This window comes from Antedon mediterranea, chromosome 1 (genome assembly GCF_964355755.1).
Source record: "Antedon mediterranea chromosome 1, ecAntMedi1.1, whole genome shotgun sequence".
Lineage (NCBI taxonomy): Eukaryota > Metazoa > Echinodermata > Crinoidea > Comatulida > Antedonidae > Antedon > Antedon mediterranea.
The window spans coordinates 7,019,861-7,145,390 of NC_092670.1; the positions used below are offsets into that span (position 1 = coordinate 7,019,861).

Consider the following 125,530-nt stretch of genomic DNA (forward strand, 5'->3'; position numbering starts at 1 on the left):
ACTGCTCACCGGCTTTTGAATATTGTCTCCTATCTTTTAACACTAGCCGGTCTGAAAATAATATCGTTTTTGTTATTTGTGAAATTATTAATAAACCAATTTTGTTGATTTTCAATAGGCGTGGTCTGAAAGTATATACCTATCTACACCAAAAAATTCAGAATGATAACTTGAAAACTGTAGGCGCTATCGTGCTAACAAACAAACAGACACACAAACTAGCCTTTGCGCATAGCGCGATACTTGGCCAAATCATAATTGGCCTCCTGACCATGACACGATTTTCGCCAAAAGTGTGTGTCTTATGCTGTGTGATTTAAGCTAATTTCACTACAATCATGTGTATACGAGTTTGGTGTACAGGTATGTAACCAGCCTTTCAACGAACAATAGCTTCAATCGACTAACAATAGAACAGCAACGCGAAAAACACACGGGTGAATTTGAAAAGAAATAGGTTTTGTAAACTACTTGCATCAAAAAACCTGTATATTTAAATCAATTTATGTTTTAAAATTACAAATCACAAATTATAACTCTTGCCTCTTGTACAAAAATGAAGTTTTTTGGAGAAGTAGTTCTCGAGAAAATGCAATTTTAGTTTACATGTTAATTTAAGACTGCTCACCGGCTTTTGATAATTCTGTCCTATCTTTTAACACTAGCAGGTCTAAAAATAATTTTTAAAAGTGGTCCAGAATTGGGACCGTGGTCCGGATTTTAACCAAAATTGGGCAGTGTCGTCCTTGCACCAGGTGACATGTATGGTAGTAATTTGGAGTTATTCGAATCTAAACTGTGAGCGCTAGAGTGATGACAAACAAACAAACAAACTAGCCTTCGCGCATAGCGCGATACTTGGCCAAATCAAAATTGGCCTCCTGACAATGACCCAATTTTCACCAAAAGTGTGTGTCTTTTGCTGTGTGATTTAGGTTAATTTCACTACAATCATGTGTATACGAGTTTGGTGTACAGGTTATGTAACCAGCCTTTCAACGAACAATACCTTCAGTCGGCTAACAATAGAACAGCAACGCGAAAAACACACAGGTGAATTTGAAAAGAAATAGGTTTTGTAAACTACTCGCATCAAAAAAACTTCTATATTAAATCTAATTCAGTTTTAAAATTACAAATCACAAATTATAATTCTTGCCTCTTGTACAAAAATGAAGTTTTTTGGACAAGTAATTCCCGAGAAAATGCAATTTAAGTTTACTTGTTAATTTAAGACTGCTCACTGGCTTTTGATAATTCTGTCCTATCTTTTACCACTGGCGGGTCTGAAAATAATTTTTAAAAGTGGTCCAGAATTGGAACCGTTTTTTGGACAAGTAGTTCCCGAGAAAATGCAATTTAAGTTTACTTGTTAATTTAAGACTACTCACCGGCTTTTGATAATTCTGTCCTATCTTTTAACACTAGCAGGTCTGAAAATAATTTTTAAAAGTGGTCCAGAATTGGGACCGTGGTCCGGATTTTAAGCAAAATTGGGCAGTGTTGTCCTTGCACCAGGTGACATGTATGGTAGTAATTTTGAATCATTCGAATCAAAATTGTGAGCGCTAGAGTGATGACAAACAAACAAACACACACACACACACACCAAACACACACAAACCGCACCAATCAACATACTTGGCCAATTTTCAATTTGGCCAAGTAACAAACAAACTAGCCTTCGCGCATAGCGCGATACTTGGCCAAATCAAAATTGGCCTACTGACATTGACCCAATTTTCACCAAAAGTGTGTGTCTTATGCGGTGTGATTTAGGCTAATTTCACTACAATCATGAGTATATGAGTTTGGTGTACAGGTTATGTAACCAGCCTTTCAACGAACAATAGCTTCAGTCGGCTAACAATAGAACAGCAACGCGAAAAACACACGGGTGAATTTGAAAAGAAATAGGTTTTGTAAACTACTCGCATCAAAAAACCTCTATATTAAATCTAATTCAGTTTTAAAATTACAAATCACAAATTATAACACTTGCCTCTTGTACAAAAATGAAGTTTTTTGGACAAGTAGTTCTCGAGAAAATGCAATTTTAGTTTACTTGTTAATTTAAGACTGCTCACCGGCTTTTTATAATTCTGTCCTATCTTTTAACACTAGCAGGTCTGAACATAATTTTTAAAAGTGGCCCAGAATTAGAACCGTGGTCCGGATTTTAACCAAAATTGGGCGGTGTCTTCCTTGCACCAGGTGACATGTCTGGTAGTAATTTGGAGTGATTCGTATCTAAACTGTGAGCGCTAGAGTGATGACAAACAAACAAGCACACACACACACACACACACAAACCGCACCAATCAACATACTTGGCCAATTTTCAATTTGGCCAAGTAACTAGCCTTCGCGCATAGCGCGATACTTGGCCAAATCAACATTGGCCTCCTAAACAAACTTGACCTTGACCGATTTTAACCCGATCAAAGTTCAGTATATGTCATAAACTTTCCATGTAACATGAAAATAGAGACATAATTTCTCTATATTTAATTATAAATCAGCCGTATAATTTATATACTAAGAAATATACTTGAACAAACAATAAAAAAAAAATCTGATGTCGTTTCATTTCCCAAGGTGAGACTCGATCTCGGTAACTTAAATGCTGTAGACACCAGCACAGACCACCGAGCCATACACAACTGCCTAACATTTGAAGAAAGATTCCTCTGTGTATTTACCATTGTGAGCGATAGAGCGATGACAAACACACACACAAACCGAACCGAACAATAGAACAGCACGCGGAAAAAACACACGGGTGAATTTGAAAAGAAATAGGTTTTGTAAACTACTCGCATCAAAAAACCTGTATATTAAATCAATTTATGTTTTATAATTACAAATCACAAATTATAACTCTTGCCTCTTGTATAAAAATGAAGTTTTTTGGAGAAGTAGTTCTCGAGAAAATGCAATTTTAGTTTACATGTTAATTTAAGACTGCTCACCGGATTTTGATAATTCTGTCCTATCTTTTAACACTAGCAGGTCTGAACATAATTTTTAAAAGTGGTCCAGAATTGGGACCGTGGTCCAGATTTTAACCAAAATTGGGCAGTGTCGTTCTTGCACCAGGTGACATGTATGGTAGTAATTTGGAGTCATTCGAATCAAAACTGTGAGCGCTAGAGTGATGACAAACAAACAAACAAACAAACACACACACACACACACACACACACAAACCGCACCAATCAACATACTTGGCCAATTTTCAATTTGGCCAAGTAACTAGCCTTCGCGCATAGCGCGATACTTGGCCAAATCAAAATTGGCCTCCTAAACAAACTTGACTTTGACCGATTTTAACCCGATCAAAGTTCAGTATATGTCATAAACCTCCCATGTAACATGAAAATAGAGACATAATTTCTCTAGATTTAATTATAAATCAGCCGTATAATTTATATACTAAGAAATATACTTGAACAAACAATAAAAAAGATTTAATTATAAATCAGCCGTATAATTTATATACTAAGAAATATACTTGAACAAACAATAAAAAAAAAATCTGATTTCGTTTCATTTCCCAAGGTGAGACTCGATCTCGGTAACTTAAATGCTGTAGACACCAGCACAGACCACCGAGCCATACACAACTGACTAACATTTGAAGAAAGATTCCTATGTGTATTTACCACTGTGAGCGATAGAGCGATGACAAACACACACACACACACCGAACAATAGAACAGCAACGCGAAAAACATACTGGTGAATTTGAAGAGAAATAGGTTTTGTAAACTACTCGCATCAAAAAACCTGTGTATTAAATCAATTTATGTTTTAAAATTACAAATCACCAATTATAACTCTTGACTCTTGTACAAAAATGAAGTTATTTGGAGAAGTAGTTCTCGAGAAAATGCAATTTTAGTTTACTTGTTAATTTAAGACTGCTCACCGGCTTTTGATAATTCTGTCCTATCTTTTAACACTAGCAGGTCTGAAAATAATTTTTAAAAGTGGTCCAGAATTGGGACCGTGGTCCGGATTTTAACCAAAATTGGGCAGTGTCGTCCTTGCACCAGGTGACATGTATGATAGTAATTTGGAGTCATTCGAATCAAAACTGTGAGCGCTAGAGTGATGAAAAACAAACAAACAAACAAACAAACTAGCCTTCGCGCATAGCGCGATACTTGGCCAAATCAAAATTGGCCTCCTAAACACACTTGACCCGATTTTCACCAAAAGTGTGTGTCTTAATGCTGTGTGATTTAGGCTAATTTTACTACAATCCTGTGTATACAAGTTTAGTGTACAGGTTATGTAACCAGCCTTTCAACGAACAATAGCTTCAGTCGGCTAAAAATAGAACAGCAACGCGAAAAACACACGGGTGAATTTGAAAAGAAAAAATAGGTTTTGTAAACTACTCGCATCAAAAAACCTCTATATTAAATCTAATTAAGTTTTAAAATTACAAATCACAAATTATAACTCTTGCCTCTTGTACAAAAATGAAGTTTTTTGGACAAGTAGTTCCCGAGAAAATGCAATTTAAGTTTACTTGTTAATTTAAGACTGCTCACCGGCTTTTGATAATTCTGCCCTATCTTTTAACACTAGCAGGTCTGAAAATAATTTTTAAAAGTGGTCCAGAATTGGGACCGTGGTCCGGATTTTAACCAAAATTGGGCAGTGTCGTCCTTGCACTAGGTGACATGTATGGTAGTAATTTGGAGTAATTCGAATCAAAATTGTGAGCGCTAGAGTGATGACAAACAAACAAACAAACTAGCCTTCGCGCATAGCGCGATACTTGGCCAAATCAAAATTGGCCTCCTGACATTAACCCAATTTTCACCAAAAGTGTGTGTCTTATGCTGTGTGATTTAGGCTAATTTCACTACAATCATGTGTATACGAGTTTGGTGTACAGGTTATGTAACCAGCCTTTCAACGAACAATAGCTTCAGTCGGCTAACAATAGAACAGCAACGCGAAAAACACACGGGTGAATTTGAAAAGAAATAGGTTTTGTAAACTACTCGCACAAAAAACCTCTATATTAAATCTAATTCAGTTTTAAAATTACAAATCACAAATTATAACTCTTGCCTCTTGTACAAAAATGAAGTTTTTTGGAGAAGTAGTTCTCGAGAAAATGCAATTTTAGTTTACTTGTTAATTTAAGACTGCTCACCGGCCTTTGATAATTCTGTCCTTTCTTTTAACACTAGCGGGTCTGAAAGTAATTTTTAAAAGTGGTCCAGAATTGGGACCGTGGTCCTGATTTTAACCAAAATTGGGCAGTGTCGTCCTTGCACCAGGTGACATGTATGGTAGAAATTTGGAGTCATTCGAACCAAAACTGTGAGCGCTAGAGTGATGACAAACAAACAAACAAACAAACAAACTAGCCTTCGCGCATAGCGCGATACTTGGCCAAATCAAAATTGGCCTCCTAAACACACTTGACCTTGACCGATTTTAACCCGATCAAAGTTCAGTATATGTCACAAACCTCCCATGTAACATAAAAATAGAGACATAATTTCTCTAGATTTAATTATAAATCAGCCGTATAATTTATATACTAAGAAATATACTTGAACAAACAATACGAATAATAAAAAAAATCTCATTTCGTTTAATTTCCGAAGGTGAGACTCGATCTCGGTAACTTAAATGCTGTAGACACCAGCACAGACCACCGAGCCATACACAACTGACTAACATTTGAAGAAAGATTCCTATGTGTATTTACCATTGTGAGCGATTCTGAGCGATGACAAACACACACACAAACCGAACCGAACAATAGAACAGCACGCGGGAAAAACACACGGGTGAATTTGAAAAGAAATAGGTTTTTAAAACTATTCGCATCAAAGAACCTGTACATTAAATCTAATTATGTTTTAAAATTACAAATCACAAATTATAGCACTTGCCTCTTGTAAAAAAATGAAATTTTTTGGACAAGTAGTTCTCGAGAAAATGCAATTTTAGTAGTTTACTTGTTAATTTAAGACTGCTCACCGGATTTTGATAATTCTGTCCAATCTTTTAACACTAGCAGGTCTGAACATAATTTTTAAAAGTGGTCCAGAATTGGGACCGTGGTCCAGATTTTAACCAAAATTGGGCAGTGTCGTCCTTGCACCAGATGACATGTATGGTAGTAATTTGGAGTCATTCGAACCAAAACTGTGAGCGCTAGAGTGATGACAAACAAACAAACAAACTAGCCTTCGCGCATAGCGCGATACTTGGCCAAATCAAAATTGGCCTCCTGACATTGACCCAATTTTCACCAAAAGTGTATGTCTTATGCTGTGTGATTTAAGCTAATTATACTACAATCCTGTGTATACGAGTTAGGTGTACAGGTTATGTAACCAGCCTTTCAACGAACAATAGCTTCAGTCGGCTAACAATAGAACAGCAACGCGAAAAACACACGGGTGAATTTGAAAAGAAATAGATTTTGTAAACTACTCGCATCAAAAAACCTCTACATTAAATCTAATTAAGTATTAAAATTACAAATCACAAATTATAACTCTTGCCTCTTGTACAAAAATGAAATTTTTTGGACTAGTAGTTCTCGAGAAAATGTAATTTAAGTTTACTTGTTAATTTAAGACTGCTCACCGGCTTTTGATAATTCTGTCCTATCTTTTAACACTAGCAGGTCTGAAAATAATTTTTAAAAGTGGCCCAGAATTGGAACCATGGTCCAGATTTTAACCAAAATTGGGCGGTGTCGTCCTTGCACCAGGTGACATGTATGGTATTAATTTGGAGTCATTCGAATCAAAACTGTGAGCGCTAGAGTGATGACAAACAAACAAACAAACAAACTAGCCTTCGCGCATAGCGCGATACTTGGCCAAATCAAAATTGGCCTCCTGACATTGACCCAATTTTCACCAAAAGTGTATGTCTTATGCTGTGTGATTTAAGCTAATTATACTACAATCCTGTGTATACGAGTTAGGTGTACAGGTTATGTAACCAGCCTTTCAACGAACAATAGCTTCAGTCGACTAACAATAGAACAGCAACGCGAAAAACACACGGGTGAATTTGAAAAGAAATAGATTTTGTAAACTACTCGCATCAAAAAACCTCTACATTAAATCTAATTAAGTATTAAAATTACAAATCACAAATTATAACTCTTGCCTCTTGTACAAAAATGAAGTTTTTTGGACTAGTAGTTCTCGAGAAAATGTAATTTAAGTTTACTTGTTAATTTAAGACTGCTCACCGGCTTTTGATAATTCTGTCCTATCTTTTAACACTAGCAGGTCTGAAAATAATTTTTAAAAGTGGCCCAGAATTGGAACCGTGTTCTAGATTTTAACCAAAATTGGGCGGTGTCGTCCTTGCACCAGGTGACATGTATGGTATTAATTTGGAGTCATTCGAATCAAAACTGTGAGCGCTAGAGTGATGACAAACAAACAAACAAACAAACAAACAGATCAACATACTTGGCCAATTTTCAATTTGGCCAAGTACTCGCATCAAAAAACCTCTACATTAAATCTAATTAAGTATTAAAATTACAAATCACAAATTATAACTCTTGCCTCTTGTACAAAAATGAAGTTTTTTGGACTAGTAGTTCTCGAGAAAATGTAATTTAAGTTTACTTGTTAATTTAAGACTGCTCACCGGCTTTTGATAATTCTGTCCTATCTTTTAACACTAGCAGGTCTGAAAATAATTTTTAAAAGTGGCCCAGAATTGGAACCGTCGTCCAGACTTTAACCAAAATTGGGCGGTGTCGTCCTTGCACCAGGTGACATGTATGGTATTAATTTGGAGTCATTCGAATCAAAACTGTGAGCGCTAGAGTGATGACAAACAAACAAACAAACAAACAAACAGATCAACATACTTGGCCAATTTTCAATTTGGCCAAGTAACAAACAAACAGATCAACATACTTGGCCAATTTTCAATTTGGCCAAGTAACAAACAAACAAACACACACACAAACCAAACAGATCAACATACTTGGCCAATTTTCAATTTGGCCAAGTAACAAACACACACACAAACCGCACCAATCAACATACTTGGCCAATTTTCAATTTGGCCAAGTAACAAACAAACAAACAAACAAACTAGCCTTCGCGCATAGCGCGATACTTGGCCAAATCAAAATTGGCCTCCTGACATTGACCCAATTTTCACCAAAAGTGTATGTCTTATGCTGTGTGATTTAAGCTAATTATACTACAATCCTGTGTATACGAGTTAGGTGTACAGGTTATGTAACCAGCCTTTCAACGAACAATAGCTTCAGTTGGCTAACAATAGAACAGCAACGCGAAAAACACACGGATGAATTTGAAAAGAAATAGATTTTGTAAACTACTCGCATCAAAAAACCTCTACATTAAATCTAATTAAGTATTAAAATTACAAATTACAAATTATAACTCTTGCCTCTTGTACAAAAATGAAGTTTTTTGGACTAGTAGTTCTCGAGAAAATGTAATTTAAGTTTACTTGTTAATTTAAGACTGCTCACCGGCTTTTGATAATTCTGTCCTATCTTTTAACACTAGCAGGTCTGAAAATAATTTTTAAAAGTGGCCCAGAATTGGAACCGTGGTCCAGACTTTAACCAAAATTGGGCGGTGTCGTCCTTGCACCAGGTGACATGTATGGTATTAATTTGGAGTCATTCGAATCAAAACTGTGAGCGCTAGAGTGATGACAAACAAACAAACAAACAAACAGATCAACATACTTGGCCAATTTTCAATTTGGCCAAGTAACAAACAAACAGATCAACATACTTGGCCAATTTTCAATTTGGCCAAGTAACAAACAAACAAACACACACACAAACCAAACAGATCAACATACTTGGCCAATTTTCAATTTGGCCAAGTAACAAACACACACACAAACCGCACCAATCAACATACTTGGCCAATTTTCAATTTGGCCAAGTAACAAACAAACAAACAAACAAACTAGCCTTCGCGCATAGCGCGATACTTGGCCAAATCAAAATTGGCCTCCTGACATTGACCCAATTTTCACCAAAAGTGTATGTCTTATGCTGTGTGATTTAAGCTAATTATACTACAATCCTGTGTATACGAGTTAGGTGTACAGGTTATGTAACCAGCCTTTCAACGAACAATAGCTTCAGTCGGCTAACAATAGAACAGCAACGCGAAAAACACACGGATGAATTTGAAAAGAAATAGATTTTGTAAACTACTCGCATCAAAAAACCTCTACATTAAATCTAATTAAGTATTAAAATTACAAATCACAAATTATAACTCTTGCCTCTTGTACAAAAATGAAGTTTTTTGGACTAGTAGTTCTCGAGAAAATGTAATTTAAGTTTACTTGTTAATTTAAGACTGCTCACCGGCTTTTGATAATTCTGTCCTATCTTTTAACACTAGCAGGTCTGAAAATAATTTTTAAAAGTGGCCCAGAATTGGAACCGTGGTCCAGATTTTAACCAAAATTGGGCGGTGTCGTCCTTGCACCAGGTGACATGTATGGTATTAATTTGGAGTCATTCGAATCAAAACTGTGAGCGCTAGAGTGATCACAAACAAACAAACAAACAAACAAACAGATCAACATACTTGGCCAATTTTCAATTTGGCCAAGTAACAAACAAACACACACACAAACCAAACAGATCAACATACTTGGCCAATTTTTAATTTGGCCAAATAACAAACACACACACACACACACACACACAACCCGCACCAATCAACATACTTGGCCAATTTTCAATTTGGCCAAGTAACAAACAAACTAGCCTTCGCGCATAGCGCGATACTTGGCCAAATCAAAATTGGCCTCTTAAACACACTTGACCTTGACCGATTTTAACCCGATCAAAGTTAAGTATATGTCATAAACCTCCCATGTAACATAAAAATAGAGACATAATTTCTCTAGATTTGATTATAAATCAGCCGTATAATTTATATACTAAGAAATATACTTGAACAAACAATACGAATAATAAAAAAAAATCTTATTTTGCTTCATTTCCCAAGGTGAGACTCGATCTCGGTAACTTAAATGCTGTAGACACCAGCACAGATCACCGAGCCATACACAACTGACTAACATTTGAAGAAAGATTCCTATGTGTATTTACCATTGTGAGCGATAGAGCGATGACAAACACACACACAAACCGAACAATAGAACAGCAACGCGAAAAACACACTGGTGAATTTGAAGAGAAATAGGTTTTGTAAATTACTCGCAACAAAAAACCTGTATATTAAATCAATTTATGTTTTAAAATTACAAATCACCAATTTTAACTCTTGCCTCTTGTACAAAAATGAAGTTTTTTGGAGAAGTAGTTCTCGAGAAAATGCAATTTTTGAGTTTACTTGTTAATTTAAGACTGCTCACCGGCCTTTGATAATTCTGTCCTTTCTTTTAACACTAGCAGGTCTGAAAGTAATTTTTAAAAGTGGTCCAGAATTGGGACGGTGGTCCGGATTTTAACCAAAATTGGGCAGTGTCGTTCTTGCACCAGGTGACATGTATGGTAGTAATTTGGAGTCATTCGAACCAAAACTGTGAGCGCTAGAGTGATGACAAACAAACAAACAAACACACACACCCACATCCACACACACAAACAGACAAACTAGCCTTCGCGCAAACAAACAAACACACAAACCAAACAGATCAACATACTTGGCCAATTTTCAATTTGGCCAAGTAACAAACACACACACAAACCAAACAGATCAACATACTTGGCCAATTTTCAATTTGGCCAAGTAAACAAACAAACAAACACACACACAAACCAAACAGATCAACATACTTGGCCAATTTTCAATTTGGCCAAGTAACAAACAAACAAACAAACAAACACACACACAAACCAAAAAGATACACACACACACATCCACAAACCGCACCAATCAACATACTTGGCCAATTTTCAATTGGGCAAAGTAACAAAGTGAATACTATACTTGGCAAAATTCTTTTTGCCAAGTAACAAACACACGCTACCGATTACATATACCTCCTTGGCGGAGGTAAAAAATAGAGTTGATAGGTCCCGGAAATTTAACGTATTATACTTCGAAGCATAAAAAAAAATATATACAGGTACGTCTCCAGAACCAACCCTACCATGGATATGGAAAAAAAATGAAAAAAAGAGAGCTCTATGTTCCCAGACAATGCACTAACTGTATATTGTACATCGAAATATGAAACGAAATGTATAAGTATCCATGACCAGCTCTATAATTGGGGACGATTGAGCTAAGACAATTTTGAAAACTAGAGCTGCAGGTCTTCAAAAACTACACTTATAACTTTAAAAAATTCAGGCCTAAAGGCCTAAAAACGTGACCCTTTTTACCTTTTATTTGGAGGGGAATGCGTCCGCAAGCGTAGACCATTTTTCTTCGGGGAAAATCAGTTCATTTTCCAGATGTGAATCTAGAATTTCAATGTATGATGAGCAGTTCATGATATACAGGACATTGGAAATGTAATAACTTAGCTATAATAAGATGTTGGAAAAATGTTTGTTTAGTGATGTAGGCAAGCCTACAGTGAAACGTCTATTTTTGGTACCCCACGGTACAGGGTTAATCGTAAATAAAAAAAAACAATAGATCGCGAACATAATTCGTGCCCTTTTGCTGTATAGCGTACGTCGAAAACTAACAGTACACATTCTGGTCCCTGGATGGAACATGATATCACGCGTAAACCGCAATGGTCCGGGCCCAATGTTAAACGTACAAAGGGACACCGCCAGACAAGTGCGTACCTATTGTTTATTAGATCGCCGGATATAATGCATGCAAAAAAAGTGTAATAGCTCTCCGTCCGACCTACTAAAAAATGGAACGTCGCGGTTTTCTAGGCGCTGAAGCTACGAAGTGAACGCGAATGATTTTTACTGTATATTATATTCCCCGACGAAAAGTACTCGCGTTCCCCGACGGGGGGGGGGGGGGGGGGGGTGGGCTAGGCTTCCTGACGAGGGGGCTACAGCCCCCGTAGCCCCCCGCTGGCGCCACCACTGGGCCAATGTATTAAATACAATTGTGTATTATGATTACAACTACAGAAAATTCATTTTCCTGTGTAAGAGCCATATTTTTTTGGAATGAAATGTGTGCACTTGAATTCTTGTATATACTGTAATTCTGATTCATAATTTGTCTTTTATATTCATTTCTTTTATTCGCAGCATAATATAACAAATGGTAACAGAATAACAAATTGTATTGTGTTTTTTTGTACATAATGCGAACTAAAAAAAGTTAAAGTCACTCAAGCCATTCTTTAAAAGTCATTCCGTTTAACAAATTGTTGACATGTGTTCACAACTCTCCTTATATCAAGATCAATTCAATTGAAATACGAATAATCAGTACTTAAGCATAGTTACATGTACTTTTCATAGATATTGAGGCTCCATTTTTTATGGTAACTTTACCGTTGGTTGATTTCGACATATTATTCTTAGCCATTTCTATACGCTTCACATCAGTGCAGACAAGTAACATTCATGGGGTGATCCAACTTTCTTCAGATATTTTTACTACAGATAATGTATCAGATACTTAAAACCCGTTGTTCGCTTAAATGTAGAAATACACTAATCTAAGAAGTAATATAAAGTAGTAGTTTCTGAATCAGGATCGAGGGTTGCATCGTATATTGGAGGCACAGACAATTGCACGAGGATAATAATCTAACTTATCAGCCTGCACATTCTAGACGTTACAAAATGTAACTGATATAAAATAGGTGTTACTATAGTTTAATAATATATTCATAGAATAGAATAATTTATACTCATATTCCATAATAACTGAGACAAGAATGAACATTGTTGTCTCAGTTAATAATGAGGGAGGGTTTGAATTGGAATAATCCAATATATCGAAAGACTATCCATATATTATTATCAACATTGTTTAGATCAAGAAGCTCCAGATATTTTCAATTGCCCAATGGATTTGATTGTTGACACAGTAACTGGTGAGGCATTTGCCATCAATGTCACATGGGTTGAACCGACAGCTACTGACAACTCTGATGAGACTCCTATACCAGTATCAGACTACACTTCTGGTGATATGTTTGCACTTGGTAACACAACAGTCCAGTACAATGTCTCAGATTCAGCTGGTAACTTTAATGATAGCTGTAGTTTTTTCGTCACTGTTAAAGGTAAGAAAAGAAGAAATTAAACTTTAGCTTAAGTAATGTGAATATGTCAAATGTGATCTAGTTTTAGGAGAAGGAGGATATACAATAATTTAAATTCAGTAAATTAGCATAAAATGTTGAAAAGGTAATACAGTGGATCTTCTATTAATGGGACACCCTCGAGACCCCACACATTTTCCTCTCAAAATACATATTAGTACTCATTCTATCTTTTCTGCATTGTTATTATAGATTTGGAGACACCATCTTTTAATGGTACATGCCCATCCAGTCCTTTGGAGGTACCAACTGATCCTCCAACCGGCAACAGACTCATTGGGGAAATGTTTGCAACTGTGATCTGGACAATTCCATCAGCAACTGATAATGTAGGTGTTGTCATGGTTACAAACAACAGCTACCCTGGATCTCCAGTATATTTCAATATATCTTCTGATTATGACATGAATGTGGCATATGCTGCACAAGATGCAGCAGGCAATGTGGCGATATGTTCATTTTTAGTAAAAGTTGTGGGTAAGAATTAATTAAAAATAATATATAATCATTACGAAACAAGCCTGTAGAGACCAAACTGTAGTTTTTACTTATTTTCCAGACTTAACGTATATTTTAGCTCAAATTTACCGTATTGAGCACTTTCTAGACGGTTACATTTAACCGAACATTTATATAATCATTATATATATTACAATAACTTATATCGTTCGAACAAATATTACCATACCATAAAAACATTAATTTTCTTCGGTGAATGTTAGTATATTTATATATAAAGTAAATGATGGATGAAACTAAGCCAGGACTGTTTAATGCCTAATGTGACACCATCTCCATATACACCACTATAATCCCTTCCACGCTCTAACTAGGCCCTACATTGCTTAACTTCAGTGATCTGACGAGAACCGGTGTTTCAACGTGGTAAAGCCGTATAATTCTCACATTGATCAATAGTAATAATCTAGTCTGTATTAATTGAAATCATATTGATGTAATGCCATTAACATGACCATAACTGTTTGCAACTCATATCTGTTTATTTCATTATCAATATTATTATATATTATTATATTATTAATATTTTATTTCAGACGAAGAACCTCCTGTCTTCTATACTTGTGACAACTCAACTGTTTATATCAACAACACTGCTGGTGAAAACTTTGCACCATACACATGGATGGAGCCAGCTAATGCTGACAACATTTTAGTAGATTCAGAGAGATCAACACCTAATTTTGCACCAGGTCAAGACTTTACCGTCGGAGAAAATTATATTATTTATATAAACTATGATACATCAGGAAACCAAAACAGTTGTAACTTTACACTTGTGGTTGTAGGTATGTTTCTGTTTCAGTTATTCCTTTACTTTACATTAATTAATATTTTAAAGATATATAATTTTTTAAATACCTTGAATTAAATAGAGTTTAGTGGGATACGATAAAACAACATAATTGACGCAATTCATAGCGAAAGTACCCCTCTTGATTAATTATAATACAAGCCGAACTAATCCCTATTGCTTGTAATTAGGACGTCATCAGTTGACCCACTAACGCGTTTTACAATAACCAACCATTTTAATTTCTCAAATTATACTAAGATTCTTGGTGAATAATTTTACATTTGCCAGGTTAAAAAACATATTGGCACAGTTAAGTAAAGCTCAGTCACGATGTCCAGTTTTCCAAAAATTATAATTTTCAAAGAATCTTTGAAATATTACAAAAGAAATTAAACTAATTTAGTCTTGCTTGTATGTTTATTATATTTCAATAAATTATTTTTTTTGTATTTCTGTTTAAAGCATTTAAAATTAAGTTTTTAGATTATACTCATCAAACACAGTCCTGCTATAATTAAGGGACGGGATATATTTACTCTTTTCTACTCATTTTGTGTGTAGATATTGAAGATCCAGCTATTGCCAATTGTCCAAACAATACTGCAAGCATAACAGATAATGGCAAAAATTACAGTAATATTACCTGGACTCCGGAGCCTACAGCTACAGATAATGATGGTGTTGTAAGTTTTGAAAAGACACATAATTCAGGAGATTTATTCTATTTTGGTGTTACAACTGTTAATTATACTGCTGTTGACCATTCCGGAAATGTAGCCATATGTTTATTCAATATTACCCTTACAGGTAAGATTTTTTCCTGCATTGAAATAGTCATGTCTTGCTCAAGCATACTGTATTGCAGTGTATTGCACTGTAATTGTTATGCTTACTGGAAGTAAAGCTTTGTGCTACAGAAAGTAATTCTCTGTTATCTGTAACTAAGCAGTTCTATACTGCATAACCTAATATTAAAAACTACTACTATTATTATTATTATCATTTTTAGATCTAGAATCACCTGAGATAATTGATTGTCCAATGGATTCGATTGTTAACACAACAACTGGTGAGGCATCTGTCTTCAATGTCACATGGATGGTACCGACAGCTACTGATAACTCTGGAGAGACTCCTGTACCAGTAGCAGACTACACGTCTGGTGATAATATGTTTGGAATTGGGACCACAGCAGTCCAGTACAATGTCTCAGATTCAGCTGGTAACTTTAATGATAGCTGCACTTTTGTTATCCATGTTGAAGGTAAGAGTGTACCTTATATGACAAAATTAGATGTTATTTATTTATTTTTCATTTATTCAGGTATAAACACATTTACATTCCATAATGCAGCAACAGCTAAATCGGTTGGATTACAATAAAAAAAAACAAGGCATAAAACAAAACAAATTATAAGATTCGTGCTAAGTACGGGATTGTTGATTTTCTATACCTCTCAATACGGCATCAAATTGGTGGTTCAAAATGAATCCTACATTATTCAAAGGTGTTTTGAAAGGCTACGATTCAAAATAAATACGTCACAATGTATTGCAAACTATAATGCATTATTCTTTGTACATACAACTGTCTACGTTCGTCTACAAAACAACAATATAAAACAATTTGAGCATATTAATCCTTTGAACCTCATGGTACCTATTTAAACATTTCAGATCAAGATAAACGTATATAAAGCACTATTTCTACATTTTATTTATTAGTTCCTCGTACATACAACTTTGTATACATTCAACATACACACACACACACACATCAAAACTATGTTGAAGATATTGTTTTGAGTAAAACAATTTTAGTTTTTATTGTATCAGACGATTAGTTTACCTACATCTACATTTACAGGAAAATGTTACTAATATTTCTGATTTTGATACTTGGAATTTCTAATCTTGTTAATTCACAAAGTGAGTATTTTCTTCCTAGTTAGACTTTAATCAATATCTTGATCTGGTCGTGAGCATTTCTATGTTTGTAGTCATGTTCCAGAACACTTTATAATGTTTTGTAAACAAACATTTGTAATGCACACAGCTGTTTCAACTATTGTTAAGATATCAGAAAAAGTCAAGCGCCCTCAGTGTTAGCAGACGAGGCTCCCCCGAGTCGCGCGGACATATAATTTTTGTTTACAAACCATTATTTCGCGAACGCCAAATTAAATTTCGCTATCGTGAGTTATTATGTAGTAAAAACATTTTATACAAAACTAAACGATTAAAAAAAGTGTATGTTCAATTAAAAAATAAATATTTTATTGTTTCTTTACTATAAATTAATAAATAAACGACGATATTGTCCATTTTACTGAAATACTCTCCCGCACATAAACCAGGAAGTTGAGATAAACTGTGTAATGAAATAGTAAACAATCGTAAGTAGAAAATATCATTGTATTCTTTACTTTTTTTTTGGATATAATTCATTTTTTTAGAAAAAGAACGAACTAGAATATAGTCCATCATTATTATATAAACAAAATAATACTAGTTTTGTTAATATAGCCTGGTTCAGTTTTTAGTAAAACTCGCATATTTTGCAACCCTTTTATACATTAGAGAGCTTTCGCTATCTCGATCGGGAACGAGAACCAGCATTAATTACCGGTTCTCGATCTCGTACTCGTTTTAAGAACAAATGTAGTTTCGTATCCAGTTTCGTAACTAAAGTATCCAACTAAATCAAAGAATTCAACAGAAAAAATTATTTTTAAACTGATATGGAAAACAACATTTATACCTACTTTTTTAAATGTATCGCTTGAGAAAAAAACTGGCGTTGGGTGTACAATTTTCAATTACATTACCTCTTAAAATCCACGTGATAAAACGACGACAACATGTTTTTCACCTTCATCCAGGGTTGTTCTAATGAATATTCATTATTTTTCTGACTTTCGTGGTCTTTATTTGTTTTTATTGGCTATTAAAAAACAGTCGTTTTATGCTTGATTGCTTCCGGGTTTCCTCATGTGGTTTGTATACAATATGTTTTCAGAATCGCTACTCCATAAAACGCTATGAAACGTTGGGGGCGCTGCACTTAATTCATATTTCTGGAACAGCTGTGTGCAAGCCAATGAACAAAAGTAGTTAGTTTTCATGGCGGTCACCTATGTTAAGTCAAACAAACCTTTATTTTTAGTGAGTCAAAATGTCAAAATTTAATAACATGTAACCGTTCTACACGTAACACGAAAGAAATACAGCATCGACTTAGTGTTTGGAGTTGATGGCTGCAGACAGATAATATAGAGAGTTCAAATGAAATAGTTGGCTTATATATACTATCATTCCTATTAACGTTGGAATAAAAATAAAATAATAAACTTAGTTTTTCAAAAACTGGTAGTGGTCGAGCCTGATCTTCCCTTTTTGGTATAGTAACTCAGTTTGAAGTTAGGCACTTTATTGATTTCCTCGACTGGCTTTGGATTTTAACACACAGATTAAAAAACTTGGGGAATCTTCAACCTGAATTTAATAGATTTGAAGTTAAGTTCTATCTAAATCTGAAATATCTGAATTTGTTAAGCAAGGAATAAGTTTAAATACAATTTATTTCGGAACGTACAAGGAGGACCTGCCAGCACTTAATAGGTTGAGAGTTAAGTAAAGTCATGTCAAATAAATTTATTTTCATATAAAAACATTTACATTGAAATGAATTGAATGGTTTCGGCTAACAACAAATAAATAGGACTTAAACTACATTATTTATTGAAATTCTTGATTTTCGTAAAAACTAAACCTACTCTGTTTCACACTGTCTCAGATGATTAACAACATTATAAAGTATACTATTTATTGTTTGTCAGGGCCCGCCCGTATAGGAGGAGGTGAGGAGGCGGAGTTCATTTAAGGGAGGTGCTTATTCGAGGATACTTTAATTTTTTAGTTGTAATAATAGGGTAACATTTATAATCAAATAGAATCCTCTAATAGATATGAAATTGGTAAATAGAATAACAAATGCTTGGTATATTGTAAATAACAGTCCGATGAATTCTATAGTATAATTGTGTTATAAATATAATACAATATTGTGTTTTTGTTGTGTGTATAAATGTGGATGGGCGGTTCTAAGTGATATTTTATTGGAGATGTATGCTGTTTATTCAAATAAATACCATCCTAATTGGTATAGTTAAAACATTATTTAGTTAGTTAGAAACTAACTTCCGTGGCACAGTGAGCCGTTTCGTTTCGGCCTAAGAAAGAAGACGTTAAAAGGCTTATAATGCGGGGAGGGGCGTACGCGCGAAAGAGGGGTGGGTTTGGGAGGGGACTGGGTTTGGGAGTGGGTGTCCCACCCCCCATCGTGTCCCCCTCCCGAGCCTCAGTTTCCATTACATGTAATAACAATGTCACATAATGTACGGTAAATTTAAATAAATCCTTCCTAAATACTCTAATACGGATCTTTTTCGACGAACTAATAATAAACTTTGATCGAAAAACACTTCATTTGGTATTGCGGCACTCCGAAAATGCCTTGATAGTGCATGTGTTTAGTGTACGACTGTGCTTTGGTGGTCTGTTTAACCTCAGATATATACCCTATAGCCGGGTAAATAACTCAATGTAATTTAGTATACAATGATTGCCGTAATCGCCGTGTCTATAACACAAATCAATAAAATGCCAAATACGCCACATGCGTTTTTTCGGCCGTGTACATAGAACAAGACATTTCATGTTTATGTTATGCCTATGAAATAATGATAAAAAAAGAACATCATGTTTCTCGTATTTTTTATAGTTTATACTGCATACCATTATATAAAAAACCTTCATACGCGAGAAAAAAGTTCACGATATTACACTCTACTCCGTACAGGGGTGTAAATATACAGGTCCGCGCTAACGCTTGCACACGGACCAGGGCGGAAAATGGTGTATATTTGGAGAGTGATGACGTCAGCATTCACACGAGGAGCGAGCTAAGACAACGTGATGCTGGTAGTGGGACTCGAGCATGCATGTGTTTTGAAAATAACTCAGTTGTGGGTATTTTCCGAAGATTTTAAATCGCGTTTTTTTTTTAACTCTTGAATTCATAAATAGTAATTAAACTCTTACCTCTTTCACTATGTAGGCCTATTTACAGAACTATAGCTCTAGCCTATTCTTCTTAATTAAAATAGTCAAGTGCGTCGAATCCGCGTCTAGTTCCCAATCGAACCCCCACCCAAACCAATTTAATCGACAACGTGAACCCGGAAATGACTTCTACCACGTACGATTGAAAATTTACCGATGAAATCAGAAATGTTGTTTTAAAACATTTTATAATATCTTCATAAGATAGAAATATGCAACAATATCGTAATAGTGAGAACTAATGTTATCAAATCATTTTAACTTTCAATTGAGAGTAGATAATTATATTTGATATACTAGGCCAATGTATTAAATACAATTGTGTATTATGATTACAACTACAGAAAATTCATTTTCCTGTGTAAGAGCCATGTTTTTTTTATTGAAACGTGTGCACTTGAATTCTTGTATATACTGTAATTCTGTTCTGTTTATTCGCAGCATAATATAACAAATGGTAACAGAATAACAAATTGTATTGTGTTTTTTTGTACATAATGCAAACTAAAAAAAGTTAAAGTCACTCAAGCCATTCTTTAAAAGTCATTCCGTTTAACAATTTGTTGACATGTGTTCACAAATCTCCTTATATCAAGATCAATTCAATTGAAATACGAATAATCAGTACTTAAGCATAGTTACATGTACTTTTCATAGATATCGAGGCTCCATTTTTTATGGTAACTTTACCGTTGGTTGATTTCGACATATTATTCTTAGCCATTTCTATACGCTTCACATCAGTGCAGACAAGTAACACTCATGGGGTGATCCAACTTTCTTCAGATATTTTTACTACAGATAATGTATCAGATACTTAAAACCCGTTGTTCGCTTAAATGTAGAAATACACTAATCTAAGAAGTAATATAAAGTAGTAGTTTCTGAATCAGGATCGAGGGTTGCATCGTATTGGAGGCACAGACAATTGCACGAGGATAATAATCTAACTTATCAGCCTGCACATTCTAGACGTTACAAAATGTAACTGATATAAAATAGGTGTTACTATAGTTTAATAATATATTCATAGAATAGAATAATTTATACTCATATTCCATAATAACTGAGACAAGAATGAACATTGTTGATTACAACTACAGAAAATTCATTTTCCTGTGTAAGAGCCATGTTTTTTTTTTATTGAAACGTGTGCACTTGAATTCTTGTATATACTGTAATTCTGATTCATAATTTGTCTTTTATATTCATTTCTTTTATTCGCAGCATAATATAACAAATGGTAACAGAATAACAAATTGTATTGTGTTTTTTTGTACATAATGCAAACTAAAAAAAGTTAAAGTCACTCAAGCCATTCTTTAAAAGTCATTCCGTTTAACAATTTGTTGACATGTGTTCACAAATCTCCTTATATCAAGATCAATTCAATTGAAATACGAATAATCAGTACTTAAGCATAGTTACATGTACTTTTCATAGATATTGAGGCTCCATTTTTTATGGTAACTTTACCGTTGGTTGATTTCGACATATTATTCTTAGCCATTTCTATACGCTTCACATCAGTGCAGACAAGTAACACTCATGGGGTGATCCAACTTTCTTCAGATATTTTTACTACAGATAATGTATCAGATACTTAAAACCCGTTGTTCGCTTAAATGTAGAAATACACTAATCTAAGAAGTAATATAAAGTAGTAGTTTCTGAATCAGGATCGAGGGTTGCATCGTATTGGAGGCACAGACAATTGCACGAGGATAATAATCTAACTTATCAGCCTGCACATTCTAGACGTTACAAAATGTAACTGATATAAAATAGGTGTTACTATAGTTTAATAATATATTCATAGAATAGAATAATTTATACTCATATTCCATAATAACTGAGACAAGAATGAACATTGTTGTCTCAGTTAATAATGAGGGAGGGTTTGAATTGGAATAATCCAATATATCGAAAGACTATCCATATATTATTATCAACATTGTTTAGATCAAGAAGCTCCAGATATTTTCAATTGCCCAATGGATTTGATTGTTGACACAGCAACTGGTGAGGCATTTGCCATCAATGTCACATGGGTTGAACCGACAGCTACTGACAACTCTGATGAGACTCCTATACCAGTATCAGACTACACTTCTGGTGATATGTTTGCACTTGGTAACACAACAGTCCAGTACAATGTCTCAGATTCAGCTGTTAATTTTAATGATAGCTGTAGTTTTTCCGTCACTGTTAAAGGTAAGAAAAGAAGAAATTAAACTTGAGCTTAAGTAATGTGAATATGTCAAATGTGATCTAGTTTTAGGAGAAGGAGGATATACAATAATTTAAATTCAGTAAATTAGCATAAAATGTTGAAAAGGTAATACAGTAGATCTTCTATTAATGGGACACCTTCGAGACCCCACACATTTTCCTCTCAAAATGCATATTAGTACTCTTTCTATCTTTTCTGCATTGTTATTATAGATTTGGAGACACCATCTTTTAATGGTACATGCCCATCCAGTCCTTTGGAGGTACCAACTGATCCTCCAACCGGCAACAGACTCATTGGGGAAATGTTTGCAACTGTGATCTGGACAATTCCATCAGCAACTGATAATGTAGGTGTTGTCATGGTTACAAACAACAGCTACCCTGGATCTCCAGTATATTTCAATATATCTTCTGATTATGACATGAATGTGGCATATGCTGCACAAGATGCAGCAGGCAATGTGGCGATATGTTCATTTTTTGTAAAAGTTGTGGGTAAGAATTAATTAAAAATAATATATAATCATATATATATTACAATAACTTATATCGTTCGAAGAAATATTTACCATACCATAAAAACATTAATTTTCTTCGGTGAATGTTAGTATATTTATATATAAAGTAAATGATGGATGAAACTAAGCCAGGACTGTTTAATGCCTAATGGGACACCATCTCCATATACACCACTATATTCCCCTCCACGCTCTAACCAGGCCCTACATTGCTTAACTTCAGTGATCTGACGAGAACCGGTGTTTCAACGTGGTAAAGCCGTATAATCCTCACATTGATCAATAGTAATAATCTAGTCTGTAGATTAACATGGCCATAACTGTTTGCAACTCATATCTGTTTATTTCTTTATTAATATTATTATATATTATTATATATTATTAATATTTTATTTCAGACGAAGAACCTCCTGTCTTCTATACTTGTGACAACTCAACTGTTTATATCAACAACACTGCTGGTGAAAACTTTGCACCATACACATGGATGGAGCCAGCTAATGCTGACAACATTTTAGTAGATTCAGAGAGATCAACACCTAATTTTGCTCCAGGTCAAGACTTTACCATCGGAGAAAATTATATTATTTATATAAACTATGATACATCAGGAAACCAAAACAGTTGTAACTTTACACTTGTGGTTGTAGGTATGTTTCTGTTTCCATTATTCCTTTAATTTTAATTAATTAATATTTTAAAGATATATAATTTTTTAAATACCTTGAATTAAATAGAGTTTAGTGGGATACGATAAAACAACATACTTGACGCAATTCATAGCGAAAGTACCCCTCTTGATTATTGCTTGTAATTAGGACGTCATCCGTTGACACACTAACGCGTTTTACAATAACCAACCATTTTAATTTCTCAAATTATACTAAGATTCTTGGTGAATAATTTTACATTTGCCAGGTTAAAAAACATATTGGCACAGTTAAGTAAAGCTCAGTCACGATGTCCAGTTTTCCAAAAATTATAATTTTCAAAGAATCTTTGAAATATTACAAAAGAAATTAAACTAATTTAGTCTTGCTTGTATGTTTATTATATTTCAATAAAGTAGTTTTTTTTTTTTGTATTTCTGTTTAAAAAATTTTAAAAGTAAGTTTTTAGATTATACTCATCAAACACAGTCCGGCTATAATTAAGAGACGGGATATATTTACTCTTTTCTACTCATTTTGTGTGTAGATATTGAAGATCCAGCTATTGCCAATTGTCCAAACAATACTGCAAGCATAACAGATAATGGCAAAAATTACAGTAATATTACCTGGACTCCGGAGCCTACAGCTACAGATAATGATGGTGTTGTAAGTTTTGAAAAGACACATAATTCAGGAGATTTATTCTATCTTGGTGTTACAACTGTTAACTATACTGCTGTTGACCCTTCCGGAAATGTAGCCATATGTTTATTCAATATTACCCTTACAGGTAAGATTTTTTCCTGCATTAAAATAGTCATGTCTTGCTCAAGCATACTGTATTGCACTGTATTGCACTGTAAGTGTTATGCTTACTGGAAGTAAAGCTTTGTGCTACAGAAAGTAATTCTCTGATATCTGTAACTAAGTAGTTCTATACTGCATAACTTAATATTAAAGACTACTACTATTATTATTATTATCATTTTTAGATCTAGAATCACCTGAGATAATTGATTGTCCAATGGATTCGACCACAACAACTGGTGAGGCATCTGTCTTCAATGTCACATGGATTGTACCGACAGCTACTGATAACTCTGGAGAGACTCCTGTACCAGTAGCAGACTACACGTCTGGTGATAATATGTTTGGAATTGGGACCACAACAGTCCAGTACAATGTCTCAGATTCAGCTGGTAACTTTAATGATAGCTGCACTTTTGTTATCCATGTTGAAGGTAAGAGTGTACCTTATATGACAAAATTAGATGTTATTTATTTATTTTTCATTTATTCAGGTATAAACACATTTACATTCCAATATGCAGCAACAGCTAAATCGGTTGGATTACAATAAAAAAAAACAAGGCATAAAACAAAGCAAATTATAAGATTCGTGCTAAGTACGGGATTGTTGATTTTCTATACCTCTCAATACGGCATCAAATTGGTGGTTCAAAATGAATCCTACATTATTCAAAGGTGTTTTGAAAGGCTACGATTCAAAATAAATACGTCACAATGTATTGCAAACTATAATGCATTATTCTTTGTACATACAACTGTCTACGTTCGTCTACAAAACACCAATATAAAACCATTTGAGCATATTAATCCTTTGAACCTCCTGGTACCTATTTAAACATTTCAGATCAAGATAAACGTATATAAAGCACTATTTCTACATTTTATTTATTAGTTCCTCGTACATACAACTTTGTATACATTCAACATACACACACACACACATCAAAACGATGTTGAAGATATTGCTTTGAATAAAACAATTTTAGTTTTTATTGTATCAGACGATTAGTTTACCTACATCTACATTTACAGGAAAATGTTACTAATATTTTTGATTTTGATACTTGGAATTTCTAATCTTTTTAATTCACAAAGTGAGTTTTTTCTTCCTAGTTAGACTTTAATCAATATCTTGATCTGGTCCTGAGCATTTTAATGTTTGTAGTCATGTTCCAGAACACTTTATAATGTTTTGTAAACAAACATTTCTAATGCAAGCCAATGAACAAAAGTAGTTAGTTTTCATGGCGGTCACCTATGTTAAGTCAAACAAACCTTTATTTTTAGTGAGTCAAAATGTCAAAATTCAATAACATGTAACCGTTCTACACGTAACACGAAAGAAATACAGCATCGACTTAGTGTTTGGAGTTGATGGCTGCAGACAGATAATATAGAGAGTTCAAATGAAATAGTTGGCTTATATATACTATCATTCCTATTAACGTTGGAATAAAAATAAAATAATAAACTTAGTTTTTTAAAAACTGGTAGTGGTCGAGCCTGATCTTCCCTTTTTGGTATAGTAACTCAGTTTGAAGTTAGGCCCTTTATTGATTCCCTCGACTGGCTGTGGATAATAACACACAGATTAAAAAACTTGGGGAATCTTCAACCTGAATTGAATAGATTTGAAGTTAAGTTGTATCTAAATCTGAAATATCTGAATTTGTTTAGCAAGGAATAAGTTTAAATACAATTTATTTCGGAACGTACAAGGAGGACCTGCCTGCACTTAATAGGTTGAGAGTTAAGTCAAGTCAAGTCAAATAAATTTATTGTCATATAAAAACATTTACATTGAAATGAATTGAATGGTTTCGGCTAACAACAAATAAATATTACTTAAACTACATTATTTATTGAAATTCTTGATTTTCGTAAAAACTAAACCTACTCTGTTTCACACTGTCTCAGATGATTAATAACATTTTAAAGTATACTATTTATTGTTTGTCAGGGCCCGTATAGGAGGAGGTGAGGAGGCGGAGTTCATTTAAGGGAGGTGCTTATTCGAGGATACGTTTAATTTTTTAGTTGTAATAATAGGGTAACATTTATAATCAAATAGAATCCTCTAATAGATATGAAATTGGTAAAAAGAATAACAAATGCTTGGTAAATTGTAAATAACAGTCCGATGAATTCTATAGTATAATTGTGTTATAAATATAATACAATATTGTGTTTTTGTTGTGTGTATAAATGTGGATGGGCGGTTCTAAGTGATATTTTATTGGAGAGGTGTTGGCTGTTTATTCAAATAAATACCATCCTAATTGGTATAATTAAAACATTATTTAGTTAGTTAGAAACTAACTTCCGCGGCACAGTGAGCCGTTTCGTTTCGGCCTAAGAAAGAAGACGTTAAACGGCTTGTAATGGAGGAGGGGCGTACGCGCGAAAGAGGAGTGGGTTTGGGACGGGGTGGGTTTGGGAGTGGGTGTCCCCCCCCCCCCATCGTGTCCCCCTTCCGAGCCTCAGAAAATTTTGAAAAAAATAGATGCTTACACACTGTTTAATAGGCTAGAGCAACTGTTTCCATTACATTTAATAACAATGTCACATAATGTAAATTTAAATAAATCCTTCCTGTAATTTAGTTTACAATGATTGCCGTAATCGCCGTGTCTATAACACAAATCAATAAAATGCCAAATACGCCACACACGTTTTTTCGGCCGTGTACATAGAACAAGACATTTCATGTTTATGTCATGCCTATGAAATAATAATAAAAAAAGAACATCATGTTTCTCGTATTTTTTATCGTTTATACTGCATACCATTATATAAAAAACCTTCATACCCGGGAAAAAAGTTCACGATATTACACTCTACTCTGTACAGGGGTGTAAATATACAGGTCCACGCTAACGCTTGCACACGGACCAGGGCGGAAAAGGGTGTATATTTGGAGAGTGATGACGTCAGCATTCACACGAGGAGCGCGCTAAGACAACGTGATGCTGGTAGTGGGAGCATGCATGTGTTTTGAAAATAACTCAGTTGTGTGTATTTTCCGAAGATTTTAAATCGCGTTTTCTTTTTAACCTCTTGAATTCATAAATAGTAATTAAACTCTTACCTATTTCACTATGTAGGCCTATTTACAGAACTATAGCTCTAGCCTAGTCTTCTTAATTAAAATAGTTAAGTGCGTCGAATCCGCGTCTAGCGACGGTCGCGGGTTTGGTGCATCTTTTTTTCCTTTAGAATTAAAGTGGGTGGCTAGCCACCCTATTCACCCCCCTAGATCGAGATTTATGCGCGAAAAGAAACGTGACCATACCCTGTTTTATGGTTAGGGCCAACCGCTTCTTTTTTCCCAATCGAACCCCACCCAAACCCCTTTAATCGACAGCGAACATAATACGCGGTACACCAACCGTGAGAACCTAACTCGTACCTTTATCCCTGTATGAATGTACGTCGATGCGTAGTTGCAAATGAATTTCCGATTTTCGCCTGGAATCTGAAAAATACACATTTTGGTTTCATTTTGTTTAGCCCTTCTACTGTACCTTCACATGCGCGGTCCGAAAAAAAAAAAAAAAAAAACTTAAATGGCTATCGCCATCAACGGCAAATTTAAAACCTGGAAATTGCAAGGTGATGACTCAACGTGAACCCGGAAATGACTTCTACCACGTACGATTGAAAATTTACCGATGAAATCAGAAATGTTGTTTTAAAACATTTTATAATATCTTCCTAAGATAGAAATATGCAACAATATCGTAATAGTGAGAACTAATGTTATCAAATCTACGTTTCGCAGTACATCTGAGATAGATGAGGTAGGTAACCTAGACGGACATTTGTCCCAAAGTTTTTCCATTACAGTAGTGGTCTGGTACCAAAAAGCAGATTGTTCTTCATTTTCTCTTACTTTCTTTGTGTTAATTTTGTTTTTCTTTTTTTTTGTTATTAGATAATGAACGTTCAATTATTGACTGCCCCACAAATGTCACTTCAAATAATTACATCGGAGGAGTATCTGGACTAATAAATATCCAAACAGACCAAAAAAGTCCAAATGCAACAGTCACGTGGGATCCTCCTGTGACAAGTGGCAATGGAACAGTGACTGTGGTGTCATCACCATATGAGTCTGGTGACATGATTCCAATTGGAACTCACACAATCATCTTTACAGCAACTGATCTCTTTGGCAATAATGGAACATGTGACTTTGTTATCAAGGTGGAAGGTAAATTATTAAAAACCTATAAAAGTATTTATCGTAATATAGAACAAAAATAGTAATACAAGATAAACTAAACATCAATTATAAATGTGATTAAACCACGATAATACAGTTTTTTTTATAACCTAATAACAATGTTACTATGTAAAAACTAAATGGAAAAATAACATATAACATTAATCTACAGACAGAAAGTTGTAAAATTATGTCATTAAACGCTTCTGTTTTCCGTACTTCAGGAAGTATTGGCCGGCCGGCAGCCTTGTTCGTTTAAAGGCCTTTAATTAAGAACTATTTTGAGTTCAGCTTCTGTGAAGTTTCCTAGTTTTATTTGGAGGTTTTCTTCTATTATCGTTTTTTATTGGTTCGTCTGACACTGTAGGAGTTTTGCCAAGGAGATTAGAGAAATATGTCTTCCATTTATCAAGGCGTTCCTGTTGACTATCTGCTTTGAGTTTTGCTTTATTTGATTTCTTTCTTCCACTAATGTCGTTTATTATTTTCCAAACCAGGGAGGATTGTCTATTTGCATGGGCATTGTTTATATCGTCGATTCTATCTTGGACATATTTAGATTGTTCAGATTCGTAAGTGTCAACAAGGTCTTTTTGAGCATCAGCAAAAGACTTTTCGCTATCCCTCGTCGGGAAGGCGTTTTTTCTGATAGTGGCAGATAGTGTCTCGAGTATTTTGGTTGGATAGAGCTGACCAGTCGTAAGATGGTGATGTTGATTTTGTTGCTTTGTTAGCTAAGACTAAGACGTATTTTTGTTGAAACAATCCTGTGATCTGAGCTCACTCCTTCAAACGTATTATATGCCTCACTATTGACGATGCTGTTAATCCATTTCTTATTTACAAGCATATAATCGAGTTGGGCTTTCATTCCGTGAGGGTATGTATGTTTCCACAGCTTTGATGGTTTCTTTTGGAAATTGGTGTTTAGACTGATGAGATCATTTTCATCGGCGAAGTCTTGTAGATATTGACCGTTTCGATTTGTTTCATAGTGGTAAGTAAACAGATGATTTTCTTTTCCAAGTTGTACATTCATAACACCTCCCATTACCAAAACATTATGTTTAGGGATATTTCGAACAAGTGAAGAGAGGGCTTTGTAAAAGTCCTCAACATCATCTTCAAGGCTAGTGTTGGTTGGACTGTAGCACGAAATAACGGTTGTTGCAGGATTTCCGTTAAAAGAAGCAATGATTATTCGAGGGAGGATCATTTCGATATTACTCAAAGATCTCTGGGCGTTGGGACTTAGAAGGATTCCAACACCACCGATGGAAGCAGTCATATTGTTCTTCCAAGCAGAAGCTGAGATAAATGTCCAGCCTTTGCCAACATCGTGGTTTTTAAGTGTCAAGTCATCGTGAAAGAAGCGGTGTTCCTGTATGCAGAAAATTTCGATGTGAAAAGAATTGCAGAGGCAACGAGTTCATGAAGTTGATTTATGGTGTTCAGAGTTCGAACGTTGAACTTTGAGAAGGTTGTCGTCCTCTTACATTTTATAAAGTGTTATTGTGACTTTGTAGTTGATTTTTCGAGCACTGAGTCAAAGTCGTACCATCAGTAGAACGCGCCCCCTGGTAACCCGCGCGACGGGCGATGCGGTATGTTGTGGGGTTTCGAGTACGAGTCATCAGATTACTTTCGGTGGCTATGTACTACTAGGATACGCCAGGTCTCTAGCAGTGCAGTACTTCCTTTACAAAGTTGTTTTGCCTTTGCCGTTGTGCATGAAGCATCCGCCGCCAACGCAAAATGGAAACTTGGCCAGAATAACTATTTGTTGTTATCTGCCAAAAAGAATCCAACCATCATCCTGCGGCCAATGACTTCACCTTAACCCTGACAGGGCAGCTGCCGGGTGCTACGCCTTGCTGAAGGGCAACCCGTGATTTTCTCCGGGACTGCTTATCTTATATTCGCAGCTAACCTCCATATCTGAAGTCCGTAATCCCCCAATCCGCAACATGGGGACCCGGTGGATGGGAGTCTTCTCCGCACCACAAATAATAATATGTTAATATGTCTATTTTGTGCCTTATAGTATATCCATATAATACTGTATATATCTACAGTGTAGCATCTATATATAAATTTACGTAAGGGCAAAATTCGGTAAATCGCGCCTTACTTCTAGAATTTTCACTCGATGGTATGTAAAGTTGGTTCGTACTTTCGGTACTGATTTTAACCGCCTGATGTAACCCTGTTTACTAATTAAATTGAGTTAGATAATTAGTTATTGACGATTAAAACGAATTTAGGTTCAAAGATTTGCCCCAAATAGGGGTGTTTTCCGATCGTGGTATACACTGTCTAATGGATGTCCATCTTGAAAAATACCCGCCAAAAAAATGCGAGGAGGCTTCGCATTTTTCTATCTCCTCCTACGATAATTGTTTTTAATAGCTGAAAACCGGTTGAACAGCTAGAGTACACCATCATAATGTTGAAGACAGGCCGATTTTCTTTAAAAAATACTATTTTGATAGATTTAATATACGATTATACAAATGTATTGATTTGCGATGAATGGAACATCCCAATCTCTCAGTCTGCCAGAGTTTGGTTTAACACAAGTACTGTAGGTAAATTTATGAGCCCTTGGTTTAACACATACGGTAGGTAAATATATGGGCCCTTTGAGAATAAACTTGCAATACTTTAACAATACTGTAAATACCTATTAACTATTTTTCATTTGAATCGAACATTTCTTACTGTGAATGTTCGTACTGTTAGATGTAATATAAAAATATATACAAATAAACTTTATTACTGAGACTGTGGATAGGCTCTACTGTTAGATATACAAATAAACTTTATACTGACAGTTCCTTCTCAACGTTTTTATTAATTAATAATTACCAAAAATATAAACGTCGTAGTGGTGTATCGTGACATGTACTTTAATATTTCAATCGATTATGACAGTGACAGTTTTAACAAAGTATTAAATCGCAAATGTTTTAGGCCTACGGTATTTAGAGGTATATTATTTATAGGCCTATAAAACATGAACAAAATATTTCGTTACTCAGTGGATAAAGAATATATTTAAAAATTGTTCCTCTTTGTACCTATCCGCTTTCCCATCCCTCAACCCTAATGTTACATAGCGAGGAGGCTTCGCATTTTCCTATCTCCTCCTACGATAATTGTTTTTAATAGCTGAAAACCGGTTGAACAGCTAGAGTACACCATCATAATGTTGAAGACAGGCCGATTTTCTTTAAAAAATACTATTTTGATAGATTGCTAGAGTACACCATCATAATGTTGAAGACAGGCCGATTTTCTTTAAAAAATACTATTTTGATAGATTTAATATACGATTATACAAATGTATTGATTTGCGATGAATGGAACATCCTAATCTCTCAGTCTGCCAGAGTTTGGTTTAACACAAGTACTGTAGGTAAATTTATGAGCCCTTGGTTTAACACATACGGTAGGTAAATATATGGGCCCTTTGAGAGAAAAACTTGCAATAGGTTCGGAAAATGTTAAAAACCAATTTCTATTATTTGAATCGGTAAACAGTTTCCATTTATTATACATTGATAATGAAACATGAAATATTCCTATTTATGTCCCTCGAGGTTCATTACAATTTATATTTAATAGTCCCACGGACTTCATCTTAGCCACTCCCCCGAGTGCTAAGGCCAAATTTATGATACCCTACTTTCTATGTAAGTTTATGTGCTTATAAATTAAGACTCATGTAAACAGCTTGATTACATCATTTTACAGACAAACGAAACTTTTTTAAACCTACTGTTTCAATAACTGAGTATAATACTGTATACGTTTTCATAAGTAAGCGCATATACATTTTCGTGTTTTCATTGACGAGATTGTAATAGTAACTTCAGTAACTATTACAGTACTTATTTATTATACGACACAAGACAATTGTATCTGACAGGTACGTACATTATTCTAAAAAATAAGTCTAGATAGATCCCTTAGGCGTCATAAATCACAGGCCAACAAATCAGTACTCATGACAGAAATTCGACCCAGTTTGGTTCACACAAATGTTTACAGGAATTTCAACACCACAACCGATGATTTGCCCTAAATATTTAGGTAGACTACAGTTTAATTTTTCACTGAATAGGAGCTTGCATTTCCGATTTCCATTTCGCAGAATGTCTAGGTCTATTTATTTAGTTTGGTTCTTATAATATATAAATACAATCAACTTTATTACTGCGGTTCCATCACCACCACCACGTGCCGCCCAATTCCCGTACATACATTTCCATTTCTCCCTAATTTCTTTAATCCACATAAATTAATTGTCTTTTATGGAATCCAGTATTGGTTTTGTTGTCTCTATTTCTGAATACCCCAATTAGGGGGACACTTCCGTTTTTGTTTAGTGTCCCAAAAAAGTCCCCGTCCGTGGATTCTACTGTATTCGAGAACCATCTGTGAGCACCCCTAGATGGTACGCGAGCGAAGCGAGCGTGCCATCTAGTAGTTGAAATTACTGGACCCACCTTTTATTCAAATTGTTTAAAGAACAGTTTCGGAAGATAATTGTTTAGCAACAACACATTAAAATGTTTAAGGAATTCTGATACATAGTATCTAGATGCGCGCTCTTTTAAATGTGATGAACTATGACGTAAAAGATGAAAATCCGACTTTTTTTTTTATTAAACTGGCCATATGATGACGTCACAACATCCGATTGGTAAAATGTTTACATGAATTCTACAATTCAACAGCTTCCAGAAGAAGACTATCACTTTTTATTCTGACAAGTTAAAACATGTTGAAATTTACTGTAAAGATGAAAATAAGTGATCCACGTTATTCAATGCTAGTATTTATACTCTAGTAGCTAGATCAACTTTCGTATGCACTTTGAGGTCCAGAGAATTTGACTTCAGAAATTGGTTTAGGGTGGTCAAACAATCATTTTTGGCTTGGTTACACATTTTGAAAATGTGGCGAAAGGTCAAAAGGTCAGGGTGAAAGGTCATAAGACCAAACACCAATATGTCCTTAAATCTGAACAACCACTGGTCACAGCGAAGTAATTTTGGTTTCAAATTGATCAGAAGGTATACATTTATATTCAGTCTAATGGGACATTTTAGTTTAAAATGACCGGAAATGCCATTTCTGACCTTTGACCCACAACCCAGGGCATGTATTTATCTCCGTAACTACTGGTCGTAGACACTTGAATATGGTTTTAAATTGTTCGAAATATATATTTTGTTATTTGAAAAACATTTTGAAAAATGTTACAAAAGTTCAAAGGGTCAGGGTCAAGGGTTATATAAACAAATAAATAAAGGTACTTGTATGTCGGCAACCACTGGTCGCAGCAAGTCAATTTTGGTCTCAAAATGTTCAGAAGGCATGCATTTATATTCCGTCTAATGGGTCATTTTAGTAAAAAATGAAAGAAATGCCATTTCTGACCTTTGACCCACATACCAGGGCATCTTCATATCTCTGTAAGTACTGGTCGTAGAAACTTAAATTTGGTATCAAATTGTTCGAAATATACATATTTACATTCATTGTAATAGAAAATGTGGTTAAAAGATGAAAATACTATTACTAATGTTTCAAACAAAAAACATATCTCTACACAACTTATCCTTAGACAGTAATGTTATGCAATATGATACTTTAAATTGTTTCAATTTCAAGTAGGCCTACTAGTTATTGCTGTCCACGAGAACATTTTGATATAAACGTCAAGCTCAACAGTTCTTTTCAGAATGCTAGAAGTAACTTGCCATGTGTATCACAAATAAAGATGCCTCCCCTGCCCTAAAAACCCCTTTGAACAATAATTGCCCGGGGAGTTTAATCGGATACACATGGCAAGTTACTTCTAGCATTCTGAAAAGAACTGTTGAGCTTGACGTTTCTATCAAAATGTTCTTGGGGACAGCAATAACTAGTACTTGAAATTGACACAATTTAAAGTATCAGTTATTGCATAACATTACTGTCTAAGGATAAGTTATGTAGAGATATGTTTTTTGTTTGAAACATTAGTAATAGTATTTCTGTTCATCTTTTAACCACATTTTCTATTACAATGAATGTAAATATGTATATTTCGAACAATTTGATACCAAATTTAAGTTTCTACGACCAGTACTTGATACGTGGGTCAAAGGTCAGAAATGGCATTTCTGATAATTTTTGACTAAAATGTCCCATTAGATTGAATATGAAAGCATGCCTTCTGAACATTTTGAGACTAAAATTGACTTGCTGCGACTTGGTTGCCGAGATACAAGTATCTATTTTTATTTGTCCATATAACCTTTGACCTTGACCCTTTGACCTTTTGTAACATTTTTAAAAATTTGCTACAAATAATAACTATTTATTTCAAACAATTTAAGACCAAATTTAAGTGTCTACGAACAGTAGTTACGGAGATACATACATGCCCTGAGGTGTGGGTCAAAGGTCATAAATGGCATTTCTGGTCATTTTTGACTAAAATGTCCCATTAGACTGAATATAAATGTATACCTTCTGATCAATTTGAGACCAAAATTACTTTGCTGTGACCAGTGGTTGTTCAGATTTAAGGACATATTGGTGTTTGGTCTTATGACCTTTCACCCTGACCTTTTGACCTTTCGCCACATTTTCAAAATGTGTAACCAAGCCAAAAATGATTGTTTGACCACTCTAAACCAATTTCTGAAGTCAAATTCTCTGGACCTCAAAGTGCATACGAAAGTTGATCTAGCTACTAGAGTATTAAGCATATATCCACAAACTTTATTAAGATTAGGCCTATATGTTTAAGAATATTTGCTACATTTTGTATTCTCTCTTGTAAGATTGATATGATTTATGCTACGGTAGACCTAAGGTAAAATAAGCTTTCGTCACTGACATGAATATCCTAAATTTAATTGTAGATGCAACAGCAGAATTACAATCAGAGACTACTAACTCAACGATGGAAAATGGTAAGTACAATCTTACAGCATTTGTATATTTCATAAATTAATCACATTAGTGTAATGATTTTCAATAGAGAGGTTTCGCAATCTTACGAATACGATAACGAAAACGGATACGTCACGCACACGTATTCGTTTTCGTAAGTCATAAAAAAATCTGGTTCGCATGGCAACGAAATATTGAGGCGCGTCCAAAATATGACTGCGGTAAATTTGAGCGAAGCGCTGGTACGTGTTGCTTGGTGCTTGGCTGCCTAGGCCTAGCGTAACATCAAAGCGAGTGAGGACTTTAAAAACTGCTATTTATCTAAATTGACCTGGCATTTTAGTAAATTACTTTAGTAAATAATTACTTTCAATAAATCTATAATTATATTATAATCATGAATCATTCCTAATTCAAATGCAAAATGTACAAAATAGATCAAAAACTATACTCGTTTTGTAGTTACGAATATGACTGGTGATATTCGTCAACACGAATACGCTTTACAAATATGAAATTGGGATCAGCTCAAAAGTTTCACAAATGTATGACGTATCCGTTTTCGTTATCGTATTCGTAAGGTTGCGAAACCTCCCTATTGTGTGTTAATAGGGAGGTTTTGCAACACTACGAATACGATAACGGAAACGGAAACGTCACGCACACGTATTCGTTTTCGTAGGCCAGTAAAAATCTGTTTCGCATGGCAACGAATATTGAGGGCGCCGTTCAAATATTATGACTGCGGTAAATTTGAACGAAGCGCATGTACATGTTTCTTGACTGCCTAGGCCTAGCGTAACATCAAAGCGTAGTAGTTACAAATATGACTACTGATATTCGTCAACACGAAAACGCTTTACGAATATGAAATGGGGATCAGCTCAAAAGTTTCACAAATGTATGACGTATCCGTTTTTGTTATCGTATTCGTAATCTTGCGAAACCTCCCTAATAACATTACCAAACGTATATATAAACTTTCTATACCATTAAGTAAACATTTTAGAAGTTAACCACCGATTTACCGAAATGTGTCTTTTATATATTGATACGTTTCTATTTGAAGGTAGCTGTGTAGGCAAATGTGGTAGGTGGGACAAAAACTGTTATTGTGATAACGCCTGTGAAGAACTTAACGACTGTTGTCCGGACTATTTATTGCTGTGTCAAAGTAAGTATTTATTATTTATATATCCTTATATAATGTAATATGTAAATTCTTTTATTAAATTTCAAACCGCCTGGTGATATAGTGAAAATTAATTAATTATTCAATTTGAAACGACAAGAAATCTACAGTTTCTATATATAAATTTACGTAAGGGCAAAATTCGGTAAATCGCGCCTTACTTCTAGAATTTTTACTCGATGGTATATAAAGTTGGTTCGTACTTTCGGTACTGATTTGAAACACCCGATGAAACCCTGTTTACTAATTAAATTAAGTTAGATAATTAGTTATTGACGATTAAAACGAATTTAGGTTCAACGATTTGCCCCAAATAGAGGTGTTTTCCGATCGTGGTATACACTGTCTAATGGATGGCCATCTTGAAAAATACCCGCCACATAAATGCGAGGAGGCTTCGCATTTTTCCTATTTTGGAATTTGTGTTTTGTATTAGGGTTGAGGGATGGGAAAGTGGATAGGTGCAAAGAGGAACAAATTTTAAATATATTCTTTATCCACTCAGTAACGAAATATTTTTTTCATGTTTTATAGGCCTATAAATAATATACCTCTAAATACAGTAAAACATTTGCGATTTAATACTTTGTTAAAACTGTCACATCGATTGAAATATTAAAGTCACGATACACCACTACGACGTTTATATTTTTGGTAATTATGAATTAATACAAACGTTGAGAAGGAACTGTCAGTATAAAGTTTATTTGTATATAATAATGTGTTTATATATTTAACAGTAGAGCCTATTCACAATCTCATTAATAAGTTTATTTGTAAATATTTTTATATTACATCTAACAGTACGAACATTCACAGTAGGAAATGTTCGATTCAAATGAGGACCAAAAATAGTATTTACAGTATTGTTCAAGTTTATTCTCAAAGGGCCCATATATTTACCTACCGTATGTGTTAAACCAAGGGCTCATAAATTTACCTACTTGTGTTAAACCAAACTCTACCAGACTGAGAGATTGGGATGTTCCATTCATCGCAATCAATACATTTGTATAATCGTATATTAAATCTATCAAAATAGTATTTTTTTAAGAAAATCGGCCTGTCTTCAACATTATGATGCTGTACTCTAGCTGTTCAACCGGTTTTCAGCTATTAAAAACAATTATCGTAGGAGGAGATAGGAAAATGCGAAGCCTCCTCGCATTTTTGTGGCGGGTATTTTTCAAGATGGACATCCATTAGACAGTGTATACCACGATCGGAAAACACCCCTATTTGGGGCAAATCGTGGAACCTAAATTCGTGTTAATCGTCAATAACTAATTATCTAACTCAATTTAATTAGTATAAGTACATGTCACGATACACCACTACGACGTTTATATTATCTGTAATTATTAATTAATACAAACGTTGAGAAGGAACTGTCAGTATAAAGTTTATTTGTATATCTAACAGTGAAGCCTATCCACAATCTCAGTAATAAAGTTTATTTGTATATATTTTTATATTACATTAACAGTACGAACATTCACAGTAAGAAATGCTCGATTCAAATGAGGACCAAAAATAGTTAATATAGGTATTTACAGTATTGTCAAAGTATTGCAAGTTTATTCTCAAAGGGCCCATATATTTACCTACCGTATGTGTTAAACCAAGGGCTCATAAATTTACCTACTTGTTTTAAACCAAACTCTGCCAGACTGAGAGATTGGGATGTTCCATTCATCGCAATCAATACATTTGTATAATCGTATATTGAATCTATCAAAATAGTATTTTTTTAAGAAAACCGGCCTGTCTTCAACATTATGATGCTGTACTCTAGCTGTTCAACCGGTTTTCATCTATTAAAAACAATTACGGTATCGTAGGAGGAGATAGGAAAATGCGAAGCCTCCTCGCATTTTTGTGGTGGGTATTTTTCAAGATGGACATCCATTAGACAGTTTATACCACGATCGGAAAACACCCTTATTTGGGGCAAATCGTTGAACCTAAATTCGTGTTAATCGTCAATAACTAATTATCTAACTCAATTTAATTAGTAAACAGGGTTACATCAGGTGGTTAAAATTAGTACCAAAAGTACGAACCAACTTTATATACCATCGAGTAAACATTCTAGAAGTAACGCGCGATTTACCGAATTTTGCCCTTACGTAAATTTATATATAGATGTCCCTTGCTAAAAACTGGATATAATATGGACAACTCATTACTAATTAAATTATTATATGTTAGATTAAATAAATTTAAACAAATATGAAATCAATTTACATTAAAATATAATCGATTGTCTTATTAGATATAAGTAAATTGTTGAGACCTAAATAATTACTATTTAATTTTCAAACATACCTTAATAATAATCGACTACGATAGGTGGTATCCACAAACTATTAAGATTAGACCTATGTTTAAGATTGTTACATTTTGTATTCTCTCTTGTAAGATTGATATAATGTTTGCTACGGTAGACCTACAATAAAATAAGTTTTCGTCACTCACTTGATATCATAAATGTAATTGTAGATGCAACAGCGGACTTTCAAAGAGAGAGTAGTATGTCAACGATAGTAAATGGTAGGTACAATCATCTACCATAACATTTTAAACATTAAAAATGTATTATATTTAATAAAGTATCTATATATTAATTCTACTAAAGTGGTCGCTGAATGGCACGTGCTCGCTGAATGGCACGTGCTCAAATTTGGCACACTAATGTTTCTTAATGGGCCGCACATGATAGGCTATATCACTTTCCTAAAAATGTTAAGGACAAACACTAAAAAAGGCCGAAAAATAACAGAGGCCATGTTTCGCGAGTTTTTACGTTACGTATCAACTGCGCAACCTTATCTGTTGTGTACCGCAATGGCCGGATCTACAAATACCGTGCCTCCAAATTAAAACAGTGTTTAGTCTAAATATAAACAACTATGAAATCAACTTACATTAAGTTTAATCGATTGTCTTATTCAATATAAGTAAATTGTTGAGGCCTAAATAATTACTATTTTAAGATAAGAAAACTACAGTTTTAATATAATTATGTTAACGTCCCTTGCTAAAAACTGGATATAATATAGACAACTCATTACTAATTAAATTATTATGTGTTAGATTAAATAAATATAAACAAATATGAAATCAATTTAGTAAATTGTTTAAATAATTGCTATTTTAATTTTCGAATGGAATTACAAACATACCATAATAATTATATCGACTACGATAGGTGGTAAGTCAACTTAAAGTCACATCCATGTTTTTTTTAATACTGAAACCTTTTGAAGTATAGTAGGTTGGTTTAATGCTATTCTTAATATAATCATGAAGATTAGTAGTTGTTTTTTCCCGTAGATTATTTTGCTTACTACATTTGTTGTTTATCACCTTTTTTACTTTAGATATTTCTTTGGGGACAGAAATAGTAACTAAATGGGTTACCATAACCGGTAAGTTTAATTGTCTTTAACGTCATATCAAAATGCTAGTGTTTAAGCATATATCCACAAAATGTATTAAAATTAGGCCTATGTTTAAGAATTTTGTATTCTCTCTTGTAAGATTGATATAATTTTTGCTACGGTAGACCTAAAGTAAAATAACATCACTTACATGATATCATAACTTTAATTGTAGATGCAACAACGGACTTTCAAAAAGAGAGTAGTATCTCAACGATAGTAAATGGTAGGTACAATCATACAGCATGACATTTTAAACATTTCTTTAAAAATGTATTTTATTTAATAAAGTATCTATATATTAATGTTATTGTTTTAGACCAAAATGAGGGAACAATCAAAGAGAGTATATTATTAAAAACCAGATACAATGGTAATACTACAATCTAAATAAGTTAAAGTATAAAGTTAACTTATTGTGATTACATTACTAGAAATGCGACTGATTATTTTAGCAATATACTATAACAATTTAATCAGCTTCATTACACAACATAGAGATGCACCGAAAAGCTATAAAAAAACAGGTGTAACTAGCCTAATACTACTACTACCAATAATTAGCAATATCCACATAAGCTTACAGCTATATATTATTTTTAATTATTGCTTAATCAGTAACAAATCTTGTCTTATTACCTCACCAGATTGTGTTGAAAATATTTATCTAAACAGTAATGATGTTATCAACATAACTTCTCCAAATTATCATGACAACTACGATAACAATGAAAACTGCGAATGGATCGTAGAAAGCCCTCAAAATACTGGAATTCTACTCACGTTTTATGATATAGAGCTAGAGAGCTGTTGTGACTTTTTGATTATAACCTATGTTGACGTCAATGGCGATACATTACTTATAGAGTGGAATAGTAACAACTCTCTTTTGGTTACAACACACTTGAATTTAACTTTTCAAACTGACTTGTCAGTTGTTAACAGAGGGTTTGCTCTAGGACTGAAGATTATTAACATAGGTATGTTGACATTTTTTATTCAAGTATTTTATGCAATTTCTCAACTTAGACTTAACTGTTGATACTGAACAAATATTGATATGTTTATTTTTAAATATAAATAGAAAATGTAGAATATTCTTGCTTTACTCGAAAAACTGATATCCATACAAATTGATATTTTACTGATTATGTGTTTTGTATTAAGGGGGTTAAATTCTCATATATTATTAATGTTCAATTCCACTCATTATTTTCTCATACATGATTATGAACTGAGCTTTTAGGAGAGTTTCAAAACTGTCTTCAAAACATTTTATGTAATAAGAAAGATTTTCATTTCAATTTTTAACTCGTTTATATACTACTTTTGAAAGTGGATTAAATAATTAGTTTGAAGAGAAAACACGATGGATAACCCCACCGTAGATCTGACCAGCTTTATGTTGACTAAGATTGAAGAACGTGCTTGTATTGAGTGATCTTGCATTAAAATATTCTCTTTTAGACTATCAAATTATTAAACAAACCCCCTGCCTAGAAACATATTTACTTGAGCCATTAGACTTCGAAAGCGCAAGCATAAAATTTAAATTGCGACCTAATACGTTACCATTAAAGAGACGTACCTCAAGCTGGTCAGATAAAAGCAAAAATGACGGTCTATATACCCTATGTATCTCTAAATCCACCAAAGATCTTAGGAATTTCCTTTTTTCATGTCCTGCGCTCCAGAATATTAGACTAGAGTAATTGGAAATACTCGAGCAAAATCTATCGAATGCAATTGACGTTTGGAACCAATTTAATAATGGAACCAATTTAATAATGTAACAATAGACCAAAAATTCATGTATGTTTTTGGTTCACCTGTACTTGATCTTCCTATAAATATTGAAGTTGCATTCGATAGATTTTGTAAAGGTTTCACCAAACGGGCATGGAAAAAGAGAAGGGAAATCAACAATGAAAATAATTAGTTCTTTGCTTTTTAAATCCTGTATTACTTTTAATCTTGTACATAATTTATTTCAGGTTTCCTTGTACTGTAAATAGGCCTATTGTTATCATTTTTTAAAACTTTTATTTTACTTACTGTATTATGGACGCACTTTCATTCAAGAAGTGTGACACTGTTTCAAAACTATTACTTTTGTTAATGTTATTTTTTTATAACATAATTTAGTTTAAGTTTCCTTGTACTGTAAATAGGCCTATTGTTAAATCATTTTTTCCCTCTAACTTTTATTTTACTTACTCTGGACGCACCTACATTCAAGAAGAGTGCCACTGTTTCAAAAGTGTAGCTTCCAAATAAATTATTATATGTTGGCATTTTTTTCCTACTAATTAGAAAAATAATTAATAAGGTTCGGTTTGCGATACATCATGTGTTTCCAAACGTTAGAGGTGTCGGGCAACACTAGCCCTTCATCAGTGCAAGTGAAGGAATTTGGATAACGTCATAGTATAAGAACTGGCTGGGTGGACAGGAATAAAAGAAATACAACAAAAGGAGACATGGTGGAGTCTGAATAAGAGTAGAAAACAAAGAAAGTAGCTTGGTAGAGATATAAACAATTTTGGAATGAAACTAAAAAACAGCTTAAATGGTGGTTAATATTGAAACTTAAATTTTGGTAGTCAATGGAATAATTTTAACGATCTGGGAGTATGTTCCTAATGTTAAGTCCAAAAGGTTTTGTGATTTTAAGTTGTAATTCCGAGTGGTTTTCTTTGTCTTTGCGAGTTTTGTCGCTCCATTTGACATCGTGGTCTATTGCAATAACTCTGAAATTTGCAATCGAGTAAATAGCTGAATTAAAATGTTCGGCTACAGGTTGATCAAGCTTTAATGTTTTGATAGCTGATCTGTGTTGTGTCATTCCCCCCATACGGAGAGTGTTTTTTGTTTCCCCGACGTACTGTTTGCCACATATATTACAGTATATGAGATAAATGACGTTTTTGGTTAGACAATTAATTGATTGTCTTTTCCGAAAATTGCGACCAGTTTTGTTGCTCTGAAATTTTTCAGTAGAATCAACAAATGAACAAGTTTTGCAAGATTTTGCTGTCATGAGAGTTAATTTCACTCTTAAATATGGATCTGACTAATATATCACGAAGGGTGGTTCCGGAAAAACAGTCCTGAGACGTTCTGTGGACTGTAGAATGGGCATATAATAATAATAATAATATAATAATAGCCCGTAATAGAGGCAACCTAGGGTGATAGGTTGTGACCAATGGCACTCTGGTCGAATTTGGCTGACGTGGTTTATACGTCAGTGTTTGACATCGAGGAATATCTTTTGCTTTCTTTATAGCAGTTTCGATGTATTCCTTCTTGTAATTTCTATTTCGGAGATGTCCGGTTAGTTCTTCGGTACGATTCTGAAACTCTAAATCTGAAGAACAGATACGTCTGATACGTAATGCTTGACTGTACGGTATGTTTTTAGTACAGTGTCGGGGATGACAACTGCTAGGGAGCAGGTACATATTTTTATCCGTGGGTTTACGGAATAGGTCAGTTTTGAGTTAACATTTTCTATGGTCACTATAGTGTCCAAAAAATCAACGCTACTAGTGGATTTGGTAGCTGTAAATGTGATAGTTGGGTGCGCTGAATTAATATTGAGAAGAGAGATTCCAAATTATCTTCACCATGGGTCCAGGTCATGAAGATGTCGTCAATGTATCTAAACCAAACAAGTGGTTTATTAGGTTGGAGGGACAGAAAATTGGCCTCAAATTGTCCCATAAATAAATTTGCAAAAGATGGCGCCATTTTTGTGCCCATCGCTGTGCCATGAATTTGAAGGTAATGGTCATATATATATACTATATTATACAAATAATGTATATCCCACAGATCAAGAAGCTCCAGATATTATCAATTGTCCGATGGATTTGACAGTTAACACGTCTGTTGAGGCATTTGCAATCAATGTCACATGGGTTGAACCTACAGCTACTGATAACTCTGGAGAGACTCCTGTACCAGTAGCAGACTACACTTCTGGTGATAATATGTTTGAAATTGGGAACACAACAATCCAGTACAATGTCTCAGATTCAGCTGGTAACTTTAATGATAGCTGCACTTTTGTTATCCATGTTGAAGGTAAGAGTGTACCTTATATGACAACATTAGATTTTATTTATTTATTTTTCATTTATTCAGGTATAAACACATTTACATTCCAATATGCAGCAACAGCTAAATCGGTTGGATTACAATAAAAAAAAAAACAAAGCATAAAACAAGCAAATTATAAGATTCGTGCTAAGTACGGGATTGTTGATTTTCTGTACCTGCATCAATCCAATTGTGCAAGTATTGTTCCTTAATCTGAAATTCCTATTAGACTTATATTGAGGTAACATATTATCCCAAAATTGTACAGACTTTAAAAGGCTCTCTCAAAACTTGTGAAGAAGATGTTGTTGTCATTGTTGTGACATTAGAATAATGAAATATTCATTCACAACCCATGAGTACATTAGTTTGTTTATATTTAGTCTTAACTAACTTTTTATTGTCATCAATCAAAAATATCTATATCCTTAATAATTCGTTTCCACTGAATTTGTATTGCCTTAATACACAAATACTCATTTTAACCAGTTTTACATTTCAATAGTATTTCGTTCGATGTTAAAAATTTGTTCTCATTAACAATGCCATTAATACAAATAATGTCACTGGCAATCCAATGGTTGTCAAAAAGCGTTTTTTTAGTTTAACGAAGTGCTTTCCCAAAAGGTGCTCATTCATTATTATAAGTTTCAAATTATTTTTAGAGAATATATAATCTATGTAAGCTTTTATCATATTTTTTTTTGTAAAACAGTGGAATATCATCGGAATAAACATAAATAATACTAGAACATTAAATATTAAGTAAAATATTAACATCACATATTTTTTTTAAATAATAATACATTGAAATGCTTTTCCATTGAGCACCATCATTGTTCCTAATTCTTTTTAACCAGCCATGTAGTGGATGGCTAGCCTTGTTACAATTTGAGCTACAGTAATGTTGTTAAGTCAAATGCAATTTATTTTGGTAATAGATAAGATAAGTCCAATGATTGACTGCCCAGCAAATGTCACTTCTAACAATTACATCGGAGAAGGGTATGGACTAGTAAATGTCAGCACAGATATAGGAAGTCCAAATGCCACTGTTACCTGGGATCCTCCTGAGACAAGTGACAATAGTGGTGGACTTGTGACTGTAATGTCCTCATCTTTTGAGTCTGGTGACATGATACCAATTGGTACTAACACAATCACATATATAGCAACTGATCCTTCTGGTAATAGGGACACCTGTGTCTTTGGCATCAAGGTTGAAGGTAAATTATATATCTTTTAAATTTGAGCAATTAGAAATTCATGACAAATTTTATTTCATTGTTATACTATTACATATCGTAAATGTAATTGTGAATTGTGAATAAATGTCTAACTGTTACCAATATCTACTTTTTTTAAACCAGGGTAGCCCAATCGGTCAAAACGACTCTTTTGCCTTTGGTTGTTATGTACAAACAAAGAGTACTAAACAGAAAGTGGTCTATATTTTTATTTACATTATGAAACTTACGTGTGCCGCTCTGTACAACATAAACATTCTTATTTATTTTGATGTTCAATATAATAAAAGATGACAAGATTATATATATTTTTTTGTAATATTTGTTACCTTGATTTTCAGTGTTGCTCTTTTTATATGGTGACATAATATACACCTATTTTTGTATCTGTTAAATTAATTGTTTCTCTGCAAAATTGTTTATTTATATGGAATATATAATATTACTATAAATGAATTTCAGCATTAATTGTACTAAATACGTCAGTACTACACTAAGTTTTTTTTTTTACATATAATAATATTTTTTCATGTATTCAACTAGTGCTGGAGAGTTTGTTCAATCCCAACATGATAAATATGTTTATTAAGATTTTCAATATTTATTAATTCTTGTATTTCATTTCCATTTTATTACTAAATAGACAATGAGGATCCTGTCTTGGTTTGTCCACCTAATATTACAACTACTACAGCAGATGATTCAAATCAAGCACTCAATGTCAGCTGGACTGATCCAATAGTAATTGACAATTCTGGTGAAGATATAAAACCAACGTCCAAGTACTATCCTGGAAATAATGAATTCGATATTGGTAGAACTGATGTTATATATGATTCAGTTGATAGTTCACGCAATTCAGCAACTTGTACCTTTACTGTAACTGTTATTGGTAAGTTTGACATGTATACTCCTAATGTAACTCGATTATCTGAATATGATTGTATATTATTACTAATAAATAAAATAAATTTATTGTCATATAAAAACATTTACATTGAAATGAATTGAATGGTTTCGGCTAACAACAAATAAATAGGACTTAAACTACATTATTTATTGAAATTCTTGATTTTAGTAAAAACTAAACCTACTCTGTTTCACACTGTCTCAGATGATTAACAACATTATAAAGTATACTATTTATTGTTTGTCAGGGCCCGCCCGTATAGGAGGAGGTGAGGAGGCGGAGTTCCTTTAAGGGAGGTGCTTATTCGAGGATACTTTAATTTTTTAGTTGTAATAATAGGGTAACATTTATAATCAAATAGAATCCTCTAATAGATATGAAATTGGTAAAAAGAATAACAAATGCTTGGTAAATTGTAAATAACAGTCCGATGAATTCTATAGTATAATTGTGTTATAAATATAATACAATATTGTGTTTTTGTTGTGTGTATAAATGTGGATGGGCGGTTCTAAGTGATATTTTATTGGAGAGGTATTGGCTGTTTATTCAAATAAATACCATCCTAATTGGTATAGTTAAAACATTATTTAGTTAGTTAGAAACTAACTTCCGTGGCACAGTGAGCCGTTTCGTTTCGGCCTAAGAAAGAAGACGTTAAAAGGCTTGTAATGCGGGGAGGGGCGTACGCACGAAAGAGGGGTGGGTTTGGGAGGGGACTGGATTTGGGAGTGGGTGTCCCCCCCCCCATCGTGTCCCCCTCCCGAGCCTCAGTTTCCATTACATGTAATAACAATGTCACATAATGTAAATTTAAATAAATCCTTCCTAAATACTCTAATACGGATCTTTTTCGACGAACTAATAATAAACTTTGATCGAAAAACACTTCATTTGGTATTGCGGCACTCCGAAAATGCCTCGATAGTGCATGTGTTTAGTGTACGACTGTGCTTTGGTGGTCTGTTTAACCTCAGATATATACCCTATAGCCGGGTGAATAACTCAATGTAATTTAGTATACAATGATTGCCGTAATCGCCGTGTCTATAACACAAATCAATAAAATGCCAAATACGCCACACGCGTTTTTTCGGCCGTGTACATAGAACAAGACATTTCATGTTTATGTTATGCCTATGAAATAATAATAAAAAAAGAACATCATGTTTCTAGTATTTTTTATCGTTTATACGGCAAACCATTATATAAAAAACCTTCATACGCAAGAAAAAAGTTCACGATATTACACTCTACTCCGTACAGGGGTGTAAATATACAGGTCCGCGCTAACGCTTGCACACGGACCAGGGCGGAAAATGGTGTATATTTGGAGAGTGATGACGTCAGCATTCACACGAGGAGCGAGCTAAGACAACGTGATGCTGGTAGTGGGACTCGAGCATGCATGTGTTTTGAAAATAACTCAGTTGTGGGTATTTTCCGAAGATTTTAAATCGCGTTTTTTTTTTAACTCTTGAATTCATAAATAGTAATTAAACTCTTACCTCTTTCACTATATAAGTTTTCGTTTATTATTATTATTACTATGTAGGCCTATTTACAGAACTATAGCTCTAGCCTATTCTTCTTAATTAAAATAGTCAAGTGCGTCGAATCCGCGTCTAGTGACGGTCGCGGGTTTGGTGCATCTTTTTTTCCCTTTAGAATTAAAGGGGGTGGCTAGCCACCACATTCACCCCCTAGATCCAGTTTTATGCGCGAAAAGAAACGTGACCAGACCCTGTTTTATGGTTAGGGCCAACCGCTTCCTTTTTCCCAATCGAACCCCCACCCAAACCAATTTAATCGACAACATGAACCCGGAAATGACTTCTACCACGTACGATTGAAAATTTACCGATGAAATCAGAAATGTTGTTTTAAAACATTTTATAATATCTTCATAAGATAGAAATATGCAACAATATCATAATATTGAGAACTAATGTTATCAAATCATTTAAACTTTCAATTGAGAGTAGATAATTATATTTGATATACTAGGCCAATGTATTAAATACAATTGTGTATTATGATTACAACTACAGAAAATTCATTTTCCTGTGTAAGAGCCATGTTTTTTTTTATTGAAACGTGTGCACTTGAATTCTTGTATATACTGTAATTCTGATTCATAATTTGTCTTTTGTATTCATTTCTTTTATTCGCAGCATAATATAACAAATGGTAACAGAATAACAAATTGTATTGTGTTTTTTGTACATAATGCAAACTAAAAAAAGTTAAAGTCACTCAAGCCATTCTTTAAAAGTCATTCCGTTTAACAATTTGTTGACATGTGTTCACAAATCTCCTTATATCAAGATCAATTCAATTGAAATACGAATAATCAGTACTTAAGCATAGTTACATGTACTTTTCATAGATATTGAGGCTCCATTTTTTTATGGTAACTCTACCGTTGGTTGATTTCGACATATTATTCTTAGCCATATCTATACGCTTCACATCAGTGCAGACAAGTAACACTCATGGGGTGATCCAACTTTCTTCAGATATTTTTACTACAGATAATGTATCAGATACTTAAAACCCGTTGTTCGCTTAAATGTAGAAATACACTAATCTAAGAAGTAATATAAAGTAGTAGTTTCTGAATCAGGATCGAGGGTTGCATCGTATTGGAGGCACAGACAATTGCACGAGGATAATAATATAACTTATCAGCCTGCACATTCTAGACGTTACAAAATGTAACTGATATAAAATAGGTGTTACTATAGTTTAATAATATATTCATAGAATAGAATAATTTATACTCATATTCCATAATAACTGAGACAAGAATGAACATTGTTGTCTCAGTTAATAATGAGGGAGGGTTTGAATTGGAATAATCCAATATATCGAAAGACTATCCATATATTATTATCAACATTGTTTAGATCAAGAAGCTCCAGATATTTTCAATTGCCCAATGGATTTGATTGTTGACACAGCAACTGGTGAGGCATTTGCCATCAATGTCACATGGGTTGAACCGACAGCTACTGACAACTCTGATGAGACTCCTATACCAGTATCAGACTACACTTCTGGTGATATGTTTGCACTTGGTAACACAACAGTCCAGTACAATGTCTCAGATTCAGCTGGTAACTTTAATGATAGCTGTAGTTTTTTCGTCACTGTTAAAGGTAAGAAAAGAAGAAATTAAACTTTAGCTTAAGTAATATGAATATGTCAAATGTGATCTAGTTTTAGGAGAAGGAGGATATACAATAATTTAAATTCAGTAAATTAGCATAAAATGTTGAAAAGGTAATACAGTAGATCTTCTATTAATGGGACACCCTCGAGACCCCACACATTTTCCTCTCAAAATGCATATTCGTACCCATTCTATCTTTTCTGCATTGTTATTATAGATTTGGAGACACCATCTTTTAATGGTACATGCCCATCCAGTCCTTTGGAGGTACCAACTGATCCTCCAACCGGCAACAGACTCATTGGGGAAATGTTTGCAACTGTGATCTGGACAATTCCATCAGCAACTGATAATGTAGGTGTTGTCATGGTTACAAACAACAGCTACCCTGGATCTCCAGTATATTTCAATATATCTTCTGATTATGACATGAATGTGGCATATGCTGCACAAGATGCAGCAGGCAATGTGGCGATATGTTCATTTTTAGTAAAAGTTGTGGGTAAGAATTAATTAAAAATAATATATAATCATTACGAAACAAGCCTGTAGAGACCAAACTGTAGTTTTTACTTATTTTCCAGACTTAACGTATATTTTAGCTCTACTTTACCGTATTGAGCACTTTCTAGACGGTTACATTGAACCGAACATTTATATAATCATTATATATATTACAATAACTTATATCGTTCGAACAAATATTACCATACCATAAAAACATTAATTTTCTTCGGTGAATGTTAGTATATTTATATATAAAGTAAATGATGGATGAAACTAAGCCAGGACTGTTTAATGCCTAATGTGACACCATCTCCATATACACCACTATATTCCCTTCCACGCTCTAACCAGGCCCTACATTGCTTAACTTCAGTGATCTGACGAGAACCGGTGTTTCAACGTGGTAAAGCCGTATAATTCTCACATTGATCAATAGTAATAATCTAGTCTGTATTAATTGAAATCACATTGATGTAATGCCATTAACATGGCCATAACTGTTTGCAACTCATATCTGTTTATTTCTTTATTAATATTATTATATATTATTATATATTATTAATATTTTATTTCAGACGAAGAACCTCCTGTCTTCTATACTTGTGACAACTCAACTGTTTATATCAACAACACTGCTGGTGAAAACTTTGCACCATACGCATGGATGGAGCCAGCTAATGCTGACAACATTTTAGTAGATTCAGAGAGATCAACACCTAATTTTGCACCAGGTCAAGACTTTACCGTCGGAGAAAATTATATTATTTATATAAACTATGATACATCAGGAAACCAAAACAGTTGTAACTTTACACTTGTGGTTGTAGGTATGTTTCTGTTTCAGTTATTCCTTTACTTTACATTAATTAATATTTTAAAGATATATAATTTTTTAAATACCTTGAATTAAATAGAGTTTATTGGGATACGATAAAACAACATACTTGACGCAATTCATAGCGAAAGTACTCCTCTTGAATAATTATAATACAAGCCGAACTAATCCATATTGCTTGTAATTAGGACGTCATCAGTTGACCCACTAACGCGTTTTACAATAACCAACCATTTTAATTTCTCGAATTATACTAAGATTCTTGGTGAATAATTTTACATTTGCCAGGTTAAAAAACATATTGGCACAGTTAAGTAAAGCTCAGTCACGATGTCCAGTTTTCCAAAAATTATAATTTTCAAAGAATCTTTGAAATATTACAAAAGAAAAGAACTAATTTAGTCTTGCTTGTATGTTTATTATATTTCAATAAAGTAGTTTTTAAAATTACAATTGTTTTTTTTTGTATTTCTGTTTAAAACATTTAAAATTAAGTTTTTAGATTTTACTCATCAAACACAGTCCTGCTATAATTTAGGGACGGATTATATTTACTCTTTTCTACTCATTTTGTGTGTAGATATTGAAGATCCAGCTATTGCCAATTGTCCAAACAATACTGCAAGCATAACAGATAATGGCAAAAATTACAGTAATATTACCTGGACTCTGGAGCCTACAGCTACAGATAATGATGGTGTTGTAAGTTTTGAAAAGACACATAATTCAGGAGATTTATTCTATCTTGGTGTTACAACTGTTAACTATACTGCTGTTGACCCTTCCGGAAATGTAGCCATATGTTTATTCAATATTACCCTTACAGGTAAGAGTTTTTCCTGCATTGAAATAGTCATGTCTTGCTCAAGCATACTGTATTGCACTGTAAGTGTTATGCTTACTGGAAGTAAAGCTTTGTGCTACAGAAAGTAATTCTCTGTTATCTGTAACTAAGCAGTTTTATAATGCATAACTTAAAGATGTATTGTCCCCCAAAAAATGAAAAATAAAGATGAAATCAAATTTTGAATAGACCGTTTTGTAGTTAACATAAAGTTATTCACTTCCACCGAAAAAAAATCCAAAAAAAATATTGATTTCGCTTATAAAAAAATCAAAATAAGTTTACCATTTTTTCGAACTCATCGGCTCAGAAATTAGGCCGGTAGAGCTAACTCATACATATGCATGATATGTTAATGAGCATCCACACAGCAGAAATCTGATCTAACAATGGACGATGCACGTTGTATGTACGGTATGTACAACAACACCACCAGAGATCGACGCGACTGTGGGTTTCCCTGGCCTGATCGTATGTAAAGCTGAGCTGTTAATTTGTCGGTAAGTAGGCCTAGACGGTTATTTTAAATATAATAATATATATAACGCAATAATAACAGGAAGGTAAATTAATTAACTTAGCCTGGGATTTTTTCCGTTCAGGGCTTCTAGGCCTAGAATAATTAATACATGCTGCTGCATATTACTAGGCTAGTACTAGTAGTAGCAAGCAGACTGATGTGACAATCGGGTCCCTGCAGAAGATGCCCAGCTAGGCCCTATTCTATACATTGTACTCTTCATAGACTGGCCTAAGATATATGCCATCAATCTTAGCTACATTCCGAAAATACAGCCAGCTTGCTGTACCATATATATTTACAGTTGAAGCTTGTTTAACTAATTTTTATGATAAAAATAAAACAAACATTTTTCAGGGAAAATGGTTGCAATACAAGCCTGAAATTGATAACCTTCCAGCAGCACTGTACAAGTAGACAGAGGGGAAAAGCCAGCTTAGCCATTTTACAACACAAACAAATGTTCTCTGTACTGTAGTAAGTCAAATATTTATTTTCTCTTTTTATAAGTTATAAAATTATAAGTAATGTGTTTTAATTACCATAGAAAGGTAGTATACTTATTTGACTATGTCAAAGTAAGCAATTTCACTAGCCCAATTTTGCACTAAATATGCATGATCTATTTTTTCCAGATTTTCATACTTTGCTTTTACTTTTTTTAAAGACGTTGAGCTGATGAAGACTGGAACAGAGGTCACCCAAAGACAACAATGATAGACTCGGTATTGGAATATGATTGGATATTGCAGGAAAAATATTTCTGACTCTCCTGCTGCATTCGGCCAATATGTTCTTGTCCAGCTTGTAAAATATTGTATAATTTTTTTTGTATTATATGTACAGTATATTATTTTGTAAACATAACATTCAATAAATAAAAAAAAACTACTACAACAGTACACAGGATAAATTCTTCAAATTTACTTACACTTCATAATTTTACTGTAAATATTACAGTGCAAAAGGAGTTAATAAAATATATATATACAGTATATCTTATTGAATTCCTGTATTGTTTTTTGTGTCAATTTGTCTACTAATTATCAATGTGTTGATTGTGGCAGTATAATTACGACAGCTATAGTCTTCTAAGATCGCTCACATCCATTACAAAGTGTCATTTTAATACTGTAGTAAGAAACGTTTCAATAAATTGTGAATGTTGCCACTGTACGATACATTTTATGTTTCTCACTACTGTACTTGCTCTTATTGGTCAATCAATCAACCTAAAAAAAAAAAATTTGTGTCAAAATATCTGCATAAAATGTTTATTTGCGGAATGTTAATTTGAACCTATTGCATTTGATACAGAAAATATTTTATTTTTAAAATATTGCATCAGTAAAACATCCAAAACAATATTTAGATTTTTTTTTTTTTAATTTTCACTGCCGAATAGATAGTTGAAATCTTTAAAAATTAAACCAATTCATCATGATTAAAACCAAAATACATCCTTTCTGGTGGTGGTCTACTGTAGCCCTAGCTAGCAGTGTACTGCCTAGGCCTACTACACTCTACTTCTAGAGACAGAAGTAGGCAGCAGTTTGGCTACTCGAGACTGTCAGTGCTAGTAGTAGTAGTAGACTAGTAGTACAGTAGCAGCAAATTCGGGCCTAGGCCTAGCTAGGCCTCTCCTGTTAGCGAAACAAAAACTCACCTAAATGAATAAGATTCAACATCAAAGTTACCAACTGTAATTCTAACTTAGCATTCTGCTAGCTATAGTTTTCGTGTTTTCTTCAAGATTCGTCTCGCATCACTACTCGACTCTCTCGCACGGACACATGCATTGCTGCTATCGTTGTTGGCTGTTGATTTGGAAAGCATCATCATCCACACGATGTATCCATACAATATGAATATTTATGAGCTAACTCAGGTCAAGGGTTAAATTAAACCGGAACACATTTGTCTTCCAGACAAATAGCTTCCGGTTGGTTAATTTTTGCATTAAATTGCGATTTTCCCGTGTAAAAAATTATTTTTTTCAATCCAAATTGAAGTCAAAGTGAATAACATTTATGTGCAATTAAAATGGCCTATTCAACAAAAATATTGAAAAAAAATTTTTTTTCAGGGGGACAATACATCTTTAATATTAAAGACTACTACTACTATTATTATTATTATCATTTTTAGATCTAGAATCACCTGAAATAATTGATTGTCCAATGGATTCGATTACAATGAGTACCAACGAAATCAGTAATACATACATAAATTGGGAAATTTCCTCGTCCCATCTCACTTATTCCTTGGTTTCTGGCATTGTTCCTTAGTATCCAGTCAGTGACAATTTTGTACATATATATATATAATATATCATCTGTCTGCTGTGCTAGATGACCTGCCCAAGACCATTTCTTTGATTATATAACTTTCACTATGTATAACTCGAATTTTTTGTTGAATATGTGCGCTTACTAAATATTATCCATTTAAAAATATACAGTTTAGTGTTATCCCTAATGATCGTAAACTATTATTTATTTATTATCGATTTATAAATTTTGAATTATTTATACAGATACAGAGTCTCCTACTTTGGACTGTGTGTCCAATGTGACTGTATACACCGATTTAAATTCAGCAACAGCTAATGTATCCTGGCCAATACCAGAAACAACAGACAACAGTGGTTTAGAACTTACATTAACCTCTAACTATGAACCATATACACTGTTTGATATTGGAACAACTCTTGTAATGTACACATCAACAGATACATCAGATAATGGAGAAACTTGCACGTTTAATGTAACTGTAATTGGTAAGTTAACCTTTATATGAAAAAATACATTAACACAAATACTAAAATATATATTAGTTAAAAGTTCCTTTGTGGTATTTATTATTTCATTGTAGATAATGAAGATCCAGTATTTGATTGTCCTGACAACATTATGGCATATACAGATGAGTCACAATATTATTCAACTGTGTATTGGAATATGTCAGTTACTGATAATTCAGGTAATGTTACATATAATTGTACAAGTGAATCTGGTGACCAGTTTGATGCTCTTTGGCCAATTATACAACAAAATGTAAGCTGTATGGCACAGGATCCATCAGGAAATGACGCATCTTGCTTTTTCACCGTAACGGTCGAAGGTGAGTATATCATGATTGTGAAGATTGTCTTTCACACAAATATGTTTCTTTTACAATTCAATTCTACAATGTTAAATTAAAATACAAAGAAAATAAATAATTGCTTTCAATATTAATCTATAAGTTTAGTAAAAAATGTTGTCATGGTATATTTAATTAGTGTTCTATAGATTTTACAAAATCTTGTTTTAGAAATATTATTACATTAATATTATTAGCTTGTCACTCTGTTATTTACAGAGTAAGTATCTGTCAGCAATAAATTGATTTGTTTAAAATTCAATAATTCTGTTTCTCTTATAGATAATGAGAATCCAAATATAACATGTCCCAGTGATTTCAACAAGTCAACAGATAATGGAAAACCAACAGCTTGGATTCAATGGGATGTTGAATATACAGAAAACACAGAATCTTTATATGATGTCAGCCTAACAGGAACAGGCTCAAGTTATAATCAGTCTGGCGAACACTTCCCCATTGGAACAACAATACTTGAATATACAGTAACTGATGCATTTGGAAACAGTGATAACTGTACATTTTATGTCACTGTACGAGGTGAATATTAGTTGTAAATATTTTTGGATAATTTTAATGATTTTCAGTAAAACAGTTAATGTTTGCATGAAATTGGTTATAAATAAATATATTGCCTAACAATGCAAACAACCCACGAACCTCATACCTTCTAACTTAAAATTTTAATTGCTTAACATTGTGCGATTACTTTTTGAATTATCAATTCCCTTTCTTTTTAAACAGATGAAGAAGACCCTGTGATATCGAGCTGTTCAATGAACATTGTTTTGAATACTACACGTAAGTTACCATTCACTAATGCTACTTGGATGACTCCAAATGCTTCAGATAATTCAGGCAATGTTACCTTAATCTCTACACATAAGCCTGGTTATGGCTTTGCAGCAACAACAACTGAAGTCACTTACACAGCAAGTGATCCGTCTGGAAACGAAGACATCTGTATATTCAATGTTACTGTAATTGGTAAGATTAACTAATAATTTAATTTGTATTAAACAATTACTATAAAACATGTTAATGTATTTACAAAGTTTCTTTAAAAAATAGTATTACTTAAAGAGAAAGATAAACTGCATTTTAAAATGTACTTTAGATAATGTATTTTTTCGATTTATTAAACAGATGCCGAGTCTCCTACTTTTAACTGCGTGTCCAATGTGACTGTGTACACCGATTTAAATTCAGCAACAGCTAATGTGTCCTGGCCAATACCAGAAACAACAGACAACAGTGGTTTAGAACCTACATTAACCTCTAACTATGAACCATATACACTGTTTAATATTGGAACAACTCTAGTAATGTACACATCAACAGATGCATCAAATAATGGAGAAACTTGCACGTTTAATGTAACTGTAATTGGTAAGTTAACCTTTATATGAAAAAATACATTAACACAAATACTAAAATATATATTAGTTAAAAGTTCCTTTGTGGTATTTATTATTTCATTGTAGATATTGAAGATCCAGTATTTGATTGTCCTGACAACATTATGGCATATACAGATGAGTCACAATATTATTCAACTGTGTATTGGAATGTGTCAGTTACTGATAATTCAGGTAATGTTACATATAATTGTACAAGTGAATCTGGTGACCAGTTTGATGCTCTTTGGCCAATTATACAACAAAATGTAAGCTGTATGGCACAGGATCCATCAGGAAATGACGCATCTTGCTTTTTCACCGTAACGGTCGAAGGTGAGTATATCATGATTGTGAAGATTGTCTTTCACACAAATATGTTTCTTTTACAATTCAATTCTACAATGTTAAATTAAAATACAAAGAAAATAAATAATTGCTTTCAATATTAATCTATAAGTTTAGTAAAAAATGTTGTCATGGTATATTTAATTAGTGTTCTATAGATTTTACAAAATCTTGTTTTAGAAATATTATTACATTAATATTATTAGCTTGTCACTCTGTTATTTACAGAGTAAGTATCTGTCAGCAATAAATTGATTTGTTTAAAATTCAATAATTCTGTTTCTCTTATAGATAATGAGAATCCAAATATAACATGTCCCAGTGATTTCAACAAGTCAACAGATAATGGAAAACCAACAGCTTGGATTCAATGGGATGTTGAATATACAGAAAACACAGAATCTTTATATGATGTCAGCCTAACAGGAACAGGCTCAAGTTATAATCAGTCTGGCGAACACTTCCCCATTGGAACAACAATACTTGAATATACAGTAACTGATGCATTTGGAAACAGTGATAACTGTACATTTTATGTCACTGTACGAGGTGAATATTAGTTGTAAATATTTTTGGATAATTTTAATGATTTTCAGTAAAACAGTTAATGTTTGCATGAAATTGGTTATAAATAAATATATTGCCTAACAATGCAAACAACCCACGAACCTCATACCTTCTAACTTAAAATTTTAATTGCTTAACATTGTGCGATTACTTTTTGAATTATCAATTCCCTTTCTTTTTAAACAGATGAAGAAGACCCTGTGATATCGAGCTGTTCAATGAACATTGTTTTGAATACTACACGTAAGTTACCATTCACTAATGCTACTTGGATGACTCCAAATGCTTCAGATAATTCAGGCAATGTTACCTTAATCTCTACACATAAGCCTGGTTATGGCTTTGCAGCAACAACAACTGAAGTCACTTACACAGCAAGTGATCCGTCTGGAAACGAAGACATCTGTATATTCAATGTTACTGTAATTGGTAAGATTAACTAATAATTTAATTTGTATTAAACAATTACTATAAAACATGTTAATGTATTTACAAAGTTTCTTTAAAAAATAGTATTACTTAAAGAGAAAGATAAACTGCATTTTAAAATGTACTTTAGATAATGTATTTTTTCGATTTATTAAACAGATTCCGAGTCTCCTACTTTTAACTGCGTGTCCAATGTGACTGTGTACACCGATTTAAATTCAGCAACAGCTAATGTGTCCTGGCCAATACCAGAAACAACAGACAACAGTGGTTTAGAACCTACATTAACCTCTAACTATGAACCATATACACTGTTTAATATTGGAACAACTCTAGTAATGTACACATCAACAGATGCATCAAATAATGTGCAAACTTGCATGTTCAATGTCACTGTAATTGGTAAGTACAAATTATATGATAAAGAAAATACATGAACATTTGCTAAAATTTGCAGTTAGGTTTTTCATTTTATTTATTTTATTGCAGATAATGAAGATCCTGTATTTTATTGCCCTAGTGGCAATATTATGACATATACAGATGAGTCACAATATTATTCAACTGTGTATTGGAATGTGTCAGTTACTGATAATTCAGGTAATATTACATATAATTGTACAAGTGAATCAGGTGACCAGTTTGATGCTGTTTGGCCAATAATACAACAAAATGTAAGCTGTATGGCACAGGATCCATCGGGAAATGACGAATCTTGCTTTTTCTCAATAACAATTGAGGGTGAGTATATTGTGATTATTGATTCATATTTATTGATTTATTTTACATTTTAAAGATTTTTTTACACAAATTATTGGGTAAAATCTCAAATCAAGTATAGAATAGCAGATTTTGATGATGCAAAAAAATGAATATTATAAATAATTGAATGCATAAACATAATAATGTAATAAACATAATAGGTTATAAAACCAGATGGATTATATGCAAACATATTATGACGTGTAACTAAGACGTGTAAAGTATCAACAACCCAAATGCAGAGTTGAAAGATATAGAAAAAGTGCAATACCATACCTTATCTCGCTTCTAAATGAATAATCAGTATATATCACCCAGTACAGCTATGCGATTCTTATTGGTGCTTTTAGGTGTTTTTTTTTTCTATTTTAATATTTTAAGCTAAACTTTTTGAATGTTCCTGTATTGTATTTCTTGTGTAAATAGCCTCCTTTTTTATATATAATTATCATTGGTTTTATACTTTTATACAAATTTTAATATTGAGAAAATGTAAATATCTTTGTAATTCAGCTAAGGCTGCGATGACGATATTGAAATAAATGAAATGAAATGAAAAAAAAAAAAATTCCGTAGGATTTTACATTGACCAAAATTCATAGGTTTAATATTAGATTGTCCATATTAAACCATACAATGAGTACCAACGAATTCAGTAGTACATACATACTTAACATTCAATAAATGTATATTCAACATTTTAAAGTAACAGGAATTGTTGGGTTTTTTAATTTGTAGATAATGAGAACCCAAGTATAGAATGTCCAAGTGACTTCAATGTGACAACAGATAATGGACAACCAACAGCTTGGATTCAATGGGATGTTAAATACACAGACAACACACAATCTCTATATGATCTCAGCCTAACAGGATCAGGTTCAAGTTATAATGAATCTAGTGAAAACTTCCTTATTGGAACAACAACACTTGAATATACAGTAACTGATGTATTTGGAAACAGTTATAACTGCACATTTATTGTCTTTATACGAGGTGAATATACACTTTTAAATATTATTTTAAATAATGTTTTTATTTTTACAAAAGCTCTATTGCATAATCGTCCTCTGTACGAAATTTGAATCCAACAAAGACTACTTCTAAACCTATAAATACCGAAAGTTAACAAAAACTCGTTTTAGAACATGCAATTTTGTCTTTTGAATTCAATATAGTAACTTGTTATCCACACATTTTCTTACGTTTGTTGAGTATAGAAATTCAAAATTAACTCACTAACCTAATGTTTATTACATCATCATGTAGATACTGAGAATCCAATGATGAATTGTCCAGATGGCATTGTAAACATGACTTTAATTGATGAAGCATACGGTATTGCCAATTGGGTTGAACCAGACATTACAGACAACTCTGCCATCATTCATGTGAACATATCAAATTACTTTTCTGGTGATCGCTTCTACCCAGGCAACACAGCAGTTTATTATTTTGCTGAGGATCCATATGGAAACTCTGTTAATTGTACATTTATTGTTACAATCATTGGTAAGATTAATTACCGTTTCGATATTTTCCCTTATTTATAACTACAAAGTTAATCACATTTTTAATAAATATGTATAATTCTGGAACGTAAATTTTAATTTTTCATTTCTGCCATTTTACTCAAATTAAACTCATTAATTTGTATTGGTCTTAAAAAAAACAATTCTTTTAAAGATCTAGTAAAGAATTGTCCGTATGCTCAATAATATGAATTTTGGAGGTTTAGGAATAAATAACTATATATAGACCACGTTGTCATTTCATTTATTAATTTACAAATCTACCAAAAATAATAATACCGTAACAGAATTTATTTGATATTTTTAAAAAATCTGATGAAACCTCATTATTTCCTTATTCCTTAAACAATGAATACAAGCTGACTATTGATGTATGTTTCTCCCTCAGATGTTGAGATACCGATATTTGATCCATGTCCCAGTAATATAGACGTAAACACAGATCCCAGACTGCCGTATGCTGTAGTAAATTGGACAATTTCAGTATATGATAACGTTGGTGTTATTGAACTTGATAGCAACTATCCACCATTTGATACATTTAATATCACAGTAACAGAGGTAAAATATGTTGCAACAGACTCTGAGGGCAATGAAGCAGAGTGTACATTTAATGTCACAGTAACAGGTAATAATGATTTGATCAGGTTATCACATTATTTAAAATCATAATGTCTACTTACAAATGTCCAGGTGGTCGTACATAGCAACAATTAGGTAAATATTAAAGTACTAAATGGTACGCTCGCTTCGCTCGCGTACCATCTAGGTCGTGCCCACAGATGGTTCTCGAATACATAATAATTTCAGCGTTAAAAAATTGGCGATTTCAAATGCACGTACCGCAGGACAATAATACATGTCGTTTACAGGAACGAATAAATAGACACTGTGATTTATGTACTGAACTAAAATTAGCACCCTGGGAATTACTTCCGAAAGAGAAAAAAACAAAATGAGACCAATTGTTTAAGTCAAATTTAAACAAACTTAATTTGTGTTTTGTATGCAACATTAGGGTTGAGGGATGGGAAAGAGGATGGGTGCAAAGAGGAACAATTTTTAAATATATTCTTTATCCATGTAGTAACGAAATAATAATTGTTTTCATATAATATACCACTAAACACAGTAAAACATTGCGATGTAACACTTTGTTGAAACTATCACCGTCCTAGTCGATTGAAATAGTAAAGTACATGTAACGATACATCACTACGACGTGTATAATATGTTTATATAATGTAAAACAATTTGTGAAAACCACCCCTATTCGTGGCAAATCATAAATTCGATTTAATCGTCAATAAATATTAAATTATCTAACTCAACTTAATTAGTAGGCCTAATGGTTTTCAATTGTTTCTTAGAGCCAATTCATACTTAAGTTGGTTCCTAACCTAGACTTGCCCAAGTCTGTATTTTCTTTTTTATTTATTTGTTTTTATTGTGACCGCGATTTTTGTCTGAAAATACAGACTTGTGAAACGCGTATAGAAATCGATTTGCAGACCGCAAACATCCGATAAGAATGAAGTAGGTGATCATACCGTATTTGGCTATATGGGGCGGGCGGTATGTAAATATGGATTTCGAATCAACCAATGATCATCTTGTTTCAAAATGAAAAAGATCGAGTACGTAGGCCTACAGTGCTGAATGTACGGTCGAGACTGTTGATAAAATCTTGTTGCCAAGTTGTTTTTTTATTAATTGTTTAGTCATTGGCCTAGGCCTCTTTCGTAGGTCCCACTCAACTCGCACGTATGACCTGCCAAATAAAACGCCAATAAAGTAGGCCTACATACCACCGGCACACAACAAAGCTACACCACACACTACACAGAACAGGACAGTGTCTGGGTGGGAATTAAATCAAATAAATGATCCATTCAATGTTTGATTTGCGGAGAAGCTAGCCTATCTTATCTAAGACGAGTTTTCATGTTCTTGGGAAAAATCCCATCAAATGATTACCAAACTACTATAGGCATATAAAATCATTTCTAGCCTTCAGAAAATTTCATCAATGTACCAAGTACACGTTGTCTAAACGAAACATAGCGCATGCGCACCATCTTAGTTGTTGAGTCTTTAAACTTCTGAAATATGAATATTAAAACGGTGTACGAGTGAGTAGCCAATCGCATGCAGCTGAAACTAGTCAACCGGATAATCGTATGCACCAAGAATTCTTGGTGTCAAACCACGTGACTTGTGCGTGTTTCCCCAGACGGAGTATCCAAAATCAAGTAGTATACGTATGAAGCGCCATATGTGCCAAAATATTTATCTTTTTACTAATATTAAGACAAAACTCCGTCTGGAACCCAGACTAGTTCCTAACCCTACCCACCAAAGTTGTTCTGCGTTTAGGGCATGTGATGCACCGTAGGCCTATCTTCTACTGGCTTTACAACGCTACTCATGCCAGTGAGGGAAGGGTGATGATGTCACGTGGGTGGTTTAACTGCAATAATACAGATTTGTACATAATATACGGCGAATGAATACGCTAGCTCATTATCCGTTAAAAAAAATCTATATCCAACCTCTGCAGCACAGATTAAAAAAAAATGGATCGAATTTCTGTTATGAGTATACAGTACTTGCCTTTACGACGTCTGAGGGAATAGACACTTGTGGAACAGAGATTGGAATGTTCCATTCATTTCAAAACAATACATTTGCATAAACGTATATTAAATCTATCAAAATAGTATTTTTTTAAGAAAATCGGCCTGTCTTCAACATTATGATACTGTACTCGAGCTGTTCAACCGGTTTTCAGCCATTATAAACAATTATCGTAGGAGGAGATAGGAAAATGCAAAGCATCCTCTTATTATTGTCTGCGGGTATTTTTCAAGACGGACATCCATTAGACAGTGTATACCACGATCGAAAAACACCCCTATTTGGGGCAAATCGTTGAACCTAAATTCGTTTTAATCGTCAATAACTAATTATCGAACTCAATTTAATTAGTAAACAGGGTTACATCTGGTGGTTAAAATCAGTACCGAAAGTACAAACCAACTTTATATACCATCGAGTAAACATTCTAGAAATAACGTGCGATTTACCGAATTTTGCCCTTACGTAAATTTATATATAGATAATGAATGAGAAATACCAATTGTTTTAATACTTGGATGTAAAACTACTAGATTATTTACAACATGTCCAAACAGTCCTACACCTGTAAGCCCAACACTAATGTAATTTTATATTACCATGGAAAAATAGCACATTTTGGAAATATGACCAGTTACATCAATGTTCATAAAAAATAATTGTTAATTGAAACCCGACTTGTTATGGTGGTCTTCTGACTCTGGGTTAGACATAGGCTACATAAGACTTGTTATTGCTCTGTTTTGTCAATAGACTAGATAGACAGAACACATCTCATGATTCTGTTTTGTCCATGGGCTAGATATTTTTCATTTTCATCTTTCTATCAGAACTTGAGAAAAGCTTTTTTAAAACGCTTAGAAACTTAAATCTTATCTCTTAATAATATTTGTTTATATTTGTCGAATATTAATATCCAGCACACTTTTTTCAGATACTGAGCCTCCTGAATACATTGGATGTCCTACTAATATGATTGTCAAGGTTCCTGTTGGAATGGCCAATAGATCTGTAACATGGATAGAACCAGCAGCTACTGATAATGCCGGAGTATACAATGTAACATCTACTCACAATCCTGGTAATACATTTGGAATTGGCACAGTTTCAGTGACATACACCGCATTTGATACTGCCGGATTAAAAACAACTTGTATGTTTGAAGTAACAGTTCAAGGTATTTGTTTGTTGGTGTACATTTCTACCACTTATCCAAGACCATAATTATAGATTACATTAAAAGGTACATTTAAGGTTATGCCTAAATTGCGTTGTACCGTAGGTGTGCGCATACACCCTAATTATTTATTTCCGATTATCAAGAAGCTTGCATATACTGCAATCAATCAAGATTAAGTTTTGCTTATCTAAACACCTTTTGATAAACTATTCATACAGTAATCATCTTCATCTTCCTCTATGTGGACTAATTGTAGTGATTTATTTTGAATCTATAGATACGGAAGACCCTGTGTTTATCAACTGCCCAATGTCTCCAATAGAAGTATTCACTGATGAAGGCCTTGCATATGCCAACGTGTCATGGGATGACCCCCAACCTATGGACAATTCTGGCATGTTAACAGTTACTCAAGTGAATTATCCTGGTGATGAATTTTATGTTGGAACTCACTCTGTTAACATTACAGCTGAAGATGAAGATGGTAACATTGGTATCTGCTCTTTTACTGTAATTGTCCAAGGTAATCAATGTTTGTGTTGAGCTTGTAGCAGCTTAATGCTTACTTATTATCATGCACTTTATACTGCCAGATGTAGTTTTACACCTATGCATTATTTATTTCTCATTATACTGCCATTTCTTATGCTATTCCTAAAGTATGCAACATTTCAAGTCATCACAACCTATTTCTTTTCTAATTTCAGATAATGAAAATCCGGAATTCAATTGCAGCATTGGCAATGTATTAGTGCAAGTAGATATGAACAGTTCTACTGCTCAGGCTGATTGGACATTTACCGACGCTACTGATAACGTAGGTGTCGTCAGAATGACACAAAGTCATAACCAGTCATATTATTTTGATATAGGCATGACACTGGTGACTTATATGGCATGGGATGATGCTGACAATCAAGATTCATGCTCATTTTATGTTATTGTAATAGGTAATATTTGTTTAAGTTTCATTTTTACAGAGACCATCCAATCAAATAAGATTATATAAATATAATATCATATAGTTACCTGCTCCGATAATTTAATGTTAATTTCTGCTATAATAAATGTAGAATTTGGTTCTGAATATGACAAATTCATAATATCTCTTACTTTAACAAAACCCTTGATAAATTGATCATTTACATTTGAATTGATCCTTTACATTTTAATTGATCACATACAATATTTATTATACAGATAAATATCCACCAGTAATTTCAGACTGTCCTGATTACCCTGTTATGTCATACACTGACCCTGGCCAAGCTACTGGCACTGCCAACTGGACTGAACCAATAGCTTCTGACAATTCAGGTTACCTCAACTGGTATAAATCCAATCTACCATTTTCATTATTCCCAATTGGTGAAACATTGGTGTCTTACAACGCAACAGACAACAGTAGTAACACTGCTATCTGTTTGTTTTCGGTTGATATTGTTGGTAAGTTTGCTTTAAGTTTGGCTCTATGGTTCATGTTTCATGCAGATTACATATTGTTTTCGCATCTTAGTAATAGTATAATCTTAGTTGGCCACTTTCTGATCCTCATCTTCTTGCAAATAATATAAACTTTTAGTATGTATATAGTGTTATAAAAATATTTTAGTTACAGTTAAAGGTTTTTTTCTTAAAGTAAACTTTAGTAAATACATTCAATCTTAGACTAAAATAAACAAACACAAACAATTCTTTCCATCCAAATTATGTTGTTATTATTCTTATTTTTTTTCTTATTCTTTTTATTGCCAAATATAAAATACATTAAAAACACGAAATACAAAAAAAACAAACAACAGAACCAACTGAGTGAGCTGGCATGGGACACAAAAGCGAACCTAATCACTATGACTTTAAAGCCTGTGTTCCCCACTCACCCAGTTTCACAAGCAATGATTATACCATCTTAAAATATAATATATCAAAATTCCAAAGCTAAGTTTAAATCATAAAATAAAATAAAAATAAAAAGTATTTTAAATATACATAGGCTTAATTATTATCGGAGAACAAATTTATTTTAAGTTTAGCAAGGAATGTAGGGAAATAATCCAATAGCAGGGAATCTTTCACTTCATCATGGATGTCTTCCCACAGTCGTGGGAAGACATGGATAACTGAGCGATGCAAACAGTTAGTCCGTGAATACAAATGCTTGAAACTTAAGGTTTCTTGACGTCGAGTATTGACGCACACATTTTCGCGGATACTTTTACAATCAATAGAACCTATTAGTGTTTTACATACAAATAATGTTAAAAGATAGCTTCTTCGGCTCGATAGACGGGGCCAATTGAGTTGTTCTAATCTAACATCATACTCCATATCTCCTCTTCTCTGTTTCAATGCTAGCCATGTGGCTCTACGTTGAACAGATTCAATCTTATCAATCAATTTTACTTTCTGGGGAAGCCATGCGGGAGTCGCATATTCGAGTATGGGAATGATAAGAGCTCGGTATAATGCAAATACAGCTGCTGACGAGGTGCCCCCAGCAATACTCGCAATATAACCAATCATCCTATTTGCCCTTGCCGTAACATTTTGTACATGGATATCCCAAGTCAAAGTATGATTAATGGTAACGCCAAGGTGAGAATGAGTAAGGACCGATTGTATTGAGGAATCATTAAGGTAGTAAATTGGACGGTATGCCTTTTTGGATCTGGTGATGTGTAGAATACAGGTTTTATTTATTTGAATTCAATTGCATTTCATTTAAGTTGCACCATGTGGAGAGCGTATTTAGATCACGTTGAACTAAAAGTTCATCATCAACACTGTGTATATCCCTATAAATGATCGTATCGTCGGCGAATAGGGCACAAGATGGTAAGGAAGATGCAAGGTCATTGATAAATAAGTTAAATATCGTGGGTCCCAACACACTACCTTGGGGTATTCCAGATATCACAGAGCGTGAGCTACTGAGAGATTCCTGGAAAATAACCTTCTGAATTCGATTAGATAGAAAAGATTGCATCCATTTCCATATTTGGCCTCTAATGTTAAACTGTGTAGCGAGTTTATTTAAGACAATTTGGTGGGGTAATTTATCAAAGGCTTTAGAGTAATATAAAACAAGGCCAACAGCCATTAAGTCGCGTGCTACAATGCATAGGGATACCGGACCGACAGAAAAACAGACCGACAGACAGACAGACCGACAGACAGACGGACCGACCGACATAGTGAACTATACTGACCGAAATTACTGAACATGTTTAAAAATGTTGAAATGTTTAAAAACATTTATATTTTTTTAATTTACACGTGCGTAGCCTGTCACTTTTGACGTGCTCGTATAACGTAATTTCGAGTTGAAAAGTAAGTCAAGAAAACAGAAATCGGGCAAAATGAGTGCGCAATAACATTTAACGCGCAGTGCGTGCGCAAAAATCTGCGCACTCATGGCAATTTTGTAAACGCTTAAAATTGCCTGAAACGTACTCTTATTTCATCGAAAATAAATTTTGAAAATTTTAAGAGCGCGTACGCATGCGTTACATGCGCTACGCACGTATATGTATTGTCATATGATGATTTATGCCCTGAAATTTATGAGTACCACATTTTATTTAATTGTGATTCATGGTTGTTAAGATATGATTACAAACGTGATTTCGTTAAATCGTGCGTAGACCGCGTAATTTTTTATTGCGCACCGTGAAAACATAACCACATCGATTCCTGGCAATAAGGAATATTCTGTGAAAAATTGACTTAGCTAGATTAAACTGATATCAAGATAAGGTCATAAAGCGATAAAACGCATAGTGATACCGGACCGACAGACAGACAGACAGACCGACAGACAGACCGACAGACCGACCGACCGACCGACATAGTGAACTATAGAGTCGCTTCCACGCGACTAAAAATAACATCAATTCTAGGTGGGCGTGGTTTGTCCAGCGACGATGCCCAATTATGCAGAAGGTTAGTTAGCTGCTTAACACATGAGCGGGATGGGAAAAACCCATGTTGGACGTCTGTGATAAGGCAATTTGAAGTAACATGTTCAAATATAGCAGACTGAATATATTTCTCAAGTATTTTACAACATATTGGTGTAAGTAATACTGGTCGATAATTTGAGATAGTTGCTTTGTTTCCAGTTTTGAAAACTGGAGTTACATTGGAAATACACCAGGAAGATGGTATTTTACCTTTCTTCAAAGTTAATTTAAATATATTATGAAGTGGCGGAGCTAACATATATGATGCCGTTTTAAGAATATACGGGTGTATGGCATCAGGACCAGGGGATTTATTAATATCAAGCTTATTTAAACTGGATTGAATATCATTGATATCGAAATCTACCGATGAAAGTTCAGGTGTAGGGAAGGAACAAATAGGAGGGTCTGTCGGACAGGGTTTAGATACATTAAAATAAATGCAAAGTGGTTATTAAAGCTATCTGCTATGACGGATGGATTAGAACTAACGAATCCGTTAATTTCAAACGAGGTTGGGGCCGGTGAACGCTTGCGTTGACGGACAAAACTCCAAAAGGCTTTCCGTGTTTTATCCCCCGTGAACAATCGGTTCACATAATCATAATAAGATTTATGGCATAATTGTTTGACATCATTATGGACTCGCTTAAACTCCTCCCATGCAAGTATAGTACCTTGGCGTTTAGCCTTCTTAAACAATGTACGTTTCTTAGCTATAACTTTCTTTATATCATCAGTAACCCAGGGGTGACGTTTCTTCATCTTCTTAGTACGACGTGGAACACAATCACGTATCACAACATCATATATATCAAGAAACCCTTCCCATGAATCATCTACATTATTGTCAATGAAGATTCCCCATGGGGTTAGGTAAAAAAGTTGAAGAAGATGACCAACGTCAGTCTTACGATAAGCTAAGAAACTATTAATTAATATTGTTTAGAATAAAATTTAGTTTTACAAATGTTAAAGGAAATAGCATGATGATCACTCTCAACTGGATTATCAATAATACAGAGCGATGATATTTGATCGGGCCTATTTGTAAAAACCAAATCAATTGTGGTTCCAATTACATGGTTATTTGGGTTAGGCCTAGTGATACCATTAACTAATTGGATACAATCAAGTGAATCCATAGCATCATTGAATGATGGAGGGCTACAGTTTGGTTGATCCCAGTTTAAATTGAGATCACCAACAATAAATAAGCTATCAAACATTGGTAGCTCAGGTAGAAGTGAAACAAGAAAATCATTGCTAAAACTGTTCCAAAACGCTATAGGCAGGTTTGGTGGACAATAACACATAACAGAAGTGGAAACATTATCTTTCTCACGATGAAAAAAGATATATTACATAATTCTTTTTTTTTTGTTAATGTAAACTTGGTCAGGGGGACCCATTTTATCCAATTTTTATGACACTGTATTCTAACCATTAATTTTATGATAATACTAAAAACTTGCCATGTTTTAACCTTTTATGAATGTTTTTAAACATTTAAAATATTAAAATATTTGTTTGAGTTTAACCATTTTATCAGATTTGTTATTGTTATATTATGTTTATTACATGTAAGTGACAAGTAAGAAAATTTTGCACAAAGTGCTTGACGAAATAAATACATTGAATTGAATCGAATATATTCTTATTTTATATCTAAATCATTATTATAATTATGATCATTATAATGTCTTCATTTTTATTTTTTTTCCGATAAAAACTTAGAAAACGAGGCTCCAATTTTTTATACTTGTCCATCAAATATTACTATGGCTACTGATTATAATCAAGCATCAGCAATAGTCAACTGGAGTGACCCAAGTGTTTCGGACAACAGTGGAGAGCTCTTGATGAGTGTTCAGTCTCATATGTCTGGTGACATGTTTAGAATAGGGCAAACATTAGTTGTATATAATGCAACTGATCCTTACAACAACATAGCAGTTTGTTCTTTCATTATTTATATTTATGGTAAGTGCTGATTTTGTTTTATGATACATATGTTGATGTCCTGTAAGATACGATAACAACCACAGAAGAATTCAGCCCTCTTTATTTAGTATACGTATAGTTTGAAAATGACTTGGCGTGACCGAGTTATTTTCCATAATGTTACCTGTGTTGAAAATCATGATAGTGTGTTAAACATAGAAACACTTTTATTTGTAATGATAGTATCTAAATTTTGGTTTCAAGTTAATTTTGTTCACTCGAAATGTTTTACATTGCATTTAGTATTTCTTCAATTTACTATTGTTAATTTTCAATAGATGATGATGATCCAAACTTGCAGTGCCCATCTGATATTACAACTAATACAACATATGGCCAACATGACACATACAATGTCACCTGGAGTGATCCGATTGTAAATGACAATTCTGGTGAAGTTATAAAACCAACGTCCAAGTACATATCTGGAAACAATGCTTTTAACATTGGAAGTACTGTTGTTATATATGATGCAGTTGATAGCTCAGGCAATGCAGCAATGTGCAAATTTACAATTACTGTTACTGGTATGTATTCCTCCATTGTTTGTTGTATTTCAATTGAATATAATTTAAAATCAAAGCATTGTATGTACCTTTGCAAAGATGAAACAAAACATGGGGCGGAAATAAGTTATTCATCAGGAACCAATGTAATTTCCCGGTATTTTTAAAACATACGCCACAGTTTTTAAACCTTAGTTTATTGTAGTTCTTATAGTAATCCAGTTGTAGGTTAGTATTTAAATATACTTTGATATTTACATTAATTTATTTACATATAAATATTACAGTGCTCTATTTTATTTTAGATAAGGAAAATCCAGTTATCAATAACTGTCCAATTGATACGACAGTAAACACTACTACGGGACTACCGACTGCTAATATCTCTTGGATAGAACCAGAAGCAATTGACAATTCTGGATATTGGGGTCTCACAGCAGACATAGGACCAGGAAGTGATTTCCCAATTGGCAATATTGTGGTAACATACACTGCTGAGGATCCATACGAAAACACTGCTACGTGTTCATTTACTGTCACTGTAGAAGGTATGTTAATACTTATTCTGGCCAAAGTGATTATGAAGTAATCAGTAGCTTTGCTATTATATATAATTGTAGATTCTCAAAAGGAAAAGAAACAATCAGGTAAATCTAATCTGGTACATATACTGTACAATGTTTATTTATTTGTTTATAGGCCTATGTATTGCGTTTTTAAACCATATTCATGTTCGCCAATATTGTGTTCATGATGATAAAGATTTGTTATATTATTATAATTATAGATAACGAAGCACCGGTGTTTACATTCTGTCCTGATAGTCAGTCAGTAAATACTACTAACGGAGAATATATCGGTGTTGCTGCATGGGATACACCAACAGCTAGCGACAATTCGGAAACTTTACCAATTATCGTTGGCTCACACAACACCACTTTTAAATTCCCAGCTGGGAATACACTGGTTAAATACGCTGCAAATGATCCATACGATAATGTTATGACGTGTACTTTTACCATTACAGTTGAAGGTATTCTTTTGAGTAATTTCTCTCGTTGATTCATTTCATCTTCAAGTTATTATCCTCTATTCCATTGTAATTCTGATTTTTTCCACGTTACTTTCTTATAATTTTTTTTTACTCAGTACACTGTGTACAACACGATATTAAATACACGTGGTTCTGAACTTCTTTTTTTTTCTGTCATGAGCCATGTGATTAAACATTGAAGCTATTTCATTTTACAATTATGATTATATGTTGTCATCTTTTGTACTGTATACGTTATAAGCCTATGCCCATGTGGCCGTTTTTTCACATGTATATATTTGTTGTAACCGGGATCTACATTATAAGCTCCCTCTCCGTTTCTTTTTTCTCCATGTTCTTTATATATAAACTATATATATTTTTAAGAATGGAAATAAAAAAAGAATGCATTATTGTAGTGTTTTATTTAATTATAATAATATCTAAAAAAACTTGAAATCACAGATAATGAAGCACCAATTATTACGTCTTGCCCTGAAAATATTGAGACAACTACTGATACTATAACAGATTCTACCACTGTGACTTGGACACCTATTACTACAGCTACCGACAACTCGGGTGTAGCACCAAACATCACTACTTGTATTGAGCAAGGAGCAACATTGGCCATTGGGAATCATACCGTTGATGTAACTGCAACCGACAGTTCTGGAAACATCAACGCTACATGTTCTTTTAACATTGAAGTTTTAGGTAAAATGAATTCCTACATAATATACTCATCCTGGTATTAAAACTGCATGTAAATTTATTTTAACTTATTAACCATTTAAATTAATTAATTTGGCCTTCAATATCTAATTATTATCTAACTCAACCTAATTAGAGTATACTGGATTTTATTTTGGTAAAAATCAGTATCGAAATGAAGTAGGCCTATTATACCAGTTTACTGTATTTGCCATTACGTAAATTTATATATTTTTGCAGCTAAAACTATCCAAATAATCATCTTAATTTAATTCTTGTAGATGATGTACCTCCTGTACTTACATGTCCAAATGATACACTTGTTATGCTTGGAAATACAAGTTCTACCGTTGTTGTCAACTGGACACCAGCTAGTGTTTTTGATAATTCTGGGCTGGCTATAGTGCTTTATTCTTCACCAAAGATGAGTGGTGACAAGTTTAATATTGGCACCTTTGTTATTACTTATACTGCCATTGATGCATTTGACAATATAGCTACGTGTACTTTTACAATAACTGTTAGAGGTAAATGAAAAATCAACTTAATTTTTGTATTTTTATATTTTGCTGTAGGCGATGCAAGTTTCACAACTGGCTGCATAGACAAGTTTTATAATTCAAAGGTTCATGATCAAGTAGCTTGTCATATGATGCCAAATTGTAGAATGGTTATAAGGTCTGACCCATATACAATATTTTAAACTGTATTGATTTTTTTTATAGATTTGGAATTACCATATTTTGAAAAATGTCCGGAATCGTTTACCGTAGGAACAGATCCTGGATTAGCAACAGCTAATGTGTCATGGGTTGAACCAGTTGCTATTGACAATAATGGTATAAACAGAACAGTGCAGAATTATTATCCCAATCAGATGTACAATATTTCAACATACACTGTGATGTATATTGCTTATGATAACTCAAATAACAATGCAACCTGTGAATTTGTCATTTCAGTGGAAGGTAGGTATAACGCAAGCATTTGAATACGCAATCATTTGAATACCTAAATATATTTTGAGATTGGTGAATTGATTCCTTATTTTTAAACATCTTTTTGTAATTTGCACTTTATAAATTCAAAAACCATTACCCATTCACACGTACAATACAATATTCAGATGCTAGTTTTGTCATGGTCGGTATTATGTAAAATAAACGCCTAGATTGTTTCTGTCGTCTTGAAAATACTCGAAGTTGAAACACTGTCTAGAACCTGGACTATATATAAACGCCATTTAAAAAAACTCATGACTCATTGGTGTCGAAGATACATTTGTTTTAAGAGTTGACACAGAAACATGTTTACACGTTTGTATCAAGGTTATGTGTAAATCGAGTATTAATTATAGCCTACTTAGTTAATTAAATACCCCCACAAATTAAACACTGCTCTTCTGTTGCCTTATTTAAAAAATTGCTCAAAACTCATTTTTTCGACCACTAACATGCCCAGCGCCTTTGATTTTGTACCTCGGTCTTTGAATTGACGCTTTATAAATATTGATATAATAATAATAATAATAATAATAATATAATGGCAGGTTTACATCTTTCATACCTGGCTAACTTCTCTACCAGTACAACCACAGTGTGTTTTAACCTAAAGTATAAAACATGTTGGAGACTTATATAATATCAAAATGAAACATTGTTTTTTGTTCTTTCCAGATAAAGAACTTCCAAATATTATATGTCCTGATAATATAACAAAAGAAACAGATCCTGGAATAGCCTTGACATTAGTAACTTGGAATGTACCTGTACCAACTGATAATGTAGCAATTTTGCCAACCAGTGTAGTGGCTATTCCTCTCGTTTCTCCTCCTGTACATATTTCTATTACTGGTAATGTGGCATATGAGCAAGCTTACACAGCAGAAGATACTTCAGGGAACATTGCTTCCTGTACATTCTATATCACGGTTGAAGGTATTGTAACGAAAATCCATTCTCGGGTTCGTTCCCTTTTGGGGGGAAGGGTCTGCGGTACCACGGCACACTCGAATGAAACAAACAAATCAATTACAATTTTTGGAGTGACCTTTATTCTTCTCTGATTCCAAATTATTGGTAACAACCGATTATAATAATTAATTAGATTAGTTCTGCTATGACGCCGGACTTGAAACAACAGCGTAACCACCAGTAATGACGTAACCTCCAATAGTAGCGTAACCACCAACAACGGCGTAACCTCCAACATGCACGTAACCACCGATAAATGACGTAACCTCCAATAGTAGCGTAACCACCAACAGCACGTAACCACCAACAATGGCGTAACCTCCAACCAGCAACGTAACCACCAACAATGTGTAACCTCCACAGCACGTAACCACCAACAATGGTGTAACCTCCACAGCAACGTAACCACCAACAATGGCGTAACCTCCACAGCAACGTAACCATCAACAATGGCGTAACCTCCACAGCACGTAACCACCAACAATGTTGTAACCTCCACAGCAACGTAAGTTTCACCAACAATGGTGTAACCACCACAGCAACGTAACCACCAACAATGTGTAACCTCCACAGCACGTAACCACCAACAATGGTGTAACCTCCACAGCAACGTAACCACCAACAATGGCGTAACCTCCACAGCAACGTAACCACCAACAGTGGTGTAACCTCCAACAGCATGTACACCAACACAATGGTGTAACCTGTAACAGCAACGTAGCCACCAACAATGGTGTAACCTCCACAGCACGTAACCACGTACCGGCTAACAGGGTAACCACCAGTAGTCTTAACCACTGGCTAATAGGTGTACCCACCAGAAAAACAGTATCACAACCACGGGGTGTACCACGGGCTAACTGTATCTCAAGCCGTATCACAACCAGTAGGTGCAACCTCCGGCTCAGCTATCTCAAATAGTGATACAACCAGTACAGTAGGCGCAACCTCCGGCTCACTATGTCTCAAAAGCCCCTTTCTCACAGATGTGCCTGCAATATACCGGTACAGTGCTGGCGTCGTGCCGGTATCGTTACCGGCATATACCCATTCTCATCGGACTATCGTGCCGGAAATATAACCGGTATATACCGGCTTTCTGTGAGAAAGGAGTCGGGCATATTCGGCCAATAAAAAGTCCCTGACAAAATAATTATTGAGAGCGTCCTTTATTGTTATTATTTTTGTCTATCGATGATATGGCGGCGAATGTTAAGTTACAGATTATTATCTTCCTTTATAGCATATTTATGCAATACATGCTATGTACAGTATATTTTGAATATATTATACAGGTATAGCAATTAATTTGCCGTCATCGGCAATCTGTAAAACACCTTAGAAGGCTGTAGGCCTACAATTTACAAGGCGACGAAAGGTCAGGCACCAACAAACAAAGAGCTAATGGCCTAACCTAGCGGCCTATAGATTATGCTACAAATTTCTTCTTGTCCCCTTATTTTAAGCAGCTCTCTTATCTCATTATCCCTCCAGTTCGACATTATTATTGTTAATTGAATTGAATAGGCGCCAAAGTGATACACTTGACCGCGCAAGGTGTCAAAGCCTCAACGGGGAACCCCGGAATATAACGGCGATACGTTCTCACAGAATGCCCGTCTGGCATTGCGGGGAATATCCCTAGAATATTACTAGGTCTAAAGCAGGTCATGTCGATGCCGGAATGGTGCCGGCATGATGTCAAGACGACCCGTTCTCACAGAAAACCACACCGGCATGGTAATGGTATATTCCCGCAATATTCCTGGCACACAACTCTGTGAGAAAGGGGCTACATAGTGATACAACCAGTACAGTAGGCGCAACCTCCTGCTCACTATGTCTCCAACAGCAGCACAAGCGGTAGGCTGTACCCTCCGGCTAACTTACTTGCTGTGTCTTAAATCTCCTTTTATTATTCAGCTCTAATTTTCTCTTTCTTTTCTCCAATCCTCTCCACACCATGTTTTCCAATTGCTCTAATGTCCCTACTTATTTTACACGTCTTCTCCCTGCTTCTCCGCTTTTTCCAGCTCCAATCTATCCCTCCTTTTCAACGCAGCTCGAGGTAACCCTCCATTGCCTTCCTTCTCCAATCCCTCTCTGCCCTTTTTCTCACGTCCGTTCTCTACTTCTCCTCCTGCCTACTCTGCCTCCATCTGCCGCCCTCTATCTTTTTCTTCTACCCCAAAATCATTACAGTATTGTACATTCTTCAGTTTCTGAATCTCATGGTTTACACTACTGTTTTAGAAAAACATGAGTATGTTGAAATCGACATCAAGTATTAATATGTTGAAATTTACAAGGGACGACGTTGAATTGTTGCATTAAAATATACATTGGGTAATGGTAATATCTGTCAATCATGTGACAGGTTTGGGTTCAAAACCGTTACCATTTGCTTGTATCTCCAGTCAATGTTCTTTATACTCATTGCCTCGTATCTCGTGCTTGATCCGTGTGTGTAAATTCTTCGTGGTACCATAAACGGTATGGTACATGATTAAAAAACCTATGGGATTATCTTCCATTTTGCTGATCGTGGTCCTATACACTAAGCCTACTGCGAGAGCAGTCTTTTACCGAAGAGGTCACCTCTGAATACACGATAGACAAGTCAGTAAAAGTGAGATTTCTGTGGATACAATTTTAAGATAATCCGATTGCTGGTACAAAAGAAAAAAGAAATTCTAATAAATAATTTTCAACATTGTGTATAAATATTTTTTTAACAGATAAAGAACCACCTGTGATTACTGACTGTCCTCCGGATATGAATTTGACAACATTTTCAGGTATAAACTATACTACTGCTACTTGGACAGAACCAACGGCAGAAGATAATTCAGGAACTCCAAAACTTGTAACAACACACAGTAGTGGAAGCAAGTTTTACACAGTTGATACGATTGTAACATACACAGCCGAAGATGGTTTTATGAATACTGCTACGTGTAATTTTACAATAAATGTACAAGGTTAGTGTTAAATTTTAATTAGTTACTACTTCTACTTTTTTTATATTTTATATAATTCTTTAAAAAAATATTTCTAAAAACAAAAAACAAACAGGCATCACATAATAATGGTAATATGATATCAAATGATGTAAAGAAATAATCTGGTATGTCATCGTAAAATTAAAATGAAGAGTTCACAAAAAATGAACACAATTTAAGAGCATGTTATTCTTCTACAAGTGAAAATTAATAATTAATTGATGATTAATATGCTTACGATATTACTTTACTTTATTGCCAACAAAAACATAAACAATCTTCATTAACAAAAAGAGATAAGATTATTAACTTCATATCCCAAAAATGGTGGTTTGATCATTTAAACAAAAGTTATAAATCCTCATATTCTAACGATATCTCATATTGTTATTTATTAAGCAACACAATAAATGTTTCATAGTATCACTTTTACAATAGGAGAATGTTTTATATATATATATATATATATATATATATGTATGATTTGTTTAGATATTGAACCGCCAGAGGCGTTGACCTGCCCAGATAATTATACCTATAGTACAGACCCTGGAGTTCCTTACAAAAAAGACATTAATTGGACAGTACCTGTATTCCAGGATAATTTACCTGGGCTCTTAGATTACAGCAGTAATATAAATCCGTCATCAAATACATTTCAACTCGGAACTACAATGGTGACGTATGAATCTACAGACTCATCAATGAACACTGGGTATTGTATTTTCTACACAACAGTCATTGGTAAGAAATTACATTGCTATATTTTTAAAATCCCTCCTCACTCAATTATGTCCGCTATATTGGAGCCAAGATGGCGGATAATGGCCAAATGTCATACAAAAATTCCCAGTACAATTGCGGTCATTTTGATACCCATGTGCGTGCAGTGTATAATGTGTATAATGACCAAATGTAGAAAATCTCGCTTCTTTTATAATAATAGATGATGAAAACCCACAAATATCCTGTCCTGACAATTTGAATATCCATGCTGGTGACGGGTCATCTGTAGCGGTGGTCAAATGGTCACTGAATATCACCGATAACACCGATGACTTACGAGTGTCTGGGACCGGTACACAGTACAATCAATCTGGACATGAGTTTCCAATTGGCATTACAACATTAGAGTATGTGGTAACAGATGGATTTGGAAACATGGATAACTGCACTTTTACAGTAATTGTTATAGGTACGACTTTTTATTCATTTGTTACGGTATACCATGAGAGTGTTATGCATCAAACCGCCACTTTCTTAACATAGCAAGCATTAAACACTGTTATGTTGTAATATCTAATATTTGAATTTATACTTTCTATAGATGAGCAAGATCCAGTATTTAAAACATGTCCAGATAGTATTATTACAGAAACTGATCCAAGGGCATCGACTACACGTGTAAATTGGGACACTCCTGACATTGAAGATAACTCAGGTCAAGTGTCACTAGTTGCGTCAACGAGTCCTGATAGTTCGTTTAATATTGGAACCACTTCTGTTGTATACATTGCTAGTGATAACAGCAATAACATTGCAATATGTTCATTTAATGTCACTGTTGAAGGTAATTCAGATAAAAGAATGTTTACAATAATAATGTATTCGAAATGTTACAATATTACACAAAACCTAATTTATATGTATGTGCTGGACAAAAATAATTATTAACACAATTGTTGTTCTAATAGATACCGAAGCGCCTGTTTTAGAGTGTCCTCGTGACATCATTGATGTAGCAACCACCACATTGGGAATCAGCATTACTTGGCCAGATCCCAGATATACTGATAATTCAGAAAAACCTGTAAATATAAGTTCAACACGAACATCAGGAGATGTATTTACTTTTGGGACACATACTGTAACGTACACTGGAATTGACCAATCAGAAAACAGCGGTACATGTCAATTTGAAATCAAAATAGGAGGCAAGTATTATGAATGTTCAAAAGATTTTAATCTTTTGAACAGAAATTGATTGACACAGAAAGAGGAAAGAAGTATTGTCTGAAAATTGTTTTCATTGAATCTTTACTAGTCAAGCCTGCTACATCAATGAAAACACATTTTTAGACAATACAGTCAACATAGTTATATAGTATCTAAGTGTGACGTAGTTAATGTACTGTACAATAAACCTCAAATAACCCAATTCAAGGTTAGTTTAATTTGTAATTCTCTGAATTTAAATTAGAATCAGATACAAAACTGGCACATTTGTATTATATTTAAGTTTGTTTCCTATTAAACAAATCAAAAGCGTCTTGTATAGGTTATAATTGATGTTGCAATATTTATTTTCACAGATTCGTGTACTTCTTCACCTTGTCAAAATGGAGGAACCTGTGCACAGTTAGAGACAGACTTTGAATGCAACTGTCCTGTATTATATGAAGGCAACTTATGTCAAATACCACCAGGTATCTATAATAACCAAGTTGGTAATCTCGTAGTACGAGACCGAATTGTATCCTATTTGTTATTTTGCATTGTATCTAAAACTCCCTGTTTCACATTGTTATTTAGGAACGATGGGCCATTTCATTATTTTGAATGTTTTTTTATTATTTGCTAGCAGTAAAAACAAGCAATTATAGAATAATACATTTGTAACGATGATTCATGATGCAATTTTGCTTCACTGATATTTAGTGAGGTTAATAATAAACAATATGAATTTGAAACCAATATACCAGACAAATTTCAAATACAACTAGTATACATATATTACATAATATTTAGGTGAGCCAACAGCAGAAATTCAACCTTTATCGAAGAGTGTTAATTTGCAAAGTACAGTCACTTTTGAATGTATTATAACTTACTCAATTGATTGGCGTTGGTATAAAGACGACGTTGAACTCTCATCTGAAACACAAAGTCTAAAGTTCCTCACACTAAATGAAGTTGGTCTGGAAAATCAAGGCTATTATTATTGCAAAGCGTTTGGAGTATCACCACATGATGGCGTAACAGATAATTCAATAAAAGCAGTTCTTGTTGTTAAAGGTACACGTATTACAGTACTTACTTCAAAGCTACTAGAAAATAGACACAAATTGTAATTTAAGAAGGGATCATTATAAAGATACTGTCTGTTCAGAGGTGCATTATGAAATAATTTGATATCCTCATAAGGAATATTTTTTTCTCAGTTTATATTTTCAAAAAAATAGTCCAGAGAAAAAAAATAGATATAGATATAAACTTGTAACTCTAGAAAAGGGAATAACACTCAGACATACGTGTTAATGCCATGTAATAACACTCAGACATACGTGTTAATGCCATGTAATAACACTCAGACATACGTGTTAATGCCATGTAATTGAAAATTAAACGAGGCTTACCTGTAAGGTGAAGTTTGATGTAAATTCTACCATATCAGCAGTGGCACTTCTGGGTTAACATGAGAGGTACGACCAGTGTCCGCTAAGATCAGACTTCAAATCCTTGTGTGCACGATCCAACGTGGTAAGAAAAACCCGATAAGGGCGGGTAGCTAATAGGGAAGGGCATGTTAACCCAGAAGTGCCACTGCTGATATGGTAGAATTTACATCAAACTTCACCTTACAGGTAAGCCTCGTTTAATTTTCAATTCTACCATATCAACAGTGACGCAACTTCCGGGTTCCCATGAGACTTTAAAGCAGAGTGAACACAAGGACAAATTATCCAACACAGAATACTTGTTGCCATGCCAACGTTATTTTTATTACTCTATTGTAATACTGCAACATCATATGCATTTGTGTTACTATTATCAATTGGCTTATTGTAATACCTGTAGTAGCAGAGGCCTAACCTATGTGTTTTAAAATTTCATCCACCGGGATAGACCTACTGGCTTTAGAAGCACTAGCTGCCCTTGTACTATGCGCAGTAAACATAGCTGTATCAATTCCTGCTAGGCCCAGTAGTGTTTTAAGCCATCTGCCAATGGTGCTAACCCCAACGGATTTAAATGGTCTAACATACGAGATCAACAGTTTTGACTCGCTTCTCAGTGGCTGTATACGGTCCAAATATGATTCGAGGGTATTAAACACACACAATTCCTGTTTTGAATATTTCTTAAACCTTAGGGATGAAAAAAGTTTATTGGGCCGGTCCTGTTTAGCAAGTACAGTAATTGAAAAATCAAAGCTGTTTCCCGACTTTATCATACTCTTAGTGTCTAGTCCCGCCAGCATATTGCATCTCTGCCCTGACGTTAGAGCCATCAACATGACTAGTTTATATGATAAATCCCTGAGTGACAACTTATCTAATGGCTGCATTAGAGATAAGTAATCTAGAACAATGTTAGCGTCCCAGGTAACTGCGTACCTTGGAGCCGGAGGCCGGCAATTAAAAACCCCTTTCATATACTTGGTCACTAGTACATGACGTGTAATGGGTCGGTCCTCCCTGCCCTGATAGTCAGTGAAGCAACATGCTAACGCTGACCTAGCCGTGTTAAGCGAGGAGTAAGAAAGCCCTTCTTTAAAAAGGTTATTTAAAAACTTTAAGACATCTCCTACAACGGGGTGCAAGAAATCAATTTTTCTTTGAAAACAAAATTGACGCCACTTCCTGATGTGTACGTCATACTGCTTCCTTGTGCTCTGTCGCCAAGAACATAAGATGACGTCCTCAATTTCTGCCGGTAGGCTGACGTCAGCGATGATTTCCCTGACAACTTGCAAATTAGTAGACATAACTGTGAGTTTAGTGGATTGTGATGAATAAGTGGGTGTTCTAACACTGACTTGTTGACCCTCACCCAGCGTGGTGTGTCGATGAGTAAGTCGAGAACTCTCGTAAACCATGTCTGTGTTCTCCACAGTGGCACCACCATGATGCCCGTGGCCTGTTCCAGTAAAATTTTCTGTAGGCATCTAGCTATCAGACAAAAAGGGGGAAAAACATAAAATTGTTTAAATGTTGACCAATCACTGGTAAAAGCATCAATGATAACAGCTTTTGGATCTGGTTTCCAAGACGCATATGCCGGTACCCTATGATTAATTCGACTAGCAAATAAGTCAATATCCGGCACTGCAAAACAGTCAACAATCTTAGAAAAAATACCTGCATTCATTTGCCATTCTAACCCAGATACAAAATTTCTAGACAGAACATCTGCCTCTACATTTTTTATGCCCGAAGTATGAGCAGCGGTAAGCCAAATATTTCGCTCTATTGCCCAGTACCAAATCTTGTAGGCAACCGAATTACATGACCACGATTTCGTACCTCCCATACAATTTATATATGAGATCGCGTTGTCCGACATAATACGAATATTTACTTTGTGCAAATGGCCACAGAGTGCCTGTAAGCCAAATAGCACTGCAAGCATTTCTAGAATGTTTATGTTGTGAACAGCTTCCTCTAGGGACCACAGCCCCTGCGTTCTGCGCTCGTCAACTATGGCCCCCCAGCCCTTGCGGGAAGCATCTACGAAGATCGTATAGTTAATAGGGCCATGATTAATCAGTTTTGAGGCTGTTGGGAGAAATGTTATCCACCATTCAAGTTCAATTATACTCTCCTCCGAGAGGATCATCATCACCTCAAAATTACCGGCTGAATGCCGCAATGCCAAATCTTTGTCTCGGACAAGATGTCTGTAGTGTAACGGTCCATATCCCACGCCTGGGAATGTCGCAACAAGCTTACCTATGAGTGAAGCAAATGCCCGGATGCTACCAGATTTCTTAAATACAAACTCTCTGCAAAGGCCAACAATGCTTGATATCTTTGCTTTGGTAATCGAAACAGACATAGACACCGAGTTTAATTGAAATCCCAGGTATTCTAACTGATGAGTGGGTCTAAGTACAGATTTTTCCCGATGCACTGAAAACCCTAATTTTGTTAGCAGCATTGTAGCTTGCAACGTAGCCTCTTGACACCCCACCAATGTGTCGTCAGTGTAAAACGAGTCATCAATGTAGCCGAGGCATGAGATACCAAAGCTACTCCCTAAAGTAGAAAAAACTGGCTTCAGCAGCTTTGTAAAAACGCGAGGGCTACAAGATAAGCCCATAGGTAGCGCATTAAATTGGTAAAATACACCTTTCCAACAACATTTAAGAAACCGTCTATACTTTGCTGCAATAGGCACCGAATAATAAGCGTCCCGGAGGTCGATGGATCACATAAAACACCCCGGCTTCATAAGCTTTATTGGCGAATCTATCGTGTCCATTTTAAAATGCCTATAAGTGACATACTCATTAAGTTCCTTAAGGTTGCAAATAACTCTATATTTACCCGGTTCTTTTTTGGGACGGATAAATATAGGCGAAACAAAATCTCCCTTACATAGTTTGGAAATGTCAATAACCCTTTTGGCCAAAAAAGATGCAAGTTCTGAGTCAATAGCTCGTTGCTCAGCAACAGAAAATTGCGACTCTAATTGTCGCTTATAGCCAGCCTGCACAGGCATAGCTTCAAATTTAATTTCACAATTGGTAACACATGACAGAACAAAGGGATCCGTAGTGATCTCTTCCCAATGGTCCACGCAGAACCTTAATTGACCTGCAATAAAACTAACATGATTATTAAGAATTCTATCAATCTGATTAACAAAACTGACCTCTACTCTCGATTTCCCTTTGGTTGAGCAGCCAACCGGGCTCCCTGTCTGCGTTGGCAGGAGCCCTTTCCTCCTAAAAAAGACTGGTTTGACTGGTACCTCTGGAACCCTGAACAACTTCTACCTCGGCCGCGGAACCCAACTCGTCTGGCTGCTGCATATGGGTGGTATCCACGACCCCGACCTCTTCTAGCACCTGATAATTTCTCGCCAAGTTTGTTTGATTTGAAGAGATCATCTATCTGTTTGGTAACATCATCTCCAAAGAGCTCTGTGGTTATGGGAGTCGTAACCCCACAGAGTGCAACAAATCGTGCATTAAGGTCTGGTTTTAACATCTCCCTTCGCTTCAGGTTAAACTCCCGGTTTGCAGTCAGCGCTATAACCAGTGCATGCGTCAATGTAGTTTTCAAATCACCTGAGGCCTTGTGACATTCTTGGAGCAGAGCATACATAGAGTTTACGAACAGTGCCTGCACTTTCTGCAACCCAACATCATTGGTCCTAGTAGAAGGTTTCAACTGGCCCCACACAGGTAAGTTCACCTTGGGTGTGATTAGCATTTCACAGTTGAGTGGTCGAAGATATTTTCCAGTAAGCTCAGTCATCTTTGCAGAGGGTATCCTTCCACTAATCAGGTCACTTACAATTGTAGCCAATTTATCATCCACAGCTGGCCCTGTAAGTGTGGCTGTACTAAATTCAGCTGCTAAGTCAGCAAAATCACTGGTTTGACTAGCTGTAGCTACCTCCTCTTGCCCACTTGTGTACTAATCAATGCGTTGTGCTGTTTGTGCTGCGGGGAGCTCATCATCCGACCACACAGGCATATAGGAATGGCCCTCATCAGGCTCCTCTGTGAAGCCAACCATATCTTTGACTTGTTGAACCAAATCTTGCTTCATGCTGTTCACCATTGACAACATCGAGTTAATCAACTCCTCCTTTAATTTATCACTAACACTAGAAGCTGCACCACCTGGCGAGCCATCATGTTCTGCCATATTAGAAAGTCTATGGAGACAGAATAACAGTACTATATAGCTTAGTCACTGTACATCAACCCAAGAAATCTCATCGCTTGCCTTATTATAACACCTGTATGCAACAGACATACCATTAAGGTCATGACCTGCTTAGTATACTCGCATACATGCACATTTGCCAGTCAAGGCCTAGCTAGCAATACCTACTATTAATTAGTAATAGCATAGAGAAATTATAATATCTCTATGGTAATAGGCCTGCTCTTGGCCTAGTAGTATAGTAGAAGGCTCAACAACCGCCTGATATAGCAATGAATTTATAACTTATAAATTATAGCCTTTTTAACGCATTGGCTAATTGAGTGAACGGAGACTATCAGCTTACTCTCCATTGTGCAGGTGTGTAAAACAAAACACTGCATTAGGGAAACGAGTAACTTACTTTCCCTTTAACAAAAATATGCGGCATGCCACAGCCTGCATAACATTCCATAGATTAAAGCCTCACTTGCACGCCATCATTCCCAATAGCCTACTCCGAATTCATCATAAGATAAGGAGATAGAAATAAAGACATATAGGCTAAATTAAGGGCGTCCGTACGGTAATACAGTCCGCCCAGTCCTCTTGCAACTACACCTAAAGCAAAATTTTACCTTTTATGAAGCCCACAACTGCGATGATCCTCACGCCGTATGTATCTAAAGAAACAATATCCAACTAGCGCACACGTCTGACCTGTCGCGGTTCTGGAGGTACAATGATCTTAACGGACACTGGTCGTGCCTCTCATGGGAACCCGGAAGTTGCGTCACTGTTGATATGGTAGAATAAGGGTGTCACGAAAGCTCAAACCACGAAAGCTCAGAACCCCTAAGACCTAAGATCACGAAAGCTAAGACCCAACACCTAAGATTACAAATATTTATCTTTCGCACCTGCCTTGTATTTTAACTCCCAACATTTATTCTGAATACCACACCTTAGAATTGGCACTTTCATGAAAAGGAATCACATAAAAAGTAACAAATACATTTTTAAATTGATGATTTTACAGACGTTTTTCTCGCACACAAAATGACTAGCCTACAGTACAGTAGGCCTACCCCATGGGCCATGTTCAATGTTTTTGTTTCTATGGAACGTCAAAAGAGCAAAAATTATATAGAGGGCTGAAAACTCTGTGGAGTCCATCTACAGTGTGGATGGAACAATGTAAAATTGTAATGATAATAGTATAATCATGCAAGTACGAAGAAATAAATACTGGCAAATAAATTTTAATTTAAAAATCATGATAAGTTTTTTTGTTTCGTTTTCTTTCTGTTTTTATACTTGTACTATTATTGTTGCTCTTTTGGCGCTCCATAGAAACAAAAACATTGAGCATGGGGAGCTCGAGGAGTTACATTGTCATTACAGTATACAAAGAAACACATCAATTTAAAGGATTTATTTATTTGTTATTATGTGTTTTTCCTTCTGAAAGTACTTATAAGTCCTAATTTTAAAGTGTGGTGTTCAGGATAAAGTTAGTCAACAAATTTGGAGTCAAAATACAAGAAAGGCAGGTGCGTAAGAAAAAAATCCTCTGAAGCAACACAATGGAGTAAATATATACCAACAAACAACCCGTCAAGTTTGTTTGTTGTAAAGAAAAAATATACATTTACTCAACGGGCGAAAATAATGTGAGTTTATCTATGTTCATCGGTAGTATTAAATTATATTTATGGTAATAAATGAAACCTACTGTGTTTAAAATTATGTATGGATAAACAAGTATTGTTTTTAAGCTGTAGTATATCTTAGTATTTGTAATCTTAGGTGTTGGGTCTTAGCTTTCGTGATCTTAGGTCTTAGGGGGTCTGAGCTTTCGTGGTCTGAGCTTTCGTGACACCCGGTAGAAGAACACTCAGACATACGTGTTAATGCCATGTAATAACACTCAGACATACGTCTTAATGCTATGTAATAACACTCAGACATACGTGTTAATGCTATGTAATAACACTCAGACGTACGTGTTAATGGCATCTAATAACACTTAGACATACGTGTTAATGCCATGTAATAACACTCAGACATACGTATTAATGCCATCTAATAACACTCAGACATACGTGTTAATGCCATGTAATAACACTCAGACATACGTGTTAATGCCATGTAATAACACTCAGACATACGTGTTAATGCCATGTAATAACACTCAGACATACGTGTTAATGCCATGTAATAACACTCAGACATACGTGTTAATGCCATGTAATAACAATCAGACATACGTGTTAATGCCATGTAATAATCAAAGTCCTACTTTAGGTCAAAAAAAGACTGTTTTCAGTTACTTAGATCAAATATGCACTGGAAACTTACCCGTATGCCTTTGTATTAACATAGAATGTGTAGTATTAGAAAACATATAAACTTATGTTAAGTAACATCAATTGAAGTTTATTTATGCATTCAACGAAAGGGTATAATTAAAATCTGTTTTCACATGTTATAGATTTTAACATTCATTATCAATATAGATTGCATTATATGAATATGATATTTAGTATTCTTTAGAAATAGCTATTGCTATTGAATAATATGGTGCAGTACAATTCTTACTAACTTTGTATCTATTATTATACAGATGCTATTGCTGTGCCAACAGTGTTAATTTTCCTAAATTTTCAATTTACTTCGGCAATGAACAACCCTTCCTCTGAAGAATTCCAAAACACTTCTACTATAATTGCAAATTTGGTAGGTTTTCATTAGTTTATTCTTTTTGAAAATGGTTAAAACATTATTTATTATAGCCTGAGCATAATATTATCGCTTTCTATGATTATTTTACATCTACATTTTTCACATTATTTTAGGTTGTCAGTTTATTCATCTCTATTGATTGATTTCTATTCGATATTCAATCAAAATGGTAATGGATACAACATATACATAATAAAAAAAATAGACTGTTATTATCTTTTGATATTGTAATAATTTTGGGGTAGAAGGAAAAGATAGAGGGCGGCAGATGGAGGCAGAGTAGGCAGGAAGAGTAGCAGAGAACGGACGTGAGAAAAAGGGCAGAGAGGGATTGGAGAAGGAAGGCAATGGAGGGTTACCTCGAGCTGCGTTAAAAAGGAGGGAGAGATTGTAGCTGGAAAAGCGGAGAAGCAGGGAGAAGACGTGTAAAATAAGTAGAGACATTAAAGAAATTGGAAAACAAAGTGTAGACAAGATTAGAGAAAAGAAAGAGAAAATTAGAGCGGAATAATAAAAGGAGAGTTAAGACACAGCAAGTAAAGTTAGCCGGAGGGTACAGCCTACCGCTTGTGTTGCTGTTTGAGACATAGTGAGCCGGAGGTTGCGCCTACTGTACTGGTTGTATCACTATTTGAGACATAGTGAGCCGGAGGTTGCGCTTACTGTACTGGTTGTATCACTATTTGAGATAGCTGAGCCGGAGGTTGAGATAGCTGAGCCGGAGGTTGCACCTACTGGTTGTGTTACTGCTTGAGATACAGTTAGCCCGTGGTACACCCTGTGGTTGTTATACTGCTTTGCTGGTGGGTACACCTATTAGCCAGTGATTAAACACGGGCAATACGACTTGGAGTTTTATTGAGACATTTTGCGTTTATGATTCTTGTTTTAAGTGGAGATATATCGTCTAACCCTGGACCCACAACTTGTGATCCATGTGGGCTGTGTTCAGGATCTGTGAAATCAAATCAACGAGGTATCTGCTGCGATGGATGTGACTCATGGTACCACATTAAATGTGCGAATATCTCTATTAAAGAATACAATCGCCTTGCCAAATCGGATTCGGACTGGCATTGCTACTCATGTATGGTACCTATCTTCAGTGATTCATTATTTGAAGATGATACTATTAATATATCTGATGTTTCGTACACGGAGTTGTTAAATGCCAATTTGGAAAACGAGGATAGGCTGCTCAACGAGATGGAATGTAAACTTCTTTGTGGTAAGGGTTTGATATTTATTCACCTTAACGTTAGAAGTTTACGTAACAAAATCGATCAAATTCGAGAAATTGCAAAAAATACGAACGCATCAGTCATTGCAATAAGTGAGTCGTGGCTCGATGATTCAATCAATGATGTTGAAATAAAAATTGAACATTTCTCAATAGAAAGGAAAGACAGAAATGGAAAAGGGGGTGGAGTGTGTTTATATATACGCAATACTATTTCATACTCCGTCAGAAATGATTTGGACAGAGAGGATATCGAATGCAAATGGATTGATATAATTTTGCCAAAGTCGAAGCCAATTTTAACCGGTGTTTGCTATCGCCCACCAAAACAAGGTACATTTTTTAACTGTTTAGAAAACCTGCTTATGACTGTTGGAAACTTCATTGCTCAAGAAATTATTATTCTTGGAGACTTTAATGTAAATGTTTTAAATTGTAATCGTAACAACTATGAGTCAGTGACTAACTTCTGTAATATTTTCGGTCTTGAACAACTTATCACTGAACCAACTAGGATCAGTGATAACAATAGCTCAGCAATAGATTTGATCTTTGCCAGTGATCCTTTAAAAATTAAGGCCAGTGGAGTAATTCCTATTGGACTAAGTGATCACTTTTTAACGTTTTGTAGACGAAAACGGACTAATATCATTTCTGGCATACACAGAACAATTGATGTTAGATCAATGAAAAATTACAGTTCTGATTCACTGACTCATATGCTTAATAGTATTGACTGGTCAGATTGTATTAGTTTAACTTGTGTTCAATCTTCATGGGATACATTTAAAGATAAGTTTCTGCGTATAATTGATTCAATTGCTCCTAAAAAAAAGTTAGGGTTAAAGTAAAAGATCAACCATGGTTTGACTCCGAATTAAGAGATCTTATTAGGCAAAGAGACAAAATGTTAATTAGATATCGTAGTACAAAGGATGTGATGCATCTCAAAGGTTTTAAAAAACTCCGAAATAGTGTAAATTATAAAATTAAAAAAGCTAAAGTAAATTTTTATTCTGAACAACTTCAAGAAAATAAATACAAACCAAAACAATTATGGAAAGTTCTTAAAGGTCTTGGAACCTCTAAATCAATAATAATAATGACAAGAAACAGGTTAGTCTTGAGATCAACAATGAATATGTTCATGATAAGAAAGAAGTTGCTGAAGAGTTTAATTCGTACTTCACCAACGTTGCTTGAGAGCTAGTAAACAAACTTGACCCTCCTAGTAATACTTATAACTTGGAACATGTCAATGTCTTTTACAGTAGCAAAGGTGTCTTTCCTAATGATTTTTCTTTCATAGAATTATCTGAAGATAATGTTCTTAAAGCTTTGACACAATTATCGACGAGTAAAGCTACCGGAATAGATACTCTACCAGCCAAATTCTTCAAATATGGGGCTTCTGCAATAGCAAAACCATTAACTCATATTATTAAGTTGTCCTTCACATCCGGTATTGTACCCAAAGAATGGAAATTAGCGAGAGTCATCCCAATTCACAAAAAGGGTAGTAAAACGGTGGTAGGTAACTATCGTCCGGTGTCTATACTCTCGGCTTTTTCTAAAGTTGTTGAAAGACTAGTACATGACCAATTGATGGAATACCTTAATTCTAAATCACTTATCTATGATTTCCAATGTGGGTTCCGAGCAAATTTTTCGACAGATCTTTGTTTAATTCACCTAACTGACCATATTAAAAAGAATTGGGATAAAGGTAATTTAACAGGTATGATAGTCTTAGACCTACAAAAGGCTTTCGATACTGTAGACCATCAGATTTTACTAGGCAAAATGAGAGCATTAGGATTGTCCCAAACAGTAATAGGTTGGTTTAAATCATATTTAACAGATAGATGGCAGGTAGTTGATAATTGTGGTACTCTTTCAACGTGGAAAAAAATAACATGTGGGGTTCCTCAGGGGTCAATATTGGGCCCACTGTTGTTCTTAATGTATGTGAATGATATGGAATCTGCATTGAGTAGTAAACTGCTCCTTTATGCCGATGATTCTGCTATAGTTGTATCTGATAAAAGTGTCGCCAATATACAAAATGTATTGTCAAAAGAATTAAAATCTATTAATTCTTGGTTATTAGATAATAGATTGTCATTGCATCTAGGCAAAACGTATTCAATTCTATTTGGATCTAAACGTAAACTCAGAAATCAACAAGAATTGAAAGTTACGTGCAATGATTATATAATCACAAAGTTATCTAGGACTTGAACTCGATAACAATCTAACTGGAGATTATATAGGTAAATCAGTTGTAAAGAAAGTAAACTCAAGGGTAAAATTTTTATATAGAAATAGAAAGTACTTAACTTTCAGAGATCTTAAGTTACTAGCAAATAGTTTGGTGTTATGCCTTTATGATTATGCTTGTAGCGTGTGGTACTCTGGATTAAAAAAAACATTAAAAGTTAAATTGCAAACTGCACAAAATAAGACGGTCAGATGTATTCTTGGTCTTGAACCAAGGGATCACATTGGGGCTAATGAATTAAACAAACTGAATTGGCTCCCAGTAGACTTAAGAGTTAAACAGATAAAACTTTGTCACATGTATCGTATTATTAATGGATTAAGCCCTACGTTTATGAATGATGGTATTAGTAGAGCAAATGTAATTCACCAGTACAATACTAGATTTGCAACTCAATCAATTTATAGACCATATATAGGTAACCACTCCCAAACAACCTTTGTTAACACGGCAATAACGTCATGGAATCACCTGCCAAAATTGATACAGTGTTCAGAAACCATCAATCAATTCAAAAGAAATATCAGGAAACATCTCAAAGAGGTTATGCTTGAAAGATTATAATTTATATTTATATTGTTACTACATGTGTTATTGTTTATTGTAAATGTTTATTCTTATGGTGTTTTTATCCTTAAGGGCCACAATGGAAATAAGTTTGACCTTTGGTTACTTTTTTGTGTTACCCTGAATTCATTCTTTGTATTTTTTTTTTATGTTGTGTTATTTTATGAATTCGAATAAAGAAATGAAAAAAAAAATTAAGACTACTGGTGGTTACCCTGTTAGCCGGTACGTGGTTACGTGCTGTTGGAGGTTACACCATTGTGTTGGTGTACGTTGCTGTTGAAGGTTACACCATTGTTGGTGGTTACGTTGCTGTGGAGGTTACACTATCGTTGGTGGTTACGTTGCTGTTGGAGGTTACACATTGTTGGAGGTTACGTTGCTGTTGGAGGTTACGCCATTGTTGGTGGTTACCCTGTTAGCCGGTACGTGGTTACGCCATTGTTGGTGGTTACGTTGCTGTGGAGGTTACACCATTGTTGGTGGTTACGTGCTGTGGAGGTTACACCATTGTTGGTGGTTACGTTGCTGTGGAGGTTACACCATTGTTGGTGGTTACGTTGCTGTTGGAGGTTACACCATTGTTGGCGGTTACAAGCATGTTGGAGGTTACGCCGTTGTTGGTGGTTACGCTACTATTGGAGGTTACGTCATTACTGATGGTTACGCTGTTGTTTCAAGTCCGGCGTAATAGCAGAACTAATCTAATTAATTATTTTAATCGGTTGTTACCAATAATTTGGAATCATAGAAGAATAAAGGAGGTCACTCCAAAAATTGTAATTGATTTGTTTGTTTCATTTGAGTGTGCCGCAGTACCGCAGACCCCTCCCCCCAAAAGGGAACGAAAACGAGAGCAGATTTTCGTTACAATATATGCTTGAAAGAAATGTTCATGTCCGTGTCTTCCTAAATGTCCTGATGTCATATTTCTTTTTATGTTTACAGTTAACTGAGAGCATAAGTATAAGTGATATATTTGTTCAAGTTCGTACTCTAAGATCTGGAAGCGTGATTGCTAATATCAATATATACACACCAAGTTCGGATGTATCGTATAACAATTTCAGCAAAAGTTTATCAGAAGAGTTTACCAAGTTAGGAAATGAAGGAACTATAGATGCTGATAATATTGCCATATTTAGCACAGGTAAGAACTTGCATTTATATTTTTGTTTTACGTTTTGTATAAAAATGCATTTGAAATGAGAAAAATCATGGACCGTTATGTTGTTGTGTTTATATAATCCATTTAAAAAAAAATAAATGGGTTCATTCATTTATTTATTAAAGAGAGTTGTGAAAAGGAGATAATAGATGACTTAACATTCGAAACTACTGATGCTGGTCAAAATGCATCCTCCAAGGAAGTTTGTCCAGAATCTAAAATTAATTGTAAGTTTGAATTTTTGTCTATAATTTATATAATATTATGTTTAGTAAAATAATTGCATGGATGAATGATTTTAACTAATGCATTATTTTCCTAATCTAAAAATCAAGTGAATTGTATCGTTTGTGTAAAGCAGCAGATTAAATGATTGACTAAAGGACTGAGCACCAAACGCTTGGAATTAGTGATCAACTACTGACTTATTACAAGACTGTAGGGAGTCTATTTCTTTTCACACCCGGAAGAGCCCATTGTAGTGATCATTTATTTTAAGAATAAAATATTCTATCTTATTTCCACAAATAGATGGTATGCCTCTAGGCTTGTGTACATGCTATAGTGATGGCCTGTCAGCTGCTGTGTGGCAGGATGTAATATTACAAGACTGTGGTAGAGATGCTACAGCCGATGAAATTTTAGAAAGGTTAACTATGGTAAGTTACACATTTGTAGTGGATTTAGATTGAATCGAAGAAAGTGATAAAATAGATCTATTGAAACAAGTGCTTAGATTAAGAATAATGTTTACCATTTCTCTTACCTACTAACATATGTTGTATTAGCAGGAATGATATTCCAACTTTAATATTCTGATATTAGAGATATTTCAAGTTCACTGCTCTGATATTATAAGTATCACCATTATTTTGTTTATGTTACTGTTTTGTGTATTATAAATGAATTTCTAATGTTTGTTTCTAATTATAAATATATCTGAAAAATGTTTAGTAGTCCCTTGAAACATACTTAAATTCTTTTTATTCTTATTTATCAACACCTTTTTCATATTATTATTTTTCTGTCGTGTATTATTGTTTACTTTATTTTGCGATTCTAGTACAGTTCTTTAGATTTTATTAGCGTGTTTAACAGTAGCGTGTTAGCATGTAGCCCTACCCAGTGGCTAAAATCACAGTATAAATGCAGGAAACCAATATTTATTTTATATTTGTGCAGGTGACAGTTACTGAAGAAAATGCAGAGAAAGTAATTACAGCAGTCAACAACATTACAACAACTGAATCCGATACTATTACACCAGATGGTTTGGAAGCAACTGCAGAAATTATTGAAAGTGTTACTTCTGTAAATTCAAAATCTGCTGAAGTGAGTTTATTCACACTTTAAAAAAATATATTCTTCTACGATTTAAATTGTTGATTAGAGTAGGGATAACAGTTTAAAAAACACAAATTGCTATTTAATTTTAAAATTCCATTACAGGTGACATCAACTTTAGTTGACACTGTTGCTAGTCTTTTTAAAGTGGATGAGGAGGTTCTTTTAGAGAGTCAGATGGAAACACAAGCTCCAAGTAGAATTGTTGAATCTCTTGAAGAACAATTAACAGTTGTTGATCTTGAAAATGATAAATATGAATTTGTAACGAGCAGTGTAGCAGTACAAGCTCAGAATGTAAAAACCAATGAACTCGAAAACACTGGGTTTGGACTTGTATCTTATCAATCGGCAGATACTAGTGCAATAGTAAATGTGACAGGATTTAGTGAGGAGGATGAACTTGATAATTCCGCATCTGTCAGTATCTACATTCCTTCGACAATTACTGAAATGTTTGCAACATCTAATGGTATGTGGTTAACAGTCTAATATTATTTCCTTTGTGACCGTGTAAATGTCATTATAATTATCTTATGAATATCATTGGTTTTCGAAAATAGGAGTGTGCTGTACTTTAAAGCCCAATGCAATATGATGTCAATTGAACAACGTGAGTTTATAAAAGAACAGAAAATATAGTTATTTAGTATTACTCGCCAGAAAATGTATCTTTTTTTTAACAGGATCAAGTGCTGCTTTTCGTATTGTTACAGTAGTATATAAGGATAGTTCACTGTTTCCAATAAACCAGTTTGCGGACACCAGGCGACCCAATGGTCAAGTAATTTCATTGTCAATACCTGGAGTAGAATTGAAAAATTTATCAGATCCAATTATTACAACATTTATACCTGCTGAGGTAAGTAGACAACCTGTTTCTAGAGCCTAGTATTTTACATTTAAATCACAGAATACATAAAGAATGATATTCTTCCTTATCTTCTATACATATCTTGAATAGAAATATTACTTAGGAACGTCATAAATTTAAGATCATAATAGTAAACTTCTCTAATTAGACTATGAATTTATTGTTTTAGAAATGTCACATTTAAGATACACACATATTGTTAATCTCCCAATAAACACTCTAGTTGTAATAAGTACTTTGTGTATAGAGATGTTACATTTAAGATCCTAATAAATATAATGGAATATGAATATTATTTGTGGGGATATTACATATCCTATTGAATGTAAACTTCTCTCACTTGACTAATGCATATCATGTGATGTTACATTGAAAATCATAATGATACACTTTTTAAACTAGAAGTATCTCTTCTGAAAGAATCACAAACTGGTGCAGAGGTATTTTAATATTACTAGAGGGTGAGCTCGCTTCGCTCGCTCCCCCTCTAGGAAGTGTAGACGATGGTTCTCGGAATGATAATGTTCTCCTTATACGTTTTCTGTCGGTTACCATTATTGAAAATGCTTGACATTCGTAAAACTAAACTACTTTGTATCACAGTGTTTTAGATGATTAATAACATTTTAAAGTATAGTTTTTATTGTTTGGTAGGGCCCTTTGGGGAGGCGGAGGTCATTTGAGGGAGGTGCTTATTCGAGGGATATATGTTAAATTTTTTAGTTTTAATAATATGGTAACATTTATAATCAAATGAAATCCTCTAATAGATATGAAAAGTGCTAAAAAAGAATAACAAATGCTTGGTAAATTGTAGATAACAGTGCGGTGAATTCTACTACAAATAGTATAATTGTGTTATTATAAATATGTGGATGGACGTTTATTAGATAGTTGGGTTGGGGGGGGGGGGGTTTATTATTCAAAGTGATGTTTTATTTGAGAGGCGTTTATTCAAATGAATACCATCCTAATAATTATTAATACATTATTTAATTTAATCATCTTTTGAAACTAACTGCCGTGACAGAGTGGGCCCAAGAAAGAAGACATTACGGCTTGCAACAACATGGGCAGACATCTTGGTCCTAATGGGACACAGGAAGATAGCCTACAGTTATTCCTGCAAGCTTACTCAATAAAACTCAGCTACAGTATCGGGATTTCACTCGAAAAATGTCTTATCATCAAATCTCCCTATGTAATTTTATAATACTATTCCCCACAATATATTCTGATTCTTTATGGCGTATATTTAATTTGATCTTTATTAATTTGCAGTATAATTCCTATTATTTAACTACTGTACCTTCACACACGCGCGGTATCTATATATAAATTATGGTTAATTCTGACATATTTTTCGTCTTCCAAAGGGACACTGTATTGATTGATGGAAAGTGCCTGTTTCCAGTCACCTTTAGGGTCAAATCTATTATTTTAACTGCTCCCTTGTGTTTAAAAGAGAGAAAATATTTGAAACTCAAGGTGAACTTATCTTAAACCCGGAAATTACTTTGACCGGGAAGAATTGAAATTGAGAGGAAAATCTAATGTTGAAATCATAAATGTTGTTAAAAAACTCTTTATAATATCTTCCTAAGATATAAATATGGAACAATAGCGTCGGCGTGCACACTAATGTTATCAAATCTACGTTTCGCGGTACATCTCAGATAGATAAGGTAGGTATCCAAGGCGGAGATTTGTAGAGAAGTTTTTGCATTGTGCTCGCCTATGTCAGAATTAACCATAATTTATATATAGATACCATATACTGTACAAGAAAAACATGTAATAAAATTAGAAAAACTAATTGTATAATGACTGTAACGTGTGATGTCTGGTTTACCTTGAATGTATATACAGTTTGTATAATTTGATTTTCCTACTTCTAGATATCCGCAAATAATAACGAGACAGCCTGTGTGTTCTGGGATTTTGAACTTGATGGTAATGGTGGATGGTCAAGTGCTGGATGTTACTTAGCTAATGGATCATTGGATGGCAGTGACAGACAAATTTGTCATTGCGACCATTTAACCAATTTTGCAATTCTGATGGTAAGTTATGGGAGGATATAAATTCTTATAGCATAACACTCAATTTGTTTTATTACTTAGTATGTGACACATTTTTTTATTAAATAATTATGCACCAGCATGGCAAAAATTTTAAAATAATAGCATCTTGATTTGAGTTGACTTTTTATTCCACGCTCATTTATATAGCACACACTCTTTGGGAAATATGAGTAAACCAACTGATAACTACAAAAACGTATTAGGCCTACGTATTGGAAAAGAAGAGAATTGTAAACAAAAACGCATTTTGTTTTCATTTAGAATTTTTATGGAGATGATAAGGTTCCTTCACCGGAATTAGCAAAGTACATAACATACATTGGTCTTGTTGTTTCAATTGTTTGTTTAATTGCAACCATATTTACCTTTACAACAAACAGGTAAGGCTTAGTTCATAGCAACATGTTATTACTACAAGTTTGAGTTTGTATACAAATGTACTTTATTTCAAAAAATTCAAATTTGCTCAATTGAGCTCAGATCTTAACACTGGTCATCAGACACATTTTTGATTACCTATATGTATGATCCTAGTGATCATTGTATCACCAGGAGTATTCAGTAATGTATTGCTGCAATACAAATTTACTGAAAACATTTATTGCTGCAATACAAATTTACTTATAACAATACAGTATAAACAGTATAGCATTTCTTTTATTAAGAATAAATTGTGTATTCCAAAAATCAGAATTTTGATGATTTGTATTATTAATTAATTATGAAAAAAATGATGCATTGTTTTGTTTTAAAACAACTGAAATTCCAAAGCTCTAATAATGAGTTTACCGAGTTCTATCATCTACAAAGTCTTGTAACAAGTCTTTTGATTTTATTTTGTCACAAGGAAAATCCTGAAATCTCTTAAGCATCCCCCTACAACTCTACTCTCCAAATGCTTAATTCAATTTTATGATGTTCCTTTTAAATTTTCAGGAAGCTACGAAGGAGTAAACCAAAGCAGATCTTATGCCACTTATGTGTATCATTACTCTTCTTGTATTTGATCTTTCTTGTTGGAATTGACAAAACAAAAAAAGAGAGCACTTGTACGGCCATCGCTGGATTGATTCACTATTTTTTGCTCACATCTATCTTTTGGATGTCTGTGCAGGCTATTAATATGTATTATTCATTTGTTAAAGTTTATAACACACATGTTTCTAGATTTTTTGTGAAAGCCTGTCTTTTTGCTTGGGGTAAGTAGCTCATCACCCTTACTGTGTTATTAACTTACTAATGCCACATTTATTAATGTACACACACATTATAAGCATGCTTAAAGATAAATTACATACTTATTATTTTCTTTCAAATATATTATAATACAGTGATTTAAAATTTACACGACAAAGAAAGACACATGTTTTCTTAAAATGTTCAAACAAAATGCTATGAAAAGTATTAAAGTAGTTACGTAGTTCAACATTTTGTTACCATATGTTGTGACTACCAAAACAATGAACATTAAACGAAATAAAATCAGGAAATCAATGTATACACCAAAAACATACATATGTTTAATGCCTAATACAAAGTTATGAAATTATTAGATCAATAATTATTTTAACGTATAATGATATAGAAATGCTTTGTGACCTGCTCTGGCAAAGTGAAACATAAGTCGAAAATTTAAATTTTTCAGATTTGTATTCTATCTGGTAGGAAATGTTATATCCTTTACAATGATACCAAACTTAATATTTAACATGAAGGGGATCCCGAGATATTGTACGTTAAGTCGAAGCATGTATAAAGAAATATAAAAATAACAGTTTTGAGAAAATCATGATTGAATGTCAATGTTATTTTATAAAACAACAACACAAATTAATATTTGATAATCTAATAGTGTATACTTTCTAAGTATCACACATTCACAAAATATGATACAATGAAATGTTTTTTGGTAGGATATTGATTACTGTGACAATGCATACAAAAAAATATTTCCACATTCTATGTTAAGTACAAACTTGTGTTTCTTTTAAGCACTTGCTTAAAATGGTAAAAAAGGGGGTAAATTAATGTTTTTACACTAAAAAAACTGTATTATTCTTTAAGAATTAATCAAATGTATATAATAAATTAAGTTATATAACATTAAATACCATTTCTTGAACTACTGGATTTAAGTACGTTCTTAAAAGTTACTTAAATAATTTAAATTTTAGTTGTGTAGTGCCTGCTGATTAGATAACAAATACAACTTAAATAACATTATGCGATTGCTTTAATCAATTAAATAATGGATATGTTTTAAGCACATACTAATGTATTAAGTTTGTTTTAAGCATTTACTTAAAATTGTGTAATGTTATGAAATTATGTTGGTGTAAGTGCATAATAATAGCCTACAATAACATGAATTAATACAATACTTATTATGTAAAAACAATAAATATGGTAGGCCTATGTGATATGTAGGCAAATAAAAGTGCCACTTAGGCCTAGCCTACCTATCCTAGCTAGGCCTATTTGCCCTGCAACCTACCTAGCTAGCCTACCTAGGCCTAGCTAGTCTAGTCTAGACCTGCTAGGCCTACCCTAGGGCCTAGCTAGGCTAGGACAAGTAGGCCTAGAAGGACCCAGCCTGGAGTCCATAAGGCTACTTAGTAGGCCTAGGCTAGTCACTACACTGACTGTAATAATTTAATATCATAGGTCCTTTGCTACTCTCATTATGTTTTTATTTTTTAGTCATTGTATTTGGCCTAGGCCTAGACCCTAGACTAGATCAATCGATTATCCTAAATCTGAATTGTTTACACTCTCTTCTCCGCGTAAAAAGTAAACAGGTCAAAGGTCATTGTAAGGATAAGCCAATTACAGTACTGTATTTCTACTACGCGCTAGCCATTACGTGGCGTATCCTTGACAACGGATTTCTGTTGTGTAAAAATCACGTCAGAGAAGCTTTTTACCTCCTCTAATTCCCGCCGAAGAAGCCAAAAATATTGAAAACCACTTGAAATACCCACTGAATATGGCTTATGAATATTTAAATTTTCAGACTCTACCATGTTTCTAAAGGTAGCTATACCAATATTTTCATAAACTGCACAGTTTTCTAACAGTGTTTCATGCACTTTATTTCATTTTTTTGCAACAAAATGAAATCAAGACAAAAAAGGTACTCATTAAAATCACTTATTTAGCCCTTTTATAAACTTAATTCACACAAAATGAAACTTGATCTTGATTCTTAAATAGTTGTAAATTCCAAAAAGGGGAAAACCCTATTTTCACCAAGATAGTGATTTTTAACTTACATAGTACTTCTATAGGTCAATACACTGAATAAAGATCAGCGAGTTATGTTTCACTATGCCAGAGCAGGTCACCTTTACTATTGCACCTTTTATATAAATTCTAGGGAAAATTAGTTTAGGCAATGCTTCATCTGTTACATTTTGAAACCATCATTATACCAATATTTAATCATTGGGCCGCATCTTTGTACGCAATGGGAAATGATAAAATATGCTTTATTTATTACAACTACTTTAAACCACAGGACATATCAAACCATTAACATTAATATTCAAAGAAGGGAAAAAGTGGTGAAAAAAAAAATTATGAAACAAATGATGCAAAATTCTAGTAGTAATACAGTTGGTTTTTAATATGTAATGATGACTGTTTGTTAATTATAGTTTATATAGCTTTTATAATGTATTGATTACAGGTCTACCATCTGTGATTGTTGCGATAACTGTTGGTGTTGACGTCGACAATTATGCCAATACAAAGCATTAGTAAGTGACAAGACCATTTAAAAAAGAATCCCTCTTTATTCTTCTTAATTCAAGCTTCTAACTGTGCTTATTCATGCTTTGCATCTCTAGTATTTATTATGATCAAGGCTCATTTGACGGATTTCCTTTACGGTTTTATATTATATATGTTTTCATTGTCTTATATTGTAACTTTATAGTTGCCTCCAAATAAATATTGTTGTTTGTAGGAATATGCAGTACTATATTCTTTAATGTACTACAATACAGAATAAACCACTTTTATTTATATCCACAATTTTTTTTTCAGTTGCTTTCTTGTTGTAACCCGTATGTATTACAGCGTAGCATTACCTATTGCCATCTTATTACTCTTCAACGTGGTTGTATTTATTATGGTAATGTACAGTCTAAGCAAACTTGGTAACGTTGCAAAACAAGCTCACCGAATTCGGAAAAAAAACAATGGCATGCATTTACTACAGAATGCTGTGTGTATATCGGTAGTGATGGGAATGACGTGGCTTATTGGATTCTTTGCAATTGGTAGTGCCTCCGAGATGATCCAGATACTCTTCTGTATTTTGAATTCCTTTCAAGGATTTTTTATATTTCTTATGTATTGTTTAAGAAGTAAAGATATTCGTAAATTTTGGGTAGAAAAAACTCGTAATAGATTGAAATCAATGTCGTCAACTTTTAAAGGAACCAAAAACAGCACCCTGTATTCCAGTGGACGTAAAAGTAATTCAACGGGTTTGAACACATCTAAAAAAGTTCCTGAGTTTTCATCGAACCAAACAAGTTCAGATTTTAGAAATTATACAAATAGCAACCAGGTATCCTTTGGCAAATCTTCAAATGTTTCTAATGACTTAAGTTATCGGAGATAACAATTCAACACATACAAACAAAAACCTGTTTTCACCCCTTCCTTCCCTTCAGATACCTGATAACCGCAATTTTACTCCTTTTAAAGTATTGTTAATGTTTTTATAAAGCCGTTTTTGTTTTAATAGCCTCCATTCTTTCTCCGTAATAATTTTAATGATATTTATAATTGAAAATTCCTCATTTTCTTCCTCAAATATTCCTCATTAATTATAATAGATAATAATCAATGTGTTTAGCTTTTCTAAAAAATATAATGAACATTTGTATAATATGTGCACTTATTACGTTATTATTACTATTGTAATGTATTATGATATAAATATATAAACATTATCTTCCAATGTATAATATTTTAGTTAAATTATATATTGGTATCATTATTATGTCTTATTTTAATAGTGCTTTTGCGCTTCACATTATTACTCGGAATCACATAATGTATATTGACATGCTCCTAAGTATAATTATATATCTGTATATACAATTACTATAAAACGATATTTTACCAAAAATGTTTAAGTTACATTATTCAGATTTTATAATTATTATATTGTACCAACATTTTATTAATAACTTACTATTCTGTATTACATATACGCTATTTTTGATAATCAGTTTTAATTAGAATTATAGAATGCTGTTTCACCTGATAACAAACCTCCTAAAGACATGTTTGTTGTTTTTGCTTTTTTAATGAATTTTAAGATATATATATATATGAGATATTAAGACATGGATTAGACAGACATGTACAAGGAAATACTGTATAACAATGTAGGCCTACTATACAACAATGTACTATATAGCAATGTACCGTAATAATCTATTTTTGTTCGACACCAAATATATGCTCCAGTTTGACATATTCTAAAATACACCGTACAATCACCTTCCCCTTCATAATACGTCATTAAAATATCTAAAGCAATTTAACTTCGAATTTCAGTGTATGATTTTGTTTTAATTTTAAGAATTGCATACTCGGATCGTTTGCATTTTGTAGTAATCGCGTGAACGTTGTTTTTATATTGGTTTTTTTAATAATTATTATTCGATTTATGCTGGTACCGTTTCGTACTTTTGTTATTTTTGTAATCGTTTACGTTGCTGTTTTTGTGCTGTTGATATTTCCGATTTTGTTTTGTAGTCATTTTGTACTTGTCTCGTTCGTAACACCTGAAATAAATTTAGCGCCGAGGGTAACTAACCAATCGTAGCATTGTATGTAAATGATTACGTATTAAGCCAGCTGCACTGTACGTGAAACATGTCACCGTACATACGCAAATTACAGACACGAATTACATATTCTTTTTTTCCTATTGGAAGGTACTACTGAAGGTGAGAATTCATGTTTTATTTGTGCAATGTGATGTTTCAATCAATCGTAGGGTGACGATTAGGGAGACATTACCAGTGTCCAAATCGTACTCGACGTGTATGTCATGTTTAACTTTCTATCTCATAAGTCGCCCACAACTGATAAACCAGTCCATCGGTGAGCGAATTAAGACAGTGGACTCCATCGTCATCAAACCTGGAAGGGTTCGAGGTCCACTCGCTTATTTTATGGTTCTGGTAATAACGTTTTCTCGGATAAGGACTAAACTATAGGTCTATTTGCACGCACAATGTTCGCTGAACAAAAAAAAAACATAGTACATTTTTCAAAACGAGTAGGTAACTAGCTACTGTAGTGGTGGTTCACATGCAGCCACTGTCGTGGACAGAGGCGAGGACGTCATAAGAGCAGAATAAATAAAGAAGAATACACCCAAATGCTATATTGTATAGTTTGCTTTGGTGGAGTAATATAACAACTTTTATTTGGAATCAACACATTGGTAATAATAAAAAAGCTCTTGCTGGTCTTCATTAAAGAAAGAAAAAATTGTATCATTATCCAAATACATACAATCATTGATTATTGTTTATAAATACATTGCTCCCCTTTGATTATTGTAATGTTATATGTAAAGTAACCAAACAGAAAAAAATCGATGTGTTAAAATCACAGCAATTAATTACAAGATATGTTTCAAGTTATATAGCAATGTAGTAAAAACTAAACTGGATCTATTTCAACATAAAATTACTTTGACAGGTCTATTGATATTTTTACAGTTTGTAAAGAAAGTACTGAATAATAGAAAAATTTGTGGAATTTTGTTATTATCGTTTCCTAATTGTACTGCATACGGCAGTTACACAGTAAATGTCACGGTTACTTTTAAATCATCGTATCGGAGAAATGGTAACAAAATATCAAGCAGAATGTGCAAAGGTATAAAACTACATAATAATATTCATACATCAATATCTCAATCATTTGAGGTACTGTATAGTGAACTATGAACCACGATGAAAGCTACTTTAAAAACAAACAATTCTCTGTACAGTGTCTAGATTTCTCCGGTATTATAGAAGTTTTTTGGTAATATAGCATCACATTTGTTTTAAATGTATATCCTAGTATTCTACCATGACCTTACCATTTTCATGACACTGAGCATCGAGTATTTAAAAAAGGCATTTGATAGAATAGGTAACTCCGAGTAACCCTTCTAAACATATTGTTGCATGACTTCCTTGTACCTATCGACCTGGTATTTTCTAGTTTATGATGTTTTCTAGAGAATATTCAAAAGAAACTCACTATAGAATAAACAAGGAAGCTACAGGTAGTTCATAAAGCAGTAATAGGTTTATATTTATTTAGTATTTCTTGGTTCAAATTCAATCGATCCTACTAATCAGTACTATTCCTTTGTAGATACACAATGTCACCCCTTGAGCATATTGATCATTTGAACCCCCTGGTACTAGTTAAACAAATCAAATCAAGCATTTATAGGCCTAAAGCATTATACATTTATCAATTATTTCCTGGTTCAAACAACGTTCTGTTCATCCCAAAAGAGTCAAACTATGAGACATTATCTTCTTTGCATTTATATGAAATGTTACTAACATTTCTGATTTTGATATTTGGAATTTTTAATTCTGTCAATTCCCAAAGTGAGTATTTTTCTTTCTTAAGCTTTTATTTCGGAATGTCTGGAGTCATAGAAAATAAATATAATACGCTCGCCTACCATCTAGGTCGTGTCCACAGCTGACGGTTCTCATCTATTAATGGGATATATATTGGGACCCAACAAATTGTCACAGGATAGGGTTTTTAGCAGAAAAATAATATAACAAAATGATAAATAATCGATCCGGACTCAAGAAATTGAGAACAATTGAACATTTGGCAACCAACTCGGTATCACTCACAGCTTATATTTATTTAGTATTTCGTGGTTGAAATAGAATCCTACATTATTCAAAGGTGTTTTGAAAGGCTACGATTCAAAATAAATACGTCACAATGTATTGCAAACTATAATGCATTATTCTTTATATCTACAACTGTCTACGTTCGTCTACAAAACACCAATATAAAACCATTTGAGCATATTAATCTTTTGAACCTCCTGGTACCTTATTCAACATATCAGAGCAAGATAAACGTATATAAAATTAGTTCCTGGTACACACAACTTTGTATACTTTCAACTTTTTAAAACCATGTTGAAGATATTGTTTTGAATAAAACATTTTTAGTTGTGATCAGACGATTAGTGTGCCTACCTTGTGTTTACATTTAAAAGGAAAATGTTACTAACATTTCTGATTTTGATACTTGGAATTTCTAATCTTGTCAATTCACAAAGTGAGTATTTTCTTCCAAGTTAGACTTTAATCAATATCTGGATCTGGTCGTGAGCATTTTTATGTCTGTAGTCAAGTTCCAGAAGACTTTATAAGGTTTTATTGACACATTTGTAATGCAAAGTCAAAATCAATTACATGTAACCATTCTACACGTAACACGAAAGAAATACAGCATCAACTTAGTCAGTGGGGTTGATGGCTGAAGACAGATAATAATAGAGAGTGTAAATTAAATAGTTGGCTTATAATCGATATGTTACTATCATTCCTATTAACGTTGGAATACGAATCAAATAATAAACTTAGTTTGTTGAAAACTGGCAGTAGTCGAGCCTCTTGGGTGTAGTAACTCAGTCTGAAGTTGGGCACTTTGTTGATTCCCTCAACTGGCTGTGGACTTATAACACACAGATTCAAAATTGGTCAATCTTCCTTCAACCCGAATTGAATAGATTTGAAATTAAGTTGTATCTAAATCTGAAATACCTGAATTTGTTGAGCAAGAATAAGTTTAAATACAATTTATTTCGGAACGTACAAAGAGGACCTGCCTGCTCTTAATAGGTTTAGAGTAAGTCAAGTCAAGTCAAATAAATGTATAGTCTTGAAATGAATTGAATTGTTTTGGCTAACAACAAATAAATAGAACTTAAACTACATGGTGAACCAGCCTCACAATAATTAACTCATATTTATAGTATGCAGATGGTTAGCAATTTCGGAATGATAGTGACTCGGTAAAACGGTTTTAGAAGGACGTTCTAGTTTCGAAGTTTTCGGTTACCATTTTTGAAATACTTGAAAAAACTAAACCTACTCTGTTTCACAGTGTCTCAGATGATTAATAACATTTTAAAGTATAGTGTTTATTGTTTGGTAGGGCCCGTATATGGCGGAGGTGGGGAGGCGGAGTTCATTTGAGGGAGGTGCTTATTCGAGGATACGTTTAATTTTTTAGTTTGAATAATAGGGTAACATTTAACAATCAAATCGAATCTTTTAATAGATATGAAAGTGGTAAAAAGAATAACAAATGCTTGGTAAATTGTAAATAACAGTCCGATGAATTCTATAGTATAATTGTGTTATAAATATAATACAATATTGTGTTTTTGTTGTGTGTAAAAATGTGGATGGGCGGTTCTAAGTGATATTTTATTGGAGAGGTGTTGGCTGTTTATTCAAATAAATACCATCCTAATTGGTATAATTAAAACATTATTTAGTTAGTTAGAAACTAACTTCCGCGGCACAGTGAGCCGTTTCGTTTCGGCCTAAGAAAGTAGACGTTAAACGGCTTGTAATGGGGGAGGGGCGTACGCGCGAAAGAGGGGTGGGTTTGGGAGGGGGTGGGTTTGGGAGTGGTTGTCCCCCCCCCCATCGTGTCCCCCTCCCGAGCCTTAGAAAATTTTGAAAAAAATAGATGCTTACACACTGTTTAATAGGCTAGAGCAACTGTTTCTATTACATTTAATAACAATGTCACATAATGTAAATTTAAATAAATCCTTCCTAAATACTCTAATACGGATATTTTTTCGACGAACTAATAATAAACTTTGATCGAAAAACACTTCATTTGGTAATGCGGCACTCCGAAAATGCCTCGATAGTGCATGTGTTTAGTGTACGACTGTGCTTTGGTGGTCTGTTTAACCTCAGATATATACCCTATAGCCGGGTGAATAACTCAATGTAATTTAGTATACAATGATTGCCGTAATCGCCGTGTCTATAACACAAATCAATAAAATGCCAAATACGCCACACACGTTTTTTTCAGCCGTGTACATAGAACAAGACATTTCATGTTCATGTTATGCCTATGAATTAATAATAGAAGGTTTCCCCGACGGGGGGGGGGGCAGCTTTCCCCGACGGAGGAGGCCCTTCTACTGTACCTTCACATGCGCAGTCCGAAAATAAACAAAAAACTTAACTGGCTATCGCTATCAACGGCAAACTTAAAACCAGGAAATTGCAAGGTGATGACTCAACGTGAACCCGGAAATGACTTCTACCATGTACGGTTGAAAATGTACCGATGAAATCAGAAATGTTGTTTTAAAACATGTTATAATATCTTCCTAAGATAGAAATGTCGTAATAGTGAGAACTAATGTTATCAAATCTACGTTTCGCAGTACATCTGATATAGATGAGGTAGGTAACCTAGACGGACATTTGTCCCGAAGTTTTTCCGTTACAGTAGTGGTCTGGTACCAAAAAGCAGATTGTTCTTCATTTTCTCTTACTTTCTTTGTGTTAATTCTGTTTTTCCTTTTTTTGTTATTAGATAATGAACGTTCAATTATTGACTGCCCCACAAATGTCACTTCAAATAATTACATCGGAGGAGTATCTGGACTAATAAATATCCAAACCGATCAAAAAAGTCCAAATGCAACAGTCACGTGGGATCCTCCTGTGACAAGTGGCAATGGAACAGTGACTGTGGTGTCATCACCATATGAGTCAGGTGACATGATTCCAATTGGAACTCACACAATCACCTTTACAGCAACTGATCTCTTTGGCAATAATGGAACATGTGACTTTGTTATCAAGGTGGAAGGTAAATTATTAAAAACCTATAAAAGTATTTATCGTAATATCAAACAAAAATAGTAATACAAGATAAACTAAACATCAATTATAAATGTGATTAAACCACGATAATACAGTTTTTTTTATAACCTAATAACAATGTTACTATGTAAACATTAAATGGAAAAATAACATATAACATTAATATACAGACAGAAAGTTGTAAGATTATGTCATTAAACGCTTCTGTTTTCCATACTTCAGGAGGTATTGGCCGGCCGGCAGCCTTGTTCGTTTTAAGGCCTTTAAGAACTATTTTGAGTTCAGCTTCTATGAAGTTTCCTAGTTTTATTTGGAGGTTTTCTTGTATGATCATTTTGATTGGTTCGTCTGACACTGTAGGAGTTTTGCCAAGGAGATTAGAGAAATATGTCTTCCATTTATCAAGGCGTTCCTGTTGACTATCTGCTTTGAGTTTTGCTTTATTTGATTTCTTTCTTCCACTAATGTCGTTTATTATTTTCCAAACCAAGGAGGATTGTCTATTTGCATGGGCATTGTTTATATCGTCGATTCTATCTTGGACATATTTAGATTGTTCAGATTCGTAAGTGTCAACAAGGTCTTTTTGAGCATCAGCAAAAGACTTTTCGCTAGCCCTCGTCGGGAAGGCGTTTTTTTCTGACGTTGCGTTTTTCAGTAATTGCATTGGTTTCCCAGGGAACCTTACGTTTCAATTTCGGCTTCAGTGGAAGAGCAATTTTAGAAGCATGGTCATGTGCTTCGATCAAACTTTCATACACAGAGTTTGCTGATGCTGATGTTGATTCGCGTACCAATTGAAGAGCATCGAAGCGGTTCCTCACGGCAACTGTGTAGATGTCTCGAGTATTTTGGTTGGATAGAACTGACCAGTCGTAAGATGGTGATATTGATTTTGTTGCTTTTTTAGCTAAGACTAAGGCGTATTTTTGTTGAAACAATCCTGTGATCTGAGCTCACTCCTTCAAACGTATTATATGCCTCACTATTGACGATGCTGTTAATCCATTTCTTATTTACAAGCATATCATCGAGTTGGGCTTTCATTCCGTGAGGGTATGTATGTGTCCACAGCTTTGATGGTTTCTTTTTCAAAATTGGTGTTTAGACAGATGAGATCATTTTCATCGGCGAAGTCTTGTAGATATTGACCGTTTCGATTTGTTTCATGGTGGTAAGTAAACAGATGATTTTCTTTTCCAAGTTTTACATTCATAACACCTCCCATTACCAAAACATTATGTTTAGGGATATTTCGAACAAGTGAAGAGAGGGCTTTGTAAAAGTCCTCAACATCATCCTCAAGGCTAGTGTTGGTTGGACTGTAGCACAAAATAACGGTTGTTGCAGGATTTCCGTTAAAAGAAGCAATGATTATTCGAGGGAGGATCATTTCGATATTACTCAAAGATCTCTGGGCGTTGGGACTTAGCAGGATTGCAACACCACCGATGGAAGCATTCATATTGTTCTTCCAAGGAGAAGCTGAGATAAATGTCCAGCCTTTGCCAACATCGAGGTTTTTAAGTGTCAAGTCATCGAGAAAGAAGCGGTGTTCCTGTATGCAGAAAATTTCGATGTTGAAAAGAATTGCAGAGGCAACGAGTTCATGAAGTTGATTTATGGTGTTCAGAGTTCGAACGTTGAACTTTGAGAAGGTTGTCGTTCTCTTACATTTTATAAAGTGTTATTGTGACTTTGTAGTTGATTTTTCGAGCACTGAGTAAAAGTCGTACAATCAGTAGAACGCGCCCCCTGGTAACCCGCGCGACGGGCGATGCGGTATGTTGTGGGGTTTCGAGTACGAGTCATCAGATTACTTTCGGTGGCTATGTACTACTAGGATACGCCAGGTCTCTAGCAGTGCAGTACTTCCTTTACAAAGTTGTTTTGCTTTTGCCATTGTGCATGAAGCATCCTCCGCCAACGCAAAATGGAAACTTTGCCAGAATAAGTATTTGTTGTTATCTGCCAAAAGAATCCAACCCTCATCCTGCGGCCAATGACTTCACATTAACCCTGACAGGGCAGCTGCCGGGTGCTACGCCTTTCTGAAGGGCAACCCGTGATTTTCTCCGGGACTGCTTATCTAATATTCGCAGCTAACCTCCATATCTGAAGTCCGTAATCTTCAATCCGCAACCTGGGGACCCGGTGGATGGGAGTCGTCTCCGCACCACAAATAATAATATGTTGGTGCTAATTTATGTCTATTTTGTGCCTTATAGTATATCCATATAATACTGTATATATCTACAGTGTAGCATAGTTGAAATTACTGGACCCACCTTTTATTCAAATTTTTTAAAGAACAGTTTCCGAAGATAATTGTTTACCAACAACACATTAAAATGTTTAAGGAATTCTGATACATAGTATCTAGATGCGCGCTCTTTTAAATGTGATGAACTATGACGTAAAAGATGAAAATCCGACTTTTTTTTAATATTAAACTGGCCATATGATGACGTCACAACATCCGATTGGTAAAAATGTTTACATGAATTCTACAATTCAGCAGCTTCCAGAAGACTATCACTTTTTATTCTGACAAGTTAAAACATGTTGAAATTTACTGTAAATATGAAAATAAGTGATCCACGTTATTCAATGCTAGTATTTAAGCATATATCCACAAACTTTATTAAGATTAGGCCTATTTTTAAGAATATTTGCTACATTTTGTTTTCTCTCTTGTAAGATTGATATGATTTATGCTACGGTAGACCTAAGGTAAAATAAGCTTTCGTCATTGACATGAATATCCTAAATTTAATTGTAGATGCAACAGCAGAATTACAATCAGAGACTACTAACTCAACGATGGAAAATGGTAAGTACAATCCTACAGCATTTGTATATTTCATAAATTAATCACATTAGTGTCATGATTTTCAATAGAGAGGTTTTGCAATCTTACGAATACGATAACGAAAACGGATACGTCACGCACACGTATTCGTTTTCGTAAGCCATAAAAAAATCTGTTTCGCATGGCAACAAAATATTGAGGCGCGTCCAAAATATGACTGCGGTAAATTTGAGCGAAGCGCAGGTACGTGTTGCTTGGTGCTTGGCTGCCTAGGCCTAGCGTAACATCAAAGCGAGTGAGGACTTTAAAAAACTGCTATTTATCTAAATTGACCTGGCATTTTAGTAAATTACTTTAGTAAATTACTTTCAATAAATCTATAATTATATTATAATCATGAATCATTCCTAATTCAAATGCAAAATGTGCAAAATAGATCAAAAACTATACTCGTTTTGTAGTTACGAATATGACTGGTGATATTCGACAACACGAATATGCTTTACAAATATGAAATGGGGATCAGCTCAAAAGTTTCACAAATGTATGACGTGTCCGTTTTCGTTATCGTATTCGTAAGGTTGCGAAACCTCCCTATTGTGTGTTAATAGGGAGGTTTCGCAACACTACGAATACGATAACGAAAACGGAAACGTCACGCACACGTATTCGTTTTTGTAGGCCAGTAAAAATCTGTTTCGCATGGCAACGAATATTGAGGGCGCCGTTCAAATATTATGACTGCGGTAAATTTGAACGAAGCGCATGTACATGTTTCTTGACTGCCTAGGCCTAGCGTAACATCAAAGCGTAGTAGTTACCAATATGACTACTGATATTCGTCAACACGAACACGCTTTACGAATATGAAATGGGGATCAGCTCAAAAGTTTCACAAATGTGTGACGTATCCGTTTTCGTTATCATATTCGTAAGCTTGCGAATCCTCCCTAATAACATTACCAAACGTATATATAAACTTTCTATACCATTAATTAAACATTTTAGAAGTTAACAACCGATTTACCGAAATGTGTTTTTTATATATTGATACGTTTCTATTTGAAGGTAGCTGTTTAGGAAAATGTGGTGGAAGGGACAAAAGCTGTTATTGCGATAACATCTGTGAAGAATTTACCGACTGTTGTCCCGACTATCTATTGCTGTGTCAAAGTAAGATTTAAATTGTTCAAACAATTTTCTTATTTTAAATTACTTGTAATTGCCCGGTACCGTACCGTTTATATCTAAACTATAGTTATTATTTATATATCGTTATATAATGTAATATATAAATTATTTCATTAAATTTTAAACCGTCCGGTGATATAGTGAATATTAATTAATTATTCAATTTGAAACGATAAGAAAACTACAGTTTCTATATATAAATTTACGTAAGGGCAAAATTCGGTAAATCGCGCGTTATTTCTAGAATGTTTACTCGATGGTATATAAAGTTGGTTCGTACTTTCGGTACTGATTTTAACCACCTGATGTAACCCTGTTTACTAATTAAATTGAGTTCGATAATTAGTTATTGACGATTAAAACGAATTTAGGTTCAACGATTTGCCACAAATAGGGGTGTTTTTCGATGGTGGTATACACTGTCTAATGGATGTCCGTCTTGAAAAATACCCGCAGACAATAATACGAGGATGCTTCGCATTTTCCTATCTCCTCCTACGATAATTGTTTTTAATGGCTGAAAACCGGTTGAACAGCTCGAGTATAGCATCATAATGTTGAAGACAGGCCGATTTTCTTTAAAAAATACTATTTTGATAGATTTAATATACGTTTATACAAATGTATTGATTTGCGATGAATGGAACATTCCAATCTCTGTTCCACAAGTGTCTATTCCCTCAGGCGTCGTAAAGGCAAGTACAGGTACTGTATACTCATAACAGAAATTCGGTTGGATATAAATTTTTTTTAAACGGATAATGAGCTAGCGTTTTCACTCGCCGTATATTATGTACACAACTTTGGTGGGTAGGGGGTGGGTAGGGTAGGAACCAACTTAAGTATGAATTTGCTCTAAGAACCAATTGAAAACCATTAGGCCTACTAATTAAGTTGAGTTAGATAATTTAATATTTATTGACGATTAAATCGAATTTATGATTTTCGCCGAATAGAGGTGGTTTTCACGAATCGTTTTACATTATATAAACATATATACGTCGTAGTGATGTATCGTTACATGTACTGTACTATTTCAATCGACTATGACGGTGATAGTTTCAAAAAAGTATTAAATCGCAATGTTTTACTGTGTTTAGTGGTATATTATTTGTAAAACATGAAAACAATTAATATTTCGTTAATAAATGGGTAAAGAATATATTTAAAAATTGTTCCTCTTTGCACCCATCCTCTTCCCCATCCCTCAACCCAAATGTTACATACAACACACAATTTAAGTTCGTTTAAATTTGACTTAAACAATTGGTCTCATTTTGTGACAAGTTTCTCTTTCGGAAGTAATTCCCAGGGTACTAATTTTACAGTACATAAATCACAGTGTCTATTTATTCGTTCCTGTAAACGACATGTATTATTGTCCTGCGGTATACGTATAAATTTGAAATCGCCAGTTTTTTTAACGCTGAAATTATTATGTATTCGAGAACCATCTGTGGGCACGACCTAGATGGTACGCGAGCGAAGCGAGCGTACCATCTAGTTAATATAATTATGTTAACGTCCCTTGCTAAAAACTGGATATAATATGGACAACTCATTAAATTATTATATGTTAGATTAAATAAATATAAACAAATATGAAATCAATTTACATTAACTTTAATCGATTGTCTATAAGTAAATTGTTTAAATAATTACTATTTTAATTTTCTAATGGAATTACAAACATACCATAATAATATATCGACTACGATAGGTGGTACGTTAACTTAAAGTCAAATCCATGTTTTTTTAATACTGAAACCTTTTGAAGTATAGTAGGTTGGTTTAATGCTATTCTTAATCTAATCATGAAGATTAGTAGTTGTTTTTTCCCGTAGATTATTTTGCTTACTACATTTGTTGTTTATCACCCTTTTTACTTTAGATATTTCTTTGGGCACAGATAAAGTAACTGAATGGGTTACCATAACCGGTAAGTTTAATTGTCTTTAACGTCATATCAAAATGCTAGTATTTAAGCATATATCCACAAAATGTATTAAAATTAGGCCTATGTTTAAGAATTTTGTATTCTCTCTTGTAAGATTGATATAATTTTTGCTACGGTAGACCTAAAGTAAAAATGACATCACTTACATGATATCATTAATTTAATTGTAGATGCAACAACGGACTTTCAAAAAGAGAGTAGTATCTCAACGATAGTAAATGGTAGGTACAATCATACAGCATGACATTTTAAACATTTCTTTAAAAATATATTTTATTTAATAAAGTATCTATATATTAATGTTATTGTTTTAGACCAAAATGAGGGAACAATCAAAGAGAGTATATTATTAAAAACCAGATACAATGGTAATACTATCAATCTAAATAAGTTAAGGTATAAAGTTAACTTATTGTGATTACATTACTAGAAATGCGACTGACTATTTTAGCAATATACTATAACAATTTAATCAGCTTCATTACACAACATAGAGATGCACCGAAAAGCTATAAAAAAACAGGTGTAACTAGCCTAATACTACTACTACCAATAATTAGCAATATCCACATAAGCTTACAGCTATATATTATTTTTAATTATTGCTTAATCAGTAACAAATCTTGTCTTATTACCTCACCAGATTGTGTTGAAAATATTTATCTAAACAGTAATGATGTTATCAACATAACTTCTCCAAATTATCCTGACAACTACGATAACAATGAAAACTGCGAATGGATCGTAGAAAGCCCTCAAAATACTGGAATTCTACTCACGTTTTATGATATAGAGCTCGAGAGCTGTTGTGACTTTTTTATTATAACGTATGTTGACGTCAATGGCGATACATTACTTATAGAGTGGAATAGTAACAACTCTATTCTGGTAACAACACACTTGAATATAACTTTTCAAACCGACTTGTCAGTTGTTAACAGAGGGTTTGCTCTAGGACTGAAGGTTATTGACATAGGTATGTTTACATTTTTTATTCAAGTATTTTATGCAATTTCTCAACTTAGAATTAACTGTTGATATTGAACAAATATTGATATGTTTATTTTTAAATATAAATAGAAAATGTAGAATATTCTTGCTTTACTCGAAAAACTGATATCCATACAAATTGATATTTTACTGATTATGTGTTTTGTATTAAGGAAAGATGAGTTTCAAAACTGTCTTCAAAACATTTTATGTAATAAGAAAGATTTTCATTTAAAATTTTTAACTTGTTTATATACTACTTTTGAAAATGGATTAAATAATTTGTTTGAAGAGAAAACACGATGGATAACCCCACCGTAGATCTGACCAGCTTTATGTTGACTAAGATTGAAGAACGTGCTTGTATTGACTGGAGGAGTGATCTTGCATTAAAATATTCTCTTTTAGACTATCAAATTATTAAAGAAACCCCCTGCCTAGCAGTGGTGGCGCCATGATCTTTCCGACGTGGGGGCTAAATTCCCCGACGGAGGGGCTATACGAGCGAAGCGAGCATCGCTAGGCTGGGGGCAGGGGCCGCCGAGGGCCCCCGATGGAGGTGGTCCAGGGGCGACGCCCCCGGAAGCAACGCGTTATAGCGTAATTTGAGGCCGTTTTAATCAGATTTAGGGTAGCCAACTTTTTCCATTTTGTATGGTATACAGATAAGATACTGTGCGACAAAAAACATAGCACGAGATCCGATGCGATGACTGTGTAAATCCATCCTTTCAATTTTAAAAATGAAGTTCATGATGCCTATCATAGAAAATATACGCGAACATAAAACTTCCCACGGGCCAAGATGTATATATCGTTATATTCGCAGAGGCGTAGGCAGGTTGCTGTCTGGTGGGGTGCGAAAATTGTAAGTGCGCGAGACTAACACCCATGGGCTGATCTGTAAGAACATTTTGACAAATAGAGCTGCTAGGTCTCCGGAAATTGCAATTATACATTGATATATGAAAAGAAATTACAAGTCTACCAGAGAACTAGCCCACCGAGGTTGAGATAGAGCTAAGAACATTTTAAACAAGTAGAGTTGTTAGGTCCCCGGAAATTGGATTATAGTATTTCGAAAAAAAAAGAAACAAAATATATACGTCTAGTCTCCAGGACCAGGTGGTTGAGCTGCTAAGAAAATTGTGAAAAACAGAACTGCCAGGTACCTGGAAATTGCACTTGAAATTGCCCATATTGATAAATGAAACAAAATTTTAAGTCTACAGGACCAGCCCGCCATGGATGGTTGGGTGGAGCTAAGAACATTTTGAAAAATAGAGCTGCTAGGTCCCTGCAAAACATTGAAATATGAAACGAAATTATAGGTCTACAGGACCAGTCCACCATGGTTTTGGGTTGGAGCTAAGAACATTTTGAACTAGAAAGCCACTCCGAGAGTGCATACCTCCGCCTACTGTAAAATTCTCCTACATAAGATTTGTCCGGTAAAAAAAATATATGTATTTTTAGTCTTAATGCTGTTTGTGATTTAGGCTAATTTCATTACAAGCATGTGTATGCGAGTTTGGTGTAATGGTTATGTAACAAGCCTTTCAATTAACAATAGCTTCAGTTGACTAACAATAGAACAGCAACGCGAAAATCAAACGAGTGAATTTGAAAAGAAATAGGTTTTTTTAAACTACTCGCATAAAAAAACGTGCACATTAAATCAAATTATGTTTTAAAATTACAAATCAAAACTTATAACTCTTGCCTCTTGTTCAAAAATGAAGTTTTTTGGACAAGTAGTTCTCGAGAAAATGCAATTTCAGTTTACTTGTTACTTTAAGACTGCTCGCCGGCTTTTGAAAAATTCTGTCCTATTTTTTAACACTAGCAGGTCTGAAAAAGTATACTAAAAAGTGGTCCAGAATTGGGACTGTCGTCCCAAATGGTCCCAAAAGTTAATGGAATGGTCCTTGACCACATATCTATCTGTCTATTCATTTTGGTAAAGATCTTGTAAATACTTTCCTGCTAACAAACAAACAAACAAACTAGCCTTCGCGCATAGCGCGATACTTGGCCCAATCAAAATTGGCCTAATGACCTTGACCCGATTTTTACCAAAAGTGTGTGTCTTGTGCTGTGTGATTTAGGCTAAATCCACTACAATCATGTGTATACGAGTTTGGTGTAAAGGTTATGTAACAAGCCTTTCAATTAACAATAGCTTCAGAGGACTAACAAAATAAAACAGCAACGCGAAAAACACACGGGTGAATTTGAAAAGAAATAGGTTTTTAAACTATTCGCATCAAAAAACCTGTATATTAAATCTAATTCAGTTTTAAAATTACAAATCACAAACTAGAATTTAATTCGTCACTTTGACGAATTATAGGTGATCATTTTTATCATTTTAATAAAATTAACATTTTTTAAACATGCATGTACGTTAACATACGATCGTTAAAAGTTGATGTACGCCATCCTATGACATGATGCGTTATACACTTATAGTATTGAGTTCTACCTATTATGTGTCATACAATATGTACAGTATATACTGTATATCTATATACAGTGTAGCATAGGTGAAATTACGGGACACATATCGTGTTCTAATTTTTTGGTATGATGGAATTTTCAAAATAAACTCGAAGATGACAATTTCGAAAGATAATGAATTGAACAAATAAATATAAGGATTGGAAGAAAATTTTACACGTAGAAGCGCAATGCGCGGTCTTTGAAATTTGTATAACTTTGACTAAAGAAATTTAAAAACTACTTTTTAACTTCAACTGGCCATATGATAACATCACAACATCCGATAGGCTTAATTTTAATATGAATTCATATCTACATTTCATCAGCTTTCATAATAAGTTATAATCTTTAAGGTCACCTTTAATTCTGAAGAGCTATAAGATATTCAAATGTATGGTGTAGCTGAAATTACACGACCTAGGTTATTCAAGTTTTTACGCGTGATGACGTCATCAAAATAAAAATGTTGACAACTCATTAGAAGAATAATTAAGCAAGCACCTACTAAAAGTTGTGCAAAAATCGGGCTCAAATAACGGAGATGCGCTCTATTGAATGTGATAACCCACACAAAAAGAAAAAAATTCCTAATTTTTAAATTCAAGTGGCCATTTGATGACGTCATACCATTTTGTACGTCTAATGTGTATATACATTTGTATCTACAACTTATTGGCTTCCATAATAAGTTAAAAAAATTTGGGGTCATCTACAATTCTGAAGAGTTATATTCATTTTAAAAAGTCCTTATTTTTTACCATTTTTAGCACTTTTGTACAATTAGTGTGAGCATTTTGTCATTTTTAACGTGCTCGTATAGCGTTATTTTAAGTCGGAATGGACTCAAAATTGGTGAATGTACTAAGGATTGTGAGTAGAATGTGATTTATACATCAAATTTTATTTTTTACGCATTTTAAGAATCGTGCGCACAAAAACGCATTTTTGCGCAGTAATTTTTTGAAACGCGCAAATGGCCTAATTCATGCTCTAAATTGATCAAAACCTAATTTTGCGCGTTTTAAATTTTTAACGCGCGATTTCACGTGCATGACCTTGAAACGCGCAACTTTTTATTTTTTAATATTTTTACCCTTGACCTCAAGTTTACCTGTAGTGAATTTCATTAATATGTCATAATGAATTATGGAGATATGATTGATAATGTGATTTCACAAAATGGCGTATAAATGACGTCACGGATGAGTGATCACGCTGGAAAGCATAATATTAGGATTAAGTTATATTATTTGAAAGATATTCTGAAATTTTGGTAATCATTGACATTAAACTTTTTGAGATAATTGTTACACAAAATAGTGTACAGAAACAATAAAAAGAAAAAAAATAACTAGACATGAAACTCGTCACTTGAGGACAAGTTTGGTTATCCGCCCGCAACAAAACGTATCTTGCGCATTCAAGTACTTTTCAGTTATGGCTTTTCCAAAAAGTAGCCTATTCGAAATTAAAACTGCCTTTTCAGTGTAACAACCAAATAAATCCTTTTATTAAATTGTTTTCCCGTGACGGGACTCGATCCCGGTACCTCTGATACCAAAGTCGGTGGCACTACACATCGAGCCATATGAGCACCTGCTGAAGAAAATCCGACGAAAGTTTACTCGTTCATTCGGTATGTCGTGAACCACTCGATGCAAATAGATTATTACTTATCAAACTAAATCATAGTTTTTACTATGAAGAAATCTTCACAAATTTTAAACAGTGACATATTATAAAAGTGCATACTTTTAAGTTTTATATATTAACATGTGAAGAAAAAAGATAAACGTTATGTTTATTATTTTGCTATTTGAAAATATTTATGTTTGATTGATGATAAAAATTTCAAAATTTATATTTAATATGCAAATAATGTAGCCACCAAACACGTTTTAACATTCAACATTATAATAAATCAGACCTATGATTCATACACTGGAAGAAAATAAAATAAAAAATGGGGGTAACCTTGCATTCTGATGAACTGTATCATTTTTAAAAGTATACATATTTTGCAACATTTTCAAATTTTTTTAACATTTTACGTGCGCAACCAGTCATGTTTAACGTGCTCGTAGAACGTCATTTCAAGTTGAATTGTGATTAAAATAACGTAAAATTGTTAACCGAAGATTGAAAAACACAACTCGTGCAAAAGAAATGCTCATACGTGTTCCCTGCGCCGTGCGCACGTAAAAATGTGCGCACCTGGTGGCAATTTTTCAAACCCTTAAAATGACCTGAATCGTGTTCTAATTTAATCAGAAATTGATTTGGAGCATTTTAAAATTTCAAAAGCCGTTTACGCGCGCACTTTCCAATGTTACAAATGTCGGTAGCGATAAAAAAGTTAGCAATTGATGTAAAGCAAACGTGGCTGGAAATTACGTTAAAAAATAACTTAAGATTTTCAGAAATTCGCGCGTAACTTACGCTACGCGGATCTGACAGCGTCCAAAAGCTTCGCTGCACAACTTCAGTTAAATGTCGAAATGTTTACAAAGTTACAACATGTTATGTTAACACGTTGCAGAGAAAAGTTGAACACAAAAAGTGTTGGAAATATGGAAGAATAATAAAAAAAAGAAACACTACAATTCCAAGAGCTTATCCGCCTTGAGGCGGATAACCAATGATAAAGATTTCATACAATAACAATAGGTGATCATTTTATTCTAAATGATCACCTAATTATAACTCTTGCCTCTTGTACAAAATGAAGTTTTTTGGACAAGTAGTTCCCGAGAAAATGCAATTTAAGTTTACTTGTTAATTTAAGACTGCTCACCGGCTTTTGATAATTCTGTCCTATCTTTTAACACTAGCAGGTCTGAAAATAATTTTTAAAAGTGGTCCAGAATTGGGACCGTGGTCCGGATTTTAACCAAAATTGGGCAGTGTCGTCCTTGCACCAGGTGACATGTATGGTAGTAATTTGGAGTCATTCGAATCAAAATTGTGAGCGCTAGAGTGATGATAAACAAACAAACACACACACACACACATCCACAAACCGCACCAATCAACATACTTGGCCAATTTTAAATTTGGCCAAGTAACAAACACACAAACCAAACAGATCAAAAAACTACGGTGGCCTATAAGTGTCACGGCAACTTTCTAAAAATATCACGGCAACTTTCAAAAAAAGCTACGGTAATTTGAAAAAAGCCACGGCAATTTGAAAAAAGCCACGGCAAATTAAAAATAAAACATCACGGCAAATTAAAAATAAAACATCGCGGCAATTTAACAAAAATACCACGGCAACTTAAAAATGAAACACCACGGCCCGCACCACGGCAAATTAGTATTGAAACACCACGGCAAATTAGTAATGAAACATCACGGCAAATTACAGAATGCCACGGCGGAAGTGAGTTACCACGGCGGAAGTGAAACCTTTGGAATCTTCGTTTTTTTCTGATGTAAGTAATTATTTGTGCATTGAAGTAAATATTATTATATTAATTTATTATATTTAACTGCAGCATTTTACGTGTTGATTGCACTAGGCCTAGCTATGCCTACTACTAGCCCTAGGCCTTAGGCCTACAGTAGTAGCTAGGTCTACTGTAAAAACAACTTGTTATATAAAAAACAGATTACTGTAAATATATTAAAACATTGTAGAATGTTATAGGGCCTAGGCCTACCTTGTAATAAGGCCTATGGTCTAGCCCGGCCTAGAAAGTTTAAGAAAAGTGCAATAAACACGTAAACTGCTGCAGTTAAATAAATTAATATAATATTTACATCAATGCACAAATAATTACTTACCTCAGAAAAAATCGAAGATTCCAAAGGTTTCACTTCCGCCGTGGTAAATCACTTCCGCCGTGGCATTCTGTAAATTGCCGTGGTGTTTCACTATTAATTTGCCGTGGTGTTTCAATACTAATTTGCCTTGGTGTTTCATTTTTAAGTTGCCCTGGTATTTTTGTTAAATTGCCGCGATGTTTTATTTTTAATTTGCCGTGATGTTTTATTTTTAATTTGCCGTGGCTTTTTTCAAATTGCCGCCGTGGCTTTTTTTGAAAAAATTGCCGTGATATTTTTTGAAAGTTGCCGTGACACTTATAGGCCACCGTAAAAAACTTCTATATTAAATCTAATTCAGTTTTAAAATTACAAATCACACATTATAACACTTGCCTCTTGTACAAAAATGAAGTTTTTTGGACAAGTAGTTCCCGAGAAAATGCAATTTAAGTTTACTTGTTAATTTACTAGATGGTACGCTCGCTTCGCTCGCGTACCATCTAGGTCGTGCCCATAGATGGTTCTCGAATACATAATAATTTCAGCGTTAAAAAATTGGCGATTTCAAATGCACGTACCGCAAGACAATAATACATGTCGTTTACAGGAACGAATAAATAGACACTGTGATTTATGTACTGAACTAAAATTAGCACCCTGGGAATTACTTCCGAAAGAGAAACTTGTCACAAAATGAGACCAATATATTAAGTCAAATTTAAACAAACTTAATTTGTGTTTTGTATGCAACATTAGGGTTGAGGGATGGGAAAGAGGATGGGTGCAAAGAGGAACAATTTTTAAATATATTCTTTATCCATGTAGTAACGAAATATTAATTGTTTTCATATAATATACCACTAAACACAGTAAAACATTGCGATGTAATACTTTGTTTAAACTATCACCGTCCTAGTCGATTGAAATAGTATAGTACATGTAACGATACATCACTACGACGTGTATAATATGTTTATATAATGTAAAACAATTTGTGAAAACCACCCCTATTCGTGGCAAACCATAAATTCGATTTAATCGTCAATAAATATTAAATCATCTAACTCAACTTAATTAGTAGGCCTAATGGTTTTCAATTGTTTCTTAGAGCCAATTCATACTTAAGTTGGTTCCTAACCCTACCCACCAAAGTTGTTCTGCGTTTAGGGCATGTGATGCACAGTAGGCCTATCAGGCTCTATTATGGCTTTACAACGCTACTCATGCGAGTGAGGGAAGGGTGATGATATGGGTGGTTTAACTGCAATAATAAAGATTTGTACATAATAAATATACGGCGACTGAAAACGCTAGCACCAGCTCATTATCCGTTTAAAAAAAATTATATCCAACCTCTGCAGCACAGATTGGAAAACAAATGGATCGAATTTCTGTTATGAGTATACAGTACTTTCCTTTACGACGCCTGAGAGAATAGACACTTGTGGAACGACACAGAGATTGGAATGTTCCATTCATCGCAAATCAATACATTTGTATAAACGTATATTAAATTTATCAAAAAAGTATTTTTTTAAGAAAATCGGCCTGTCTTCAACATCATGATATTTTACTCGAGCTGTTCAACCGGTTTTCAGCTATTAAAAACAATTATCGTAGGAGGAGATAAGAAAATGCGAAGCCTCCTCGAATTTTTGTGGCGGGTATTTTTCAAGATTGACGTCCATTAGACAGTGTATACCACGATCGGAAAACACCCCTATTTGGGGCAAATCGTTGAACCTAAATTCGTTTTAATCGTCAATAACTAATTATCTAACTTAATTTAATTAGTAAACAGGGTTACATCAGGTGGTTAAAATCAGTACCGAAAGTACGAACCAACTTTATATACCATCGAGTAAAAATTCTAAAAGTAAGGCGCGATTTACCGATTTTTGCCCTTACGTAAATTAATATATAGAAGACTGCTCACCGGCTTTTGATAATTCTGTCCTATCTTTTAACACTAGCAGGTCTGAAAATAATTTTTAAAAGTGGTCCAGAATTAGGACCGTGGTCCCGATTTTAACCAAAATTGGGCAGTGTCGTCCTTGCACCAGGTGACATTGACATGTATGGTATTAATTTGGAGTCATTCGAATCAAAATTGTGAGCGCTAGAGTGATGACAAACAAACACACACACACACAAACACACACATCCACACACACACACACAAACAAACCGCACCAATCAACATACTTGGCCAATTTTAAATTTGGCCAAGTAACAAGCACCATACTATCGGTATTTTTTTAGATTAGTCAAAAGCATTTGACACCATAAATCATAACATTATTATTTCAGAGGCCTTCCACTACTACTTTTAAAAGAATACTTATCATTTCGCTAACAATATACTTAATACACTCAACCAATTCTCAACTCTTGCATGTTACCTGTGGGGTCAAGGGTCAATCATTGGCCCACTACTCTTTTTTTCTCTAAAGGCAATACCCATCATAAATAATTCATTTAAAACAAAATACAAACAAATACTTATTTCAAACTATTTAAAACATTAGTACTTCACAATTGCCTTAAGACTGTTCTTTTCTTCCTTTTTTGTGCCCCTTTATTTAATTTCATTTGTCAATTTGATGAAAGAAAGAAGTAGTTTTTTTTTCTCTCACTTATTATAAATAACTAAATATATGTTTACTTACCTGGAGGACCAAACTTAAACTGTCACTGGATAATAACTTCTTTACTCTTTAATTTTTTGTTATATTTTTCAGAATGCATAACAAATATATATCTTGAGGATGAGAATGTTTTATATTCATTTTCGTCTCCAAATTATCCGAATAATTACTACAACAATTTAAATTGCGAATGGACAGTGTCCACCTCATCAGAGTTTGTCATTCTCCTTCAGTTCAAAGACTTTCAACTAGAGTATGGATGGGATTATCTGTATGTTGGGTTTGAAGAAAATAGTTATGAGTATACTTTCACAGGTTCATCCACCATTCATTCTATAATTTCCGAAAACTCGACACTGTGGATACGTTTCTACACGGACTCTAGTGTGACATATAGAGGATTCCATGCAACAGTAACAGCTTTAACAAATGGTAATTGTGTGTGTCTTAACTTATGTTATCGCTTTTAAAATGATCTTTATGTGGACCACAGACATGACATAAGCCTTCAACAACGTCCAAATAAAACCCAGTTATCATCCACAAAATAAATTACTCCCAATTACTTCCATTTAGCTTGGAATGCACTGTGATAATACTTATGTTCCATATTTTACATTATACCACAATTGTTCCACAAGGTAGGTTGTTGATTGTAAACACTATTGATGACAGGTTAAATGCTGATTTCGAGCCTAGTGCGTCGAACACAAAATTGCGAACATTTGGATTTCTTAGATTTGCTTATAATCAAAATCTCATTTTGTCTTTAGCTATCGGTAATATAAAAACTGATTTCCAGACTGGTTTGAATAGTTGGACTCAAGAATTGGATGATAATTTTGATTGGACAAGGAGGTATGGCTCTACGCTATCATTTAACACTGGACCGAGAAATGGTCATTCAGGATATGTAGGTACGTTATACGTATAAAATGTAGTTTAAAGTTTTTTACTAACTTTTATTCGTTACTTTCATAGGCCTAGACAGTGTTACCTTCTTAATTAGTGTATATTTTTACTGCAAAATTTACCGATATATAAAGAATTACAATGTAAAATAATCACTTTTGTTTATTTCTACTTACACAGCTGATTATTATGTCTATATTGAAACATCACTAATCGGTTCTGGATTGACAGCTCGCATAAGAAGTCCATTGCTACCACAAAGTCAAAATATAACTTTATCATTTTACTATCATATGTACGGAGATACTATTGGAACACTCAATGTTTATAGAAAATCTAACGGGAATGATGAACTTTTATGGTCGAGATATGGTAACCAAGGAAATGTATGGCTTTATGGTGTAGTGCAATTATCGAATACTGGTTATGGCTATATCGTATTCGAAGGGATTTCGGGAAGTTCATTTACCGGTGACATTGCGATTGATGATATCTATATTAGTTATAATGGTATGTAATTTTTAATACAGAATATATGTTTTATTGAAATTGTCGAAGATATGTCATTTGTATTAAAAAATGGTATTTAACTATCGAAAAAGTATACTTCGAGCTATGCTGCCCTAATTTGGTTTAACTACATTTTTTTAGATTGAAATTGTTGTCTTATTTGACTCTTGAGGGTATACTCTCACTTGTATTGACCATTTATACCAAAATATGGCTTTAAAAATGAAATGTAATAATTAATAATTGGGCTTATCTACAAACACCCATAGAAATAATCTGACAAAATCATAATGAAATATAGGCCTATAATGAAGCAGATTATGCACTTTCATAATACATTT

At 34.0% G+C, this 125,530-nt stretch overlaps 6 protein-coding genes and 1 long non-coding RNA gene across 8 annotated transcripts; all 7 read left to right on the forward strand.

Moving 5' to 3' along the window:
* Positions 1 to 12,995: 12,995 nt before the first annotated feature.
* Positions 12,996 to 28,393, forward strand: LOC140050302 (hyalin-like). The gene is made up of 12 exons (XM_072095429.1): positions 12,996 to 13,215; positions 13,447 to 13,731; positions 14,310 to 14,561; positions 15,131 to 15,376; positions 15,579 to 15,833; positions 21,656 to 21,907; positions 22,139 to 22,423; positions 22,845 to 23,096; positions 23,644 to 23,889; positions 24,092 to 24,340; positions 27,844 to 28,122; positions 28,359 to 28,393. The coding sequence occupies exons 1-12, from the start codon at positions 12,996 to 12,998 to the stop codon at positions 28,391 to 28,393; spliced, it is 2,856 nt and encodes a 951-aa protein (XP_071951530.1).
* A 6,639-nt stretch (positions 28,394 to 35,032) lies between these two features.
* LOC140050316 (hyalin-like) lies at positions 35,033 to 51,467 on the forward strand. Its single transcript, XM_072095455.1, has 11 exons — positions 35,033 to 35,108; positions 39,899 to 39,949; positions 40,371 to 40,703; positions 43,561 to 43,812; positions 44,769 to 45,053; positions 45,718 to 45,966; positions 48,894 to 49,145; positions 49,377 to 49,661; positions 50,242 to 50,493; positions 51,082 to 51,327; positions 51,460 to 51,467. Exons 1-11 carry the CDS (start codon positions 35,033 to 35,035, stop codon positions 51,465 to 51,467), a joined length of 2,289 nt encoding a protein of 762 aa, XP_071951556.1.
* On the forward strand, positions 35,033 to 55,445 carry LOC140050310 (hyalin-like). Its single transcript, XM_072095442.1, has 14 exons — positions 35,033 to 35,108; positions 39,899 to 39,949; positions 40,371 to 40,703; positions 43,561 to 43,812; positions 44,769 to 45,053; positions 45,718 to 45,966; positions 48,894 to 49,145; positions 49,377 to 49,661; positions 50,242 to 50,493; positions 51,082 to 51,327; positions 54,402 to 54,644; positions 54,740 to 54,988; positions 55,292 to 55,377; positions 55,419 to 55,445. The coding sequence occupies exons 1-14, from the start codon at positions 35,033 to 35,035 to the stop codon at positions 55,443 to 55,445; spliced, it is 2,886 nt and encodes a 961-aa protein (XP_071951543.1).
* LOC140054978 (uncharacterized) lies at positions 51,599 to 52,862 on the forward strand. 2 transcript variants are annotated; one of them, XR_011846596.1, is made up of 3 exons: positions 51,599 to 51,845; positions 52,223 to 52,342; positions 52,501 to 52,862. It is a non-coding gene; the product is annotated as an uncharacterized lncRNA (long non-coding RNA). The 2 variants fall into 2 exon arrangements; XR_011846595.1 differs by having other exon boundaries at positions 51,724 to 51,845; positions 52,533 to 52,862.
* Positions 55,446 to 69,604: 14,159 nt separating the features above from the next.
* LOC140050321 (hyalin-like) lies at positions 69,605 to 74,237 on the forward strand. Its single transcript, XM_072095468.1, has 9 exons — positions 69,605 to 69,806; positions 70,106 to 70,354; positions 70,639 to 70,881; positions 71,121 to 71,366; positions 71,832 to 72,083; positions 72,362 to 72,607; positions 72,806 to 73,048; positions 73,757 to 74,043; positions 74,187 to 74,237. Exons 1-9 carry the CDS (start codon positions 69,605 to 69,607, stop codon positions 74,235 to 74,237), a joined length of 2,019 nt encoding a protein of 672 aa, XP_071951569.1.
* Positions 74,238 to 77,869: 3,632 nt separating this feature from the next.
* Positions 77,870 to 80,126, forward strand: LOC140050330 (hyalin-like). Its single transcript, XM_072095482.1, has 6 exons — positions 77,870 to 77,918; positions 78,002 to 78,250; positions 78,383 to 78,625; positions 78,750 to 78,989; positions 79,368 to 79,481; positions 79,804 to 80,126. Exons 1-6 carry the CDS (start codon positions 77,870 to 77,872, stop codon positions 80,124 to 80,126), a joined length of 1,218 nt encoding a protein of 405 aa, XP_071951583.1.
* A 16,572-nt stretch (positions 80,127 to 96,698) lies between these two features.
* LOC140040730 (adhesion G-protein coupled receptor G2-like) lies at positions 96,699 to 101,712 on the forward strand. Its single transcript, XM_072086884.1, has 6 exons — positions 96,699 to 96,704; positions 96,774 to 96,938; positions 97,221 to 97,339; positions 97,896 to 98,158; positions 100,648 to 100,717; positions 101,007 to 101,712. The coding sequence occupies exons 1-6, from the start codon at positions 96,699 to 96,701 to the stop codon at positions 101,587 to 101,589; spliced, it is 1,206 nt and encodes a 401-aa protein (XP_071942985.1). The 3' UTR covers positions 101,590 to 101,712.
* Positions 101,713 to 125,530: the final 23,818 nt, after the last annotated feature.

Bases quoted from the DNA above. Each gene is read 5' to 3' on its own strand.
- LOC140050302 (XM_072095429.1), top strand. From the start codon at position 12,996: ATGGATTTGATTGTTGACACAGTAACTGGTGAGGCATTTGCCATCAAT. The intron at 13,216-13,446 runs GTAAGAAAAGAA...TTGTTATTATAG, and splicing joins TTTTTTCGTCACTGTTAAAG to ATTTGGAGACACCATCTTTT. The intron at 15,834-21,655 runs GTAAGAGTGTAC...AACATTGTTTAG, and splicing joins TTTTGTTATCCATGTTGAAG to ATCAAGAAGCTCCAGATATT.
- LOC140050310 (XM_072095442.1), top strand. From the start codon at position 35,033: ATGAATATCCTAAATTTAATTGTAGATGCAACAGCAGAATTACAATCA. The intron at 40,704-43,560 runs GTATGTTGACAT...TATATCCCACAG, and splicing joins ACTGAAGATTATTAACATAG to ATCAAGAAGCTCCAGATATT. The intron at 55,378-55,418 runs GTTGAATATACA...ATATGATGTCAG, and splicing joins CAGCTTGGATTCAATGGGAT to CCTAACAGGAACAGGCTCAA.
- LOC140050316 (XM_072095455.1), top strand. From the start codon at position 35,033: ATGAATATCCTAAATTTAATTGTAGATGCAACAGCAGAATTACAATCA. The intron at 39,950-40,370 runs GTAGGTACAATC...TTACCTCACCAG, and splicing joins TATCTCAACGATAGTAAATG to ATTGTGTTGAAAATATTTAT. The intron at 49,662-50,241 runs GTAAGAATTAAT...ATTTTATTTCAG, and splicing joins ATTTTTAGTAAAAGTTGTGG to ACGAAGAACCTCCTGTCTTC.
- LOC140050321 (XM_072095468.1), top strand. From the start codon at position 69,605: ATGGCTACTGATTATAATCAAGCATCAGCAATAGTCAACTGGAGTGAC. The intron at 70,355-70,638 runs GTATGTATTCCT...ATTTTATTTTAG, and splicing joins ATTTACAATTACTGTTACTG to ATAAGGAAAATCCAGTTATC. The intron at 74,044-74,186 runs GTTCGTTCCCTT...ATAATTAATTAG, and splicing joins TAACGAAAATCCATTCTCGG to ATTAGTTCTGCTATGACGCC.
- LOC140050330 (XM_072095482.1), top strand. From the start codon at position 77,870: ATGGCGGATAATGGCCAAATGTCATACAAAAATTCCCAGTACAATTGC. The intron at 77,919-78,001 runs GTCATTTTGATA...TTATAATAATAG, and splicing joins AAATTCCCAGTACAATTGCG to ATGATGAAAACCCACAAATA. The intron at 78,626-78,749 runs GTAATTCAGATA...TTGTTCTAATAG, and splicing joins ATTTAATGTCACTGTTGAAG to ATACCGAAGCGCCTGTTTTA.
- LOC140040730 (XM_072086884.1), top strand. The intron at 98,159-100,647 runs GTAAGTAGCTCA...TATTGATTACAG, and splicing joins AGCCTGTCTTTTTGCTTGGG to GTCTACCATCTGTGATTGTT. The intron at 100,718-101,006 runs GTAAGTGACAAG...TTTTTTTTTCAG, and splicing joins TATGCCAATACAAAGCATTA to TTGCTTTCTTGTTGTAACCC.